Consider the following 144,179-nt stretch of genomic DNA (forward strand, 5'->3'; position numbering starts at 1 on the left):
GGTTAAAGCAGTATAAATCCCTATATGATATGAAGAACCATGACAGGCGCTCCCTAACTTGTGGAGAGAGTCCTGCACCACCAGAATCTGATTGCTGGGATATCATTTCCAAACACTGCAGCAGAAGCCATGTGGTTAGCTTTTGTCAATTTCATCCTTCATGGTGGAAGAAATTAAATTTGAATATAGCTCCTAATTTATTCAAAGAAATTACAGACAGCATCTTCTTAGTGTCTCTAACCCATCAGCACAACCCGACCAAATTAGGCACTTTTTAAAGTCAGAACATTAATCAAAAGGAAAAGGGGGGCTTCCCTGGTGGCTCAGTGGCTAAGAATCCACCTGCCAATGCAGGGGACACGGGTTTGAGCCCTGGTCGGGGAAGATCTCACATGCCGTGGAGCAACTAAGCCCAGTGTGCCACAATCACTGAGCCTGTGCTCTAGAGCCCATGAGCCACAACTAGTGAGCCCACGTGCTACAACTACTGAAGTCCGCGTGACTAGAGCCCGTGCTCCACAATAAGAGAAGCCACCGCAATGAGAGGCTTGTGCACCACAATGAAGAGTAGCCCCTCTCGCAGCAACTAGAGAAAGCCCGTGCACAGCAACAAAGACCCAACACAGACAAAAATAAAAAAATTAATTAATTATTTTTTAAAAAGGAAAAGGGATCTCTTTCTTGGGTCAGTATACAAAGAAGGAAATAGTTCCAACTGCCTCTTTCCTTACTCTCTTAGCTCTGATCCCAAGACAGGATGTTATCATGGTCCTTAGGGATGAGTGACAAATGAAGTGCTAATGGATCCCTTGGACTAAATTTCAGATGCATGTGGGTCTTTGCCAAAGCTCTTGTCCAGGGAGAACCAAAGGAAAAGGACTGGGTCTTAGTGCATCATCTGAACAGAATGAATGTAGTATCGACTGCTGTAACCCAGACTGTGACTCGGTTCTGGCAAATTCTAGTGCTCCTCATCAGCTCCACTGATGAGAAACAGGCCTACTTTTCATGAGGTTGTCTCCACCATGGCTATTACATCAGAATCAGGGGCTTCATTAGTGCTGGCTTGATTGCCTTATCTGATATAAGACTTTTTTTTTTTTTTTTTTTTTTTGCGGTACGCGGGCCTCTCACTGTTGTGGCCTCTCCCGTCGCAGAGCACAGGCTCCGGACGCGCAGGCTCAGCGGCCATGGCTCACGGGCCCAGCCGCTCCGCGGCACGCGGGATCCTCCCAGACTGGGGCACGAACCCGTGTCCGCTGCATCGGCAGGCAGACTCAACCACTGCGCCACCAGGGAAGCCCAATATAAGACATTTATATTCAGGAATTAAAGCATTTGTGTGGTCAAGTTATGCAAAGCATTACAAGGCTGTCTGCAATTCCCTGGCATCCTAAACTAACATACTCAAATGCTAAACCTAAACATATTCAAAATAATGTTCACTCCACCCTTTCTCAATGGGAGATAATCATAATATTTCATAAGAAATTCCTCACAATGAAGATGCATTTTTGTCATCTTGATGGAGTCTCCTTCTGTGCAAGTAAAAATATTTTACTCTCTCATTAGCCCTTCATATGCGTGTAAAGAGAGCTCTATGTATCAGAGTTATGTACAGTTCCCTAGCTTGGGGGCCAAAAGCACAGCTTTGGCTTCCAGGGACACAGAGCATAACCCTAATTTGTAGCTTGGTGATGTTCAATCCTCCCCAGCAAAAAAATCACAACTTGTCTGTAGTTGAAGTTCTAATACTTTCCAATCTCAGCACTTCTCTGCTTACTAAAGGAACATCTCAATTTCTGTGCTGGCAGGAATCATAAAGAGAGTCCACACTCATTCAACAAACATTTAGTAAACATCTACTATGGGCTTCCCTGGTGGCGCAGGGGTTACGAATCCGCCTGACAATGCAGGGGACACGGGTTCAATCCCTGGTCCGGGAGGATCCCACATGCTGCAGAGCAACTAAGCCCATGCACCACAACTACTGAAGCCTGCGCACCTAGAGCCCGTGCTCCACAACAAGAGAAGCCACTGCAATGAGAAGCCCGCACACCACAAAGAAGAGTAGCCCTGTCACCGCAACTAGAGAAAGCCCGTGCAGCAACGAAGACCCAAAGCAGCAAAAATAAAATAAATAAAATTTTTAAAAAATCTACTATGTGCTGGCCTTGTGCTAGATAGTAGGGACCCAAACTCAAGTCATACCTCCTCCCAAATATGTAGTCTGAACTTGGAGTTGGACAGAAACTGGTTGGAATTCTGGCTCTGCTTTTTACTAGCATTGTGACTTTGGGCTAGAAACTTAACCTCCCTAAGAGTCCATCCTCTCATCTATGAGCGTGGACAATAAATGTATACATTTTACAGGGTCTTGTAAATACTGAATGATTGACATAGTGAATTAGAACAGTGCCTGGCTCATAAGACCTTCTATTATTATTCTCATCTTATGGGGAAACTGAGGATGAAAGAGTGAAGAAATTGGCTAGTAGGAGGCAGAGGTAGAAGTTAAACTAGGTTTTCCTGAAACCATGCTATGTCCTGCTTTTTCCTGAGAAGGATCAGCATCTTACAAGGCATAGATGTCTCCCAAGTTTGCTGTCCACAATGGCTGTTTCATCTTAAGCCTGATTCATAACACATCACCGTTGTAGGATGGCTGTTATAGAAGTCAGGGCTACATACGTCCTTGTTTCCACCCTCTTGGGAAAGAAGATTGACCTTAGATGTCTTTCAGTTAAAAGCAAGAAAAAATGTCTTCTGATATCACTTTGGTCAGAACTGGGTCACATGGCCATTGAAGCCAGTCACTTGGAGATGTCCTTGGAGCTTTGGGGCCCTTGGGATTTTCAGGGCATTTCTTTCCTTCATGACTTACTCACTTAACTTACCTTATTATATTCTTAAAACCTTTAAGCTTGGAGAGACTTAAACATGTTTAACTATCGATGGTTTAAGCTGTGATGATGGATAATTGACTATAACAGAGAAAGATGGTAAAATTGATAGTATAATGTTCCCAAGAAAGCAGGAGGGGATAGGAGCCAAAGCAGAGCTGGAGGGGGGACTGGCCTTAGGTAGGGGGCACTCCTCCTCTATTATAACAGGAGACAAGGAGGGGCAGATGGGTCCCGGGTTAGGCAGGTGACTGACCATTGTTCCTTTCAGCACTCTGAGTGGGGCCACAGTTTCAGCCTCATTTACTTCCACAGAGACAAGTTCTCTGCCATCCAGGATGCTGCTGAGCCCTGCCTGAAGACACTACCAAAAAGTGTGCCCTTACCCAGAGTGCCAGCGTTCCTAGTTGGGCTTTGCCTGTCCGGGTTTGCCATTGGAGAGCATGCTTAAGACGCGTATTTGGTTTCCATTTTGGATAATGCCTTCTTCTCCAGTCACTGCCACCTCACGACAAGCTCTGGCTCTGCTTTGGGCCAGGGGTCCAAGAGGTTTAGGCACAGGCTTGCAGGGTAAGGTAAACGAAGAAAGCTAGGAATACACCCTCCATACTTACTAAAGTTCTTTTAAGGAAAGCTATCTCTCCCAAGATATGTATTAATTACAAAGGGGAAAAACGATAACTTCGCAGTAGAAAAATGGGGTAGACACCTCTTAACCCATTGATCAAGGTTAACAATCAATCACCAGAAATAAGATAAATTGACTTCATGTACTTCCTGATACAATGAACTCAGAAGGGTACATCATTTCTGTGATATTCATGCCAAAAATGCCTACCACAATCTAACCATGAGAAGACATCAGACCAACTCAAATCAAGAGACATTCTAGGGCTTCCCTGGTGGCGCAGTTGTTGAGAGTCCGCCTGCCGATGCAGGGGACGTGGGTTCGTGCCCCGGTCCGGGAAGATCCCACATGCCGCGGAGCGGCTGGGCCCGTGAGCCATGGCCGCTGAGCCTGCGCGTCCGGAGCCTGTGCTCCGCAACGGGAGAGGCCACAACAGTGAGAGGCCCGCGTACCGCCAAAAAAAAAAAAAAAAAGAGACATTCTACAAAAAACTGACCAGTAGTCTTCAAAAGAGTTGAGATTGTTCAAATATCCTTCAACGGATTAATGCTTAAATAAACTGGGGTACATCATACCATGGAAAACTCAGCAAGAAGAATGAACAAACAATTGATAAATGCAACAACTTGGATGGCTCTCAAGGGATTTTGCTGAGTGAAAAAAAAACAAACCCATTTTGAGAGGTCACATACTATAAGAGTCTATTTATATGGCATTCTTGAAATGACAAAACTATAGAGATAGAGCACTGATTCATGGTTGCCAGGGTTTAGGGGGTGGGAGAGGAAGGGAGGTAACTGCGGCTCCCTCCTTGGGTACCACAAGGGATCCTTGTGATGGAACTGTCTTTTGGTGGTAGCCACACAAAACCACATGTGATAAAATTGCACAGAACCAAGCACACACACACACAGATATACACGAGTCCATATAAAAATGGGAAAATCTGAATAAAGTCCATGGATTGTACAATGTCGATTTCCTGGTGTGCTCTAGTCATGCAAGATGCTAATACTGAGGGAAACCAGGTGACGTGTACAGGGATCGCTCAGTATTATTTCTTACAACTGCACGTGAATCTACAATTATCTCAAAATAAGAAGCTTAAAAAGGTATATTAAGGTTGTAAAAGTCAAGGAAAGATGTAGGAGCAGTCCCAGATTCGAGGAACCTAAGGAGTCACGATAACTAAATGCAATATGGGAGCCTGGATTGGCTGCTGAGCCAGAAAAAGGACCAGAGTGGGATAAAGTCTGTAGTTTGGTTCATAGTACTGCATCAATGTTCATTTGTTAGTTTATATCAATGTATGATTGTTATATAAGACAGTAACTTTGGGGGAAGCCAGGTGAAGAAAACTCTCCAGTATTTTTGCAACTTTTTTGATAAATTTAAAATAATTTCAAAATTAAGAAAAAAGACTTTAAAACTTTTGTAAGGAAAAGTTTCTTTTATCCTAACTAATCAGAAATCTGATAACTGTCTTTTAAACATAAGTTGGAAACCTAGGAAATTAGAGTAAGCAAAATAATGAAAAAAGGGAAAACAAAAGGAATACGTAATTTCTTAATATTCTTCCCTATAGGTTTCTGTGAGTTTAAGACCATTTATAGCACCTGTAATATAAAATCCTAGAGTTTAAATATCACATCGATGCTACTTTTCTATTATAGGGGCCTCTACAATCCACTATTAAATTTGCCTGCTCTAATACTTGTTTCTTAGAGCGATTTTCTCCACTGATGACTGTCCTGTGAGCAAGCCATCTTCTGCTCCCCTCACCTGCCATTTATGGTGGAGACCAGAGCTGGCCTTAGGGCCACTCTGGTTCCAAAGAACCCATCCAGGCTGTCTCTAACATGATCCACCATGACTCAACACGTTTTTCAAGACGATCGGTTGGAATGAGATAGACTTCCTCACACCCATGGTCTCAGTGTCACACTTTCAGGGCTGGGGAACTCAAAAAAGACAACAGCCCACCCAGAAGTGTGCACTCTGCAGGCTTATTCTCCAGGCTCAGCTTCTGCCGTGTTCTTAGGTCAAGCCATCTGAAGAGCCAGGTTTTGCTATGTGTAGATTTTTTTTTGTCTTCCTCTAAATAAGTATTTTTCCAAGCATGGAATTCAGAGGAGAGGTCACTTTTTCTGCATGGGAATCTGTCTGGTTTCTTTTTATGGTCATTTCTATATCCAGAAGGTCCCAGGTCCAGTATGCCATGAGACATTCTAGTGAAGTTCCTCTGAGCATGCATCCCTGTGTTCACTTGTTGTCTTGTCACCTCAAGTCTCATGCAGAGGCCACTCCCTTCCAATTCCTACAGTCTCTGGTTTTTCTGCTCAAGTGGAAAAAGTACACTCCTTTAGTTTCTTCTTTGAGTCCTTATCTGTATAGCTCTGGTCCAAGGCTGGACTGGTCTGGTTTTCATCCATCTGACAGCAGAGGTTATAGCAGGATGGACAGAAGTTTGGACATAGCAGTCTGGGAAAACTTCTCCTATAAACCTGACTTGATACATCTGTCCTGCTGGCAACTGAAGGCGCATCAGGCGTCCAGCTGGCTCCTTGCCTCTTCCAAGAGGCTCAATCCGACGAGGAGTTCCCTAATATTCTTCACTCTGGCGGAAGCAAGTGTCCTGCCCAAGACAGCCCAGTGGGCTGGGCGTACCATGAGCCCTGGGATACCACGAGCAGTGTCCTATCCCGGCAGGAACACAAGGAGAGTAAGACTGGAGGACCAGACTGTGCCAGCCTTTTCTGCTTTCACAATAGCCTCACAAAAACACACAAAATAAAGCCCCCACTTTCATCTGTCTGGTTCTGTTAGATGAACCAACAAAGCAGAAAGCTAAGTTCCCGATGTTCAGGCCCCAAAGTCAATGTTTATTATTATACAAGATGTCTAGCCTAGAACTTCAGGTACTTCATTTTCAAGCCAAAGTTGTCTGGCACAAACAACTTTAAAGAAAATCTGCCGCTCTACCCAAATCTCACTGGTCTGAAACCCTCTCCCTCTAGAACATTAAGGAAACCCTCCGCACTGATACGTCAGGGTATGTGGCTGGCCTGGGCTTCAACCACGGGGGAAAAGGGGAAATACTTCAGGCTGGGGAAGGAACTGGGTGCTATTTCAGTCCTCCATCAAGGGTCTCTGTCACTTTGGCACTGTTGCTCAGCTGAGCAGGTTCCTAAGCTACCCACAGCGAGTGAGAAGGCTGAACTCACCCCACTGGCAGCCTGTGAGTGCTTCTTGGGGGTCGGCTGATGGCTGTCACATGGATGGACTTAGATCTCCCTCTAAGGGAGATGTGCTCACAGCACACTTCAGCCACAGCCTCAGGTGCATGGCAGCCAGGTGCCAGCCACTGCAGTTCTCGCCCAGCTTCTCACTGTACCTTCTGGTGCCTCCAGAAGGTCCTGGAAGGAGGGGCTCCAGCTGCCACAGGCCATGTTGGCAGGGGCAATCATCTGTGGAACTCTGTGAAATTTTCTTTCTGTTTACTCTTTATGTTTTAGAGGAATTCTGTGGTCCAGACTTGGTTTCAGACTCTGTGCTCTCAGAGTCAGCTCAAGTACAAAGGGGAAAAAAAAGAGAAAGTAGTGGGAAAAATTAGATTCTTGATTTGTGTCCAGATGGTTCTGGACAAAAATAGACTCAGAGATTCTCACTGCAAACTTGCCTCTGGTATGAAGCTTCCCTCCCCTCTTCATTTAAGGTCTTCTTGGTAGAAGAGGGAATGGGGATGGGAAAATACTGGGAACGTTCATTTTTCTTTTTCCCAGCCATGTATTAAAAAGCTGCACAGGTTCTAGTTGAGGACTTCTGTGGAACACCAGGAGTTGCCCTGCACTCGGGGGCCTGGGATGATGGGATTTTTCACCAACTTGGAAGAGCCCCTTGGAGGCCAGCCTGAAGGCAGAATGGGGCTGGTGTGCTCTGCGGGTGGCAACAGCGTTTGCTGGACGTGAGGAAGGGCCACACAGCCCTCCCCAGGTTCGGCTTTCAAGGAGCTCAAGTGAAAGGAGAAAGACAGCGCACAGGCCCTGGGCTCTGGGTCCCCCGCCTGCAGGGAGCAGCAAGGTCTCACACCCGCCCAGTCTCCTTCCCTTCAGGGAGATGCTCACGGGAGGCGGATGCACCTGCTGGAGGCCCAGCAGAAAGTGGAGGGCATGCAGGCCTTTTGAGGAGAGCATGTGAGCCTTGAGGTGTCCACCTGTCAGCAACAGGAAACCTGACAGATGTAACGGCTCATCTCAGGACCCATGGGGCATGAGCTTGGCCACAAAGCCAAAGTGACCCCAGGGCCCCACCCTGACCAGATAGAGGTCATGCCCTGTGGTTCTTTCATCCCCTAAATTATTCCCAATCATCCTTTCATGCTCACTGGGAGCCCAGAGTCCATAAGCTGCCACACAGGGTAGGCGGCCTAAGGTCCAGGACCTCCTCCATTGAGGCAGCCCAGTGGCAGTCACTCAGATGCCAATGAAATGAGTACTGGAAGGTGGTAGGTACTTTTTTTAAAATGTAATTTTTTACAGTTGGGTTTTCTTCCTAAGATTTTAACTGCCTTACAGGACAAGCAGAGTGCCAGTAAGTCGGTCTTTGGTTCTGGGTGCCAGGGATGGGCAAGAGAAGAGAGCCAAAGAGATGTCAGATTCAGGGACCAGGCAGATGCCAGAAGCAAGAAGCAGCAGATAGTCCAAAGAAAGCATCCATGTGAAGGTCGGTTGGCAAGGTGAGAGTCAGATCCCGGGCACTGCCACTGTCAGACCCCAAGGCAGACACTGTAGGAGAAGCACAACCCAGAACATCTCCTCAGCCACTGGGACTCAGATGCAGGGACCTCTTTATAGTTTGCCTGGGGCCACATCTGGGGTCAGCCCTGAGGTGTTTTTACAGAGCTTTAGGGTTTGAACTAAGATCTTTCAACTTTCCCAACCCCCTTCACCTGTATTTTAGGCATTTTCTCAGCTTCAAGTCAGCATTTGGGGAAATCTTATTGTATAGGCAATATGTTTGAACAGAGAATAATAATATTTTTCATTTTACTGTGCTTTATACTTAACAAATAACTTTCATATCTCTTCTCTCATGTGGGTTTCAGAATTACCTTGTGAAGCAGAAAGGAAACGACTGGACTCCACAGAACATTAGGTTCCTTGAAGGCAGGGACTATTTTGTTCGTTATTGTAACCTAAGTACTTGCTATGCTGGCTGGTACAGGGTAGATATTTAACTAAATATTTGCTCTATAAATGCATGGGTGGATGAGAGGATGGATGGATGGAATTCGCCTTGACTTTCGAGCTGGATTCAATTCCCAATTCCATTTCCTACCTTGTGGCTTTGTCCAAGTCTCTAAACTTATTTTCCTCACCTATAAAATAGCAATAATGATATCATTTCTGCTACCACAGTGTCATAGTGATTGGGAATAGAGCCAGGGCTTGAACTAGGATCTCCTGATTCTTGGTCCATTGTTTGCTCCATTGCATTATGGTGGAGAGATGGAGGAAACTATTGCATGTTTATCTGTCAGGCTGTGTTTTAGGAACTTTAAAATCCTCATAGCAGCTCTATGGGGTAAGTACTATTATTATTCCCAATTTACAGATGAAGAAACTAAGACTCAGAGAGATTAAGTGACTTGAGGGTTCCACAGTGGAGCTGGGATTCAAACCCAGGTCTGTGTGACTGCAAAACCCAACTTTTCCACCACCTGCCATATTTTCTTTTTAGCTCACACCAAATCCATTGTTAGAGACCTTCCAGCTTCCCCATCCATCCTGGAAACAAGATTGACAATGCCTGCTAGAGACTCCAGTACTGCAGTGGAAGTGGTCATTTATGCATTTGCCACAGTTATAACTATTGACCAATCTATACAAACAACCCTGCAAAGCTGGAATGTTTTGGCCCAAAACATGGTTGTCCACTACTACTTTCTAGATCATCAAACTGCTCTCTGGTTGCCCAGATTTTTTATTCCAGTCACTCTGAAAAATAGCAGGTAATGTAGCCTTTATGAGACTAGTTCTATGGAACCATTTATGGCCCAAAACAAACTCAAAGTATATGAAGATTTATTGTGGAAGTCACAGAGGAGGAAAATGAAAACAGAGCTTAGCCTAAATCTTTTTATAGCCTTTATATCAGAGTAATTGGTTGAGTTAACTTCCAGCCAGGAAGCAGGTATATGAAGCAACTTAGGATCCAAAACTCTGATACAGAATGTTCCAATATGGGGCACACCTGTGCTTGAGAGAAGGGGCAGGAAAGTGGGGTTGGAGGAGAAAGAAATAGCTTTAATCCTGGAGCAAATGGTAACTCTTAGTGGGTGGGACTTGAATATGTCTATCTCCAAGATGTATTTCTTTATCAGTTAAGGCTCAGCTACAAGTGACTAAGAGCCCAGCCTAAATTAGTTAGTCTAAAGCAAAATGTTAATTTGTAGGTCCACACAACTTATAAGTCTAGAGGCTGGTTGTTATAGACTTAATGTTTGTGTTCTCCCCAGATTCATATGAAACCCTAGCCCTCATTGTAATGGTATTTGGAGGTAGGGCCTTTGGGGCTAATTAGGTTTAGATGAGATCATGAGGGCGGGGTCCTCATGATGAGAACAGTGCCTTTATAAGAGATCAGAGAGCTCTCTCTCTCTCTGCCATGTGAAGCTACAGTAAGAGGCAGCCATATGCAAACCAGGAAGAGAGCTCTCACCAGACCTGACCATGCTGGCACCCTGACCTTGGACTTCTAACCTCCAGAACTGTGAGAAATAAAATTCTGTTGTTTAAGCCACCCAGTCTATGGTATTTTGTTATAGCAGCCTGAGCTGGCAAAGACACAGATCTAACTTCAGGTATGGCTGGCTACAGGTGTTCAGAGCTGTCATTATTACCTTGTTTCTCTCTCCCAGTATCTGAGCTCTCCTTACTCTCTCAAGGCTCCGTTCTCAGAAAAGCTCATGCCCCAGTGAAACTAAATTGGCCGCAGGTTCAAGCTGGAAGGGCAGCCTAGAGGGAGGCCTCTCCTATTCCAGAAATCCCAGCAAAATCCCATTACATCTCACTGGCTCTGATAGGGCCACATTCCTATTCCCGAACCAGGCTCTGTGGCCAGAGAATGTGACACACTGATTTCTTTTGGTTTTGGCCACATGCTTCACACTGATTCTGTGGGCTTAGCCCCACCCGAACAACACAGAATGAGGTGGGGGTGTGGGTGCTGAAGACACAAAGAGCACATGCCTAACAACAGGTTAATGGAGCCTGGGTGGGGGCCAGGTTAGACCTCTAAAACAAACGTCCAGGACCAAGAAAAGAGTGATCTAGCAAGGGAGCAGATAAATGCCAGCATATAAAAGGCTGCAGCTTGTCTCAATAACCTTGTACACTGAGTTTACTATTAAGCTGTGAAATGTTTTATCCCAAATAATAAGTTAAAAGGTAGAGTTTGTTAGGATGAAAGTTCATACCTTATGTGTTTTAAGCTCTGAAACTCAGTTTGTGGGGCTCTGCAAGAGGGTTAGTTTATCCTATAGAAATGTTTTCTAACAATATTCTTACAGATGTGCCTCACTTTTCACTGTTCATTTATTCCTGATAGTGTGGATTATATCTTCAAATATCGGACACTTAAGGAGCATTGGAAAATGCATCTATGATGTGAAAAATCTCCCTTATTTTCTGTATAAGTTTGGGTTGTGGGCTATTGGCCTATTGGCTTTTTGTAAAGTGAGGCCTCGGTAGTATTCTTAAATGCACACACATACGCGCGCACACACACCTCCAAAATCTGTAGACCATATAGGAGTATCTGCAGAAGAATCTTAAAAATTTTTCTCAGCAATCTTTTTCCATATGAGTCCCTCCTTGTAGGACTAAATCTCTTTAAATTCACTTCCCCAAACTGTGTTCCACCCTGGACAACAAATTCCATAAACAAATGGCCCTGCAGTGATTTGACAGCAGAAAGACTCTAGGAGCCAATGGTCTTGGAACCAAAAAACAAAATTCTGTTTCTATATGGTTTCCATTGGATCCAAAGTCAGGCCTCTGTGCATCTCCATGCTACCAATTAGCATAACATTCCAGCTAAGTTAAACAGATCTCACTGGCAACTTCCACCTCACTGGGGGGCGACAAGGACAGATGCCAAAGTAGGCATATATTGTGCATGGAATGTTCTGATTTGCTGATTTGGAAATTTTATTTGAGCTGTTGATAAAAGCTGATATTTAATCAGTACTGAACTAAAGTTGTGTTTAATAGGAATTTTCTCTGGAACAGGCTGGGAAGTCAGAGGTTTCCTTCATCCAGGGGCACACATGGCAATCTTTTAGAATGCTGTCTTCCAGCTGAAAACTCTAGGATTTATGAATATGATCATGATGTAAACATCTGAACATAGGGCAACAAGGGCAAGGAGGACATATTTTCTGCCTTTATATAATAAGAGACTTTTTCCAGAGTAAAAGGTGGGGGAGGGGCAGATTGCAAAGGACTTACAAGTGCATGTTGGTCCTGTCACCCTCTCAGGAAGGAAGCAGAGAGCATCTTTTCTGGAAGGAGTGGGTAACTCTCTCCCTAGTGTGTTTCAAGGGGCACTTGAGCCTCACCCCCAGAAGCATCTCCCGCAGGTACTCTCTGGATGCCAAAGCTCTTTCCATAGAAGTCACATTGCTCAGTTCTTCAACTTCAAAGGCAACCATTCTGGGAAATGCTAGGTTAAATCTTCAAACATGCACCTTACTGATGCCAGAGCCTTTCCTGAGAGGAGGTATTGATGATATCAGACTTTCATTATGGGAACTATCACATCGAATCCTCCAGCAACTATATGGACAAGCATACTATTATTAACACCATTTTACAGGTGAGGAAACCGACATTTAAAAACAAAATAAGGGGACTGAGAGCAAGATGACAGAGTAGAAGGACGTGGGCTCACTCCCTCCTGCGAGAGCATCAGAATCACAACTGCTGAAGAATCATCGATAGGAAGACACTGGAACTCACCAAAAAATACCCCACATCCAAAGACAAAGGAGAAGCCACAATGAGACGGTAGGAGGGGTGCAATCACAATAAAATCAAATCCCATAACTGCTGGGTAGGTGACTCTCAAACTGGAGAACACATCCCACAGAAGTCCACCCACTGGAGTGAAGGTTCTAAACCCCACGTCAGGCTGCCCAACCTGGAGATCCAGCAACGGGAGGAGGAATTCCTAGAAAATCACACTTTGAAGGCTAGTGGGATTTGATTGCTGGACTTCAACAGGACTGGAGGAAAGAGAGACTCCACTCCTGGAGGGCACACACAAAGTAGTGTGCACATCAGGACCCAGGGGAAAGAGTAGTGACCCCACAGGAGACTGAACCAGACCTACCTGCTAGTGTTGAAGGGTCTCCTGCAGAGGCGAGGGGTGGCTGTGGCTCAACGCGAGGACAAGGAGACTGGCAGCAGAAGTTCTGGGAAGTACTCCTTGGCGTGAGCCCTCCTGGAGTCCTCCATTAACCACACCAAAGAGTGAGGTAGGCTCCAGTGCTGGGTTGCCTCAGGCCAAACAACCAACAGGGAGGGAACCCAGCCCCACCCAATAGCAGACAAGCGGATTAAAGTTTTACTAAGCTCTGTCCACCAGAGCAACACCCAACTCTACCCACTACCACTCCCTCCCATCAGGAAACTTGCACAAGCCTCTTAGATAGCCTCATCCACCAGAGGGCAGAGAGCAGAAGCAAGAAGAACTACAATCCTGCAGCCTGGGGAACAAAAACCACATTCACAAAAAGATAGACAAAATGAAAAGGCAGAGGACTATGTACGAGATGAAGGAACAAGATAAAACCCCAGAAAAACAACTAAATGAAGTGGAGATAGGCAACCTTCCAGAAAAAGAATTCAGATTAATGATAGTGAAGATGATCCAGGACCTCAGAAAAAGAATGGAGGCAAAGATTGAGAAGATGCAAGAAATGTTTAACAAAGACCGAGAAGAATTAAATAACAAACAGAGATGAACAATACAATAACTGAAATGAAAACTACACTAGAAGGAATCAATAGCAGAATAACTGAGGCAGAAGAACGGATAAGTGACCTGGAAGACAGAATGGTGGAATTCACTGCCATGGAACAGAATAAAGAAAAAAGAATGAAAAGAAATGAAGACAGCCTAAGAGACCTCTGGGACAACATTAAACTCAACAACATTCACATTATAGGGGTTCCACAAGGAGAAGAGAGAAGGGAATGACCTTTAGAAAATATTTGAAGAGATTATAGTCAAAAACTTCCTTAACATGGGAAAGGAAATAGCCATCCAAGTACAGGAAGCACAGAGAGTGCCATACAGGATAAACCCTAGGAGAAACAAGCTGAGACACATAGTAAACAAACTGACAAAAATTAAAGACAAAGAAAAATTATTGAAAGCAACAAGGGAAAAATGACAAGTAACATACAAGAGAACTCCCTTAAGGTTAACAGCTGATTTCCCAGCAGAAACTCTAAAAGCCAGAAGAGAGTGGCAGGATATATTTAAAGTGATGAAAGGGAAGAATCTACAACCAAGATTACTCTATCCAGCAAGGATCTCATTCAGATTCGATGGAGAAATCAAAAGATTTACAGACAAGCAAAAGATAAGAGAATTCAGCACCACCAAACCAGCTCTACAACAAATGCTAAAGGAACTTCTCTAAGTGGGAAATACAAGAGAAGAAAACAACCTACAAAAACAAACCCAAAACGATTAAGAAAATGGTTATAGGAACACACATATTGATAATTACCTTAAATGTGAATGGATTAAATGTTCCAACCAAAAGACACAGGCTTGCTGCATGGATACAAAAACAAGACCCATATATATGCTGTCTACAAGAGACCCACTTCAGACCTAGGGACACATACAGACTGAAAGTGAGGGGATGGAAAAAGATATTCCAGGCAAATGGAAATCAAAAGAAAGCTGGAGTAGCAATACTCATATCAGATAAAATAGACTTTAAAATAAAGACTGTTACAAGAGACAAGGAAGGTCACTAAGTAATGATCAAGGGGTCAATCCAAGAAGAAGATATAACAATTATAAATATATATGCATCCAACATAGGAGCACCTCAATACCTAAGGCAAATGCTAACAGCTATAAAAGAGGAAATCGACAGTAACACAATAAGAGTGGGGGACTTTAACACCTCACTTACACCAATGGACAGATCCTCCAGACAGAGAATTAATAAGGAAAACAAGCTTTAAATGACAAAATAGACCAGATAAATTTAATTGATATTTATAGGACATTCCAACTGAAAACAGCATATGACACTTTCTTCTCAAGTGTGCATGGAACATTCTCCAGGATAGATCACATCTTGGGTCACAAATCAAGCCTCAGTAAACTTAAGAAAATTGAAATCATATCAAGCATGTTTTCTGACCACAGTGCTATGAGATTAGAAATAAATTACAGGGAAAAAACATAAAAAACACAAACACATGGAGGCTAAACAAGACATTACTAAATAACCAGGAGATCACTGAAGAAATCAAAGAGGAAATCAAAAAATACCTAGAGACAAATGACATCCATAAGCTATGGGATGCAGCAAAAGAAGTTCTAAGAGGGAAGTTTATAGCTATACAAGCCTACCTCAAGAAACAAGAAAAATCTCAAATAAAGAACCTAATTTTAGGGCTTCCCTGGTGGCGCAGTGGTTGAGAGTCTGCCTGCCAATGCAGGGGACACGGGTTCATGCCCCGGTCCGGGAAGATCCCACATACCATGGAGCGGCTGGGCCCGAGAGCCATGGTGGCTGAGCCTGTGCATCTGAAGCCTGTGCTCCGCAACGGGAGAGGCCACAAACAGTGAGAGGCCCACGTACCACAACAACAACAACAACAAAAAAAAGAATTTAATTTTACACCTAGAGCAACTAGAGAAAGAAGAGGAAACCAAACCCAAAGTTAGTAGAAGGAAAGAAATCATAAAGATCAGAGCAGAAATAAATAAAATAGAAACAAAGAAAACAATAGCAAAGATCAATAAAACTAAAAGCTGGTTCTTTGAGAAGATAAACAAAATTGATAAACTGTTAGCCAGACACATCAAGAAAAAGCGGGAAAGGACTCAAATCAATAAAATTAGAAATGAAAGAGGAGAAGTTACAACAGATGCCGCAGAAATACAAAGCATCCTAAGAGACTACTACAAGCAACTCTATGCCAATAAAATGGACAACCTGGAAGAAATGGACAAATTCTTACAAAGGTATAAAGTTCCAAGACTGAACCAGGATGAAATAGAAAATATGAACAGACCAATCACAAGTAAGGAAATTAAAACTGTGATTAAAAATCTTCCAACAAACAAAAGTCCAGGACCAGATGCCTTCACAGGTGAATTCTATCAAACATTTAGAGAAGAGCTAACATCCATCCTCTCAAACTGTTCCAAAAAATTGCAGAGGAAGGAACACTCCCAAATTCATTCTACAAGGCCACCATCACCCTGATACCAAAATCAGACAGAGATACTACAAAAAAATAAAATTACAGACCAATATCACTGATGAACATAGATGCAAAAGTCCTCAAAAAAATACTAGCAAACAAAATCAAACAATACATTAAAAGGATCAAGTGGGATTTATCCCAGGGATGCAAGGATTCTTCAATATATGCAAATCAATCAATGTGAGACACCATATTAACAAATTGAAGAATAAAAGCCATATGATCATCTCAATAGATGCAGAAAAAGCTTCTGACAAAATTCAACATGTATTTGTGATAAAAACTCTCCAGAAAGTGGGCATAGAGGGAACTTACCTCAACATAATAAAGGCCATGTATGACAAACCCACAGCAAACATCATTCTCAATGGTGAAAAACTGAAAGCATTTCCTCTAAGATCAGGAACAAGACAAGGATGTCCACCTCGCCACTATTATTCAATATAGTTTTGGAAGTCCTAGCCATGGCAATCAGAGAAGAAAAAGTAATAAAAGGAATACAAATTGGAAAAGAAGAAGTAAATCTGTCACTGTTTGCAAATGACAGGATACTATGCATAGAAAATCCTAAAGATGCCACCAGAAAACTACTAGAGCTAATCAATGAATTTGGTAAAGTTGCAGGATACAAAATTAATGCACAGAAATCTCTTGCATTCCTATACATTAACAATGAAAGATCAGAAATAGAAATTAAGGAAACAATCCAATTCACCATTGTAGCCAAAAGAATAAAATACCTAGGGATAAACCTACCTAAGGAGGTAAAAGACCTGTACTCAGAAAACTATAAGATACTGATGAAAGAAATCAAAGATGGCACCAACAGATGGAGAGATATACCATGTTCTTGGATTGGAAGAATCAATATTGTGAAAATGACTATACTACCCGAAGCAATCTACAGATTCAATGCAATCCCTATCAAATTACCAATGGCATTTTTTACAGAACTAGAACAAAGAATCTTAAAATTTGTATAGAGACACAAAAGGCCCCAAATAGCCAAAGCAATCTTGAGGGAAGAAAACGGAGCTGGAGGAATCAGATTCCCTGACTTCAGACTATACTATAAAGCTACAGTAATCAAGACAATATGGTAGTGGCACAAAAACAGAAATATAGATCAATAGAACAGGATAGAAAGCCCAGAGATAAACCCACTCACCTATGGTCAACTAATCAATGACAAAGGAGGCAAGGATATACAATGGAGAAAAGACAGTCTTTTCAATAAGTGGTGCTGGGAAAACTGGACAGCTACATGTAAAAGAATGAAGTTAGAATACTACCTAACACCATACACAAAAATAAACTCGAAATGAATTAAAGACCTAAATGTAAGACCGGACAGTATAAAACTCTTAGCGGAAAACATAAGAAGAACACTCTTTGACATAAATCACAGCAAGATCTTTTTTGACCCACCTTCTAGAGTAATGGAAATAAAAAACAAAAATAAACAAATGGGACCTAATGAAAGGTCAAAGCTTTTGCACAGCAAAGGAAACTATAAACAAGACAAAAACACAACCCTCAGATTGTGAGAAAATATTTGCAAACAAATCAACGGACAAAGGATTAATCTCCAAAATATATAAACAGCTCATGCAGCTCAATATTAAAAAAACAAACAACCCAATCCAAAAATGGGAAGAAAACCTAAATAGACATTTCTCCAAAGAAGACATGCAGATGGCCAAAAGGCACATGAAAAGCTGCTCAACATCACTAATTATTAGAAAAGTGCAAATCAAAACTACAATGAGGTACCACCTCACACTGGTTACAATGGGCTTCATCAGAAAATCTACAAACAACAAATGCTGGAGAGGGTGTGGAGAAAAGGGAACTCTCTTGCACTGTTGGTGGAATGTAAATTGATACAGCCACTATGGAGAACAGTATGTAGGTTCCTCAAAAAACTAAAAATAGAATTACCATATGACCCCGCAATCCCACTATGGGGCATATACCCTGAGAAAACCATAATTCAAAAAGACACATGCACCCCAATGCTCACTGCAGCACTATTTACAATAGCCAGGCCATGGAAGCAACCTAAATGCCCATCGACAGACAAATGGATAAAGAAGTTGTGGTACATATATACAGTGGAATATTACTCAGCCATAAAAAGGAATGAAACTGGGTCATTTGTAGAGATGTATATGGACCTAGAGACTGTCATACAGAGTGAATTAAGTCAGAAAGAGAAAAACAAATATTGTATATTAGCGCATATATGTGGAATCTAGAAAAATAGTACAGATGAACCAGTTTGCAGGGCAGAAATTGAGACACAGATGTAGAGAACAAACGTATGGACACCAAGCTGGGGAAGCGGCTGGGGAAGGGGTGGTGGTGTTGTGATGAATTGGGAGACTGGGATTGACATGTATACACTGATGTGTATAAGATAGATAGCAAATAAGAATCTGCTGTATAAAAAAATAAATTAAAGAAAATTTTAAAAAGTAAGTAAATTAAAAAAAATAAATCAGGAACTTGCCTGGGTCCCTCAAGCTTTTGAGAAGCAAAGGGTTTGGGAAGATAATAGAAAAGTATGAGGACAGGTAAGCTTTACCTGCTTCACAACTGTTGCCAGGGCCAAGTCCCCAGACAAGTCACAGCACAGCTTTCTCTGTTTTCCCAGTAAAAGAATGGGGGCCAGAAGAGGCACAGAGTAGGGTAAGGGGCGGGGGGTACCCAGCAAGTAAAGTACAGCCATGTACACATCTGAGCAAACATGTTCACCATCGTTTTCTTGCCATTATTTTTCTGTAGCAGGTTCCAAGGTGGAGAAGAAAGGCACTGTGTGACTCCCCCTCCTTATCTCCTGTCAACCATGGACATGCTCCCATCCCACTGACTTTTTACCCTTGGGGCCTGGAGGTTGAGAGTAGCAGCACACAGGCAAGAGACTCCCCACCAATCACACAGAATCAGATGCTGGCAAACAGAATTGAGTCCAGAATTAAGAATTATGGTACCTGATACTCCCCCTGGGTCTCCCCTCACCTCTACACTCCTCAAAGACCGTCGTATGTAATATATTTAAGAACACGAATCACCCTCACATATCCTCACTGCCAGGAATTTTTTCTTTCAGTATCTACACTTTGCTTTGTAATCCTAAGCCAGTCTCAGCCCAGAAAGCTCTGGTGCACCCTACATGGGACAGATCAGGAAACTGCTGATTTTGCCCTGAGTTCCCTCAGGCAGCTGATCCACCTGGGAAGGTCTGATATGCCAGACTGCAAGGCACTACAGCGTCCCAGGAATCCAGATGCTCCTTATTAAGACATTTCGAGTTTGTGCTGCTAAATTAATTTGTCCAATTATAAGGAGAGAATGAGGCTCTGGTAGCTCTGTTTGTAATTTCCCACACTTCGGGAGATTGAAATTCCCTGCCACAAACTGGAGAGGATCTGAACAGTCTGACTTCTACTTAGTGGGTTTCTGAATCTGGTGGGTCATTCATTGAACAACACTATATTGAGAGCACCGACGGCATACCTGGCCCAGTGATAGCTGCTGGGCCTTCAGAGCTCCCCACAGGGATACACTGGAGACAAAACACAACAGTGGCAAGTGGTCAGTTTGTAGTAGGACAGGCATATCTGCACCACGGGAGGAGAGTGCAGGGTTCAAGGTCACAGTCGTGGCTGACTGCCGATGAAGTGTTGATCGTTATAGAGCGGCTCAGTTTTCTTCTGCATTCGGAGAGCCATTTTTAGACTCAGATTCAAAGAGCAGCAGGATAATTCCCCATAAAATGAATCCAGCCACCCATCACTCATCATTGCATCAGGGGAGTCCTGAGCAGGGGTGGAGGCAGGTGTTTCGGGGACCCTGAGTCTGTGCAGTGTGGCCTGGTGGCAGAAGCTATCTCCTCTGCAGGCCTCCCCATGCCGAGGCCTGAGGACTTTGGGGCCAGAGTGCTGGCCAGGTTGCCCAATGCTCCACTTGTTCAATCAGTCACTCGCTCACTCACTCACGTAACCAATATTCATGCTGTGCCTCCTGTTAACCCGATGCTGCTCTGGGGCCCGGGCTGAAAAAGGACAAAAATCACTGCCCAATGGAGCTGACAGCCTAGAGCAGCAAATCAGACACCAAATATTCTTATATTCTTATATCTCAAATGCTACTGCTGTGTGCCAGTCCCTGTGCTAAGTGCTTTCATATTTCATCTTCACCACCACCCTGTCTGGTAGGCACTATTGTTAACCACAATTTACAGACAAGGAAAGTGAGGCACAGAGAGGTCAAATAACCTCCCCAAGGTCACCACCAAGAAGTAGAGGAGTCATAGACTTGAAGCTAAGTAATACAGAGCCCATGCTTCCAATGATCACACTCTGTCATAAAATAAATGTTGGTTATATGTTATATTAGGAGGTGATAAGTTCAGTAGGAAAAAAAAATCAGGGAAGCAGGATAGGAAGTGCTGGGGTGTATGTGTGGGAGAGGGTGGTTTGTATGTTTAATTACAGTGGTCAGGAGAATCCTCAATATTAAGGGGCCACTTGAGCGAAGACTTGAAGGAAGTGAGGAAGTGTGTTATACAAACATCTGGTGGCGGGGAGAGCATTCCGAGGAGCAGATAGCAAGTGCAAAGGCCCTGGTAGAGGAATAAAGGTTCTGCACCCAATTTCAACATGGGAGGCTGGGGGCTTTCCACACCACCAAGTAATTCTCTGACACCAGCTTGGGGTCCTACAAGTCAACTCAATTCTGACACCATCTATGCAGAGATAGCCACGGAATCCACAGGTTAAGGGTTCAGTTCTACAAAACTACCCTCCCCCCCCAACTTCAGACGCCAATCACAAATCCAGGTTGTCACCTATGCTTCCTCTGACCAACCACCTATAGACAGGAGGTTCCAACGACCCCCTCTTTGGGTTGGATTAATTTTCTAGAGCAGCTCACAAAACTCTGAGAAACATTTTACCTATGGATTACTGGTTTATTATAAAAGCGTATAACTCAGGAACAGCCAGTTAGAAGAGATGCACAGGGCAAGGTATAAAGAAAGGCACCAAGCTTCCATGCCGTCTCCTAGGGCACCACTCTCCCCCATCTCCCCATGTTCACACCTGGAAGCTCTCTGAGCCCATCCTTTTGGGTTTCCAAGGAGGCTTCATTATATAGACATGACATCAAGTCCTTGGCCATTGGAAATTGATTCCTCCAGCTTCTCTCCCCTCTGCAGAGGTCAGGGGGTGGGACTGCAAGTCCCAACTCTCCAGTCATGAGGTTGATTCTCCTGGTAACCAGCTTCCATCCTTAGGTGTGATCCAAAAGTCATCTCATTAACAAAACAGGAGACACCTTTATGGCTTTCATCACAGGCCATTCTAATGGTTTGAGGGGTTCTGTGTCACAAATGGGTCAAGGATCAAATATACATTTCTTATTATAAGTCACAGTGTCACAGGGAGCCTGCCTGGAGTGTGAAGCAGCTGAAGTGGAAGGAGAGAGAAATTAGAAGGAACTGAGACAGAGGTAAGGGGTTGGGAAGTCATACCACGCAGGGCCCTGGAGGGCGTGACGAGGACTTGGGATATTTTCTGAGTGAGATGGGAGCTGTGGCAGCCATTATGCTTTCTGCCAAATATTTCCTGTCTTTTCCCTCTGACCTCAGGATAGGATTGCTCTTCTTTGTCCCTTTGAAGCTATGTGTAGCCACGTGCCTTGCTCAGTCAACAGCATGGGAGCAGAGATGATGTGGTCACTTTGAAAAAGAAGTACGCTTTATTAGGTTAAGCCACTTCGATTTTGGTGTTGTCTGTTACCTCAGCATAATCTGGCCCAAACTGACTAATACAGATTCCAAGAGGGGGTTTTGGGAAGAGACGTTTTGGCAGGATCATTCTGGCAGCAGCTGGTATTCAGAGACAAGGTTGGAAGCAGAGAAAGCAGTTAAGAGAGTATTGTATCAGCTAGGTGAGAGATGCAGTTGATGGTCTATTGATCATCAGTAATATTGGAAATAATGCAAAGTGATCATATTCTAAATATATTAAACTGAACCACTAGGATTTGCTAATGAGTTGGATATTGGGCGGGTGGGGGAGGGAAGAAAGCAGTCGACGATGACCCCAAGGTGTATGGTGTTGGCAACTAGACAGACAAGAAAGCTCTCAATTCTCTAAACCACCCCCTTCATGCAACACACACACCCAGCCCCTGCCCCCCCAACACGTTTCAAAAAACGAACTCTATTTTTCATTTGGCAGGCAAAATGCCTGAAACTTCACCATTTCAAAGAGCCATTCTTCTTGGATAAGCATTGCCCTTTCCAGGCAGCTTATTTCAAAATGAAAATACCCACTAGAGAGGTTCTTTTTTTTTTTTTTTTTTTGGCATACAGAGGAGTATATTATTCTTTTTTTTTTAAACATCTTTATTGGAGTATAATTGCTTTACAATGTTGTGTTAGTTTCTGCTTTATAACAAAGTGAATCAGTTATACATATACATATGTTCCCATATCTCTTCCCTCTTGCATCTCCCTCCCTCCCACCCTCCCTATCCCACCCCTCTAGGTGGTCACAAAGCACTGAGCTGATCTCCTTGTGTTATGCGGCTGCTTCCCACTAGCTATCTATTTTACATTTGGTAGTGTATATATGTCCATGCCACTCTCTCACTTTGTCACAGCTTACCCTTCCCCCTCCCCGTGTCCGCAAGTCCATTCTCTAGTAGGTCTGTGTCTTTATTCCCGTCTTACCCCTAGGTTCTTCATGACATTTCTTTGTTTGTTTGTTTGTTTTCTTAGATTCCATATATATGTGTTAGCATATGGTATTTGTTTTTCTCTTTCTGACTTACTTCACTCTGTATGACAGACTCTAGGTCTACCCATCTCACTACAGAAAACTGTAATTCAAAAAGAGTCATGTACCACAATGTTCATTGCAGCTCTATTTACAATAGCCAGGACATGGAATCAACCTAAGTGTCCATCATTGGATGAATGGATAAAGAAGATGTGGCACATATATACAATGGAATATTACTCAGCCATAAAAAGAAATGAAATTGAGTTATTTGTAGAGAGGTTCTTTAATGTGGATTGATTTATTTTAGCAACTCAGAGACACCCTTGAAATCATCTAGTCCAAGCCTCTCATTTCATTTGAAGAAACTGAGGTCCAGAGAGATAAATGATCTTGCCCAAGGTCATGTAGAAAATTAGAATCGAGTTGAGATCCAAAGAGAAGGACTCCTGACTCCTAGGGCATTGTTTTCCCTCCTCCTTCTTGTCCAGCCTGAGTAGGGGGCTCTTGGCCTTGCATGGGCCTTGGAAGGGATGCAGGGAGGAGAGGGGGGAGCCATGTAAAAGAAGCAATGCCTCCTCCACTACTCTGTGTGGACCAGTCCTAAGCAGGACTCAGGAGCATCTTCCTTCAAGTCTGCAAATCCTTCCATCACACTAACCTTGACTTCACTGGTCCTAAGCCAAAGACCAAACCTGAGAAGAGAAATTATTAAAAGGACCTGAAAAGAATACATCCTGTTCAACTTTGTGTGTGAGCGTCTGACACTTGGCAAGCATGCAGCACGTTCAAGTCCCTTCTTCCCTCTGTCTTGTTTGGTGTTTTCCTGCCCTGCCAGCTTTGTGCCACTCTTCTTGCAAAGCATTCTTTGCGCTGCTCTCCATGGGTCAGGCACAGCTAAAAACAGACAGCTCCAACACTCCTCTCCTCTTCATATCCTGGCACATTGCATCCTGGCACACTAACTAGAATCATTTGATTCTGCATTTTTATGTCAGGCTTTAAATTTGCAAAGTGCCTGACTATAATTTTTGTTAGATTTTTATTATTTGTTGTACCTTTTAAAACAGCTATTTGAAACCGTTACCACTGAAACTCTTCTCTGACTTTTGCAAATCTTGGACAATGGCCATTTTTAGTGACTTTTGTCTTAGACCTTCTTTGGTGTCTAGGGAAGCCAAACCACCTTTTTAGGTAGTTAGTGATCAGCAATTTCCTACACGTGGCAGAGTGGCGAGAGGCAACAAAGAGGTACGGACTAGAATCTCCTCTTCTGAGAAGAAAGTAAAGAATAACCTGATGAGAAAAACATTGCAGAAGAGATTCACAGCTTTAGATGCCAAATAGCAACTCTCAGAGCCATTGGCAGCCGAGAGACAGTTTGTAATGTTTATCAGACCCAGTATTGAAAAAACTGTGTAGAATAAAGAGAAATCGTGTTAACTTTTCCTTCTGAAGTTTAAATGAATATCTGTATTATATAAAAGTGCTGAAAAGTACATGAAAGCCTATAAAAATAAGGTTAACTAAGACAGTGTTTCCAATGATTTTGCTTTCATTGGAAAAGAAATATCCCCATAAAAAGGCATAATCTGTGCCTCATGCCTCTGTTGAGTGATCTACAAATACTGCACTTGATGTCCTGGGTAAACTTCCCTTTCTTCCAATGCAAACCAATTTTGCCTTTCCCTGCACATGTGCAAGGACTTTGGAAAGATCGCTACAGCCACACATGGAATGACTTTGTGCGCTGCTTCTGGACACACGGCCTGTTTCATATATTAACTGCATTCTAAATCCCACTAATGACAATGCTGTATGTGCTGTCTTCAGTTACTACCCCATTTATACCTTTATTCCCCCCCAACAGACCCCAGCTGTTATTAAAGAACAGTATTTAAGTCCCATTATAACAAAGATTTTTTCAATAGCAAATGACCCCAAACAATGGCCCATTTCTTGGAATAACTTTACTGAATTCAATTTCTGCCAGGTACTGTGAGTACTCAGATCTGCCAGTGACGCAGAGATGAAAAACGCTGCATACCTGATCTCAGAGGGCTCAATATTTGAAATGACAAGATTCTAACACAGCAAAAGAAGTGTGGTTGCCCCTTGAACTTTATTCCGATGGGACCTAATACAGAATTCCACGTGAGAAAGATGGTTTTATCCTGTAGAGATTTTAGGGTTTTTTTTTTTTCTTTTTTTTCATTTCTGTAGCTTTTTGGTCCAGGCCCTGATGGCTCTTAGGTTCTATCACGGGGATTAGAGTCCTTCAGCAGCTGCCGTTCCTCTGTGACAACGTAGACTCATTTCCAAGGGGGCTAAGGAGGCCTTCTCATCACCTTAATCACACCAATCAGGTCTGACAGTATGATATTGGCATTGACACGGCATGACTTAATGAGGATTTAGCTTCACCAAAGGACACATCAGATGCAGAGTTTAAACCAGCTCTTTGCTCCATCCTAAGACCTGGGTAGCAAAGTAGCTCTTTATTTCATTTCAATGCAGAGGGACGACTTCACACATCAGAGCCTTTCTTCTCGGCCCTCTTGTGCAAGTATTTTTCCCCTCGTCACAAAATGCTTTCCTTTTTGAAAAAAATGAACTTGCTGCTCCAACCCGCTTGGTATCTGGCTCTAGGTCCAGAGCTTGAGGGTAAATGGTGAGGTTGAAATGTGTTTCTGGATTCTGTGGTTTCAAAGTGGCTACTCTTTCCAAACCGGGGCGGGGGGGCGGCGGGGGGGGGGGCTCTGAAAAACTGTCAAGTTGGCGAAGTCTGCGTCTCCCCCCTCTCTCATTCCAGCTTCACATGAGAAGAAGGAAATGTATCTGTGGTTCAAATAATGATCGCTTCACCGAGTACTCTCTCTGTGCCAAAGAACATCCCAAAGTGCCTTCCCTCCGTTGTCTTGTTTAAACCTCCCAGTGTTCCCATGTGCCCACCTTCTCTTCCTCCTCTGAGGAATCTGATGCTCAGAGAGGTTAAGAAACTCACCCAAGGTCACAGAGGTAGTAAGTGGCTGAGGCAGGCTGGACTCCATCCTAGGATAAAGGAAATTTGAAGGCCATAGGCCCAACCCTTATGCCAATACAGTCTTCGATTAAACGTCAATCACATTCTTTATTTTATATAACACAAAGGCAAACTATCCAAAAAAGACAAAGAAGAAAATTTCTCAGAAAAATATCTAACCAAGATCTTCCCCGTCCGCCCCTGACATCCTATGAGCCCAGGACTGACTCCCTCCCTGGGGCTGGGACCTGAAGTCCTTGCTGGAGACACTGCATTGCAGGCATACACCTGCTCTGTGGGATCACAGAAGCCTGTCTGTCAGGACAATGCCTTCCCCCTCATGTACTTCCTTCTTAATTAAAATAACATTTTGAAAGTAAAATTATCCCGTGTGTAGAATAAACAGTACAACAAGAGCTGTGATTAACCTGTCAGAGATTGTATAATGTGATGCTAATAGGAAGAAATAAACTCCTGCTGAAGATCAAAGTCAGCTCTGCACATGGGGAACTTTTAAAATTAGAATGCCGATAGATGAATCTCCGTCCTGGAAAAATGAAAAAGCTCTGCAGGTTTGCGGAATGAAGGAGGAAAGACAGCTTGAGGACATTCCACTGCCCAGAGGAGCAGGCAGGCTGGAGAAGAAGAGGTCCGGTCTGCATCCTGGCCCCTCGTTGTCCTGTAGCATCTGGCAGCCCCTCCTTCTCTAACCCTGTGGTGGTCACTCAAACCTCCTTTGGTCTCTTGCACATACTGCTACGATCCATCCAGCTCAGCCCATGACAGGGCATGTGGGGCGTGCATGTGTGGGACACGTCTGCACGGGGCGTGTGTGCATGCGGGTGCGGTGGAGGGGGCGATGCACCCAAGTCTGTGTTGAGCACCTGCTAAACAGAGTCCCTCCTATGCCTTATAGGCGGGCCTCATTTTAATTTACATGTGTGGGTCTTGATAAGTGAAAGAACTGGAATTGTGAACCCAGATCTTTTGGGTTCTAAAGCCCAGGCTTTTTTTGCTCCTCTTGGGGAAAGGTATAAGCTAAGAAAGAAACCGTGGTTACGCGTGTTTCACTTACATCCACAGGAAGGCAAATGAAGAATTGAGAAGCATGTGTGTAAACATGCAGTTAAGTAACAATGAAAAATGGGGCGTCTACTGTGGCAGGCACTGTGGCAGGCGCTGGGGATGGCACGGCCCCTGCCACCACCAAGAGAAGCTTGTTGAGGGAGAGAGAAGGGAGACCAACAGGCAGGCAGGCTTTTGTAATCCAGAGCAGACGCTGCAGAGACACAATCAGAGGGGGTGATGGGGCCACAGGGGAGGACCCTATCCCACACTGGGGAGTCAGGCTGCCTCCAAAGTCATATCTGCGCTGAGGCCTCAGAGACAAGGCAGGGTCAGCCTAGTGAAGGGGACACAGAGCACGGAAAATGTCCCAGGAAGAGGAAAGACCATGTGCAAAGGCCCAGATACCAGAGAAAGCATGATCCATGGATGTCAATACACCTGTCCATGAACAAATGAGAAATTATTTCAGTGGCCTGCACACCCCAGATCCTGTGTTCCTTCAAATGTCCCCTTCACCCAATTTACAAGTCAGCTCTGCCATGTCTTGAGCCAGTTCTGTTGCCCACTGAAATGCAGATACCCCTGAGAGAACCAATGGATTTCAGTCCCTTTCAGATCAGGGCCAGTGACTATCCCAGGCCATTTCCTGAGAGCAGAATGGAAACCTAAGGGTGATCATTGGTCCCTCAGATGGAGGCAAGTTTTGCCAGGCTCACAGTCTGGCAGAAGTGAAGTCCTGCTGGCACCAAGACCCTTGTCAAAAAGGTGCTACCTGGACTTCCCTGGTGGCACAGTGGTTAAGAATCCACCTGCCAATGCAGGGGACGTGGGTTCGAGCCCTGGTCCGGGAAGATCCCACGTGCCGCAGAGCAACTAAGCCCGTGCGTCACAACTACTGAGCCTGTGTTCTAGAGCCCGCGTGCCACAACTACTGAAGCCCACACTCCTAGAGCCTATGCTCCGCAACAAGAGAAGCCACTGCAATGAGAAACCTGTGCACCACAACGAAGAGTAGCCCCCGCTCACCGCAACCAGAGAAAGCCCACGCACAATAACGAAGACCCAAAGCAGCCAAACATAAATAAATTAATTAATTAATTTTTTTTAAAAAAAGGTGCTACCTGCAGGGGTGATGCGTGTCCCCCATCTGCTGCCTCTCAGCATCTCAGCAGGCACACCACCAGTACCGGAAACGGATCCCAGGAACTCCCTGCTGCTCCCAAAATGCTGTTTACTTAACAGGAATACAGCCCGGGACTGAGTGGGGCTAAGGGAGCATGGCCAGGGTCATGGTGGGATTACACTGTTAAGTGAGCCAGCACACCTGAATGGTCTACAGTCTTCTTAGCTTCTACCATGCTGACAAAACATGATTTTAAATACCTAAGTCTTGGTTCTTTAAGAATTTTTCCAAATACTAGTCAGTAAGTTGTAATGCTGAGGGCATGGGTCTTGGAGCCCACAGACTAGGTTAGTTACTTGCTAGTTGTGTGACCTCTGTCTGGTTATTCAAACTCTGAATTTCCATTGATTCATTCAATAATATGCATTTGTTGAGGACCTACTGTACTCCAGGTGTTATGGGTACTAGGAATTGACAGTTCCTAGGATTTTATAGTTTAGTGGGGATGGTAGACTCTTGCCTATTGTATGAATGTAACAAGGATGTGTATATCTACTCTCTTTTGCATTCCCAGTATTCAACCTCCTCCTATTCTTCCAGAGGCATGTGGTTTTCATAGGAGACTTTTGGGATTGTGGCAGCTGGGATGCAAAGAGAAAGAAAGAGTCTATGTTCAGCTTTCCACATCCAGAATAGGATTTTTGAGTTCATAGCAAGACAATGGTTTTGAAAGCCAAGCATTCTCAGAGTCAAAAAAGTGGGGTGGGGGTTGGTCTCTGAATTCCGTAAGCTCCCATTAAAGTATCAAGAGCCAGACTTGGAGCTCTTGATCACAGAGTTTCACTATAGGCCTAAGGAGGGGAGAGCCCAGAGTGTAACCTAAGAGGAGGTCTGGCTGAGGAAAGGAGGAGGAAAAAGCACTTCCCTTCAGCCCAGCAGAGGAGAATGGGCAGGGGTAAGACAGGCCAGGCCAGGTGATCATTGGCCAGGGTCCTCATTTTCCCTCAGTCTTGGGCCTGCTCCTAAAGGTGGTGGTGAGTATTACAGAAACGGGTAGGAAAGAAACAGAGAATATTGGAGCAAGTGGCCTATTTCCCTGGGCTCAGGCCTCTGGGAGATGCCCCAGAGTTGGTTTGGTACCAATATGGTAGAGGAATGAGAGTATGGCATTGAGGGAGGGAGTCCTCAGTAGAGACTTTGGGATAATGCCTCTGGCTCCATTCAGCCTGCATGCAATGGGCAGAGACTGCTAGCCCTGACATCCTTCCTGACTTCCAGACTTTCATGCTGCACAGATGCCCCTCAGGGTTCCACAGGTCCCCCCAGATCCTAAACTGAAGATCTCTGCTTCCCAGCCACCCACAGTCTCCATCATTGACACCATCTCCATAGTTGGCACAAACATTTACCTGGTCATGCAAATAAGGAAGCCAGGGGACATCCAGGACACCCCTTTCTCTCCCTCATCCCCTCATCCAACCATTCCCACGTCCTGACACAATTACCCCTGCATTTATTTTGAACGTGTCTCCTCTCTATGCCTAGCTCCCAGTGCCCCGCTCAGGCGTCATCGTTGTTGTTCACTTGGATGTGAACTTTATGTTTCAATCCAAGTAGAGCAGACTGGGAGGAGAGAAATGGAAGACTTTGGAGCATCAGGCTAAGAATGTGTAGCATAAGGTACTGGTGCCATCAGTCCTCAGATCTCACTATCGAGGCGCATATGCTGATGGCCTTTTTCTGCAAGTACCTGGGGGCTTTCTCTGGCTGCAAGAGTGTGTTCAAATGAGTAAAGGAGGCAAACTACTAGTGGTGGGGGACTATTCTCCCCTCCCCCAAAATAGCCTTCAACCAATTTTGAACGGAGGTTGGAGGGTAAATACCCCAGCTCCCTCCCTCCTCATGACAGATGACACTGAGGAACGACCATTTTGCCTGGGAATGACTACAGACCCCGGGGGGCCTCCCTGCACTTGGTCTTACCCTCCATAATCCACAACCTCCTTGACCTCACCTGTGACTCCTCCGGCTTCATCTCCTGCCACTTCGTGCCCCATTAATTCTGAACCGACTGCAGCTTCCTGCACGCACCATGCTGTTTCACACTTGCACGCCTTAGTTCAAGTTTTCCCTCTGTCTGAAATGATGTGCTTCCCAACATGCTTCCCTGGCTCTGACTCATGCCTCAAAGCTTAGCTCATTTACATATATTTAAGCATTTGCTCTGTGCAATACAGAATGCCTCAGAAGTACCTAGAAAGAGCACCCGGTCTTGACTTGGGGGATCAAGGAAAGCACCTCATTAGAAATGTCATCTAAGATTCTGAGAGATGAGTCTCAAAGGAAGTGAAATGGGCATGATGGAGCTTGGGGAGTGATAGTTTTTGAAGCACTGAAAAAGGAATATGGGGTCCAGAGGTGCCAGCACAGCTTATTAAATGAACTGAAAAAAAGTCACTAAGGCTGGAGCTGTAGAAAAGTAAAGGAAGTTGCAATAGGGGAAGATGAAGAGGCACAAGGGGCCAGATGACACAGGGCTTTAAGGAATATGGAATTTATGCTACTGCAATGGACAAAAATGAAGAGTCTCTGAAGCTCCAAGTTGGTCAAACGCTCCATCCCCCGAGCTTCCATATCTTCCCTGGGATGTATCGTATCAGTTTACATTTTGCTTCCCCACTGGATAGCAAGTTTCTATATGGCATGAAACACTTCTTTTTTTTTTTGCGGTACGCGGGCGTCTCACTCTTGTGGTCTCTCCCGTTGCGGAGCACAGGCTCCGGACGCGCAGGCTCAGCGGCCATGGCTCATAGGCCCAGCCGCTCCGCGGCATGCGGGATCTTCCCGGACTGGGGCACGAACCCATGTCCCCTGCATCGGCAGGCGGACTCTCAACCACTGCGCCACCAGGGAAGCCCGAAACACTTCTTCTTGATCTTTGTTTCCTTGTACCTAACACAGATCCTGCCCAGGACTGTAATACATGCGTTGAGTTGGACCACTGAGGTGACCTAGAGCCACCCAGCCCAGACTCCTCTATAGGAGCCTTACAAGGAGGGTGTGAGGCTTCTGCCTGTGCCTCAGTATCACAGATCACTAAGTGTCAACATGGTACCACGGGACGGGAAAGAGCAGCCGTGATGCTCTACAGACAGAATTTGATCTTCAGGGGGCCCTGCCCCAGGGGCATCTCTGCAGTGGCCCCAGTAGGAATGCCTGATGCCAGGGCTGGTGGGGGCTGCGGAATGAGGACCTGGGTGCAGACCCTGGAGCAGCAGCAGTATTGTGGGGGCTCCCGAGTAGCACTGAGGACTCGCCCTAGTGGGAGAGAAGGGGAGAGCCTCAGAGCTGTCTGAACACAGCACCCACGAAGACGAGATCTGGGCTGCCCACGTGGTGGCCATAGGGTCATTGGAGGCCCTTGTGCGGACAGAGCTGGACCAGTCTGGGAAGTGGGAGGCTCACAGCTGTTTGCATCAGGAGAGCAGAGGAGAGACTCCGATCCACTAGGAGGCTCGCTAGACCCTGTACCTGAGGAGGTCAGTGCCTGTTTCATCTGTCTCAGCCTTCTTTCCAAGTCAAGCTCAACTAAATCACAATTTTATATTTTTACAGGCCTGGTATATATTGTATATTAAATAACTATTTAATGATGGGTGAAGCAGCTTTCTAGAAATTCAGTTCCATGTGACTAGAGGCTGTTTTGTTCACTTGCTAAATCCCCGGCACCTAAAACAGGACTCGCCCATAGAAGGTGCTCAGAAATTACTTTAATATATTTAATTATATAATTATAAGTAATTACACTTATTATGGCTCAAAGAGGATAGATCTTTCTCCCAAGGTCGCACGACCTTCGAGGAGTTAAATCTTCCCAGTTCCAAGCTGGGAGCTTTCCTGGACTGCGGTGCCCCCGCTGGAGAAGAGCCAAACTACTCTGAGCCCAGCTAGGTTCTCGGACTGGTTCCAAGGATGAGATCCTCCAGGCTGCTGCAGGTTGAGTTAAGAACAAAGACTTTGGGTGGAGGTGCAGAGGGTGGAGGGGGAATGGCAACAGGGCCCTTGCTAGTGCTCGTGCCTGTGGTCTAAAACAAGAACCCAGGTAGCACTTGGCACTTAGGGACACTCAAAATGTCAGTGACTGAGGGGCATGTGTGAGAGGTCAGAGTTGAAGTAAGGGTGGAATCATAAAACAAGGAGGGAACACCTGGAAGAAGATGCATGGGAAAGGATGTAAGTCCAGGACTGAGCCATGGGAGGCATGTGCAGTCTGAGGGAAGACGGAGAAATCAGGGAGGTAGATGTTAAGCCAGGACGCAGTCACAGAAGCCTAGAAAGGAAAGTGATGGTGCCAGAGGTCATCGGAGAGGAAGCCGAGGACTGGCAAAGTCTGCTGAACTTGGCTGAGGGAGGAAGAGGCATGGGGGTCAAACAGCAAGAGCACCACAGGCTTGGGTCAAATCTCTGCTCAACCGTTGACTTACGCTGAGCAAGAGACTTACCTCTTAGGTCCTCAGCTTCCTTAGTTACAAACAGATGATACCTACTGATTGGGCCAGAGGAGGCCTTGTCCAGGACCTGAAACTAGGGATGCGCTCAATACATGCTGCCATTATTATGTTGGTGGCGGTGTTATTATTGCAACTGGTGACCTTGAAGGAGAAAATATCAGTTCAGTAGCGGGAATGGAAGGGAAGGGGAAGAAGATGGGAACCAGATTGCAGGAAGTTAAGGGGAACCAAGGAGATGGTGGGTGTCTCGCTGACTTTGCTGAGGAATTTGGTAGTGAATGAAGTCGAGAAATCCACTGGTTCGGCAGCAGGAGGGCCAGTGGTTTCTTGAGGAGAGAAAAGGCGAGTGAGCGCTCACAAGCAAAAGGAAAGGGACCTGCAGAGATGGGGCAATTGAAGATATCAGAGAGGGAGAAAGGAGATATCAGAGAGAGGTCCCGTGAGTACGCAGGGATGGTCCCCCAGAAGAGAAGCGGGACCCCCCCCCCGACTGCAGTGTTCTCTGCACCCGGCCTTCCTTCACTCCTTTACCAGCCTTCCCACTTAGGCCGGGGATGGGAGGTCTCTCCCTCAGCCGCTTTCAGAAAGTGTGGCATCAAGAAGACTTGCCTAGAAGTCAAGAGGCCTGAATTCTGGTCCTGACCCCGGCCATCTGCACTTGGCTACGCCCTTGTCCTTCCTGAACCGTGTCCTCCTGCATAAATGACTGATCCTCTCTGTGATTTTGTAACCATGTCGTCTCACTAAGCATTATAAAACATTTCCTCTTCTGAAGCTGTTCTCCACTCTGATTGGAAGAAAGGGGGAAAAAAAAATCTTTGAACTGAAGCTATCACTTCCTCCAGCAACTGGGACAATATTTCTGCTTCACACGTGTTGCGAGCAGATCCGGTGATTCCATCAGTACCGGCAGATCGCTGCGGAGCCTCCTGGTGTTGTAAATAGCGTGTGCACTTTGTCCTGGCCTCCTGGAATGAAGCAAGGGAGAGGCGGGAGCTTTGTGCTAGGCTGAGTGTTGCTGTTGACGGCTGCAGGCTTCCGAATCCTCAGAAATAACAACAGTTACTGCGCATGCCCAAATTTGTCCTCCAAGGCAGCAAATGCATCAGCTGCTGGTTATTTTGATACTCTGGAGAAAAAGCTTTCGAGAAAATCTAGTACAGAAAACAGTCTTACCCTCTGTTTGTCTGCACCATTCCTTCTGCCCGCTGCCCTCTCAGCTGTTTTCATTCCTATTAATCCAGGCTTTAAAGTCCTTGTCTCAATGACCCTGGAGGAAGACGTTTCTGTTTCGGCCCTTCGTGAATGTGGAAGAAGCAAGAGAAGAGACACCTGGCTATGTGTCTCTGTGCCAAGGCCGGTCTGACCTGGAACCTGCTGGAAACCAGTCCAGTGTGGATGGGTTGTCTGACAGCCATAAATGGCTCTGACCATTTTTGGATTCAACAAGCATTCACCGAATGCTTACTGTGCACTAGACCTCGGGCTAGGACCACGAGAGATGGTGATAAATGTGGCTGGGATCTAATAATCCAGCCGCCACAAAAACACAAGCTCTCTGATCAGGTACCATGGCCATGTTACAGGGCCTGGCACACAGTAGGCGCCCAATAATCAATCTTTGGAGTGTGTGTTTGTTATTTACGTGTTATAATTTACTCAAGATCCTAAAAGCTCAGGGACAGAAACAGAGCTATTCAGGGATGGAAAGGAGCACTTATTAAACCAAATGTGCCATCAGAATGTGATCAACAATTTGGGGAGGGGGGTATCCAGGCTTATATCCTGCTTACATCACTTTTAAATTTCCCTCTTACACACTTCATGAAAAAGAACCACAAGTGCCCCAAATCCTTTTATCTTTCCGGGTGATATCACAAGGACACATATAAAAGCTCTGTATTCAACAACCAAAGACTCTGCTATTCTAAAATTTTCAACTTCATCCCTAGATTCTTGGACAGCTATTATGTAAGGCTTAGGGCTGATGCTTTCAAACAAGTTTATAAGTAACATGATTGACGAATGAATTTGTCCTATGGTCTGGAAATTGTTTTGTTTCACTGACGATGATAAATTTCCTAATGGATCACCCTGACTCTGATGTTACTTCTAGAGAAAGGGCCATTCACGGTGGCTCTGGTCACTTACACTCACCTCCAAAGTGTGTTCCTCTACCAGTTTGTATCTCAGCAACTCAAGCGGATGAGGCTTTGCTGGGAAATAACAAGGTCATATCAAACCTAAAACTCCCTTCCAAGTCTGGGGCTTTCTCCTACCTCATCCTTCTCAGAGCATACATAAGTGGGTGAACTTAGGTATGGGAGCAAAGATGAAAACAGAAAGAAGCGGAAAACTCAGCCCAATCTGTGTCAAGTGTCTAAGCAGGGCCTCACCTTGCTCAAGTGCCCTCCACTGGGGGACAAGGGCCACCCTTGGACTTAGAGCAGGAACTCCTGTGCCTCACTAAATCCCGGCACCTGAGAGTGACTTTCACCTTAATTGTGCTGCCATGGCTTCACCCATAAAGGGAGACTCTGCCTCTCCCTCTCTCTGTCTCTCTCCCTACATGCCTTCTTCCCTTGCTGACTCAGGCACAGTGTAGGGGTTCAGCATGCAATTTGCTCAAGGAAGAAGTGAAGGAAAACATCTACAAGCTCAACACCAGAGGAGATGGTGGTATGAAGTTTCAAAGACCCACGAATCCCCCAGAACATTATTACAATTAATGATTCATATTTGGTAGAAATCTGACTTAAGGGGTATTTCTGCCTTGCTAGTATGGGCCATGGGTCAGACAAGTTCTCCCATCAAGGTCTGTATCCATGGAACCCAAGAAATATTGGAGGGCAATCTAGGAGATCCCACCTCACTGAAAGTATGGATGGTGGAGGAAAAGCAGAATTTAGGTAGGGTTTGGGGTGAAGCAGCAGGTTCTCTGCCTAGGTCACTTTAGAGTCACAGAACTCTTGCAAAATTGTTGAGAGCTGCGGACCCTCTACCCAGAAAAGTGCACACATCACACACAGCCAGACAAATTTGCCTCCAATTTCAGAAGGATGGGGGACCGCAGGAAGGAAACTTCTGGAGTCAGGGCCTTAAGTTAATGCTCTGATTCTAGGTGCTGATGCCTAAGTCTTCTGCCCCTCGTCCCTACGCAGGACTTGCCCCTACCCCCAGGGTCTTCTAGCTGGTTCTGGTTCTTGGGGCCACAGTCCTCCCTCGTGTCAGAGAAGCCCCGGCACCTGTATCTCCAGGAGCTCCCCTGGGTGCTCTTTTCTCCCAGGGTGACGGGAGGTGTCCCGGGAGAAGGGGTCTCTGGGCTTTTCTCTCTCGGCTGCCAGGAGCAGCTGAAGCCTAGGGCACGGAGGACGACGCCGGCAGACACTCCCGTGCCCTGCTCCAGTCACTGGCTGCAGGCGACGCGGGAGGGAAAGGCGGGGAGGTGCGGGGTGGGCCGGGAGATTCAGCCCACCCCGAGCTTGTTGGCCCGTTGGCAAGCGAGACCAGCACCCACTCCTGGTGCCCCAGAAAATCCCTGGCCAGCCGGGCTTTGCGCGCAGCCCCTCCAACCCGCGTGCGTTTCCTTTTGACCTCTGGAGGTTTGAACCCCTTCTTGGCTGGGTCGAACCGGCCCTCCCGGGAAAGATCGATCTCTCGTCCCCAGGATCCCCTACTGGCGGGCACCTCCGCCTGGCCAGAGCAGGTGCGGGGCTGGGGCCGGGAAGGGTTGGAGTAGGGGAAAGGATTTGGAGTGGGTGACTCAGGAGTCCGGGAGGAGGGGCTAAGAATTCAAGAAGCCTGTGTTAGAGCAGCTCGGCGCTCCGGCACAGCAGAGAGCGCTGGGAGCCGGAGGGGAGCGCAGCGGTGAGTCAGGCTGCCCCGAGCCCAGCCCGAGAGGGGCGCAGCGCGGGCACGGGCGCGGGCCGGCGTGGCTGGGCTCCTGGGGAGAGTATGCATGGATCCCGGTCTGGCGAGATCTCCGGGCACCCGCCGAGGCTTCCGCGGGCTGAAGTGCGGCCATGAGAGGAGCGTCCCCAGTGGGTGCGGGAGCGCGGGAGCCTCGGCGGGCGGGCGAGTCGTGGGGAGCAGCGCTCTCTCAGGTCGTGGAGTTCCCGATCTCCCGATGGCCCGAAGTCCGGGAGGCAACCCTGGCGCCTGCAGTCGCCGCGCGGCGGTACCGGGGACTAGCTAGACGGAGACAGCGCGCAAGTGAGGGAGAGCGAAAGAGCGTGGCGAGAGGGATGCGCGGGCTGCGAGCGCGCTGGGGCCGCAGGAGTGGTGGTCTGCGCCGCGGAGGGCTAGTGCACGGCGCGCGCGGGCTGGGGTGTGCGCCGAGTCCCGCGCGAGCGCTACGCTGTCCCCAGGTAAGGGGACGAGTTGGGCAGGGGGCTCTGGACCTGGTGCAGGGAATGGAGCAAGGGTCTCTGGGCTCCTCCGCGTGTCGCTGGAGGGCTGGGAGTCTCGAGTGAGGGCCCCAGGGGTTGATAGGGGAAGCCTGCTCGCCAAGGGACCTCCATGGAAGGTCCTGCTACGTGGGTCTCACGCCTCACCTCCAGCTGTCTGCCGCCAGGTGTGGGAGAAGCTGGCATGGAGGGGTGGGGCGGGCAGCGCCTTGGGTCCAAGCGACAAAGACCCAGGGGAGGGAGAGGACTTGGGGTCAAGGAGTGGCATCTTTGAGCCATCGGAAACAAGCAGCTTCATTCTGATTACAACTCTCCTTTCTCTTTCCAAAAAAAACCCCCCAAACCAAAAAACCTCTGAGATTCTCATGGAAGGTGTATTCTGCTTGAACTTTCTCTTCTCTTGTGACTTGAGAGATTAAAAAAGAGCCTGCTTGCTAGGCTGGTTTTTCCAAGTTGTTCCAGGTTGGAAGTTGTAACAGTTTGTAGGATAATTTACGGGTGTTTCATGCATTAAAGTGTATTACTGCAAAGCCTTTGGGCGCTATGGGTATTAAGGAAAACTCAGTGCACGTTCCCAGCTGGAAACCAAAATAGGGCTCTCCTGGGTATCTCTGCCCCCTCTGTCTTCTGAGGCCAACGGAATTCCTGGAGAAAAGGCACTTGATTAATTGTCTTGGTTCCATCCTCTGGGCGCACCCATTGCCAGCCAGCCCCCTCCTCCCCCCACACGCGCACGGCCAGCTGCATTCTTAAATTCAGAAATGGAAGTGGAGGGCCCACCAGTATCTCCTCCCCAGGGTCTTCAAACTCTTGACGCTGTCAGTCAAGTCTGCTGGAGGGGACTATTTCTCCCTCTCAGAGCATATAGAAAGGCAGCAGCCATTGGGCCCTGCCAGCTCTTCTTGTGCAGTGTTTACAATTTGCTATCGAATGTCTGAAACTTTCCCCTTCTGAAGAGCTACTGAAGAGAGACTACATTGGATGTGGAAGATGTCTCTTCTGTGGAAGAAGTTGTATGTCAGTCTGGGCAACCCACATGTCAATCCACTATGGGCCATGTTCCCAGAGGTTCAGAGGCAGCTGAGGACTGGGGGTGCAGGGTGAGTGAGAGTGGTCTGGGGGCTGAGACTGGCCCTGCTGGTGTGGACTCGCAGAGGAAATGAACTCTCCTCATACTTGGGTCGTCGAAGGGGTTTGGGGTTAACATCACATGCTGTCAACTCCTCCCCCATACGCTTTTCCCAGTGTTTTTGTGCAGGTGGGACAAAGGGCAGTCTCGAAGAGAAAAATGTCAGGAGGCACCACGAATGGGAAACCAAGGTCTCTGGGGCCCAGGGACACATGTTTTGACACGACTGTAGGAGTACCTCAGAGGATTTTACAGCCAGCTGCTGGTGCCACGCCGTCCCTGGACAGCCATCTTACCCCAGAGCAGCCCAGACCCACTAGAGAACTGGAAAACTGGGTCTACTCAGGGCAGCCTGGCGACTCGTTCCATACCCTTAACCTTTGTCAAGGAGTGAGGTTCCCACCTTCTCCTATCACCCACCACACGTCTCCCCCACCCAGAGGGCCAGAGAGAGCAAGGGATGAGGCTTCACACTCTCCTCTTCCATGGAGAAACCTGCGCGGTGGCCAGGAAGGGGGCCCCCAGCTGCCGACATCAGCAGGGAGGGTAGGGCATGGCAGGGCAAGGCTGGAGCCCGAGGGAATTTTCTCAACATTACTGAGATTAAACTGATGAGAAAATCGCACAACTTTACTTTTAAACGAGTGCTGAGCACTACTGCTGCACATTCGTGGAGTGCCTTATTTCAGTGGCAACTGCATTGGAGCCGCAGGAAAACTACTCTCTGCTCCCAGCAGGCAGTGGAAAGCTCGCTGAGGACTCATATATAGTCTCTGAGCAGATAACTCATGTCCCCAGAAGGCTTCTCTTTCTTTGACTGGCACCTCTGATCTTGCAAACCATCAGCTACACTGACAGCTCCCAGGCTCAGCCGGTCCTGAGAAATCAACTCTGGGATGGACCAGTTTCACAGAACAGCATATGGTGGCCTCTAGTAAGTAAATGGAGATGAAAGACCCTTCCCCAACCCTTTACTAGGGATCTTGCTTCCTGGCAGTGGGGAGACCGTTAACATCCTAACTCCAAATAGCAGTAAAATCGGGGTGGCCCTGAGGCAGAAATGCAGCTGGAGAGGCTGAGGCTTTGAGGTCATTGACCTTTTGGTTGGTTGTGCACAAGGATGGAATTGTCACCATTTAAGCTGAGATGATAGACCTTGAGCCACAAAATTTAGCCAAGACGAGAATAATGAAAACATACAATAAAAAAGCATCGTAGATTTTTTCATTACTCTTCTATGGGTTACTTTCCATGTTTTGGAGGAGTTTCTATAGGTTACTGGCCTCAATAGGAATCACACTGAAATGATCTCTTGATATCTTTCTCCTGTATTTTGAGGAAACTTCCTGTGGTAGTTTCCTGAATTGTAAGACAGGAGGGAAAGTAGCTTTGTGACCTTGAGCAAGTCACTAAACTTCCCAGCCCTCACTCTCCCAATCTATAGGACAAGGGTAGTGGGTCAACAGTGTTTCTCAATGGGGCTATTGGCATTTGGGGATGATTCTGGGTTGAGAATGACCTATTTATGTAATGCAGGAAGTTTAGTATCCCTACCTCCCCTACTAAAATGACAGAAATGGTGGCAACCCCAAATCCCCTCCCCCCATATATGGCTAAATGCTTATTACAAGGATAATACTGCTCCCGGTTGAGAAGTCCCTTGGCAATTACCAATAAGGGCTTTTCTTTCAGGCCCTATGTTCCGGTCATCTATTATTTAATCATTGAATTGGGGCTTCAGAGGACCAGCCCTGGGCTTCATCCTCCAGGAGCCAGCATATCAGGCTCCAGGAAGCCACTGGCAGGGCTGTGGTCCCGCTGGGCACCATCCTTTGCTTTTGTCAGTGGAGTGTGACTACAAATGACCCACGTGAAAAGAAAACCAGAAAGAGTGGGGAGGAGGGATGGGTGGTATTAGAGCGTGGCAGCTTCTTTCTCTGCCATATGCTATTAAAAACACAGGCAGACTGCCTGCCCCGGGTGTCCACAGCACTGGGAGGAAATCCGTCTCTCCTTTACTAAACGGATCACACTCTGGCACCAGGAGGTCCCTGCTCTGAATGAGAGAACAAGGAAGCAGAACCCTCCCCAGCACGGACAGCACTTCCTACAGCATGGGCACATGTTGATATCAAATTAATACAACAGTGCCCAAGCTGTGAGAATCAATGGGAATCAATAATGTGACATTTGATTGAAAAAGCAGGCTAGCAATGCTACGCTGGAGGGACGGTGCTCGTAGCCCTGGGTTTATTCTCACTTATCCTTTCCTCTGCCCCAAGGTCTCACTGGGGGACAAAAAATAGGACCATTTGGTTATTCGTAGTGCAAATGGCTAAAATGAACAATGACTTTGGAGGATATAATTGCTTGCTACTCACCCCCAAGCAGTAGAAGAGAGAAAACTACCAAAGCAGTAGAACTGGCAGAGTTTGAATTTGATTCCTAATGAGGCCCCAAAAAACGGACACTGGAGACTTAAGGAGATTCCCAAATGAGGCTGAGACCGGTCTGATGATGCAATCCGGCAAGTGGGACTAGCAACAAGGCCTTTTGACTTGCCAGGTTTGGCCAGCCTCACACACGGAGCGTCTTTTTATTAGTGGTAGTATGAGTCAGTCAGACAGTCAGGGTTTCCCTGAAAATTCCCCACTGGGGTAAGCAGACGGAGATGTTTTGGCATTGCCCGTGGGGGCCTCTGCAGGTGGAGAGCTCTGCCAGTGGAACGATCTAGCTCCGACGTCAGTGGGAATGAACGGCCCAAGCTTCCCACAGAAGCTATTCCACATCGAGGGCAGTTATAATCCGCTACTACTGGAATCGTCTCCCAATAGCCACAAAGTGTTTGTTGTTTGGTACAGATGGGCTGATTTTCCCATTTCCTTTGGCTGTTCCTTCGGTAGCCAGGGTTGGTGGAATATATCATCTGTCTGCATGCGGCACGCTGTGCCCGAGTGAGCCCAGGGAGGGCCGTTTGCTGGAAGCCATGAGAGCTCAGCCCGGGTTGGGGGAGGGAGGTCCTGTCTCTACCCCCCATCACTATGGATCTGATGTGTGGTTAAAGTGACTTGCGTTTCTCACTTGTCCAGTCTGGAGAAGTGCCGTCCCATGTCTGGACCTGACCAGGCCCGGCTTGGAGGTCAATCACCTCATCCTTGTCAGTAACCATACGCTGAACTCCCACATTGTATGAGAGACGCCGAGAGAGGCAGGCTCCCTTTGGGTTGTGGTTTCGAAGGAAGGAGCAGTCGTGCTGGGCTCTAACGGCCTGCAGGCGGCTGGACTAGGTGAGCAGGGAGGAAGTTGAGCACCAGGAGACCAGAGATGCAGGAGGGCGTCTCTTGTACCCAATGTTCCTCGTCTGTGAAACAGAGAGAACAGTAGGACCTACTCTGTTGGGCTGTTGTGCACATCAAGTGGGATGATACTGATGGGACACCAGCACAGGCCTGGCGCACAGTTGAGCAGGCACTCAACAAACACGAGTTCCCTTCGCTCATGTTCTCCCTCCGTGGTACTGATCTGAGGGAGTCCTCCCTTTATGCTTTTCACTTCAGATCGGACAACATCATCTTTGCATTTTTTATGCCTCTGTATGTGTAAAGCTTTGCTGCACTAGGAGAAGAAATCTTTCTGGAAGCACTGAAGCTTCTCTAGGAACTTACCCACCTATATTTTGACCTTCTGTAATTAACATTCTCATTTTGATGGAATTTGAAGCAAACATTTCACCTGGCCTCACAATATCTGAGTAAAAGGAAACTCATGGATTTCCTCCTGCAATTTTCTTTCAGAGGCAAACTTCTCCTCAGACTTGTATCTCAGAGATGTTATGTAATGCTCTCTAAATAAGGCATTTCTTGCGAATGGCCATTTGTACTGGCAGCTTTAGGAGTGTTTCAGTTCCTTACCCCGCAGAGCCAACTCCTCCTCCAACAACTTGTTTCCTCAGGATTTTATGTATCTTATCAAGTTTACAAGAGAAGGAAGAGGAGGAGGTGAATTTCTCTATGGCAGCCAGGCGGGCATTTGCGCTCTCCCACCCCAAGGGTCAGTGGCTGGCCAGCTGTTGCTGAATAGCGTATAACCTGTGGTTAAAGGGGGAACAGTCCTCACCCCCGGGGAGGCAGGCTCACTGGACATCAGGTCACTGGACTGATTTTCCTTCTCTCAATTAGCATCTTGATTAATATGCTAACCAGGGGCCTGGGCACTGTGGAGAATCATAATAAATATAAATGACGGTCCTGCCCAAGGAGCTGGCTCTAGAGCGAACATTTAAATGGCTTCAGAGAGGCTCATCAGATAACGTAAATGAGGTAAGGCCATGAGCCAATGGGGCCTGCAGTAAACTAGAGAGGTTATGCCCATCAGAAGGGGACAGGCCGTCTGTTGCTTTGCAGGTTTGTAGGTCTAATGTGGCCAGATCTTCCAACTTTTCCAAAAGAGTCAGAACTTTGAGTTTGAATGTATAGTGTCTTCACTTTTCAAAACATCTGTGCAGACCAAACAAAATCTGTCTGCAGCTTCTTTTGTCTTGTCATCTAGAGAACACACTTGGAGCAATTGAGACCAGTATCAAAATGGAAACTAGTTGAAGAAGTGCGAGCTGTGTGGCTCTCAGAGAGGTCTGAATGGCGCGGTGCTTTCTCCAGAGGCTTCCTGAGGGAGGGGATGTCCTGCGGGCGGGTAGGATTGTATAAAAGCAGCCCTGGCACAAAATAGAACTACCTTCAGAGGCAAGCTTTGCCTCTCGTTGCCTCTATAACCACATTACTTAATCCCTCTAAGCTTCAGTTTCCTCATCTGTAAAAGGGACTCATAATGCTGATCTCGGGGGACGGTTGCAAGGATGACAGGAGGGAGGGCTGGAAAGCCCTTACTTAGCCCAGAGCCTGGAACACTGGCAGTGCCCAGCGAGCCTGAGTCCTATCTTAATGCTGGGTGGGTGGGGTTTAGCCAGTCCAGAGGGCATTAAAGGGCCAGAGGCACGAAGAAGGGCCCGTCACTGAGCTTTGTGAACAGTTGCTTTTTGAGGACTTGAGCCGCAACTGCTTTTCCTGCCCCAAGAGAAGGACAGAAGGTGTAGGCTATTTTGCTCCCCTCCCCACCTCTTCCTGCTTCTCCCCACTGCCTGAGACCATGTGCCCGCCTGCTCTGTCAGAATGCCACCCTTTAAAAACCTGACCTGGGCCAACAGCAGAAAAACACAACTCGACTCCATAAGAAGGAAAAGTACTCCGGGAGGCTGTATAGACACGCACGGCAAATATTCAAGGAATTCTTAGGAATAAAAAAAAAAAAATTCATAAATCTGGATTTTTGCATGAGGCCATCACAGGAACATGTTTTCTCAATTAGCATACACATTGCTTGGAGTGAAGTCACTGAGTCCGCGGCTCCTCAGGCTGACTTGTGCCGAAGCCACCTGATCTGGACCTCACTTTCCATGATCTAAATCTGATCCAGCCAACCCTGTCCCTGCCCTTAGCTGCCGAAACAAAATCACCCCCAAATCCTAAACCAGGGTGGAGACATACACACCGCACTGCAAAGCAGTCTAATTTCAGATCCTGGGTGTACTCACCCAGACATGAGAAAGACAACACTCTTCTTGATGGTGGAGTGATAGAGTCTCAGCAACCCCTTGCATTGTTCTTTTCCTTGGGCGTTTACTGTTAGATGGTGACTGCACTGCCCCGTCAGATCAGATGTGTCCTTTAGGTTCTGAAGGCAGAGAAAATTGTTTCTTTTGCAAAAGCATGCATCAACTGCTTAAAATATTACTAGCCGGTGCCTGAGATCAGCGATTACGTTTTCTGGATGGTTTCCTGGACTGATTCTTTTCCAAGTGAATGGCTTTGTCAGATATTTGTCATTTCTGAAATATTTGATTAATGATGTCCCCTCATCAGAGGGATGGTCCAGGGCGCATAATTAGCAGCCTGCCTCCAAAGCAAAGATGCCGTCCAGCGTCCAACAAGATCAAGCAGGAAGTTGACCAACATTTCAAATGTTACCCTGCCCTAGAGTAAAGGAAAGAAAAATGGTTTTCAAACTACAGACCCATTAGGGGGATGCGAAATCAAGTAGTACGACTCTCTCTCTTTTTTTTTTTAAAGAAAAAAGTAGAGTAACTTTTTAAAAATCAATATGCGTTGCATGGAGAAAGGGAAGGTATTCATAAAACTTTTATTTTAGTTGTATATACATTTACACAATATGTGTGCATACCGGATCACGATGGAAAATGTTATTTTTTCACTGTGAGTCATGGTTAAAAACGTTTAAAAGCTACTGGCACGGACAACAGCGTTGTACAGGAAAGGGCATCGCTCTGAAGCCAGGCAAACTTGGGGTTAAATCCCAGCTCTGGGATTCCTAGTTGTGTGATCTTGGGTAACTTAAGTACTGTAAGGATCAGCGGCCTCATCTGTAAGGTCAGACTAATTGCTTCCTCATAGGGCTGTTGTGTAGATTAAGTGACTAAGATAAAGTGCCTGGTACTGTGCCTGCCACCAAGGAGGCCTCAGGAAGCAAGAGCCACTGGCATCACCTGTCTTCTCCTTCCCCCCCGCCCCCGCCTCCTCTTCCTTCTTTATCTTCTTCTTTGAGACTAATCAACCTCATCAGAACCGTGACTTCCCTAGATGTTTCTATCCTTGAGGTTGGCTGCTTCTCTGGCCAACCCAGCGAAGAAACAACAGCAATCGTATCTCACCTTTGTCCCTACTTTTCTCTACCGTCTTTCCCTATGTCACGTTTGCATAGCCATCTTTCTGTGATTCTGTTCCCCAGACATGATCATGACAGTAATTGTCCAAGGGGCCCAAGACATCCCCCTCCCTGTCACTAAGAACCATCAGAGGGGTATCCCAGCCTTCCCTGGCCTTGTGACCGGGATGAATGCTTTGGTCCTAATGTGGTGGTATAGTGACTCTGTATGTAGCTTCTGTTCCCACAAATCACATCCTTCCTCCTCAGTATATTTTTATAAGGGCAACAGGGCTAAGATACCATTAAAATGTTGACATTGTCAAATTCTTAAGAAGTTCCTGCCCAGAGCAGAGAGCCTAACATTTTCTCGTGAGTGAGGCTCCAGGCGGCCCCAATGTGGAGGGTTTCAGTTTCTCTCCTGGTATAAACAGCCTAGAGGCTCCTGGCATGGGTCCTGGAGCTGACAGCTTCAGGTAAACCAAACCCTAATCCTGGCTCCGGTCCTCAACCTGGCCCTAATGTGTCACTGACCCCAGACCACCCCTTTCCAGCTGGAAGTGTGGAAGACGGACCCACACCAGGGGCCACAAAGATGATATGCCCCAGTTTTCCTGAGAGCCTGGCTAACGCAGCCCCTGAAGACAGATCAGGGATGACAAACTGCCGCCTCTTTGTTCAGACGGAAGCTTCACCTTTCTCCCTCCTGTTTCCCGTGCTCGCCTGGGGCTCATTCCAACTCTTTTCTTGTAAAATGCCCTCCCCCTGGGCCCCATTTTCACCACTCAGATTCAAAGAGGATTATTAGTGACATCTCCTCAAATACTGAATTCCTATCCAGACCAAAGGTTTAAAGCTCCTTTCCAGGCAGTTAAGACATCTCTATTTGAGGTTGCAGGGCAGGGGGCCTAAGGGGAGAAGGCAGACGTGGATCTGGTGTAATTTTCATCTCTGTAAGAGTCTCCGTGCTTTTCCACCACTCATCCCACTATTCCCTGTAAAACTAATGTCACCAGGCCAGTTGCACATTTTAAATAACATTTATAGCAGAAGAGACACATTTGTGACATCATACCCAGCCCCTTTCTCCTTAAGCAGGTGGGTTATATTGAGCCAAGCTCCGGGAGCTTGACTGGACCATAAGCAAAGCAGTTAAGAGGCTGTTTAAATCCATCACTGTTGCACCTGGGTTTTTTGTTTTGTTTTGTTTTGTTTTGAAGAAAAAGTGAATGCTGACTTAACATTTTTGTGCCCAAAAGGGGGGGAAGAAAAAGCATACTTCCACCCTTTCTGAAACTTGCAATGACAAATGGAATCAATTGTCCCAGAATATGACATACCACCAAGAATATTTCTTATGCATGAAACGAATTACCTTTCTTTTCATCTGGGTTCAAGGGTATTGTGTCTGTCCTCTCACGGGGAAAGTGTGAACACTTAGAAATGTTTTCATTTTCTTTTTCAGGAGGTCAGACACCAAAGCCTGACTCCAGATTTCATGCCCATGTGTCAGCATCTCTGTATCTTGGAAATGAAAGAAAATATTTAGGGAGTGGGGCTTTTAAGTATTATTTTGATTTTTTCTAAAAAAGAGTGGGACAGAAAGTAGAAGGCTTAATAAAGCAACAAATATGTTTCAAAGATTATTTTTAAAGCACCTTTATGATTAAGGGGAAAGAAAGGAATTTTAAGTTGGCACAGTGTACAGAATGTCCTCCTTCTACCCATTTCCACTTCTTAAATGATTATGGACCTATTGCAGAATTCGGACTGGCAATACTTGTGCTTGGGAAAATTTCACAAACCTGTCTGAAGCTTATTTCTTTTATGGATTGGGAAAGTTGTTATGTAAGAAAGAAAAATGGTTAAGTCAGATATAGGTTATTTATTTCAACTCAGTACTACTGAGAGCTAGGAAACTGGGGATTATTTCTGGCTCAGCTTCTTCCTAGCTGTGTAACTTGGGCAAATCACAGAACCCCTCTGAGCCTCTGTTTCTTAATCAGTAAAATGAGAATAATAATATTGCCCCTGCATTACCAGATGGGGCTGCTGCCTTGAATATGGTTGCCAGCTGGGAAGATACCTTGACTGTAGGTATAAGAGGTGAGATGTGAGAGCCCTGGACAAGGACCATGAGACTCCTGGCGCCAGTGCTGGCTCTGCCCTTAGTTGGGTGAGGAACCTTGACAGTCACTTACCCTGCATGAGCCATCCCAGCTCCCATCTGCCCGTCTCAGATGCAGTAGCAGATGTGAAGGCACTTCAAGCCTAGGCAGAAACAAGCTGTTCCCACCATGGTGGGAACGGAGGCCTGTGCCAGGCACTGAGTGGGCCCCTGCGAGACTGAGGCCAAGGGTGCCATGGAAAAAGTATGAACGTGGAATCAGCCTCTCCAGGGCTCCAGGCCCAGGAGTGGCGTTGAAAAACACATGTGATCGAGGGCAAATTACTGCAGCTCTCTGATTTCCAGTTTCCTCAGCTGTGATATGGAACTAGTAGCACTTACTTCTTAGTGCAAAGATTAAACAAGGTGACCCCTGCCAAGTCCTTGGGGTGTCCAAAACCCAGTTTTATAGTGGTCCTTGGTGTTGATCACAAATGAGCGCCCAAGGGGCTCCCCGCTTAGGCAGTGAGCTGGCTGAGGACAGTCCACGGTGGATGAGGTTGCCAGGCCACGATGCCTCGGGGATGAGAAGCTCTCCTAATGTCCCCTCTCTCTCACTGACCCTCTTCTCTGTCTCCTTTGCTGGCTTTTCCTTCTTCTGACCTCTAAATATTGGAGTGCCTGGAGCTCAGTCCAGGGTCTTTTCTTTCCCCCAGGCATTAAAGGTGAGCTACACCTTCTGGACGTCTATTTCCAATCTGGACTCTCCCCTGGGCTCCAGGCTCTTCTCTTCTACTGTCATGGCCACTTGGAGATCTAATGGACATCTCAAGTTGAGAATTTTTGACCCCTGAACTACTTTTCTCCGAGTCTTATTTTAGTCTTCCCCATTTTAGACAATGACATCATTATTCCCAGTTGCTCAGACCCCAAATCTAGAAATCATCCTTGACTGGACCTTCCTCATCACCTTTTATATTCAATCCACCAGCAAGTCTCACTGGTTTCCAAATAAGTTCTGAACCCAGTCCCTTCTCAGCATCCCACTACTGCCTCTTAGTCCCAACCACTATCACCTCTCAGCCAGACGACACAGGGACCTCCTCCTGGATTCCCTGCCTCCACTCTTGTTTCCCACAGCCTTTTAACCCAACAGCAGTCACAATGCCCTTTTAAAAATGTAAATCACGTCATGTTATTTCTTAGCTCTCAACCCTCCAATTACACAGAGAATAAAATCCATACCCTTGCCATGGCCTCATTTCAATGGTTCCTAACCCAGTGGACATTTGGCAACATCATACATTTTTGATTGTCACACGTGGAGGGGGCCGGGGGTGGGGTGATACCAGCATCTAGTTGGTGGAGTCTGGGATGCAGCTAAACATCCTGCAGTGCACAGGACAGCCCTCAACAACGAAGAATTATCTGGCTGAAAATGTCAGCAGGGTGAGGCGGAGAATGCCTTTATGTGATCTGGACCCTGACCCTCCTTCCTGTGTCCTGTATCACTCCTCCAATCGCCTGCTACGTGGCAGCCTCTCTGACATTCTTGCTATATCTTCAACATATCACTCTTGCTACTGACTTAGGCCTTTGTACTTGCTATTTCCTCTGTTGGGGGCACTTCTACCCACAGGTCTTCTTCACATGGTTAGCTTTTGCTCATCGTTTAGGTCTGCTCAGATGTCACCTCTTGAACACCGTAATTTAATGTCTATCCCCACTCGACCAAACCCTGCCATGGTAGGTTCTGTTCCCTTACCCTACTTTCTTTATTTCACAGTACTTAGTCCTATTATTTGTTTTCTTGGTTATTATCCTTCTCCTCCACAGGAATGTAAGAATGGGGACAGGGACTTTGTTGTGTTCACCAAGGGCTGCATCACATATAGGAGCTCAAGAAGTATTTGTTGAATGAATAAATGGTTGGTAAATATGGCACAGACGGGGATTACTACAAAAGGTTAGGAAAGGAGACCATCAGTGGGATCCAGCACGTAGGGGAAGGCTTCCTGGAGGAGGTGTGACATGGGCTGCTTTGCAAGTTTGTGCAGCCCTCACCCCTTCAGCTAAGGTGGCCCCAAATGGAGCAGGGCTGTGGCCTCCTCTGAAGCCTGAATGTACCTGGGGGCACCTCTTGTAGATTAGAGCCAGCTGTGGACTTTAACATTCAATAGGGTGGAGAGCAGAGCTGGAGGGCTCAGGGGTCTAAGATGTGTGACTGAAGAGAGGAGCCAGGAAAGAGAGGCGACTGGGAGAAAAGCAGGAGCGGGAAGGAGTAACCTAGGCTCCAGTTGGTTCAGATCAGGAGCAGAGCTCAGTATGGAGGGAGGGAGGGGTCTGGGACGGAAGAAAAGCCATCTCCAGGGAACATCTCTGGGTAGCTCATCCTGAAGGGCTGATAGTAGTTCCTGGAGAAGGAACTGGGGGTTCTTCTAAGTTTTCCAGGAGCCAAGTGAGACAACTGTGAGTTGGACTTGGGCCATTAGAAAGGCCAGCAAAGGGTAAAATCAGACCTTTCACGTAGCCAGGCAGAGACTGTGTCCTGAATAGACATACTGACCCATATCTAGTTGGTATTACATGAGATAATTATGCAAATGTGGTTCCAGGATAGTCTTGATTTCAAGCACTCTGAGCCATTGCCAAACATTAGTCCTGGGCTTCAGTTTAAAAAAGCAATTCCCATAATGCCACACGTGACAATGTGTAGTCCACGTGCAGCACATGCCAGCTGATGAGTGGGTGCCCCCCACCGCCCCAGGTCAGCCCCCCCGTGCCACCTCACGATAGGATGTAGATGTCCAGTTCTTGAGGAGGGTTGGGTTCACATCACGGATTATTTTTCCAAGGTCTCAGGATCCCAGAGTTTGTAGATCATGGAGCCCCCATGGGAGGGGAATGCCTCGTCCCAGGTGCATAGCTCCACTCATCCCAACATCTCCTCCGAGTGACACGTATGGTCAGGGTCTGTGCCCTCACGGCCACCTCAGAACACTTACTCGCAGCTCTGGTTCATTTTGCTGCCTGGATACTTCTGAGGATATCACTATAGGGGATTAGCTGACCAACACCCTATTTTATTAGTCTGTTAATGTAAGTTTAGAGTAATACACCTCAGATGTAGACAGCTTACTCCAACCTACCAAAAATATCATCATGAACATTTACAAGGTCTAAAGAATGATATAATGGTGGTGAAATTCAGATGCGTTACATTACCCCAATGTCTAATTTAGCCCTGACTCAGTCCATAGAAATATGGATTTCCCCACAGATGTAGTCTCATAGCTGCCTGGGCCCCATGTGCCTCATAGAGCTAAGGTGATGACTCTGTCTGTCCCACATTCTTGAAAGCCATAAAACACCCCTGAACTAACCATCTCTTTGCTGCGTCCTCAGAGAGCCGCTGACACTCACTTTGACGTTTTGGTCACAAAACCTGTCTGCCACTTGTCACTGGATCCCCCTTCCATCATTAGGTCTCCTTGGTATATAGAGATTTGATGCTCTCAAACTTCTGCTCCATCAAAGGCTGATCTTTGACCCTTCGTTCATACTAAGAAATACATGGCCGACAAAGGCTCAGACAGATGCTTATCCCAGGGGCAAACGCTCTCAGCAGCCATCAAATTCCCTCGGTCAGAAGGCAGTGAACCACTCAGAGGCAACAGAGCAGGCAAAAGGCTAGCCCTGGTCCTTCCTTCCTACTGACTGTGCGACTTTACATATATTATAAAAACTCCCTTTGGTTCTCAGTTTCCTAACTGTAACATTGGAATAACAATAATAATAATACCTCCTTTATAAAGCAGTGGTTAAATGAGAGCATATATGTAACAGCACAGTACTTGGCACATAAAAAGCTGTAACGGCAGCTATTTGCTATTAAAATCTTGGAAAGTAAAATTTCAGACATCAGTCAATGACTCATGGAAATATTTTGGAGCTTAAGGTCTTTGTGAAGTGAGAGGGAAAGGGAATGGAGTTTAAAACACTGGGAGGAAATCCCTAGCAGAGGAAGGCAGAAGTTCAACGTCACGGTGTCCCTGTGATTACCATTCAATTGTGGGGTAAGCCTCAGTTAAGTCGTCTGTCAAATGGCAGTAATAATAAGGTTGCTATGATGATTAAATATAATAATGCCTATGGATGGTTAACATAGCACCACGCACGTCAGCCTTGAAAAGTTTAGGGTTCTTGTTGTCATGGTTGTTACCACAACCTGTCTTCCCCATGCCAGGTCTTCTTGCAACTCTTTACTCAGGTCAAGCTTCCATGTAGAAAGTGCAACCTAGCTTCCTAGGCACTATTCCAGGATTTAGGCTGGAGCACCTCTCCCCGACCCACAAGGGCCTGTCCCTGTCGCAGAGCATTTACAGCCAGCTAAGAATTACTCCCACAGATTTCTGGGATCCACTCCTTGCTGCCTCCATGTGGCTTTGTCATGTGGAAAGGCAATGTCATGCTATGCACAGACAGGGGACAGCTCCTTTCCTTTCTTACAAGGGGTTTGGTGGTAGTCTCACCTCGCTCTCACCTCTCATTCCTGGGATGGTCACAAAAGCGAGGGAACCATGGCCCTTGAAATGAATTTATGCAGCAACAGGTAAAAGGGAAAGGGGCCCAGAACTTAGCTTTTGCCATTGGTCTTGCCAGAAAGTGCTGGACTGGGACAGAAAAGCAATCCCAGAGAGAAGGGTCCTCTAGCTTCCTTGGACTCAAGGAGAAGTAAATTGTAGGTTGCCTGATTTGTGATCAAAGCTACCGAAATTTATAAAATGTTCTGAGGATGTTTCTGTCCATGTGTTCCTGAGTAAACCTATAAAAATGGAGGAATATTTTGGTTCCAACAAAACTGGTGATTAGGACTGACTCCTACTGCCAAGGTGAGGTCTGCCTTAAAGCTAACTATTCAGCAGGTGTCACTGGCTTCTCACTGCACTGTTCTGGGCTTTAGCAGGATATAAGGACGTTTAAGACTTGGACCTGCCCACAAGGGACTTAGGAACTGACCGGCAGTTCTTACTTCATTTTAATTCCAATGAAGCCTTTAGCCTTTTGGGAAAAAGAATCACTGGGATGAATCTAATACCACAGGGCTGGCTGTCAGATGGATTCTTCTATGACCCGGTGGCCTTGGACATGAAAAGGAAATGAAAACATTTCATTATGAGATTTTCTTCCCCCCCTTCCGCATGTTTCCGCCGTCTGCCCCGCCTACCCTCCACACCACACATACACATGCACACACACACACACACGCACACACATGCACAGGCACTTATAACCAGACGCACATATACACACATACATACACCCACACACCCCACATGAAAGAGTGAAGACATTGCTGAAGCAGCTGCAAACATTCAAAAATTGTGTTACCTTCCTGACTCAAGTATCCATAGAATCTTAGCATTGAAAGAATCATGCGAAATCATTCAGTCTTTATATAGAGATATAGATACAAATTTTGAAAAAGAAGGAAAAAAAGCCAGAAAGGTAGCAGGTGAAGTGCCTTGTCTAAAATCAGGGTCACCAACCAAGCCCAGCTCAGGTCTCAGGTCATTTCTCTTTTTCACTCTTTCATCAGCTATTTCACAAGCACCGATTTTGTGCCAGGAGCCGTGCCAGGCATCCTTGATACAAGGAAGACAAAAATTGTACAGAGTTCCTCCCTCACAAGGCTTACAGACTAGTTGGGAAGACAGTGGCAAGAATCACACAAAGGAATGGGCGGTTTCCACTCTGAGAAGTGCTCCATGTGAGAGATCCACATGCCATTGGAGAGGGGGTCCTAGGGGGGCAGGGATGGTTCCTGGAGGAAGGCATGATTCATTTGAGAGCGGAAAGGTAGGCAGGAGAAGGAGAGATGCTCCCCAGATGAAGGGAAGTCTCCCTTCCTCACCCAGGAAGATATTTCCGACACTGGTGTGCTGAGGCGGGCTCCGACAGGCTCTCACCTGATCCTCCGCGAGCTTCTCTTCCCAACTCCACACTCAGTGAGGTCACACTGGTAGCTTGAAATTAGCCACGGTGGGAGTATTTACACCCCAGAAAGCAGCAGATGCTACAAATCAAGGTCCATCCCACTTTAGAGAACCGCCTTTACCAACACACCATGGGCTCCAACTACGTTCTACCTGCTTCCTGCTGTGGACAGCACAGACCCTGCCCTTTAAGCCAAATGCCTGTCCCCTTCCTGCAGAGACTCTTCCAAGAGCCTATTCCCAGAAAGGCACTGTCAACAAGTGACTGGGGCCTTGGGGCTGTTTATGCCACACCCTGGGCCATCTGGCTTCTAAGAAAGAGCCCGTGCTTGTGGTCTTCGTCAGCCCCTTGCCATCTAATGATATTTATCAACCACCTCTATGAGACACTTGGTCAGGCAGATCTCCGGTCAGGCTTTGACCCCTCAGGAATTCGGGGCCTGGCTGAGGCTGCTAGGCTGACATTGTTCTTCCTTAATATAACTCGGGCTGCTCGGGGCACAAGAACCAGGGGCTGAACGCTCAGCTGAGGGCACGAGATCAGGACGTGGCACCACTGCTGTTTTTCCCAGTCTGTTTCTAGGCACAGGAAACACCAGGTGAGCACAGGTCAGAGTTCACAATATAGATGATCTGGTCAAGTTTTAAAAACAACTGATTCTACTATCCTTGCACCTTCACTGTCCTCCCAGTTTTCTAAAGGGATCTGCCAAGAGAAAGAGTGAGTGTTGAGTTCTTACAAAGACTGACAGGAAGCAAAGCAGGTGGACATGGCAGAGGTGGTGCTTTACAGTGGAAGTACCTTTGTTTCCAGGGCGTGTGTGCACCTGTGTGTGTGTGTGTGTGTTTCTGTGTGTCTGCGTGGTGTCTGCTGTGCACACAGAATATGGGCTCTGGATGATGGTGCAGGTGCAGATGAGGCAGTCAGCAGGGCTGTGAGATGGAGAATCTTGGAGGAAAAGACCAGCCATGGGGTCTGGGTGGGAAAAGAAGCTGGACACTCTAGATGATTCCCTCTGATCAGCTCCCAGCTTCCGGATGGGAGCCCGTGATGCTCACACTTGGCTCACCCTGGGGAAGGCACCCGCTGTGCTATGGAAACTCAACCATTTACTAGCTTAACCTCTCATCAGATTTAAAGGCCGGGTGACACCAACCAGCAAGTCTCCCAGCCAGGATTTTCAGTTAGAGCCAGGCATGAGTATGCAGGGAATAATTTAGGGGGTGCTGTGAAGCCACCCAACGTTATCTGCCCATAGCACACTCTGGGCACCACCCCTTAGGTGGACTGTGGGTCTCCTGATGGTTTCCCTTAAAAGCAAAACCCAAATGATCAGGGCAGCATTACTAACACCTACTCCTGAATTAGGTTCTCAGATGATCAAACTGCACACGCAGGCTGGCAGTGGATGCACTGAGGGACAGAGGCTGCCCAAAGGGGATGTGGGGGGAAGACCAGCAGGTGGGCCGCCAGGGTGGTAGGACATGGTGATGCCGCAGCAGTTGCTGTTTGTAGGTGCTCTGTATTTAGAGCACAGAGGAGATGATGAAAGAGAGAGGGTGGCTGGAGGCCACAGATGTGCCAAAGGAGGTTGGCACTGGTGAGCTGCCCACAGTAATGCAGACGAGAGTCGGGTGGATGTGAAGACAGCCGCCGGCTGCTGTGCAGAGAAGCTACATCCCCTTGCTGTTCCTCTGCTGACACTGCCTTGGAGTCCAAGGGTACCTACTGACCCTTCTGGCAATGCGCCATAATTCCAGGGTCCTGACCCAGATCCCGTGAGTCAGTGAGGCAGTCGAGAGGGCAGCCCTGTCCAGCCATCCGTAGAGGGACTGTGGGCGGTCCCCATTCTCCACGGCAGTTGTGCAGGTTGTGTCCTGTATCGGGTATCCGGCCGAGGGGGTGAGTGGGAGCTCTGCTGAGGGAAGGGCACCTTCCACTAATTCACACAAAGGCTCCACGGGATCTGGCTGCAGCCTGCCCCTGGGAAGCCCCCCTGGGTCCTGGAACAGAGGCCACGAGAGAGGATGGGAAGCCCAGAGAAGGGGGAAGTTGTGTACCGTGGGGCCAGGGGAGGGGCAGCCTTTGTGGGAGGGAAAGGTGAAGACTGATGCTGCCCGCTTACCATCTCCTAGAGCAGCACAGGGTTATCTGTTTACTCCACCGAAAGCCACACGGTCTGAAGATCAAGGGATGTTTTCTTTATTAACAGTAAAATAACTCACGAGTTTATGTTATCATGTGCATTGTCTAAATATTGTTAAATAAAACATCTTATTGCCAATAATTACCCAAACATTTCAGTGACACGGGACTCCTGCCAGCGGCAGGGATGGGATTCCAGTTCGACAGTGAGAGCCAAGCGTTTACTTTGCCGCACACAGTCACTTGACTGGGGTCTCCTGACTGCGGCTCTACTCAGTGGAAGCTCTTTATCAGTCCCAGGTGAAGAGAGCTCGGATAAAGTGCGAATTATTCTCTGTGGTCAGATCCCAAAGTATGTGGGTGACAAACACAGCGGCATCGTTTCCTTGAGTGAGTCCTGTTTTCCATATGTGGGAGGAATTCCAGACTTGAGAAGTCTGCATCCAGACTTCATAGATTTTTTTTGTTTCTAATTGAGACAACACGACTAACCATAAAGAACAATACCAGCCTGGCTTCTAAGCTCCGAAAGGCTCTGGGTCACAACTTGACCTCCACAGGGATTGGACAGGCTCCAACAGCAACTACTCTCTCTGGTTGTCAAGCCGGACCACAGGCTCCACAAGAGCAACTTTCTGTTGGCTTGTGGAGTGTGGAGACAGAGCAGATGTGTCTGCCTGCTAATGCACTGTGGGATGGAGTTGCTCTCTGGGCTTATTGAAATCAGATGCCCAGCCCTCAGAGCTGCCCTGCAAACACATGGTGGCTCCACGCAAGCGTCATCACATTGGAAAATTACAAGAGCCATGACTCCACCTACTCACCCCCGTGCAAGACTCCATTTTTACCAACTGGGCAAGAGAAAGGCCTTCCCTCCTCCATTACACACTCCGAGGGGCCAGGCCCATGCCAAAATAAAGTACTTCTAGATAGCTAAAGTGGTATGAAAATTTGAGTACCAAAGACAATGCTGCAGGATGTGACCAAAATGTTAACATTGGTTATCTCTGAGTAGTGGGATTGGAATAAAAAGCATGATGGCATATCGGGAATTGTGCATACTTGTTTGAGAAAATTACACTCAATCCCCAAATAATATTCCACTTGTTACAAACAAATCCTGAAGTTATGGGGAAATCTCTTCTCTTAATATGCAATGTCATTTGAGAAAAATACATCTTAAAATGCTAGTTAGTTAATAAACTATTTCAGTTGCTCTAAGATTTAAAAGTTTAATCAAAATTGTATTGACTCTCTTTGAGATTTTCTAGGTTAAAATTACGTAATCTGAGTAAAATATTGTTAGAGTGAGTTTGTTTGTTGGTTGTTTGATTTTTGAGATTTACCTAAGCAAATATATATACTCTGGTTTCCTCCTCTGTACAAAAACCAAACAACTCTACTCATAGAGCTATTACGAGCATTAAGTGAGATAATCCATTTAAAGTATTTACCACAGTAGCTGGCACATGTAAGATATCTGATAAATTTTAGCTATCATTAGCCATATATATATATATATATATATATTTGCAAAAAATATATATATATATATATTTTCAAAAAAAAAAAAGAAAGAAAGAAATAGGTTGGCAATGAGCAGATATCAACTGTTTTCTTTTTTGAATTTATCTGAGATACATGAGTGTGAAACAAATATCTAGGGCCCAACTCAAGTCTTCCAGCCTCCATCAGGTCTTAGATCTCATCCCAGTTACTCCTATAAATAATGCATAATTTGGTGAGGCAGAAATTTAGGACTGAAAGGAGTCTTAGAGATAATTGGTCCAGACCATTTTACAGATGTAAAATGAGCCCAGATGTGTGATGACTTACCGGATGTCACTAACAAAGACCAGACCAGACCCTAGGCCCCTGACTGTTTCCTGACTGTTTGTGCATCTCTTTTCACTCTGACAGATGGCTTCTTGGTTTCTCTAGTGGTTGATGTGTAAGGATACTGACTCCCCACTGGTGCCCTATACTACTCATAATATCACCCGGCACGTAGCATAGCCCCGGAGGTATAGCAGGTATTTGATAAATGGTTTGCTCAATGCAACTCAACAGCAAGTTTGCAGCCTCTGATATGCCAGGTGTATGCTGGACAGTATAAAGGATAGGAAGCTAAATAAGACAGAGTGACTGCTTTTGAGAAGCTTCCTGAGACTGACCAGGGAAGGCACAGAAGGGGATGAGGGGGAGGGGGGTCTCAGAGCAGGAAGACTTGTTTAATTTCATCTACAGAAAAATGAAGGTCAGAAATTGAATCACGTAATAAACCTCAGTGAGTTAGTTCTCCGGGCTCCTTATCCCAGACAAACTCCAAATCTCAGTATTTCCAAAATTTACATTTACGGCTCTTGACCTCTCTCCTTTACCTCCAGATTTCCATATTAACCGCTTACTTGCACTCTTGTCCAATAGGGATCTCAAATTTACCATGTCCATACCAAACTCTTGATTTTGCCCTTGAAATCTGCTCCTTCCCTGGTGTTCTCTATCGCAGGAAATCACAGCTCCATCCTGCTGGATGCTAAAGCCTTGGAGTCATTCTTGATTCTCCTCTTCCTCACTCCTCCATACCCCAGTCCATTCGGGAATCCTGTTCACTCTGTTCCTTCAGTAGATCCCACTCACGGTGTCTTCCCACTGCCATGACAGCCCTGACCATTACCACCTCCTGCTGGATTGTTACAGGGGCCGCCTCACTGATCTTCCTGCTTCTACTCTTGGTCCCCACTGTGCAAGCTCAGCCAGAGTGCTCCTTTTAGAATATATCAAATCAGGTCACTTTCCTGCCCAAAGCCTTTTAATGGCTTCTTCTCTCCTTCAGAATAAAGTCCAAAGCCCTCACCAAGGTCCATAATGCCCTAAAAGAGCTGTCCCAGTTGCCTCTCAGATCCCATCTTCTGCCACTCTCCCCAGGGATCACTCTGCCCCAGCCGCAGGGGAAGGTTTGCTCTCTTCAGCCGAACACGTTCCTGCCTCAGGACCTTTACACTGGCCATCCTCTCTGCCTAGAAGGTTTCTCCCACATTCCTGCATAGCTCTCTGCCACACTTTATTCAGATCTCTGTAAACATCACCTCATCAGAAAGACCTTCCTGTCACAAACTAGCACGTCCCCAATTTGTAATTCCCAAACCCTTATCATGCTGTTTTTTTCTAGCAGTTATCACCAAATGACATTTTGTTGGTTATTTGTCCTTTATTTTCTGTCCATATCCACTAGAATTTAAGGTCCTTTAAAGCAGGGAACTTTTTCACCTTGTCCACTACTGTACCCCCATATCTAAAATAGGGCCTTGGCAGGTAGTAGGTTCTCTACGTATTTGCTGAACAAGTGAATTAACAATATGCTGTCATTCTGTGTTTCAGTTTAGCCGTTTGTGTACATATCTCATTACTCCAACTAGACCAGTCCTATTCCCCTCTGTAATTCCTGCAATCCCTAGCATGGGGTACCTGCACGGAACAGGTGCTCATCACATGTGTGTTGAATTAAACTGAACAACTGCTAAGCACTACCCACAAATTATGTGACTTAAATCCAGTTCATGTCATCTGTAAGGGGCGCTGTGCCCAGAGGGTTTGTTAATCTTTCTGAGAGATGGTCCCAGTGTTTCTTTATAACTTAGGCAGCAACTCTGGGGAGACAGAGCAGCACAAATGGAGCTTTGTGTGCTGGAGAAAACAGAGGTGCAGTCACAGCAGAGCGAGCGTCCCAAGCCAAGCTCTGGGAAAAGCAACAGAGGCAAATGTGACCAGAGGGCTGACTGGCCCAGAGCCACCAAGGTCAAGGGTCTGTCTTAGAGGGGAAGGGTATACCATACATCCTCCACAGAACCATGTAGACAAACCTTGGTGAGTCAGACACACCAGGATTTTGGCTCCTGTCTGATTCTGCTACACTTCTACAGGACTTGACAACTTTGTTCCTCAACTTGGGAACTGCATCCATTTGTGGTATGACCCAGGGTCTTTCTGCAGTGTCATCCTCTGGACCCATGCCCCCAAGCCCTGATACAGATGAGGATGTACTATCATGAGGCCCATTCCCAACAACCCGCTCCTTTGGAAGGAATCCAGGTACAAAATTCAAGGCTATACATTGGGCTAGAACATGACACAATGTACTAGGAATCATTTTACAAATTTATCTTAAAAGCAAAGCTACTTGCAGAAAGGGATTTAACTCTGCCTTCAACTGTAACCTCAGGCTCAGATGTTTAAACAGAAATAATTCACAAAATGTGTCACTGTCTGCTTGTATTTTCTCCCAATGGCAATAGAATATTACTCAACTCCCCAATTCACCATCAATTATTTTTAAACTGCTTTGTCTTTTAATAAAAACCCTTTGGGATCTGGAAGACTTGTTTCAAAAGTTGATTAGAAAAGGAAAAACAACTGTACATTTGAAAGCTATATTAAAGTTAAAAAAAGAAACTTTTAATAAGGTAAAGAAACAACATAATAGGCATTTTTGCTTTTACCTTTTTAGTGGATTGGTGCCCATACGTGATCCTTATAATTGGAAACTATGTAAGGAAACCCACCAAAATCAAAGCAAGTGCAAATTTACAAAAAACAAACAGCAGCTGTCCCAGATCATCTAGGGCTCTGGGGCCAGCAGTCTGCTGAGAATTTATCAAGCCCAGTTGAGCAGTTCAGGGCAAAAGACATTAAAAAAAATAAAAGTACAAGCCCACTGGGAATATTAAGAAAAGACTCATCCAAAATTTTAAAAAATGTCCATCCAAGGCTTAAGCCATTACATCAGGCCAAGCAGGACACTCTAAACCAGAGAGGCAAAGAGGCCACTTATGAGAACTGCTCAAGGACAGCATAAAATGTATTCCGGGCTTTCCTTCACACAGCTTGGTTTAGAGGGACAGGACTTCTTTTTTCCTCTCTCTTGAAAATCCCCAAATCACAGTTTTATGGGCTCCATTATACTGTGTTCGAAGCACTGATCAATCCAAGAAATGATTTTCTTTGGATAATTTAAATTAACTAGTCTCAAAGCGAATTTCTTGGTGTACTGATTCAAATTTATGTCACCAAATCTTCAGTAAAAAATGTTTCCATGATCAAATAAGTTTGACCTCAGATAAGTGAATCCTTCTAGAGATTCCCAATGCATACTAGCACATGGAAAGCTCTGATTAAAGAAAGCTGTTTCTAACCCAACAATTCCCAAATGCATTTGACCATGGAACCCCTGTTTTATCAAATCTCTTTTGACATCCCAGGGGTGGGAAACACTGATTTTAGACATTCCTGTGATTTCAAGGCCAAGATCAAGGTCCACTTCCTGTTGAGATCATTCATTCACTTATTAAATGGACATTAATTTGTTGGCTTCTACAAACCAGGCTCTGTCTAGACACCAAGAAGAAAGTGTCAAGGTCCCTGCACTCTTGGTAGCTGTCAGTGTAATGGGAGAGGTAAACACGTGAAAAAATATCAACAATTCCATGCGATTGAGGCTTCTCTGAACCCCGTCTTTGCTAACAGTCCGTACAACACAATTTAGAACCCAAGTTATTCACTAAATATTTCCTGTGCTCTTGTCTCATCTCCTCCCCTATACTGTTTATTACTTGAGGGTTAAGCTTGTGCTTTATGCTTGTCTAGTATTCTCTCTGATACTGAGCATGGAATTGGACACATAGTAGGTCATCCAGGGAATACTACTTGATTGATTAAAGACTAAACTAGATGACCCCTGAGTCCTTTTTAGTTTTGCAGAGTTTCTAAGAGTTTTTCTCAAATATCGGTACAATCCTATGCCTGCAAAATTATGGTGAACCACAAAAGCATTGAATAATTCATTAGCTTTAGTTATCCAGGGGCTGTCTTGATGCCATAGAAGTAACAGAATTAATGGCCCACCTGGAGCTGGCCCTCCAAATAGGCAAGGAACAGCAAACCAAAGCAATTTACTGTGCTTATAGACATAGCTTAAGTGTTAAATCTTAGTGATTGACCTTGTTATCAGAGAACAGCCAAGTTTCTGATTTTACATGTGGGAATCCTGAGGCTCAGAAGAATGTTCAGCTATTCACCGTAGAATTTAATACAGATTAGGGTTAGCCACAATTGGTAACACTAGGGGAGTTGTTAATTTCTTGCTGGCAATTTCACTGTAAACTCCCTTCATAAATTTCAGATTTGAACTTGGCATTGTCATCTAGATGCACATTTATTTGATTTACGTATGCTGAGTGGTTCCTCATCACACGATCAGTAAGCAGACAGCACCTCAGATACTTTATATATTTGAGAATTGTTCAGAAGCACAGAAACTTAATGTCATAAGTGAATAAGGAAGTGAATGTAGTGGGGATAAGTTACATTGGGTTCTATTATGACAGGGCAAGGTTTCTCAACCTCAACACCATTAACGTTTCAGCCCAGATGATTCTTTATTGTGGCAGGTGGTCCCAAACACTATGGGGTGGTAGCAACATCTATGGCCTTTACCTGTGAGATGCCAGTAGCAATTCCCCACTCCACTGTGACACCAGAAATGTCTCCAGATGTTGCCAAATATCTCCTGGGGTGGGGTTTGGGGGTCACAATCACCCTTGCTTGAGAACCACTGACTACAAAAGAACCCCTGGTGATTAAAGTCAGTGCCAGACTTTTTTTTTTTTTTTTCATTTTGTGGATTATCTGTTAGTATGTGCCCAGAGCATGGAAATCAATGCTTACTGTGCTTTAGAACTAGATAATTCCTTTTTTCTAGCCTGTGTGGCCTGGGACAAATTACCTAACCTCTCAGAGTCTCAGTTCCCTTGTCTGTCTGGGACGTGCAAGTGAGCCACACACTAATAAGCCTCTAGTGTTATTCCTGGAGAGGGGCAGGCATGTGTTCAATGTTCGTGCTACCCTCCTCCCAACCTTCCTACCCCTCTTCCCCCCAGCCCCCTTCCCCCAAGCCTCGGGTGAACACAACCAAATAATATGCCCTACAAATAGCTTGGTGGTTTCTTTACAATTTTTTCCTTCCATAGAACAGGTAATCAGGAGCTGCCATTAAAACCAAACCTTATGTGAGCTTTGGGGGAACAGAACCGCCTAAGTCCACAATAGATGAAGGAGAATCCGAGTTCCCAACTATTTGCATATGTATCCAAGAACTTCCAAGCATAGACAGCGTGTCCACAGACATAGAAACCATCCATCAGTTTCTTATTCTGTGTTCAATGCAGTACAACTGTAGCTTGAGTAAACAAAGAGGCTGCTCACAGACTGAGCATGTCCCCCACCTGCAGCCACCCAAAGTCAAAAAATAAACCTGGTGGCTTAGTCAGCAACACCGACTGCTCCTCTGCAGAATGCAGAAGCCCAGGCTCGGCACCTTGAGGGGAACATGAACACAGAAACAAATCTGGTATCACCTGAAACCTGAAGGGTTTACAGAAAGAACATAAGGAAAGGTTTATGGACCTTATTTTCATTATAAAGGCATCATAATGACATTATGAACCATTTGGAAAATGGGGGAGAAGGGAAGGAGATACCCAAAGTTCTAACACTCAGTACAACTGTTTTCATTTTAGATATTTACTTCCAGGCCTGGTTCCTGTGCGTGTGTGATTTCCCTTGGCTGCAATGATCTCATACATGGTCTTCCCTAACCCGTCCCCCCACTGCCATTCCACACTAGATTATAAGCATTTATCCTTGTTCTTACTGCCTTCACAGTTTTCATATTTAATGACTACACAGAAGTTCTAGAAAAAGATTTTCTGCCGAGTAACTAATGAACTATCCCACTATTGAAGAACCTTGGCTTCTGATTTTGCAATTATAAATAATTGAGGGAAAAAAAGCCATGAGTATAGCTCTTTCCTTCTTAGGATTATTTTTGTGGGATAAAATCTCAAAAGTGGGATTAATAGGTGAAATCTATGGACATTTCTACAGTTTTAAATATACAATTGTCAAACTTTTAAAATATGTTATTCTGATTGTAAAAGCTCTTTGTGGCTCATTGCAAAATATTTAGAAAATACAGAAAAGTATAAAGAATAAAACATGGGACTTCCCTGGTGGTCCAGTGGTTAAAACACCGTGCTTCCATTGCAGGGGGGCAAGGGTTCGATCCCTGGTCCGGGAACTAAGATCCCCCATGCCACAAAAAAGAATAAAACACACTCACCCATAATCCTTTAACTTGACTACTGCTAACATTTGCTGTATTTCCCTTCAGTCTTTTTTCCCTGTGTTCATCTTTAATATCTGCATCTATCTAAAATTTGTTTTATTTTAATATTATCCACCTGCTGTTAAAGACTATCTACCTGTCCTCCAGCAGGGCTGTGTTCTAAAGTCAATGTATAAGGGAGCAGTGAAGTGTAGCCAAATTTACCTTCAAAAACCCCTTAGGAAGTCTCCATGCTGAAGTATAACAATGGCTCTCAATAAGTTTAACCAGCTGGTTTTTCCTCCAGTATGGGAACAGACTGCTCTTTCTTCAGTGGAGCACCGGATGTAGCTGGCTTGCAAAGAGGCCATATTGTTTAAAACAGACGAATCTTTCAGACCAAATCTGCCCAGGCTCACAGAAGGAGAGGTGGATGGGAACTGACACTGATGGAAGAATTGTGTCTCCACCTCCTGTGCTGGTTTGGTGGGATTACAGAAAGACTCACTCTCACTATTCACATTGTAATTCATTTTCTCTCTTTCTCTCCTTTCCTTCCTTCCTTCTTCCCTCCTTTTCTCCCTCCCTCCTTTTATTTGTTCTAATTGCTGATAATTTACACAAGCTTAATACTCTTATAATGAGAGGCTATGACATTTATTCAGCCTGAATTGAACATGGCTCGTGACAGGGAATTCTACCTCAGCTGGCAGCCGTTTCCCTTTGCTGGATATCGTTGGCAACCTAGTGTTGAGGTAGGACCCGCTTCTCTTCCATTTCTGTGCTTTCGACCCAGTTGTTTCTCCTGGAACGATGGAGGGCATCTCTTCTCCCCTCCCTGTGGAAGCTTTCCTGAATCTGTGACATCGTACTTCAACCATTTTTATTATGGGGTGGTTTCCAGATGCCCCACCCTCCTGGTTTGCCTTTAACGTTTGCCTCACTTTAAAGAGAAGGATCGTGGGTCTTGGGCAGAGCCCGTGGTTTCCCCCTCAGTTCCTTCACTGACTGGCTGAGCAGCAGTAACAGGGGAATGGCAGTGCCACAAACGGAGTGGCGGAAGCACACCTCCAAGACAGCCTCTCTGCAGCTCCAGCCCCAGCAGCTTGCATCTCAGATTTGTGGATGACACCTGGTGAAGCAGCGATGCGAGCCCAATGTGAAATCCAAGTACATCATCATTTATCTGTGTTTGTATTTGGTTAGGGGTTTTATTAATGACAGAGGATTTTTTTTTTTTTTTTTTTTTTTGCGGTACGCGGGCCTGTCACTGTTGTGGCCTCTCCCGTTGCGGAGCACAGGCTCCGGACGCGCAGGCTCAGCGGCCATGGCTCACGGGCCCAGCCGCTCCACGGCATGTGGGATCTTCCCAGACCGGGGCACGAACCCGTGTCCCCTGCATCGGCAGGCAGACTCTCAACCACTGCGCCACCAAGGAAGCCCAATGACAGAGGATTTGATTAAACAAAGTTTACACTATAACCAAGTCCAGCTGGATCTGTGCATCAGTGGGAAGCCCCAATTCCCCTGATGTTGTCCTTTAGTCCTTTTCACTCACAGTTTCTCTTCCAAGGCATTTTCTCTGACTGATAGTTGTGAGGTCACTCAATCACATTTATTTTAAGGGCCGGTCTGGCACACCCAGCATGGCGGCTCTGTGATGAAGGACTTCTGTGTTGAAGTCGCTGTGTACCCTAGGATATGGCCTTACCCTAACCTATGGAGCAAGATCTCTGTGTCGTTCTGCCAAGACAATGCTACCATTGGGTTTGGGCTCAAATTTGGAATTTTTCCAGCAAAAATCATATTCTAATAGACTGTTAACTGAAACATCATCAGAATTATCTTGTACGGTCACCAGAAGACAGATCGGTGAAATCTGGGTTCTTCCGGGGGAGTTGCTAATTATAAATGGCTCTGATTACCTTTTGCTTGGGCTATTTCTCCAGGGAAATCTAGGAATCACGTCTCACCGGCACAGGCTGAAGCGTGTGTCTGTTTGTGACTTGTGCGGGGATTGCTTCCCTCTCACTGGAGCTGAGGCCAAGGCCATCTTCAAAGTCTTCTCTCAATCTGTGTGTCTTTCTTCCATTTCCTTCTTCCTCTGGTTCCCCTCTCCTTGCTTTGCCCTTTGGGTCCCCTCTTCACCTTGTTTCACTTTGCCCACTGCCCTCCGTCATTTTCTTTCCCTCTCTCTCCTCTCTTTTACTGCCCTTGTACTTCCCCCCACTCTCCTCCTCTCTCAAGTGCTTCTTACTATATAGTTCCATCTTTCTCATTCCCTGTCTTCAGTTTCCCTCTATGATGACATCAGATTTCCTAAGGGCAGGGCGAACCCCAGCTCACTGAGTTTGTCCCAGTGCCTGCAGGCATTGGGCTGGTCTGATTCCATCTGTTCAGAACTCATTCATTCATGCCACAAACACTCTTCAAGCTCCAAGCTGATGGGAAATGAGAAAGGCGTTTCTCCCTGTCCCTGACCTGGACCCAGCCCCAGGCTGGCCCCTAACTGAAAGCTGCAGATCCTGCACCAGAGCCAGGGCCATCCTCAGTGCCAGCATTACTCAGATCCCCCATGGTGCCCAGTGGGGACGGGGCCAAGCTGCATAATTCATGGCCAATGTCCGCCCTTCTGGTGTGTCTGCCAAAGTGTCGCTGTCAGCCTGTAGGTGATAGCTATTGCTCACTGGTGAAGAGCCTTCTTATGATTTGCACTCTTCCTGCTCACGCTTATTCTTGAGACGTTAGAAGACAGCAATCCTGTCTCTTTCAAAGAGAGTTTCTGAAGGCTGTAGGCTGGTGGGCTAAAGAAGCTGCCAGATTTTCACCCCAGAGCTTAAAATAAAAACCATTAATCTGCTGCACACAGAGAAGCATGATTCCTAATATTAAACCATTTACTCAGTTCAATGTAATTCAATGTGGCAAATCAGAAGGAAGTGCTTCTCTTCTGCCTAGCGTCCTATCTGTTTTTCATAGCATGAGATTCTCAGTCTTCTTGCAAAAGACCATTTCATTTACTAACAGTGAAAACAACCGTGTCTTCCTTAAAAAAAACAAAACAAACCAACATACACACACACACTCGCACACACAAACCACTGGTGGTAGCTCACTCAACCCCTTCTCTGCCTTTGATTCACTCCTATTATATATATATGAAGTACTCACTGCTGAGAGCCTGGAGCCTGGATGGACAGTTGAACACTGATTGGGTAATTCACACAGTTCTGGGAAATAAAGTCAACAATCCACAGACTGAATCCACTTCTGGATGCTCCTCCACCAAGGACCCTTGACATTCAGTCTCTCTTTATTTCTGTTCAGAGTTGACTGTTTTCCCCCATCCCTCAAACCAAAGTTATAGCTTGGTAATTTCTTGTTTTAGAAAGTGACAAACACAGCAGGCAGAGAAAACACTGTATATTTTGGACTAAAAAATGAAATCATTAGGGTAAGTTTCTATTCCTGGTGACTGGAATTTTACCCTGGTTCTGATTAAGCACAACAAAGATATTATATGTGATGTTTTCCTGTAAACGTATGAGATGGTTTTCTATGGCATGTCCATGAATGGAAATATTTAACAGACTCCACTTGGCCCCATCAGTCTCTGGCTTGGTCTTCACACCCAAAAAGCCAACCAACAGAGAATCACAACCCAGCCCAGAGTGAGCAGTGCCTGTCTTGCTGTGTTTTATTGTTTTTCGGTTTTTTCACAGTCTCACAATTAAGAGTAAATCTTATCCAGAAAATGTATGAGAGTACATGGAATAGACACATTCCCATGTCTATAAATTGCTCAGTAAGAAACAACTGCACATTCTAAGCATCTATCTTCTGTACCTACATTACTGTCAGAATAGTGGGTCCATCCAGAATCTGTTCCTTGGTGGTTAGAGTATTTCAGCGAGGAGGGCATTTCAGTGACTGTGGCCTCCCTCAGGTTGTAAACAAGGAGAGTCTCATGACAGAGAAGTGGAGAAGTCAAGGTATTCTATAGATAGGAGATCACCATTCGATTTTTTTTTTTTTTTGCGGTACACGGGCTTCTCACTGTTGTGGCCACTCCCGTTGCGGAGCACAGGCTCCGGACGCGCAGGCCCAGTGGCCATGGCTCACGGGCCCAGCCGCTCCGCGGCATGTGGGATCTTCCCGGACCGGGGCACGAACCCGTGTCCCCTGCATCGGCAGGCGGACTCCACCATTCGATTTTTAAAAGCAATTAGGTAAATTCAAGAATAGAAAATATGCAGGATCCCACCTATACGTTATCCATATCACAGAAGCAGAAATTGGCCATCAGTACAAAGCCCAGAGGACAAAGCTGTCGCTCCTTTGAACAGTCAGATTTGTGAGCAGTCTGGAGAACAGTGACGAGGAGTGACCACAGAGCAGCCCTGTGCTCTTGTCCTTCACACATCCACTAAGCACTTGGACTTCCCCACTTCACGCCGAGTGCAAGTTTCCTTATCTGCAAACTGGGGATAATACTGATCTCAGAAGATTTTTAATAAGTATTTAAAAAGATAATCTCTAGAAAGCCCTTAGTAGAGTATCTGGCACGTAATACCCAATAATTGTTATTTATTATTAGTGGTCGTAATTGTATTCACTTCTAACCCATGGTTTATGCTAGTGAAGTACTTATCATATTTTAATGCATCGTATTACACCACATTTAATTTTACACCTAAAATACAGGTAATTCCATCCTTATTGATGTCTCTCAGGCAGCCTAAGGGAGAGGCTTAAGGGGCTCTTCGGGGGACTTCTATCCCACCCCCACCCTTTTGCCCCACAAGCCTAAACTCAAACTTCCAGTGTCTGAACAAGTGGATAAGGAAGAAGCACCCCAGGGAGCTAACCTTCTCCTGGGACACTGGCGGCCCTTCTCTGGCTGGCACAGAGGGGCCAGTAGGGAGCCACACTCGGGCTGGCCTTTAACTCCCAGGGAACTCCCCTCTTTCAAGTGGGAGCCAATCACTGCATGGAGTCCCACTAGTCTGAGGAGTACCTCCTGGAACCTGAGGGGAGGGCTCTGGGAGAGCTTTCCCTCCTGCAGGGGCCTAAACACAAAGTCAGATTGTCTTCAGATTATGAACAAATAGAAAAGCTCAAAGGTGGTCGGCAACAGTGGTGCACTGATCCTCAAACAATGCACAGGCAAATGGAAGAACCGGCCTCATTTTGGAGGACAAGGTACCTAGTTCCTTCTTTACCTTTTGAAGTATATGTGTGTTTATATATAACGTCCTTGAATAGTCATAGATACTCTTCTTTTGAGATAATTTTATCAAATCTAAACTAGATAATGTCATCTATATTACTGGAAAAACAAAGTTAACAACAATAACAAAACTCAGGAAAAAGAAAGAAAAAAATACAACTTCCAGAATGGGTGCTGGAAAACAGTATGATGGAATACACAGACGGAAAGCAGGAATATTGATTTCTAGACCCAGCTCTGTTCACCACTCAGTTGAGTTATATGGAACATAAACAATTCACTTAACTACTTGGAAGAGACTAAATGACCCCCAGTCTTGACCCTCTTCTGGCTCAGCCTAAGAGGAGGCCTTGAGGAACACTGGTCAGACTTCCCTGCCTGACTCCAAAAAGTTCTTTAATCCTTTAGTAGTGGTGGTGGTGGTGATGCTGGTGATGGTAGTAATGGTGATGGTGGTACTGATAGTGGGGGTGTGGAAATGGTGATGGTAAAATGGTGGAAGTGGTGATGCTGGTGGTGGTGATGGGTGATGATAGGATAGAGGAGGTTGTGGTGGTCATGGCGATGCAGGCAGCCAAGGTGGTGGAAATGACAGTCATGGTGGTGGAGATAGTGGTGGTGGTGGTGACGGTTGAACATAATGCTTCCATGCTCTATGGCTCTGAATAAGAGACTTGTATAAATGCTGTGATAGATTCGAGAAGTAGGCAGAGGGCGGTGGGGCACTTAGGTACTAGGACTTCATGAGCACAAGTGCACAGAGCATCTGGTGCTGGTCTCTGCCTGTAACTACAACATGTGCATTTCGAGGTGCTTCCTCTCTTGGGGACAATGCAAGCAAAACAGAGATGCTTAGGCAGACATATACTGTTCTACTGGCTGTAAATTTGGGGGGGGGCAGTTGTTGAAAGGTTTTTGCTTGTTTTATGCTTTATTTTTAAATTTTTATTTATTTTTGGTTTTTATCCTTAAAAATGTTTCAGTCTGTATTTTGGGAATAGAGAAATCAGGTCTGCTGAAAGAAAGAAAAGTAGAAGTAATTAAAAAAAAAAAAGCTGGGGCTGCAAGTCCTGGACACAGACGGGTGGACACAATGCAGGCAAAGAGGAAAGCCCTGCATACACAAAGTGCACCAAATCCGGTTCAGGCAGGGCTTAAAAGGCACCGAGGCCGGGCACGTTCACACAGGAGGGGTAGGTGCCCTGGGACAGAAGGTGAGGGCCAGAGCTGGGCCCAGAGGGAGCTGGGGCAGCCATTCAAGCACCCGCCTTCCTGGGCACAAAGGGTGACACTCTAGACCAGATATGGCGGGATGAGCCCCTGGAAGGCCTTGGAAGGGCAGCTGTGTTTCACAGACAGAGGCCTGGAGCCAGGAACTCGGCTGATTCACAAAGAAAGGAGTGAAATGCTAACAAATGGTTTTCATTATCATCGTGCAGCCTCCACCCTCATTCCCTATGTGTGTGCTCTGCTTTTTTCTTTCTTTGCTTCATCTTTTCATGGGTTGTAACTAAACAATGAGGTGATTGCCATCCCAGTGGATTGCACAGCATAACCAGTGGCTGGACTCGAGCATAGCTTTCTCCGAAGAAATTCTGAACTAGAAAAATAAGCAAGCTGGAAATAAGGAGTTTGTTCTGCCCAACACCTGTGTGCTTTTTAGTGCTTGTCATGAAGTCGGAATGAGGGGCTGCTGAGAGCTAAGACACTTGGTTCCTCAGCGGTGCACCTGTCGGCCCAGCAACGGGGCATTCTCCTTCTTAAATAAAACACCACAGCGCCAACATGAAAGGGGGGCTTACCCAGTTATCCAGGAATATAAATTGGGACCACTTGTTATTTACCAATATCATACGAAATAATGATTTACTTTGAATAAACTGGTGCAGCTGTGGGAAGAGTTTTCAATTCTGTTCAATAAACATTCATTAAGGGCCTAACCTCTGAGACTGCCCCATGGAGAGAAAAACACCCAAGACCTCCAAAAGTTAACGAGCCAGCAGATACCTAAATCTGTCCCAAATCCCTGGCTAACTGAGCATAAATTTGACCATGAAGATACCTCCGTGTTTTATTCTCCTTGTGATCCACTTTCCCTGTTAGGCAGCAATCACCCTAAGCAAAGATGCTATTAACTGTACAGGGCCTGGCAAGTTTTAGTCATAGCTGGAGTAGCTTCCTGCGCCTGACTACGACAAGGCTGAAGAAAATGGATCATTTCAAAAACAAATGTCTTAGTTCGTTACTCAGCATCTTTGTCAGCAAATGACTGCAGATAATCATCCTGCAGCTGCCGACTGACTGTGTTCCACACTTGCTCAGACGGGGCCACTGAGCATGTGCCTGGCCAGCCATTCCAAAATGACTGGAATACAGACAACAACTGTAACACAAACAGGATTTCTTCCTGCCAGAGACAGCCAGACCAGGGCATGGGATGGACAGGAGGCATTGCCTTCTGTTCTGCACCAAGCCTGCCAGTAACCCACTGCCTGATTATAGCTGAATGTCTTTAATGGTATTGATAAGAATAGCTAACATTTATGTATCACCAGCTAGGTGCCAGCCACTGGGCTAAATGCTTATTCTGTTTAAGCCTCTCAACAACTCAAGGTAGAAGGTATAATTATTCTGACCTTTGAGAGGAGACACTGAGGCACAGAGAGGTTAAGTCACTTGCTAAAGGTCACACAGCTGATAAGTGGTGGGGCTAAAATGCAACCAGCCCCAGGCCTCAGGGCCTTGTTTGACGTGGCCATCAAGGGAAGTGCAGAGTCACTAGTGACCCTTTCTTTACAGCTCTAACAGCCTATAATTCTGTAAAATAACAACTGAGATTCTAAAATAAATAGTTTTTATTTCTTTGAATCTTAAACATCTAAACTTACCTCTTGAGTGGCTGAGTGTCTGGTTTCTTTCTCTGTGTGTGCGGGGTGGGCGGGGGGTGATGGAGCGGGGAAAACTGTCTGTCTTCATCTTTGGAATTTCTAACTACCCACAATGTTCTCGGTCCCTGTAGACGATGCACTCTGTGGGTTCCTTGTTAGCTCTGGAGTAAATTTCCCCAGTGCAGGGTTTTGCTCTTGTTCATGATGTCACGGTCAAATAAAGCCTAAAAGAAGAAACACTAGAAGTTTGAGAATGTTCTGAAATATAATTGTATGAGAATCAAGTGACTTTAGGAGGACAGCAGGTTTTCATCTCCTCTGACCTTTCCTCCTGGGGTAATGAAGGAGCTAGATGAAACTCTTTAAAGTGAGCCTTAAAATGCCCATCAAATAGCCCCTCATTACAGTTAACCAGTCCGCTGACATTCTGACATTCCCCATCAGGCGTATATGACCTGTGTAGTAGGCGCCCACTTGGGGCTGGGATAGTTAAAGGCATACACAGGAAGTAGCTAAAACAGCCCAAAGACCCCTGACAAACACACACAGGGAAATAAATTCTTCATTTCCAGCTCTTATCTAGGTAATCCTCCGGTTACCTAGAATTCACATGTGCTGCATGCCTGGGCAAAGCTGGGCCAAGTTATCTCTTTCATACTTTGAGTCATTTTCTGGGTGTGAAGTCAGCAGACAAGCCAGGAAATGTCAGCACGGAAGAGTGAGGGAGTTGTCACTCCAGGGGGGCTGTGGAGTAGGATGGCATCTGACGTGCCCTTGGGACTCGGTGTCCCCAGGATGTGTTTGGTGCTGGCTACCTGTGAGCCATGTTTCCTTTGATGCAGGGTGGTTGGGTTGCAGCAGTTTTTGCAGTAAGATTGAAGTCCAGCTGCTCAAACAGAAATGGCCTCATCTCATGGACACTTTGAGTAAGGGTGACCTTTTGCTAGGATCTTTACATTCAAGCCCCACAGCTTGTCCCTTATCCCTCTTTAATGGAAGGATGAACTGCCTGCATTTTAAAAGCCCTAGAACACTGTGTATCTGTTTAGCCAGGACTTTTCCCGGGTCTTTTTCAGGGCTATGGATCTTTAGCTTGTCTTAATTTCTGAAGTTACATCTGAATTGCATTACAGACTTATGTGTTGTAATATTGCCTGACCTGTTGCTTGGGAAATGTACCATACACTGAGAGGAAAAGGCGAGCTCAAGAAGAGCTGAGGACATTGAATCCTATAAAGCAAATGGAATAAAGAGCTTGGATCTGAGTTAGCATTCACGGGCAATGTTTTGTTTCCATTCATGTATTCTGTCCCAGGTGGGCATCTCGGTCTACAGTGGGCTGAGGGCCTCAGTAGGCGCTGGTATCGTTGGATGTAAACTTTGATTCCAACCAACCTGAGAGTCCCCCTTTCCCTCAATACCTCTTAGTCCCAAGTATTAGAACAACAGTCAGGAAAGGCCCAATGCGGAACTGAAATGGATCTTTTTCTTGTGGTTTAAGGATCAGCCAGTTGGAAACGAGGAGATGTTTTCTTAGGGTTGCAGAAGGGTTTGAAACTATTGGATTGTTTCTGGCACTCAAACGTACATTATAGATATATCATTAGTATTACTAAGCTGATGGGCTACACTACAAGGACTGTTATTTACTAGCATATCCTTGCAAAAATGTACTGCCCACAACTCTACAATGGAAGGCTGCTGTGTGTTTAGATGCCTTATCTTCTACCACATTCGTGTCATTGTAATTACCCACGTTACAGAAACCTCTCCGTGGTATTGGCATTGCACAGCTCATGCATCCACAGCTCATGAATCCAGTCGGGTAAATACCATGCAAATTGTGGCCTGCCACACACCCCAGAAGGCCACGCACGTTTGTAGCAAATGCTCTTTGATTCTGAAGCTCAGGGTCAACACCATGATGACCTCTTCCTTGAGCTGCCTCTCTGGGAAATGCTAGGAAGAGTTTGTAATTTATCTGGGCATCTCCAAAAGAGCCACAGGACCATTTCTCTTTTAGAGAAAAGTGGCAAGGCACTTTAGAGTTGTCAGCATTGAAACTCTCAAAAAGAATAGTGGTTTTGCTGAACCTTAATGTCTTCCTAAGTCCTTATTGCCAGATGCTATTTTCCTATTAGATGTGCCAAAACAACTAAACAGTTAAAACACATCAAATGATCTCAAAATGACCCAAACTGAATTTCCCCCCCCAAAAAAAGCTCCTAGTCAGCAGACCCCACCGTCATATTCCATACGAGAAAACGTCTGGTTAGGCTAAAAATGAGGAAAACACACTTTCAACGTAAAAGATTTCAAATTTTCTTTGTGTATAGGCTCAGAGAAAGAACTAACAGAGGGGAGAATTAAGGGGAACAGTTACAGCAGTGAAAACCACAGCGACAGCACCAAAAGTTATTATTATGCCTTCAGCAACATGTTCTTAATGCCCAGCCTTTCTAGTGAGTTTTCCCAGCCCACAGAACTCCAGCAGGTGGAATCTAGGAGGAAAGAGGCTGCAGTTCACTCCAGCTGCTCTAGCGTTTTTGATGTGGTGTAAACTGCTCTTGGGACTAGCCGTTGTGTCCCAGCACCTGCGAGGAATGAGAGGTCCAAGAAGTCTTTTTGGTCAGGCATCCCCCAGTTTTTGGTACTAAAACTGTCAGCAAATAATCATTGGACTTAATAATAAGCTAACCACAGCTCCAACACCAAAGAACATTTTAAGTGGCATGCCAGGAGTAAAAAGAAAACTTTCCAACTCACAAATGTCAATTATATCTAGACAATTGCTGGGGGTGGGGAGGTGGGAAGGGGAGACAGGGGCAATATCCCCCTGAGAGTCTGCAAGCTATATTCTCATACCTTCTTGTTGCCTATGATGTGACCATACCTGCACTTTATATTTTCTGAGGTATATTAATTTCTTGATAATTTTTCTTAATTGCTAGCTCATCAAAGCCAATGTCAAGTTTCCCATTCCTCCTGTACAGCTGTGATTCTCAGCCCTGGCTTTTGCCTGGGGTCACCTTGGGAGATTTACAAAACAGTTTGTATTCTGAAATTGACCAAAAGATCATTGAGACCATATGAAAGTGAAGGGGAGGCTGAGACAAGTGTCAACAGAGAGGGCCATACAAACACGCTTAACCTCAGGGGGTCTTCAGAAGATGCGTTAGCTCTAGCTGACTCAGGTCTGGTTGCTCAGGGGTTCTGGGGCGTGGTCTAGACATAATGTGGATCGTGAAATGGAAAGTTATAGTCAAGCAGGCACCCCACAGCAGTAGGCTGACTCTGGGTTATCACTCTCTCTCAGCCCTGGATCCCTCACCCAAGGGAGAGGTTGCAATTGGAAGGGGACCAGAATGGGACCCTCCAAAACAGTGATTCTCAAATTTGGATGTGCGTAAGAATCACCTGCAGAGATTAAAACTCAGATTGCTGGGTTTCACTCAGCATTGCTAGGCCTATGGTAGAGCCTAAGAATTTGCATTTCTAACAAGTTCCAAGATATTGCCAGTACTATGGTAGACCTCACTTTGAGAAATACTGCTTTAAAGCCTGAGACCCAGGACAGGCCAGCATTGTCCTGGTCTAGAAGGGGTACACCAGATTTCAATAGCATTCTTTCGTGCCCTGTAAGAAGGAACAGAACACTGTCCTGAGATTTATTTCCATGCTTTTATAAAAGTGTGAAAACTGTCTAAGTGATTTTACCACCTGAGTTTAAGAATAGATACGCATTTGGGTTGTTTGTTCCTAATATCTTTGCATTAGAAATTGGTAATATTTAAATCGGATTTAATTTCAGAGCCCCCAACCTCCACTAGCATAAGACTAAAATCAATGACAACAATATCTATGAAAATCACTTAGTGTTTCAGGATTCTGGGCCGGAAATTGCTCTCTCCAGTAGTAAACTACCGGTACCTACACTGAACAAGAGAAGGCCAAAGACACAGGATCTCAAGTATAGCAATCAGGCATCTAGATGTGGTTGGCAGGAGACCCTGGCGTGCAAAAGTGGCTTGGCCCAGAGGTTGCAGATATATGGCCAGGGAACCCTTTGTGGTCGGTCTAGAGTTGATCCTCCAAGAAGGCAGGTCTGCCTAGGAGTTGTGGAATGTTTGATTTAGATCGACATTCTCTCTCCTTCTAATCAGCTGGATTGGAGGCCATTCTGCCTTACAGTGGAATATATAGAATATTTTCAAAGAGAGTCACCCCTACTTCCCTAATTGTCCCAAAGATTAAAGTGTAGGCCTTTTGTGTCACATAGGAAGGTACAGTCAGCAGATAGGTCACAGCAGTGAGCTCTGCAAGCTCCTAAGTACCTGCTACTGTATAAGGCCCATCACATACCTTTCTCACCCTCCCCCAAGACTCCCTCTTAAGCCATGTTGGACTTCTGGGGCTCTGTGATGCCTTTCCCTTTTTCCCTGATGCTCTCCTATTCATCCTTAAGAACCCTGCTCAAATGTTCCTTCCTCTATGAACATATGTCTCTGGCTAATCTGGCCAAATAAAACAAACTCCTCCCTCCACTATGTTTTCCATATCATGTCAGATATCTATCATACTTAACATATTGTGCTTTAAATGCTGTTCATGTGTTTGCTTTCCTTACCTCTAGCTTACTTGCTCTTGGAAGTTGAGCTGTGTCTCATTCTTCTTTGCTTCCCTAGCACTTAGCACAGTGGCTGGTGCAGCGCCTCCAAGTTTAGTGTTTAATTAATGAAATAAATAAATTCCAGTGTTTGGACAGGCAGGAAAGCATTCCTTAAGCACTCAGTAAGGATGCAGGCTGGAAACACTAATGCCCATAGAATCACAGGCGATCAGAGCTGGAGGAGACCTTAGCTATCATCCCTGCTGGTTCCTCATTCTACGGAGAAGCCTCAGAGATGTTTAAAGATACTTGGCAACTTACCCACAAATGAGAGCAAAATGGGCCAGGACAGAGCTCTGTAGATTCCAATCTGGTGATCAGTCGGGTTTGTCCAAACACCCAGCTGAAGGGTTTGTGGACCAGATCCTCTTCCCATGAGTGATGCAACAAGACCCTAGAATACTCACCTCTTGCTGTGGGGAACCTGCTATCCTCCCTCTCCTGTGCTCAATCCAACCCTGAGGGAGCCTGAAAATGGTCTTTGCTACGGAATCTAACTTTTTTTAGGGTGTTTGAGTAAGTGTTCATCTCTAGGCCTGAACCACAGTTGAGTACGTGTAGGTTTTTCTGGTACTTCTAGAGGAAAAATGATATTCTGAGTAAAGTGGGTCAGAAAGAGGAATAGTAACATCTCAGTCCTTAATTTCATAACTTCTAACAGCAGGAAAACCACCCAAGGCCCTTTCTACTTCCTTGTCCTCCAGCTCCTCTGTGTGATCAGGGACTTGGGGGCCATGGTGGCTTCACTGACATTTGCTTCCATAGCACAAGATGAGAGGGGGTGTTGCAGGAAGAAGGGGGGTGGGGGTAGCCCCCCACTGGGAAGAGGCATGATGGGAAAAGGGGTTTGGGAGTTGAAAAGACAATCTAGACAGGAAGGATAAAGATGTCATTCTACAACCTTTTTGGTGGGAGAGCTACCCCACCCTATGACAAGTTCTGCAATAGACATAACCATTCATTCATTCATTCATTCACAAAAAATGTCACGTAACCCTCTAGCTTAAAGCCTTCCACTCCCTTCCCACTGCCCATAGGGTAAAACCATAGTTCCTCCCTACATCTTTCTACCTCTCCAACTCATTTCTTTGGTCTCTTCCCTACATGCTCAGCATCTTTGACTTGTTTCTACCCCAGAGCCTTTGCACTTGCTGTTCCTTCTGCCTGGAATGCTCTCTCCCCCATTCCTTCTCATCCTTCAGATATCAACTTGAAGGCCACTTCCTCGGAGAACTCTCCACTGAGCACCCTGTCTACAATGGCCCCTCACTACACCCTGCTATCACCCTCTATCCTCATACCCTGCTTACCTGCAGGGCATGTAAAGAATCTGAAGATGTTTATTCACACAAGACTATAAACTCCACAAAAGCAGAGACCTTGTTGATCTTATTCACTGCTGGGTCCCTAGCACCTAGGAGAGTACTTGGCACATAGCAGAAATACGTGCTCAGGAAATGTTGTTGAATGAATGAATGAAACACCTACATACACGAGGTTTATAGAAGTAAAAGAACAGACACCTACCATTGCTTCTAGGAACTACAACCTAAAATTGAATAGAACTTTTGCATCAGCTCATTGCCTCAGCTCCCTAGCTCCTGATTCGTAAAATGTGACTTTCCTAAAATCTGAACTCTGAGATTGGCATCCTAGTTCTGTAACAGCTCTCTGTTATCTATCAAGTGGTCAGGTTGCCTTCTTTGCCACCATGACTTGTTCTAGATTCTCATCAAAACACCAACATGTTCTCAATCATCAGGACTTTTTCTTCTGAGTAATTTACCTTAGTTATGCTGGTCCAGAGTTGGGTCTACTGTATCTGCGGGTATAATGTACAGAATAATTCCATTTCAATCCTGGATTAGGGGACTGCTAGAGCAGGACTCTGATGTGGGACTAGAAGCACCGACACTGCGTGTAAGATCAGCCATAGACTGTGTCCAGGCAGAAACCAAGAGCTCTGGCACAAGAGTGAGAGGCAGGTGCTGCCGCAGGTCTGTGCAAGTTCAGGCCCCTGGCAATTTTGGTAGCTGAGCTCTGTCTTCTCCTTTGGTCCTGATGCTGGTAAAGTCCCAACACTCAAGAAAACAGGGTTTGGGACATCCCTGGTGGCGCAGTGGTTAAGAATCCACCTGCCAATGCAGGGGACATGGATTCGAGCCCTGGCCCGGGAAGATCCCACATGCCACGGAGCAACTAAGCCCATGCGCCACAACTACTAAGCCTGTGCTCTAGAGCCCACGAGCCACAACTACTGAGCCCACGTGCCACAACTACTGAGCTCGCGTGCCTAGAGCCCGTGCTCCGCAACAAGAGAAGCCACCGCAGTAAGAAGCCCATGCACCACAACAAAGAGTAGCCCCCGCTTGCCACAACTAGAGAAAGCCCGCGCGCAGCAACAAAGACCCAATGCAACCAAAATAAGTAAATTAATTAATTAATTTAAAAAATAAAGAAAGAAAGAAAACAGGGTTTGTTGTGTTGGCCCCTCCCTCCCCTCCTGCTTGGGACACAGCTACCCGTCCACTAGAGAACGTAGTGAAGAGCCGATCTAATGCCAGCTCTCTCCTCCCACAGAGTCCTGGCCCGGGGTCGTGCAGTCCAAGGGGCTGGATGGCATGCTGGACCCAAGCTCAGCTCAGCGTCTGGGCCCAATAACAGCTTTTCCGAAGGAGCAGCTTTCTGTCCTGGCCACACTGAGGTAAGCACCCGAGAGGCATCTGTCTCACCAAGGTTCCTAGCTCTAGAGCTGCCAGGACAACTGGAAATGAGCCCCAGGCTGAGGATGGGGCATCAGTGCCAGCTGTTAATCAGCAGGGACCCGGGTGGCTCCTAGTGACCCAGCACATGTGGCCCTCCTAGCTCATCTGGAGAGGACGTCGCCCATGCTCTCAGGCTGGCCCCATGGCTTCCAAGGACATGGTAAGAGTCTGAGCCACACACCTCTGAAGGCACAGAACACAGGGTCTCAAATAGACAGTGCCAGTCAGACCCTCCACACAGCTCCTGGTCTGTCTGAGCAGGTGATCTTATGAGATTGAAGGTCCCTGATCACTCTTCATGCCCTTGGCCGTGGAGTGGAGGGTGGGGAGAGCTCCAGGTCTGAAGACAGGAGTGAGTTCCACTTCCACCAGGCTTCTGCCTGTGGTCAAGTTATTTACTATTACTATCTCTGTTTCCTCCTCCTTAAAATGGGAAGAATAAGACCCACCTACTAGGTTTGTTGTGATGGGTAATGAGACAATTAAATTGATCGTGATGTAATTATGATCTCTCCTCATTCATTTTAAGATGTGTCTCTAAGAATTCAGACCAGTAGATTCTGTTTCCATTCCATCCTGGAGTAGAGAATAAATCCACAGGTGCCTGCACCTGCTAGTGCTTTCTGGCTGCATATTTCTATCGTGGGCATTTTAAGTGCTTTTGGATCAAGTCTGCATGATGTCTAGAAACCCGATAAATAAGATATAAAACAATTAAATGTCCAACTATTCCCTGGAATCTGGATTTATGGCTTCAGGACGGTAAAACTCACAACCTGTTGAACAGAATTTTCATTTTGATGTTGGAGGTTGAGTAAACGCAGCCCAGGGCCCATCAATTACAGTCCGCGTGTGGCCTCAGGCCTCTTGCCTCTAGAGCAGCTGAGGCTGAGCAATGCCAAACGCCCACGTGCAGAGCCGGCCACTCACTAGCTGCATAACCCCAGGTCGCTGATCCTCTCCAAGGCCCATTTCTCTCCTCTCTAAGGTTCAAGGATTGGACTCGATGAGTGGTTCTCAGAATGTGGTGTCCAAACCAGCAGCATCAGTATCACCTGGGAACTTGTGGGAAATGCAGATTTTCGGGCCCCACCCCAGACCTACTGAATCAGAAACTCTGGGGGTGGGCTCGGCAGTCTGTGGTTTAACAAGTCCTCCAGGTGACTCTAATGCACTGAACCTCTGGCCTTGATCAACTCTGACGTCCCTTCCAGTTCACGCTTCCCCATAATAAATTCCGCTTGGGAGATGCTTGCAGAGGAGCTGGAGTTTATTCTGTCAGTGCCTTTCTGCGCTGCTGCCTCAGGGATTTCTCCCTGGGAAGCTCACTCCATGCAGGCCCCAACACCCAACTGAGTCCCAGGCTGAAGACAGCAGCCAGTTTACGTTGCAAGTGGAGGCCAAGTGTAAAACAAGAAACGATTCCTGACCCGCACTCGTAATGTGGCGAGTGAGATGGAGGAGGAGGCTGGATTTCCTCAGCCACGAGGATTTCCTCTTCTACTAACGCTTAGTGACCCTGGTTCGCTGATCTAATCTCTAGCCTGAGAATCACTAACAGCTCACTCTCGACACTCCTCCCGCGAAGGCAGGAATTCTCTCTCTCCCTCTACAATGCACCTCCAAAGGCACGGTCGCCGGGCCCCCCAGCGCCATCAGCTGTCCTGGCCACAGAGGTGGACCAGTTGTTTAGCTCTGCCCAGCAGCTTCATCACCTATTCAGGTGAGGCCAGAACCTGTGTGAAATCATTCACCTGGTGCAGGAAACTCCTCTTATTATTGGAGTGTGTGAACCACTGGAAAGCCACAGAATGTACCTTTGGCCTGGGAGAGGGTGAAGAAAGCTGGGCGGACCTTGAGTAGATGGATAAAAGGCCCCTGACGGGTCCCTCAACTTTTAGTCATTTATCTTCCATTCTGGTGGGAGCAGAACAAACACAGAACATTCACACGTTAAACAGAACATGTTCCATCATGTGAGCTCCTAACTGCATCTTCCCCAGCTAATCATCCCGCTCACAGGTCTCTGCTTAGTGAAGCCCCAGTGAGGACTGTCATCTCTTCAGAAGAAAGGCTTCAAAGGTTGTTTTAAAAAATAAATAAAACTCCTCCCCTGGTTCACGTCAAGGAGAGAATGTTCTTTTGTAGACAGTGCTTTGTGCTTTCAATTACTAGAATAGAAAACACACTAATTTTTCTTTTCTTTCTTATCCACTCATGACTTTTAAACAAAAGACTTTTTTTTTTTAAAGATTATAGGGGCATTCTGTTATGAGTAAGTAGATTAAAAAAAAAAACCTTTTACTCTAAGACCCAAATGAGAGATATATTTGCAACATTTTAAAATCTCAATGAAACAATAAAACAATCTCTCCACGATGCAAACCTCCACTGTGATCAAATGCCACCAGGTACCACAGGTTATCTGGACAGTGCAATGAGGAGTAGCGCATTAGGCTTTAAGAATTCTGTGTAGTCAGTTGAGTAGAACCAGCAGAGTTCTAGGCAGGGCAGAAAATTTTATACTTGCTTAAACCCAAAGAGTGTCAGAGTTGGAAGACACCTTAAACATCACCACTCAGATGGAGAAATTAAGGGACACAGAAGGAGGAGACTTGTTCACACACTCACTGACTCTTAAGAGGTGGAGCTCCCTGCGAGGGCTAGGTCACGTGCACACGACAAAGATGGACAGGATGCGTTTCTGCCTCCAGGGACTTTACCCTCTAGGTGGGAGGATAAGAGGGGAATACGTTGCCATAAAAGAGCATTAAGAGGTGGATGGACCTAGAGTCTGTCATACAGAGTGAAGTAAGTCAGAAAGAGAAAGACAAATACCGTATGCTAACACATATATATGGAATCTAAGAAAAAAAAATGTCATGAAGAACCTAGGGGTAAGACGGGAATAAAGACACAGACCTACTAGAGAATGGACTTGAGGATATGGGGAGGGGGAAGGGTAAGCTGTGACAAAGTGAGAGAGAGGCATGGACATATATACGCTACTGAACGTAAGGTAGATAGCTAGTGGGAAGCAGCCACATAGCACAGGGAGATCAGCTCGGTGCTTTGTGACCACCTAGAGGGGTGGGATAGAGAGGGTGGGAGGGAGGGAGACGCAAGAGGGAACATATGTATATGTATAACTGATTCACTTTGTTATAAAGCAGAAACTAACACACCATTGTAAAGCAATTATACTCCAATAAAGATGTGAAACAAAAAAGAGATATTTTTTATCACTTCATAGCAAAAAATCCATGCTCATCACTATATCGAAATCAAGGTAATTATTAGTTATGCTTCCCGACCTTATTATTTTATACATTAATAAATAAACATATATATTACTATATCTCAATCTTAAAAAAAAAAAAAAAGAGCATTAAGGAAATGCTTTTAGAGATGGAGAAGGGAGAGAACTGGTCTCTTTGGAAATAGGAAAAGCTCCCCAGTGGAGGCGGCTATTATGGTGGGTGTTAAAGCCAACAGGAAGGACTCTAACCAGCGGAGGTGGAGAGCAGAAAAGGCACAGGGAGGGACAGAGGGAAGAATGCCTGGCACAAAAGAGTTTGAACCAAGGGCAACAGGGGGGAAGCACTGCCTCTGAGGAATTCTGTTTGCCTGGAATGCAAAATATGTGAAGGGAGTAGAAGGAGAGCAGGGTCTGTCTGCCAGGCTGAGCAACCTAGTGGCATACTAGACAACCACTCACCACTGGATCCTTTGAGCAGGGTGATATGATCAGAGCACTTCTTTAAGAAGTTAAATGGGGCAGCCAGGGATGGTAGGCATTGGGAGAAGACAGATGAGGGTACAGGACATCAGCTGGGAGACTGTTCCATGACCTGAACCAGGAACATAGAGGTGAGAATAGAAACATAGAGGTGAGAATAGAAAGTATAGTTTCAAGAGATACTACTAAAAAAAGAGAAAAGAGTGGCTATATCTATATGTATAACTGATTCACTTTGCTGTACACCTGAAACTAACACAACATTGTAAACCAACTATACGCCAATAAAATTTTTTTAAAATACAAATAATAAAAAAAAGATGCTACTGAAGCAGACAAAAAGGGCTGGATGGAGGTCAAAGAGGAAAGAGAACAGTCCAGTCATGGGTTGAGGCTTGGAGCTGGTGAATGAAGGAATGGTGGCTCCAGTAACAGAAAAAGGAAATGCAGAGAAACATGTTTAGGAGGATGGGGAGAGATGCTCACAAGAGAGAGTAGCTGTGGAACTAATTCATAAATCATCAAGTGGCCCCCAATGGGGCAGCTTCTGTTGAGTAACGAGGAGGAAGGGGAGAATGATGATCCTAGTGAGGATTATGAGAACAAAGATTTTTGTTTTGGATGTCTTGCATTTAAAATGTCAGCATCCATGGGGAGTTGCCCATCAGGAAGCTGGGGATTCAGAATGGGCTTTCAAAAGAGGAGTTGGACCAGAGATCCTGGCATGGGCATCAACTGCACAGAAACTTCAGTTGACTCCTTAGAAGAGGATGAGCTCACCAAAGAGGGGACTCCAGAATGAGGTGGGAACCTCTGGTAATTGGAAATAGGGAGCAGTATGTCCCTTATTACCATCAAAATCCTACATTTTAATCTTTTAGTCATTTCCCTATCCAAATTCTAAGTGTTACTAACATGGATATAAAGGGATGAATTTCCATTTCATTTCTTCTCCCTTCATCTACCTGATGAGAGATAATGTGTACTGAGAGGCAGAAAGAAATGAAACAAGAAAAGGCAAAAGCAAAGGGCTTGAATTAGCTGCCAACTGACTAATCAGCTGGACACTTATCTGCAGGACCATTAGCCAGCACAACCAGTGATGGTCGAAAAGTCAGATGTGTCACTGCTTCCTCTGCATGGCTGGCTGGAGAACTGGAGCAAACACAAACATTTTCCCAAGTAACCAGAGAGAGAAGAATTTGGTAGTTTTATTCTTGGTATCTCATCAAAGAGCTGTCTATTTCCAGCTGAATAGAAATACATTACAGAGAAGAATGCATCACTTTAAAACAGATTAGGAACGCAGCACGTGGTCACAGGCACAAAATCCAAAAGAAACCAGGCATCATGGTGGAAAGAAGGCAGATGGTGAGCTGCTCTGGCCATACCCATTCACTCTCTCATTCATTTTCCTTACAGAGTTTGAGGACCTACTACATGCCAGGCACTGCACATGGCCCCCGTAAATTCATATTGCACCGCTTCCAAAGTGCTCTCAGGGAGACAGACATGTAAACGATTATCCACAGCATGCAGAGAGGCCGCAGGGTTATGCACAAACCACCATGGGAGACAAGGGGTGGAGTGACTAGTGCGCAGGTGGATGAGACAGGCTCTGCCCTCTGGGACCTTGCGGCCAGTGGGGAGACAGGCTCAAATATTAGTCTTGAGAAGAAGCCTGACAGAGGTAAACCTACGTGCTAGGAAAAGATATGTATGGAGTGTGCTTTGAGAGTGAAACAGCAGCAATATAACGGAAGAAAAAAAAGTCCTTGACCGCAGGACATTGGAATGACTCAGAATTAAATAGGTGTGTGAGCACCTATATAATCCTAACAACAACCCTGTGAAATAGTGTTTATTGCCTGCTTTTTATCAATGAGGAAACAAGGGCTCAGGAGGATTAAGTGACTTTCCTCTGCTAACAAGTATCAGGGCTAGGAATCCAAACAAGTTTTCCTAACCCCAGAGGCAGTGCAGAGTTCTTTCCACTACACTGATTTAGTAGGAGAGAACACACACAGACACACACATACACACACACATACACACACACATACACACACATACACACACACACACACACACACACACACACACTTCTGAAGTTAAGAACAGGAAGAGACGGCTTTTCGCTGGGGTGATCTGAGCAGACCTCAAGGAGGAAGTGGTACCCATGCCAGGCTGGAAGAGCAGGCAGGGAGCAGAATGACCTGTGGGGAGAGAGAGGGAGAGAGATCAAATTGGAAGTTTAACACCCTCTCTAGGGGATGCCTCTAACCCTACCAGGAAGATCTGGGGAAGCTTTCCAGAGGTGATGGCTGGTACACACATACAGGTGTGCACAGGAGCTCACCGAAAGTGAGCTCAAGAACAGAGCTAGTCCCACAGCTGGTTGGCCTGGGGGTGGCTGCTGGCGGGGAAGCAGTACAGTGCAGTGCAGAGCCCCATCTGGCACATGCTTAAGAGGGGCTGGCAGTGCCTTGTGGGGACAGATGACTTATGCCATTTGGTCTACTCTCACTTAAGATCAAATAATTTTTAAAAAGACGCACTTAAGAATGAAGGAGATAGTGGGGGAGGAAGGAAGGATGGAAGGGGAGACTGGCTTAGTAAGGGGTCATGTTTGGATTCTATTTCTGGTCCGGTTTTTGTTTGCAGCTGTAGGCCTGTTAGTTAATTTCTGCGGATCACTTTCCTTGCATATGAAAGAGAGATGATAAATCCTAACCTAACTCACAGACTAATAAGAAACTAGAAGCGAATGCATTTGAAAAAGGCATCACTCACGCCAAGAGAAACCATTATCAGTATCACATTTATAGACGCGAATAGATGGCTGGTGGCTGAATAGACGGACTGGCTAAGATGGTCCCAGAGCTATGTTCACTCTTTTCGCCAAACATGGTGCTTCATGGGTTTTCAGTCACCAGATCTCAGAGCTGACCCGGTGCTACTGTCTGAAGAGGGTGTGTTCAGTGCTGAGGCTTCAAGACAAGTCCCCAGCAGCCCTGCCCACTGCCTTCCCAGGGGAGTCAAGCCGTTGGGCAGGAGACAGCACTGGGAGAGGTGTCAGAATCACTCCCCAGCCATCCTGTTTCACACAGGTGCACACACACCGCCTGCCCATGGCTGCCTCGCTGGCAGGCAGAGAACTCAAAGAATTCTGTAACTAGCACTGCCGAGTTCATACCACACCACTGGGCAGAATTTCAGGGGTTCCGTCCCTTCCTGGGAAAGTGCACCCTGTAGATGGGGTGCCCAGACACCCAGGTTGTCGGAGCCAGCCCTGTTTAAGCCTGTCATCCCAGTGTAACTGTTGTAGCACCGCCCTTCACTCTCAGAAGCGTCTCAGTTTGAATGGTCAATTCCAGGGTCTCCTTGCTCTTAGCCACCAGGAGAAACCTCCTCATCATCCTCTTGGGAGGTCAACTCCGAGGGACCCAGAAACTGCCCTTGCCCCACACCCAGTGCTCGGTGGAATAATCCTCACTTCTGTTTCATTCCAGGTGCACAGCGTAATGTCCATGTTGTTCTACACTCTGATCACAGCTCTTTGGATCGGCGTCCAGGCAGAAGCGCACACCCAGAGCAATGTCCCAGCAGGACACACCATCCCCCAAGCCCACTGGACTAACCTTCAGCACTCCCTTGACACAGCCCTCCGCAGAGCCCACAGCGGCCCGACAGCCGCGATAGCCGCCAGGGTGGCAGGGCAGACCCGCAAGATCACCGTGGACCCGGAACTGTTTAAAAAGCGGCGCCTGCGTTCACCCCGCGTGCTGTTTAGCACCCAGCCCCCACCTGCGGCCGCGGACGCTCAGGGTCTGGACTTGGAGGCCGGCGGGGCCGCCCCCTTCAACAGGACTCACAGGAGCAAGCGGTCGTCGTCCCACCCTGTCTTCCACCGCGGGGAGTTCTCGGTGTGCGACAGCGTCAGCGTGTGGGTGGGGGACAAGGCCACCGCCACGGACATCAAGGGCAAGGAGGTGATGGTGTTGGGAGAGGTGAACATCAACAACAGTGTATTCAAACAGTACTTTTTTGAGACCAAGTGCCGGGACCCCAATCCCGTCGACAGCGGATGCCGGGGCATCGACTCGAAGCACTGGAACTCATATTGTACCACGACCCACACCTTCGTCAAGGCGCTGACCATGGATGGCAAGCAGGCCGCCTGGCGGTTCATCCGGATCGACACGGCCTGCGTGTGTGTGCTCAGCAGGAAAGCTGGGAGGAGAGCCTGACCGGCCCGACAGCCCTCAACCTCTCCCAGCTCCCCCCTCCACACTCTCCGGCACCCCTCCCTACCTCAACCTGTAAATTATTTTAAATTATAAGGACTGCATGGTAATTTATAGTTTATACAGTTTTAAAGAACCATTATTTATTAAATTTTTGGAAGCAGCCTGTGTGCCGGCCCTCCAGTCATTTTGCCCAGGGTGACCATCTGCAAGCCTTGGGATGGAGGCTGCAGGGAGAAAGGTACACAGCACCCCCTGGCTTTCCCTCAGACCCACCTGTAACCCTCACTCTCCCATCGCCCCCCAACCAGCCTTGCCACGCTTCAGGGAAGGCTAACCGGGTTCAGGTTAAATTAGCCTAAGCCGGGTGTAATTAGGAAGGGAAGTCTGCTGGATTGCAACTTTGTTCTGCATTCCAGAGCCAAAGCTACCTAATCCTTGGATCATCCACCCCACAGCCCGGATTCCCGAGCCTTGATTGCCTCATTCGGGGAAATGTGTGGAGCCTTGTCAGAAGGCAGATCCCCGCCGCCGGGCACGGGGCTGCCTCTGACCTCAGAGGGGCCCAGGCTGGGTCCTTCAGGGACTCACCAGGTAGATAGGAGGAGACTGGCACCAAAGACCCGTAAGCCTGGCTCATTTTTTTAGGGGGAGATCTGCTGTTTGCTGAAAAGCTCCCTGGAAGAGTTGTAACGAAATAATCTCAGGAGGCCTGTCACGGTAGATCTGATTTCATGTTAAGATTGCCTTAGTTCTAATGGCTGGCCCTCAATTTATCCCCCAGTGGCTTCCTGCAGAAAGACTCCATGACCCCCAAAAACATGAAGGCCTCCAACACTCTCGTCACCCATTCACGGCCCCACAGCCACTTCCAATGGCCCCAACGTCGGCCTAGAATCAGAGGAACCAGAGGCCGGCCTGAAACTAACTTTTTAATTCCTAATTGGGTGACTTCCACAAGTGACCAAAGGTGGATGGGGTCATGGGAACTGCAGAGAAGATGGTGTGGGGAGAAAAGACAAAGATGAGTGAGAACCAACACAAATAACCGGGAAAGGGGTGGAGGAGAGGTGGGCCAAGCCAGAAGGGAACACGCCTCTCTGCTCCTCCCTGACAGAGGGCACTAAACAAGAGGGAGAGACAGGGGAGCAGGGGAGGGGTGTGAGGGCAGGGAGCACGAGCAGAAAGAGGAGGAAGATGTGTCATCTTCACCAGCATCAGGATCCCCAGGCTTGCAAGAGATCCAACACCCTGGGTAGTTTCCTTTTTTTGTTTAGTTTTGTTTTTTTTGAAGCCGGGGATGTGCTTATTATCACTGACTGTATCAGGAGTGTCTTAGAGATAGCTGGAGATGACAGGGACTCCAGGGTACAGCCTGGAGCAGGGCTCTACCCATTCTCCAGCTGCTACCTTCCCCGGCAACTTTTATTTGTCTGTATTTTGTTTTGTTTTTTGTATTTTCCACAAAGGCAAAAAACTTTCCCCCTTTAGGGCACTTAGCTGAAATGGAAATTTTGCTTTCCTACCCTTCCCTTTTCCCCCAGGGTAAAATGCCTATCTAGTTTGTGTAACAACAGGCCCCAATTGTCCCTCTGACAAAAAAAGCAAATGGCGGTATTCATTCAGCTGTAACTCTCCCTGTCCCACGGCCTGCCGCCCCCAAATCCAATCCAAATAGGGCAAATTAGAAACATAGACAGCTTTGGCACGAGAGACATTTGATTAAGGTAAAAGCGTGACGAAATGGGCCCTGTTTTTCCTATCAAAGCTACTGCAATTGGAATAAAGATTTACGTACAAAAAACACCAACCAGAACATTCTGTGCTAAGATACTTGTTCAGATAAAGGCTGCAGGGAGGGAGTCGTCCCACTGACCTGTGTCTGTGGCTTTTTCCTGGACTCCAGTGCCAGTGGCCTTGTCCTTCCCGGCCCCTCCGACAGACAGTTCCTGGGGGCCCTTCCTCCGAGGGCTGGACAGGCCTGCTGGGTCCTAGATGTGGGGAGAGAGGGCTGCTGAGGGAGGCATTCAGGAAGCTTCTGCGGGGAAGGGAGGCTATGTTTGTGAACCTCTACAACGTCGTGAAGGGTCTGGAGAACCACCGCCAGCCCTGCAGGACACTGGGGTGACCTGGACCCCACCACCTGCCTAGAGGGAAGGCAGCCTCTAGCCGCTGAGGAAACACCGAAGCTGAGGGTGGGGTAAGGACTCCCCACCCCCCGAGTCCCCCCACTCCCCACCAACACCATAGCCTGCCCCAAAGGCAACATTTGCTCCAGGCCAAGCTCCGGAGTCCCAGCGTGGGAGCCAAGGTTTTCACACAATGCAAGGGAATATCAGTTTGGCTGGAAAGAGTCGGAAGGATCCAAGAAACCATCCGGAGCTGGGGCCTTCTCTAGCTTGTACCCTGCCCCCAACACAGTGGGGAGCTCTGGCTTCCAGACCCACCCAGGCTGCCCCCCAGAGGCCAGCCAGGTCACCACGGCCCCAGACATTCGAACACATTGAAAAAACAGCTCAAAACTGCCCGCTATATTCTGCTGAAGAGCAGCAGCTGCAAATCCCACAAACTTTTCCTTCACTTGCCTCACTGAGGTCTTCTTACCCGGGGTCCCCAAACACCCAGCTCCCTCTCCCCTCCAGCACGCCCGCCCAAGAGAGGAGTGCAGACCCTGGCTCGTACATAGCCTGACACAGCCCAGCCCTCCTAGCAAGGCCCATGCTAGCCTCAGCTTGAGGCAAGACTCCTCGTTCTGGGAGACAAGAGCAATATGGTGTCTGATTCTAGTGTATATTTCAAGTCTGGCTCTGTGACTTCCCCCTCCCTCAACCACAGCACCCGCCTGCCCTAGATCTGCATTCCATCCTAACGGGAAACCTACCACAGGGATACAGCTGTTCAGCAACAACCAAAGGGCTATTTTCATTCCCATGAAACATAGGAATGCTCCTCCTAAGTCTCACCACTTTCCCCTCAGCGTAATCTGCATTAGGGGCAGAGGGTCCGTCCAGCCCTGGAGCGCAGAGGACAGGGAAGGGCCGGGTGTTCTCGTCCCCTTGGAGAGAGGGGACAGTGAGGCTGGGGAGCAGACCTGAGTGGAAGCGCGTCTATCGAGAGCACAGGGGCCCACGCAGCAGTGACCCCGGTCTTCCTTTCACAGGCCTGACTGGAGCAGTGGGAGCCCCCAGGGCCCTGGTGCTGAGGAAGCCTCCCACTGTGATGGTCAGAACACTGGGCTTGGCGTCAGCTAGCTTTTAGGCTCAGCTCCCCCATTCCTATCTGCGCAACTTTGGCAAGCTCCTCTTTGACCTCAGTTCCTGCAGCTGTGAAATGAAAATAATCATTCCTAGATCCCAGAGTTGAGAGCATGAAGCAAAACCAACTATTTGAAAGTAAACAGTCATGTTCTATACAAAGGTAAGGCGAAGTAATTTACTCTGCACTTAATAATTTCTCTGTTAATTGTAGGAGAGTGACAATTATGCTAGTACTCACTAAATATATGTTTGTTGGCAGATATATAGATCGGGTAAAGGAAATCTTCTGACTAGTGGACATCATGGAATACAGGTGTGGCACAGCCAGACCCCAAAGGGTAAGATCAAGAACAGCAGCTCTTCAGCCCAGATTCTGCTTGAATCTGGGGTCGGGAAGGCCACCTAGATTCTAGAGGTTCTAGTGTAATGGTTAAGAGCATGGGATTTGGAATCAGACAAGCAAAGTACTTCTGCTTAGGCTGTGTGACCTTAGGCAAGTCGCTTTGCTTCTCTGAGTTTCAATTTTTCATCTGTCAAATGGGGATAATAATAGTAATATACATGTGTGTAGATATATATATATTTACACACCTAAGAAGTATATAATAAATTTTAGTGTTGAAAAGTAGAGGTGGCTGAGAAACCCTGAAAGTTTGTTAGAATGGGGTGGACATCTTTCAACAAGGCAAGGAGGTTCGTGAACAGACAGCTTTACAGATGTATCACAGGTTCCTTTTGTGACAAGCAATGCTGATAGCGACCATCAGCATTTACTAAGAGCTTGCTCTCCACAAGCACGGCACTAAGCAGTTCATGTGGATTAGCTCTGAGCAAGCCTCTGGGTTCTAAAACCAAGACCACCTTAAGGAGAGCACCGGAAGGCTGTGCTTTCTGTTTGCGCGCATCACTGCCACAGAGCTGCTCCCTGGCTCTCTGGGATGTGTTTACTTCCCCAGCCCTTGGCAAGTTTATAAACCACTGTCTTTTTTTTTTTTTTTAACAGCTTTATTGGAGTATAATTGCTTTACAATGGAGTGTTAGTTTCTGCTTTATAACAAAGTGAATCAGTTATACATATACTTATGTTCCCATATCTCTTCCCTCTTGCGTCTCCCTCCCTCCCACCCTCCCTATCCCACCCCTCTAGGTGGTCACAAAGCACCGAGCTGGTCTCCCTGTGCTATGCGCTGCTTCCCGCTAGCTATCTATTTTACGTTTGGTAGTGCATATATGTCCATGCCACTGTCTTTGAGAGTTTCCACGTGTCAAGCACGTGGGCTCTGTTTTGCTCCAATTCACTTGCGTCTGCAACTGGAAAGCTCTGACCTTCTCAAAGTTCACCTGGATTTGTGGAGATGGCTCAGGGGCCCCAGGGCCAAGATGAAGATGGGTGGGCCCTCTCGCAGCAGCAGCCTGAGGAGAATCCCTCCAACCCAGGCCTGTTCCTTAAAATCAAGGAAGTGCTCCATTTGTGCTCCCTCAGCACCTGGTCCAACCTTGCCTGTGGCGGGCATTCAACCAGGGTAATTAAGATGGAAGTTAGCTCCCATCTGTTTCTCCACCACCACCCCATCCCATCTGTGCCCGCCCTGTGTCAGCAGTAAATGGGTTAATGGTCTGAGTTGAAGGCAAGGTCTTTCCTGAAGCCACTGCCTGGGAGTCATCCAAGCAGCTTTCCAAGGTTGGTGTCATGATGAAGAGCACAGACCGCCACAGTCAAACCCTGGCCTCACCACTAGCTGGGCTGGGTGATATCGGATAAGTTACCTTCACTCCCTGCACTTCAGTTTTCTTACATGGAAAATGCGGATGATGATGATAGCACCCACTTTGTTGAGTTGAAAGGCACTTAGTCCAGTGTGTGGCACATAGTAAATTACTGTGTTTAAAACTTAGGTAAATACACTTACAGCTATATATACATCCATGCCCACATATAGCCACAATATACAGATACACACACAAAGAGAGCCCCTGAGAGCTCTGAAGCAGCCAGGACGTGTACATTCCTCACTCACACGCACCCACACACTGACTTAAAAACACAGAGCAACAGACGAATCACTGCAAATAAACCTTCTGGACGATGGCCACAGTGATAAGAAGCAATCAGGTGGAAAGAGTAAACCGGGGAAGACTATCCAAAGGAAACAGCTTCTGAACTGTTTGGAAAAAGAAGTTGAGCGAAATTATTGTTTGTGCTGGGACTTCTTCCAGATCTACAAACAAGGTGAAACCCGAACACGAGGTTGCCCAGCTCTGGATGGGAGAGAAAGAAGAGCCGCCCCTATTCTCTCACCTCATTCTGAACTACAAACTGGCCATGGAACCAGCTTCTCCTACAAACACAGACCTTGGGAAAACTCAGAGAATAACAGTGTGAAATCCCGTGGGTGGACGTAAGGTCCCCGTATGCTGTCCACACAGTCTTTGTATTCAACCAGATGCCGAAGAGCTGGTCAAACAGCTTGTGAATATGGGGCTTCCTCCAGGCTTATCAGCTGGGTTTCCATGACTCAAAATAAGTAAGAAAAAGAGAGGTCCCCAGAGTGGGCACCATGCACTGCTGGCTCCAGGTATGGACTTGGGTTGGAGGCCAGCTCGATGCCCTGGCTGACATTTGGTGCCATGGCTAAGTGCAGTCTCCATCCGGCCTGGCAGCCTCTTTCCCCTTCATCTCGCCCTCACCATTCCTTTCACTTTGACATAATGAAAGTGCAACCTGCACACTGTCTAGAGGTTGCATATGATAATTAGAAACATGTGTCCGAGCTGGCATCCCTTCAAAGGACTCTGGAAATCGGACTTGGGCCGTCTTCTGATTGCAACAGCAATCCCCCGAGCTGGCTCTCCAGCCTTCACATTCTTTCAGCTGCACCTAGCGTTAACTCTTGCCAATGGAAGACTGCTGCAAGCAGAGCTCATTCCTGAGGTTCTGCAGAGGCTGGCAGTAATGATTCCCAGGTACACAGCAAGGCTCTGGACTTGGCATCTAGGCAGGAACTTTTCAGCGATAATAGCAAGAATCAGCAGGCTTATTTTCCTTTTTGCAGAATTGGCACGTTGATGGGTCACCACCCAGGTGGGAGCCTGGGCCTTCTGGGGCACTGCCTAGACTCTCAAGGAATCCAATGCTGGTTCCTCTCTGATCCAGCAGGGTGATTTTTGCTACAGAAGATACCAAAATATCTTTATCTCACCAGGAAACTCCGGAGGGAAATGCAGAATCAGTGGCACCTCTCCACTATAATCACCCAAGCTGTGTGACTGACAGGAGAGACTGAGGGGACTTATTCAGTTGAGCAGAGACCAACTGCACATCAATGACATACAGGTGTCTTGCTAGGCCCTGAGTAGACAGAGGGTAAGTGGGGCCCCCTGTCCTCCAGGACTCTATGTCTGAGTTGGAGGCTGGATAGAGGATTTTGGTCTTTCTTTCAGCTTTTAGTCTAGATACATCTATAGCCACACACCCACAGCCCATGATAGCAGGCTCAAACACCCCCTGGTATTGGCAGCAATCACCCTGCCCCCTCACCTTGGCCTCTTCTTGCTTATTCCTGACCTCCTCTCACATCCTTACCGAGTTCTAAACCCTTGGCCCCAGGCCCCTGACCCTGATCCTGCCCTGGGTTCTCCAGGGAAGTGCTTCTCAAATTTTAATGTTCACCTGAGTCACCTGGGGATCTAATTCAATATATAAAGGATAGGAGGCTGAGATCCTGAATTTCTAACTAGCCCCCAGGTGATGCCCATGAGCTGCTCTGGGGACCACACTCTTGAGTATCAGGGTCATAGACCACATATGGCCTCCCCTTGGTCTAGACCTCAGTTCTCCATTGGGAACTTTAACCAGACTCATCTCTTTAGTTCTTAGAGTCCAAATTGGCCTTGGGTACAACAGTCCTGGCTCTGCTCCAGCCACTGGGAATCTAACCTCTGTCTTATACTCCTGAGCTGCTGTCCCACAAGGTCAGTGCTGCTGTCCTTCTTTGGTAGGGAGAAGTCAGAAAGGGGCAGACCCAACTAATATCATGTTGGGAAGAATGCGATGGGGGCTACAACCAAGTCTCAAGGAGGTGGAAACTCATCCCAAAGAGAAGCCCGGGGCGGAGGTAGGGTCGCAAGAGTCAGGCCTCGAAGCTGTATTTGGCGTTGAGACAGAAAGAAAGGCACCAGCCACACAGCACCAGGCTCATCCTACTTGTGAAAAAGTTAGTGACGAGCAAAGCACCATAATGGAGGCCTGATGCAGAGTCTTTCCCTCGCAAAATAAATCTGAGCAAGCTTCCTCTCCTCTCTGACCCTCAGTTTCTTTGTTTTCATAACAGAGAGATGAAAGTCATTCTCATCAGCGTCAGACATTGTGGACTGTCCTAAAACTTCCCAGAGGGGCTGTTTTTACTGTACCCGGGACAATTTACATAACACTTGATGTAACTCTCAGCAATGGCTGTAAAAATGAAAAATGTCACAGTTAAATGTATAAAACAAGTAGCTCTCACCTGTCTCAGAGTTTGTCTCCCTTCAGCTTTAAGCAGATGAATTTCATAGCCAAACCATGTCAGGAGTCACTTCAAGCATTTGAAAACCTCAAACCAGATCCCTTGGTGGCCATATGTGGAGTTTCCACCTCTGGCTCTCACCGTTAAAGGGCAATATACAGTTTATTCACAGTTTATTATATTTGAAGAATGTCATTTAAAAATAACAACCAGTTCGATTCCTTCTCTCTTTAGTCGGCTCCTTTATGGATCTACAACAGTTGCTGCTGCCATTACAATCTCTTTTATCCATTAAGCAAAAATATCACGATTTTGAGTAAAATATCATGGACACACACAAAAAAGTGAGGCTTTCAATTGCCCTAAGAGAAGCTTTGCTAGGAGCAATTGTGAAGAATTCAAGCTACTTAAAGTTTATCAGAACAGATGGCCACTTAGTTCTCCCTGAATTAATAGTTGCTGGAAGCAACAGAATCAAATGAATGCTGTATGCATATACCAGAAATTGTATATTTAGATAACTCGGTGAAGTTCATTGGTTGGCATCATTCGGTGTCAGAGATTTGCAGTTTTAGGTCGTAAATATAGATTTATCTGGAAAATATTTTGTTTCAGAGATTGAAGTTTGTTTGGTTACTGTTGTTGGTTTTTTGTTTGTTTGTTTTTAAACAACATGATTCTACACAGAACAAGAGCCAGAAGACAAAAATGTGGGCAAAATTCCCTCTAAATCAGTCTTATTCCAGCAGCCTCTGGATTCAGTACAAGCAAGGAGTCCAGCTGGGAAAACTATCCGTTTGGTGTTGATTTTCTGTTTCTGGATTTACCTTTCACTTGGGTCATTTTCCTTATTTTTCTCCACATGTTCCAGGAAGCCTTCCCCCTGTGCCTCCTATTAGACAAGACTCCTTCTCCACTGAGAAATCACACAGGCATAATATTCATGGCTGGGGAAAGTGATGATAGGACAGAGGTCTATAAGCAAGAGGGCCCAACATACATCAAAGGGTTTGGATGACTTCTGGTAACATAACTCAAAATGCTACTCATTGAGAGATTTATTCTACATAGACTTTAATCATGGCTTTATTGGGTTGTGGTTTGTGTGTATTTGGTGAGTTATAGAGGCTTTTAGGAGGAAAAAGCTTTTCAATTTTGTTATTCATTATAAAAGCCTTTGTCCTATGTAAAGCAATAAAGATGTGATGAAAATGGAATACCCAGATCCCAGTGGAATGAGGGGAGAGTGTCAGAAAAAGAAGGGCAATGTTTACATCAGAATCCTAACTGTGCCACTAAATAAAGAGGGCTCTCAGTCTGGTGACATGTGCAGACCATCTGGACTACAGGGTGGATCTGAGTACTGTTTTCTTTAAACAAAGACATTGTGCACAGCTCAGGTAGCAAATAGTGATAGATCCTGGAGAACACACTGAACATCACTGTCCTTGACACACCCACAAAAGCTACATGTTATCTCTGCCCTACACTTCTGCCCCGTATTCACTGGAAAAAAAACAAGCACCCTGTTCCATTAGTCCACATTGGTCCAGACTCCTAATCCACCTGGTTTCTTTTGTTTATTTTTTTATGAATTTATATTTTGGTAGGGGAGAGGCAAGCATAGTAGGGTGTGTAGGGGACTAGTCTATGGAAGCAGAATTCCTGAGTTCAAATCCTGGCTTTCCCACTGACTGGCTGTATTAGCCAGTTCAGGCTGCCATAACAAAATACCATAGACTGGCTTTAACAACAGAAATGTATTTTCTCACAGTTCTGGAGGCTGGGAAGTCCAAGATCAATGTGCCAGCCAAGGGCTCCCTTACTGGCTTGTAGATGACTGCCTTCTTACTGTGTCCTCACATGGTGGGAAAGACAGAAAGAGAGTGGGGTGAAGAAGAGCTCTCATAAGGACACTAATCCTGTTGGGTCAGGGCCCCACCCTTATGACCTCATTTAACTTTAATTGCTTCCTTGAAGTCCCCATTTTGGAATACAGTCACATTGAGGGTGAGGGCTTGAACATATAAATTTTAGGGCACACCATTCAGTCCATAGCATCAGGTTTGTGGCTTTGAGCAAGTTGTCTAAGCTGTTTCTCTGTCTGTAAAACAGACAATTATATAAAATTGATAATTTTATCTACCCCATACCTTTGCAGTAAGCATTCAATATCACCTCTATAAAGTGCTTAGCAGAGTGTCAGTTGTCAAGAGCTAGTTTCACTCACATAGAAGCAAATTCTAGGACTTCATTCCATTAGGGTGACCAAGAAGGATCAGAGATTTGAGATTGTTAGGGAAGAATGGGGAACATGCCAACCAGTTCTGACCCTGACAAGGAGAGGCAGAAAAGGACACAAGAAAGCGAAGTGCTAAGAAAAGAGGATGTGCAGTCCACTGCTGGATGGCCTAGATGCTAGAAAGTTTCTCCTCGTATTAAACTAAAAATCTTTCCCCAACATTTCTACCCATTCACCCAAGTATTGTCCCTAGGAAGTGTTCTCTGGAATAACACATGGAACTGGCCCATGCCCTTTTCCATATGACAAATTTTTGAAAATAGCTATTATGTCCCCCACCTAAGTCTTTTATTTCCCAGGCTAAACATTCCCAGGTCCTTCAATCATCCCTGTATGAAAGGGTTTCCAGCCCCCTTACTATCCTGGTCAACCCTCTCTGGACACACTCTAATTTGTCCATGTTCCTCTTCAAATGTGGTGTCCAGAAGGAAATACAATACTCCAGATGTGGACTGGCCAGCACTAATTACAATAGGACTATTAACTCCTTTGATCCACATAGTATATATCTATCAATGGAGCCTAAAATTACAAAAACTTTTTCAGCTCCCACATCACTCTAGATTTTCCTTTCAAGTTTATGGTAAATTACAACTGCTTAGTTTTTTGTTTTGTCTTGTTGTTTTCTCACTATTATTAGACCAGGACTCCTCCATCTCCCATTTTACCAGTGATTATTTAGCTTAAACACAGGCATGTGGCTTACTGACTAGTGAGACTTAAAGTCTTTGTGGGCAGGAACTATGTCTAACTCATCGTGTTATTTCAGAGCCTAGCACAGTGCCTGGCTCACTGATGTGTTAGCTATACCTTCTACCTGCTGCTCGCCACCATGATGAGAGCCTAAGGAATAAAGACACCAAGAATGCACCAGGCAAAAGCTTGATCTTTACTCCTAATTATAGGTTTGGCCTCCAAATCCCTATAATGTCTCCTACCCTGGCAACCTGAACAGGAGCACCTTTGACCCTAGCAGGACTTCTGTGAACTCAAACAAGCCCATCTGATGGCAAACACAGCAGGGAAGAAAAAGAAAAGGAAAGAGAAAAGAACACAAGAGCAAACTGGAAAGGGGTGAATATAAGAGCATTTGCTCAGTCCAGCTCCATTTATAATTGCATTATTCCTTCCACTAAGAGCCCCACCCCTTCTATTTTGAGCACCCTGTGAGAGGAGGGGGAAGCCTTGAGCTCCCCCTAGAGGCGAGAGCATGAGACTAATAAGAGATGCTCAATAACTTGAATGATCACTGATGTTGGGTTTATATGAATCTTAATCTCATAATCCAACATACTGACAGATCCTCTCATCTATTAGGAAGGATAAGGCCAACCTGGAGCTTTTAAAGAAACATCAACAAATGTGACCTTAGTCCAGGGAACTCATTGCAAACTCTCTTTGTCTGAGCACTAACTCCTTCACTTGGTTTATTTGCTTGCTCCTATCAGCTTTGGACCCCAGGCAGACTTCCACAGACTTGCGAGTCTTGTACTTGCTTAACTTGGACCTGAGCTTTCTTATTCATAAATTTGTTCATCCAAGTCAAGGGCTGTATAAGAACTGGGATAAGCTGGTGAGAAAAATCAGACATGGGAAAAGAAAAATCACCTTATGGTCTAGTGAAGGAGCAAGATATCCCACAAATAAAAGAAACTGCAACCATGATGAGTGTTACAAGTACAAGTACATGGGACCGTGAGCACAACAGAGGGGTTTGACCTAGTTGGGGAGGAGAAAATCATGTGTGAGGTAAGGGATGAGTGGGATCAACCCGGTGAGGATGAAAGTGAAGAAGTTTCCAGGTGGAGACAATAGCCTTATGCAAAAGGTCTGGTGGAGGAAAGCCCAGAAGGTCCTAGAAGTTGAAAAGAGGCCAGCATGGCTAGGACAGAACACAGAAGAGGGAGGTGGCAGGAAGACGAGGCTATGGAAGAGAGCTGCTTGGCTTGTCACCAAGACCTGATTCCAGATTAAGTCCGATCTACAACCAGGTTTATTTAAACTCGATTGTCAAATAACTCTTAATTCACCTTTTCCATCCTGTCTTCAAGGCTTTCATGAGCTACACTGTCAATGCCTTGAGGAAATCAAAATAAATTATGTGCGTATGATGACCCTGATTGGGTCTATCATGGATCTTAGAGATAGAACTTCAAGCATGAGTAGAGGGTTTTTGTTTGATTTTCTTATTTAACATGGAGTTTTTGAACCTACTGAAAAGCATAAGGAAGCAAGAAGAAGGAGAAACTATGGGTGCTAGAGAATATTTGATGTGGGTGAAAATCAAAGTCCTTCATGAGAAAACACTAGGTGCCTCTCTGATATCTTTCTCTGAATAGTTTCACCATTCCCTAAGGATAACATCATTCAGCTATGTTTTTCATTCGTTCAATGTTTTTCCTTGTTGGTAAGAAATCAGCTGGTGACCATGCAATTTTAAGCCCATTTGCCTTTCATTCCAGGACTATTTAACACTGGCTACAAATCTGTAACCAAGCGGTAACATCCTCTACTTTTATTGTTCTTTCATTTAATCATCATTCTTTCAACAAACACATATTAAGTTTTTACTATGTGCTAGACACTGAGGATAAAAATATGAATAAGACAAGAGTATTTGCCCTCTGAGAGCTCACAGTCAAGTGGGAAAACCAGGCATGATCCAATTAGTTAGTAATGGAATAGATATGAATATGATAAATGGTAATGTGAGGTGAGAGAAAGCTCTTAGCTCTGCCTACCAAGGCAAAGGGGGACTTTTACAGGAAAGACATTTGAGCTGAGCCTTGGAGCACACAAGGACAAAAGGAAGTCCCAGGCAGAGAAAATGGCATTTGCAAAGGCAGGGAGGCAAAGGAAAGAGTGGAATAGTGGGTAACCATAGGAAAGTGGTTTGGACAGAGTCCAAGATGTCCATAGGAGTCAGGAGAGAGATGAGGCTGGAAAAGTAGGTAGGAATCACTCATGATGAGTTTTGAACCTTGTTCTCCAGAATTTAGATGTTGTCCCATAGGCAATGGTAAGCCTGTAAAGCTCCGATTTTTACTTTAGAAAGATCACTCGGATAGTCACGTGGAGGATAATTTGTAATCATGAAGAGTCAAAGAGAATTTTAACGCATCTGACACCAATGACTGGTTGGTCCATATACATTTGGTGATTTACATATGGTGCTACCTTGATTTGTTTGACAGAAAATCTAAACCTTAATGACAATCACAGGATCTCTGGAAAGACAGCTGGAGTTGCCTCCATTTTTCCCAAAGTGTGTTCCACAGGACACTAGTCCTATGGGGTGTTAGCAGGTGTTAAGTAGTGGGGAAAATGTCTGCCAATTATATCTAGGTTATTACCCATAGGGAGTAGAGTAGCCTTAAAGGTAAACCAAATGAGATAAAGCAAAGAAAGTGCTTCTGTGTTTCTTCAAGAAGACATCAAAGAAGATATATAGGTATAGGTAACTACAGACACAGATATAACCACTTGCTTTTCTTTTTGTGATGCTTTCCTTGGACTTGTGCTAAAATGGGCTGAAAATGGTACTCTCTGAGCACACAGCTACTAAGAGTAGGAAGAAAGCAGTTTCAGCTTCAGCCAGGCAGCAGGGAGAAACTAATTTGTAATTCAAGAATTGGTTGTACAGCTTTCTAACCCCTGGAAAAGGGGCCAGGTGAGGTAGGTGGTACCAGCCAGGCTGATCAAGGTAAGGAGGAGGTTCAAGGAGCCAGGCTAAGTCATAAAAAGAAGTGGCCAGGGGCAGAGAAGAGCAGAGATCCAGGACATGAGTATACAACTATAATGACCACAGGAGAATGCTTGAGTATCAAGATAAAGAACCCGAGTCTGACATCAAGCCTGGGCCTGAAAAGAAGATCAAGTAGGAGATCAGGTCCCAAGTAAATGCAGAGATGGAGTAGGAAGTTGGGATCAAGATGTGAATGAAACAGAAAGCTCTGGGTCTTTCTCCATGTACAGAGATGGGTAGCTCAGAGCATCTTCTTATGAGACCTGGCTGTGCAGTGCCAGAGCATGGGAGTCACCCTGCACTGAAGCATAGCATCTGGGTAGGCAAGGTCATCCATACACAGATAAACTGGGTCCTCCCCCTGGACTAGAAGTTACTGGGTAGGAATCACCTGATCCTTCTTAGTTACTCCAGCATCTCACACACAACTTGGTACAACGGTAGGCGCTCAGTTAAGATTTTCTGAACAAATGGCTGAATAGATTCTCTAAACTAAGCTTCCCTCACATTGTCAACCTTCCTGACCTCTAGGTCCCAAAGGAAGTTCTACCTGGATACGGAATGTCTTTGTAGAGTGATTCTCCTTGTTACAGCCCAATGGAAAGGTGTGAAGACCTTATGCTCGTTGAGATGTCAACTTCCAATCTCAACAGGGAAATGATACCAGGTGGCAAAGCCACCCTAGTGGAACATCAAAACTGACACGTTACCCTCTCCTCTCCCTTTTCCTACTTCATCCCAACACTGGGCTGAACTATCAACACGAGGAAGCTGAGTGAGAAGGAAACACAGGCCCATAGGATGGCTTCCCAACAAGAGAACTTAAATTTTTAATGATAGTATTAACTAAGGCTTATCAATCTGCAATTTTGTTAGACAAATTTAAACTATAGACATGTTATATTATGTTATTTTGAGTTATTTTTGTTTTCCCAGTTTCTATAACCATGAAAGAGTTTTGGCATGATTATCCTCTCACATGAAGGGAGGGGAGGGGTCTTAACGCCTTGAATGGCATATGGGTCCACACGGTGGGGGATCCATTTCAAGAAGAGGCATTTAATTAACAGGCAAAATGCCAGAGCCTAGGAAATCTAACAGTACCCAACTCCTACCAAGCAGAGGATGGCATTTCAGAGTACTTTCCATGGTGCCATCCTTCCCATGGTTTGCATACACAGGGAGGACCAACGGAGCTGCTACATGCAGTTTTGTATTTGCAGGAATGTGAAAAAGATAGAAACCAGGGTCCTTGGCAGTCAAGTTAAAACCAAGTTGATTCGGTTGCACAACAATGTGAATGTGCTTAATGCCACTTAACTGTACACTTAAAATGGTTAAATGGTAATTTTTATGTTATATTTTACCATAATAGCTTTTTTTAAATGAGCAAATAGAATAAAGGTTGGGGGAGGAAGGATGAAAGCAAGTTGATTCTTTATAACCTGCACAGAGGGAGGGGAGCAGTGGCACAGTTGATCCAGAAACATTTTTACTTGGTTTTGGATTGCAATTTAGGAGCCCATGTGTGACTGATAACGTTGCTAGGTATGTTCACCTTATCCATCAACACCATCCAACACAAGAGAAGAGAGTGCTGCAGGGCACCGAGTACTCTGAAAAGAGGACCACGGGCCACCACTGGCCACATGCAATCTGCAGAGCTAATGGACAGGAACTGGGCCACCACTGAGTGGAAAGGCTGGGCTATCTCCACGCTGCCCACGAGGCTAACTGATGCTCAGCTGAGCTGACCCATTCATTCTCCTCCCCTGACCCACATGTGTGGGCAGGGTCTGGTCAGAGCTGTTCTGGAACACGGTGACAGGCAGAGCCTTCCATATGCTCACACCCAAGGTTTTATCCACAGAAATTCTATTAGTTCCATATCATGGAGGCTGTCCAAGGAACCCTCAGCTCAGGGACACTCCTTGTCCTGCTCAAAGGCAGTGACAAAAGTGACAGCACTTAATGTCTGAAGAGGAATTCACAAGAATAGACTTGCAAAATAGTCCAGCATCAGATGTTGGTGACACTTACTGCCTGATGTCCTCAGTCTAACACTGGTGATAGGACAATCTCAGGTCTGGCTGGGAAGAGGGCTTTTCAGGTTCTCTCTCTTCCCTAACGGTAGTCTCCCTTCCAACTTAACAAACACTAATCAGACAGCGATTATGTAAGATTCTGGGACCACTGGGAGAAATTATACAAGATCCTGTGGCCATGGCACTGCCAGCACTCAGACCTTAGACCTCAGGCTCTGGCTCTCCTAGGAGGGGTGTAGAGCCCAATGGGTACTGGCTCCAAACCAATCCATCAACACATATTCATGCCACTGTCTTATTCATCTTGGGTTCCTACCAGCACAGGTATCCTCCTCTCATTCCTTTGCATCCTTGGAAACCTCATTCCTTGTACTCTTTCCTTGTGGTCTAAGCTAAAGTCTGACACTTCCTGAGGCACCATCCTCCCTACCACCCTCTCCAGGGCTTCTCATTCTGCCACTCCCCGTGTAACCTAGGTTAAGTGGGAGTGGAGAGGGAGTAGCATCGGGCTCTCATCGCTGCTTCCATCTCCTGTAACAGTCTCTCCCCATTTAGGGCTTTGCCACAGTGCTCACTCCTCCTCATGACCACCAACTATGGAAAGAATACAAGCAACCTTAAGATACAGCTCAGAATCGCTGTTCATCCTGCCAGTTTTACCTTCTGATTTCCTCAGATCTGTTCTCTCTCTCCCTGTAACCACTGCCCTGCTGTAGACCCTCAACATCTCTTGCCTGAAATATTGCAGTAGCTTCCTCACTGATGTATCTGTGTCTGGTCTTGTTGCCCTCATACCTGCCCCCCAGGCCTATACTATTTAAAACACAAATGTTACTGTAATACTTCCCAAGTGGTTGTGACCTCATAGATGTAACTAACACTTATTGAGGGCTTTCATGGTGCCAGACCCTGGGCTACGTGCTCTACATGTTACTATTATTGTCCCCATTTAACAGAAGAGGCATCCACAGTTGAGAGAGACTAAATCAAGATCACACAGTCAAGAAGTGTCTTAGATGGAATTCAAAGATCTAACTGTCCAACTCCAGATCCTAAGCACCTAACCCTTGGCCACTGAAGAAGACATCGTTAGCACTCACGAGCATTCCCAGTTCTCTGCTCCCTCCAGGCACAAGGGAGGATTACACTGCTCACCCCCTTAAAAGTTAAGAGTGGTCACCTTACCTGTTTTAGTCAGTGAGAAGTGAAGGGAAGTGACAGGGGTCTTGTTCTGGTGGAAGCATTTAAGCACCAGTATGCAATTATCCGTACTCTTCTCCCGTGCTGCAGTGAAAACTCCAAAGCTTTCTATCGAGATGGTGAAATCATATGAGGGCAGAGCCCTTGTCAGCCTAGGTCCTGAGTGCCCAGGTTGAGCTGAGTCCCCCATCAACCTACAGGGTTGAAGCATGAACAAGAAATAAACCTTTGTTTTATGAACCTTTCAGCCGCTAAGATTTGGTAATACTATAGAAACACACACATACACTCAACACACACACATACACTCACACTCACACACACACACACACACACAATTTAGCTTGTCTTGATAAATACGAATATACTGCCATGCCTCAGTTACAATAACCAGGCTCTTGTCTTCTTGCAAAAGCCTTCTTATATTCCAGTTTTGTTCACTGCATTTACTAGCTATGCAAACTCAAACAAATCGCCTACCTCTCTGAGTCTCAGTTTCTTAATTTATGAGTGTTGAAGTAGAGCTTAAGTTAAATTTTATTCAACAAACCCTTACAGAGAGTAAGCGCCAGGCACCGTGCTGGGTGCTAGTTGATATGGAAAGCCTTTTCTACATCTGGGTCTGGGTCTGTCCTGACCCACTGTCTAGGACCATCGTCCAGAGCTCACTGCTGGGAGCAAACCTGGGGTCAAGCCCTGGCTCTGCCACTTACTAGAGTGCCCGTGATTACACAGAGTGAGACTGTGGGTGAGTTATGACTCAATCTCTCTGTCTCCATGTCATCATTTAGTAAAGCAAGAACATTTATTCCTACCTACCAGGTCTGTGGGGAGGGGCAAATAAAGTGTGTGTATATAACTCCAAGGATGGATCCACTGGTGATAGAAACATATCTGGTATTAGTCATGGTGTCACCTCTTACTTGCTGTGTGACCTTGAGCATGTTACTTAGACATTTTATGCCTCAACTCCTCCATCTAGAAAGAGAAAATAGTAATGGTACCTCTGCCTCCATTGGGTTTTAGTGAGAACTATTGAATTCTTGACACATGGTAGCACTCAACAAATGTTCATTACTCCAAAGAAAGACACTTTACACATACCAGGCTGTTTATATGTTTTTATGTGTGTGTGATATATACTCTCAAATTTTACAATTATTGATTCAATGGCTATTTCTCCCACCTTGAAGATAGGGACTGGGTCTTTTTCCTCTTCACATCTCCAGTGCCTGGAGAGCAGACTGGTTGAATAACTGTTTGCGGGATGAACTGAATGAATTTATCACATTTTTCTATTATCTTCTTTCTATCTTCCTGAAGAAAACTCAATCTCTTGGCCTTAGAAAGTCACAGGCTTTTCTGGGGAGTGTCTAGTTGTCAAAGAAGCCGCTTCTCACAAATGTTCAATCTGACCTGACAAATGGAGAGAAGGGCTTGGGGCCGGGTGGGAAGGCGTGTGTAAGCTCACCAAATTGCCTCAGTCTCTGGGTCATGTTTTTCTGCAGTCTGAGAGGTTTTGTTTTTTATTTAAAGAAACAAAACAGTTTCCAAGGAAAACTCATTTTGTTATGGTTCAAAACCATTTCATTTGTGATATTATTTCCTCTGCTGAGCTTTCAACTTTCTAAATCCCTCTGAGGCTGGAACAGCTCCAGGGCTGTGAGTGCTCTTGAGACGGGGGTGGGGGAACGGAGGACGGGGAACGAATCCCTCCTTTGCAGAGCCCACCACTGGCTGCAGAGCCTGGAGATGCAGCTCAGAGAAATAAATCACTATCCTCCAGGTTTCCATTCAGATCCATTCAGCAGCACCCTTGAAAGTGGACCCTTCCATGGCTTTTTAATCATGGAACTTTCCCTGGAGAAAGCGTCGGGTCTGTGGCCAGACACAGCGCAGCTGAGGTCATCAGGGCTGGTGAGGGGAGTGTCTCTGGATGGTTTTGTGGCCAACAGTTGGGGTTGCTTTATCACATCTGAGGGAAACATCAGTGGAATCCCACATAGTGACTATCTGTCCTCACAATTCATGATCACAGAGCACTCCTGATTTTCCTCCAACCCCTCTAATGTGTTGTGCAACTTGAGAGTGGCCAAAGAAAAGATCTTCCTTCATGTGGTGGCTCTGCCCTAGTAACATGTCTAAAGCTGTTCTGCGAGTGACCTGGAGGTTTTTGAGGCTTTTCTTGAGCAAGGAGGAAAATTCAGCCTGGGTCATGGAATTCATGGACGTAAATTCTCCCAAGTAAGAGCCGTCCCTCTCTCCTCTGCACCAGCACAGTGAGGGGCAGGACTGATGGGCCAATGTTTCCCTTACAGCTTGAGAGGTGGTTCAGACCAAGGACAGGATGTTACACTGAGATCAATTTTGGATCAATATAAGGCTGAACTTTCTAGCATAATTTAAAAAAACAACAAAAGAAAAACTGCCTTGAATGGTGTGAGTCTACTGTCACTGGAATTGTTTAAACAGACTAAACACCAGGCAGAAAAGTCATAGAAGAGATTCAAACAAATGAATGTTAACATTAGGTGACCTTAGTCATCCCTTTCAATCCAAAGGTGCTGTGATTGGATTAAAACGTGTTCATTTAACAAACAGTAAGAGCCTGGTATGTGTGCTATGCTCCTTGAGGTCCCAAGAGACATGTAGGAACCAGTGAAGACTCAGTCCTTGTGCTTAGCCTTACTCAGGAAACAAGACACCTGTGTCAGTTAGGATCACCTAGTTACATTAATTCTAGAAACTTAAATCAATCAGTGCTTAAATTCTCATATATGGTACATGTCTTTCATAAGTCATGGAGGTGGGACTCTGCTCCACATCATCTTCAGGGATCCAGGCTGACAGAGGGTTGACTCTGTGGACTGTCACAGGTCACTGCAACAGTAGGAGAAGAAGAGAGTCATGCACTGACTCTTCAGCTTCTGCCTGCTTGTGACACTTGTCAATTCTGCTTTGGATTGGCTAAAGCACGTCACATGGTGTGACTAACAAGAGGTAGGTTAGGTACAATCCTACTGGGCCCACGAGGAGAACCAGAAATACTGACGAGCAGGACTAATGTCTATCATATCACAAAAGCATGCAACAACTGGACAACAATATAAAACAGTATGTAATCAAGACTAAATGAAGATAGTGCTAGATGAAAGATTAATGAATGAATGAATGAGAAATCCATGTCAGTTGGATAATAAGAGAAGATTCTGTGGCAGAAGTAGGACATGAACACAGCATTAAAAGTGAAGAAGTAAGTAAGTATGAGGTAAAGAGAGGAAAACAGCACCTCCAGAAGAGGTGAGAACAGCAGAGAAAATTGGGAAGGGAAGAAAAATTGTCTAAAGCAGCCCTGAAGAATAGTGGAAGATGAAGTTCATGGAGGATTTTGACTGTGGGCTGAGTTTGGAACTAATTTTGATAAGATAATCAACAGGGAATCACTGAATTTCAGTTTAATTATACATGGCATACTTTTGGAGCACCTACTACTGTAATATTGCAGGAGGCATAAATACTAGTAAAATATTTCCTGTCTTCTAGGAGCTGACAAAACCTTAGGAAATAAAAGTTACCCTGTAATACAGGCAGAATCTGTGGTTTCATAGCAGAAACAGAAAGACAAAGTGTAAAGATGGGAAACACACTGTAAATGTAGGTGGAGGTGGCAAGGGAAGAAAGGGAGACAGGTGGCCTGATGTCCTCAGGTGATTAGGAGAATGGCCACACCCTGCAGTGCATCTGTGCTTCCCCAGCCACACCAGGCCCAGTGCAAGAATGAACTGGTATTTCCCACCAAATTCTTCTCAGTTATTTCATGACATCACCAAAGGGGAGTTTACCTGTTCTCTCAAACACAGTCTACCTCAGGCAGGGCCACAGCTCCTTTCCTGCATTAGCTGTTTACAGTGAATGAATTCCAGGGGTTGGCTGACCTGGCATAATAATAGTAATAATAACAACAACATCCAACATTTACAGAAGACTAACAAAATGGATCAGTCAGGCACGTTATTGCCTTTACTCCTTATAACACCAGCTGAGAAACCTGAGGTTCAAATATTATGCATCTTCTCCAAGATCACCCGGCTGGGTAAATGTCAGAGCCAAGATTCAAATCCAGATCTTTCATACTCTATAGTATTGCCTTGAGACTAAGGACTACCTCTTATACACCTTTGTAGACCTCATCAGCACAATGCCTGGCACAGAAAAGAAATCAGTGTTTACCGAAAGGGTTAAAGGAATACAAAATCAGACAGTTGAAGTCAGATTCCTGTAGTGGCAAATACATTTTCTTTTTAAGAACAAGGAATGCATGTTAATGAATCAGGAGAAGGGAGGTAGTGAGAAGGGCTCTAAGAAATGTTGACAGTAGGCAGTGGAGGCCAGAAAGAAGAGGTGGGATTGCTGGGACCAGTAGTAAGCAGCATCTTGTATTTTTACAGCCTTTACCATTTCTAAATTGCATCCATTAAATTCCTTCAATCTACTTTATAAATGAGACAACTAAGACTCAAAGGGTCTCAGATAAGGATTATTCACCCCAAAGTCCTCTTTTCACTTTGATAATCAATTCTCATTGTGCAGACAGATGGCTGGGAGCAAATAAATTAAGGTAGCAGGTATATAGTTCATTAACTTAAAGGAAAAAGTCATGGGGAAAGGAAGCAGATAATTTGGGCTCCCTGTTAAAGACTAGATGAGATGCTTGTGCGTACTCAGCAGTCAGGGGGACAGTGTCCTCCAGAATACAGACCAGCAGGCTCTAAGAGAACGACGTGTGTCCAGCCTGAAACCAGGGACTATGGTCCCAACACTTTCTGAAGAAACGAAAGTCATGAGGGGAAAAATCCTGACAGAGGAGGGACAATGGCTGCATAATGTTGCAATCTTTAACAAAATGTAATGGTTATCCATCCAAACCCAACCACCTTTCTGCAACCCCCGTCCTTTAACCAAGGGACACAGCAGGGAAGACTTCAGGGATAAGAGGGTGAGCCTTATGTCCAATTTCCCCCCCTTTACATAATTTTCCCTATGTCGAAAGCAGTGTCATTAGTGAGGTTCATGAGAATTGGGCAAATAATGGCATAATCCCTTCACATGGGCAATTATTACTGGAAAAAGAAGAGACACATTCTTCATAAACAGTGTTTATCACTTCCTATCATTTTTCCCCCTCTTTTTGGTCCTTGTACCAGAAGTTGAAAAAGTAAAGACACTTTTAAGGTTCCCTTTGGAACACCTGACAAGCAAAGCAGTCCTGGAGCATTCCTTTTGTCCTGTGGCTGGAAAACGGGGTGCCTTGGTTAATTCTTTACATCTAGCATATTGGAATTTGTGTTCACAAATCTGTCTCCTCAACAGTAATAAGAGCGCTCTTGTAATCAGGTAGTACACACTTAGCAGATGTTAGGTCAAAGAAGACAGAGATTCAAAAATGAATCTTGGGGCTTCCCTGGTGGCGCAGTGGTTAAGAGTCCGCCTGCCGATGCAGGGGACACGGGTTCGTGCCCCAGTCCGGGAAGATCCCACATGCCGCGGAGCGGCTGGGCCCGTGAGCCATGGCCACTGGGCCTGCGCGTCTGGAGCCTGTGCTCTGCAACAGGAGAGGCCACAACAGTGAGAGGCCCGTGTACCACAAAAAAAAAAAAAAAAAAAGAATCTTGAATGACAATATATAACCACCCATCTGACGAGCATAAATTAACCAGGGTTACCAAATGCAGTTGTCTTAACTATTCTTACTTTCCATTCCTGCTCAACGCCAAGTGGAAGATACACACGTTCTGCTGCCCACAAGTTCATACCAGTTCCTCCATGATACTCCCTTCTAATTTGCCTCCTGAAGAACAGAGGCCAAGTAGAGCAGTTGTGTTAGCTATGGCACTTTGAGATTTATGTAACAGACTTTGGAACCAACCCTCTGTAACTGTGTTTCCTAAGAAGATACCAAATATGAGTTGTTCTACCAAAAAAAAAAAAATTGCATTGCACTGGCATGTGCGCTAGTGAGCATGTCTTACCTCCATCCTGGCCATGGCCAGAACTGCTCATCTGTTAACTGCTTTACAATTACCACCAACCATTACAATTTACCACCAAGAGGTGGGTAAAACTATTTCCCAATTTGGATTTTAAGCTTCCTGAAGACCTGGGCCCCGTTTTTCAGTTTAGCTACATTATCACTCAGGACCAGGGACACAGAAGCCTTAGTAAATCCACCCAGAAATGAGAGAAGGCAGGAGAAAATCCTCCATGGTGGATACAAAGGGTTTCTGGGGGCCATTCCTTCTTTGCTGTAGAATCGGTCCTCTGTGGCCCCAAATTTTAATATCACAGAAGTTCCGATCATCTTCAAGAAGAAGTTATGTTCAGGACACGGAGATACAACTGTTCTTTATACAAACATGGACTGTTTTAAAATATTCAATTCAGATGGATTGCTACAGTACTTAAAAAATGGTTCTTCAATTTCAAAAGCAGCTTCAGACAGCCTGTTTAGATTTCCAAAACATGTGTGCCTGTAACACTTGGAAACACACTCCAGAGCATGGAAGCCTCTCCAAGAGGTCTGCTAACAAGCTACTCAGAAAACAACCGAAGGAGAAGAATAAAACACTCTCCAAACAAGCACTCCCTTTCTACAAAATGCACACGTGCCTCACTTCTATTTTATTTTTCTCAAAAATGGTTTTATCTCCAAGGCATACTCCCTGCTGTGAAAAGAGACGGGCTCCCAGCAAACGGGCTGGGGATGTGAAGGTGGGCAGTGGCCTCTTTCATGGCCATCTTTGCAGGAACCCACAGGCCAGCTCCCACGTGTCCCCATGCATTTCCCTCCAGACAGAAACTCATAAAATGTTTTCCTTCATAGAAAATTCTCCCCAACCCACCAGACCCTGTTCTCAGAATGGCCAACCTCAGAGTCGGCAGGGACCTTAGAGGCCACCTAGCGGGACATTCCTCCCTGTGCAGGAATTTCCTCCCTCACTAGGCCCTCTAGGTCAGGGGGTCGGGGTGAGGGAGCCGTCTACCCTCTGTGGGGGGGGGAGTCTTCCAATGACAGGCGCTTGCCAACTCAAGGGGCAGTCCAGGCCTCTTATTTATTAATTCTCCACCATATCCCACCCCAGACTGCTTCCCTGTAACTCAAACCATCAGACCTGTGAAGCCTTAAAGGATACATCAAATCCCTCTTTTCCACGGCAGACATTCAAATATGTTAAGACGGTTGTCAGGCCTCCTCCTAGTCTCCCTTTCTTTGGGCTAAATAGTCCCGATTTCCTGAAACTGGCCCGTACCCAATGGGATTGGGGAGCTCTTCCCCATTCAAGCAGCCCCACTGGACATGTTCCTGCTTGAAGATGTCTTACAGTCAGGCAGGGAGCTCTCAGATAGGAATAAAATCCTCTAGATGTGGTCTGTGGAGTATGGATGGCACTGGAACCATTACCTCTCTTATCCTTTGTTCTTTAAAAAAAATGAGACAATCGTAGCATTCTATGGTTTAATCTGTGTGTGTGTGTGTGTGTGTGTGTGTGTGTGTGTGTGTGTGTGTGTGTGTGTTTGCATTAACTGGCTTTTAAGTCACTTTCACCTCATCCTGGACTTCATTGATTTTTTTGAAGTATAGACCTGATCTTGACCTTTACCTCTGAAGTTTTTATCTTCGCAGTTTAAAGACTTCATTTAGCCTCTTGAAATCTTCTTGAATCTTGACTTTGTCATCTAACATATCATCTGTTTCTCCCAGCTATAGGAGGAAACTGACTTTTGTATGTTAATCAGAGCCCAGATTTAAAAAAAAAAAAAAGTATGTAGAGCCCAGGACAGAATATACAACAGTTATCCACATTTATTGAGTGTTTACCATGTGCCAGGCTCTGTTCTAAACACTTCTCATGAGTTAACACATATCATCTTCATAGCAATCTAATAAGTATGATTAGTATCCCCACTTTACTGATGACAAACTGAGGCACAGAGAGGTTAAGTAACTTGCCCAAGGTCACTCAGCTAATAAATGGCAGAGGCAGGATTTGAGGCCAGGTACTGTGGCTTCAGAGCCTGTCGTCTTATCCACTGCTCTGTATTGCCCCGGCTAGAAGACATTAAGAGACTTCCCTCCACTTTGGCATCATTAGTCCAACAATCAATGTGCTTTGGAAATAACTGGGTTAACAACTCATACTCAGACATTTGTGCTCTCATTTAACCTCTTCCCACCCTTTCTTTTCATACAAATATTATAAGGAACTTTGTCAAATGCTTTCTGAAATCAAAATGCACTGCGTCTACAGAATTCTCTTGATCTGCAAGTTCTATAAACCCATCAAAAATGATTTAGTTTGGGATGACTTGTTCTTAAAGAATTTATGTCTGCTCTTGTGCTTGCCTGCTCTCCCTCTGGACCTTTAAGCCAGTCTGGCTCCCCCTACACCACTTACCCCCAGCTATTCCTGGTTCTCACAGAAGGCTCTTCTAGCCTAGTCCAGTCCAGTCTTGCTCCAAAACCCCTCCACTGTCTAGTCTAATCCCATCTTTCATCCTTTCTTCTAACTTAGTGTATCTTCAGGTGTGTTTAATGGAATACTCCTTCTGCCAGATAATAGTTTTTTGGTTTTTGTTTTTGAGTGGTTCTTGAGTTTAAAAAAAATTAAACTAATTCATTTACTGTGGAGCTCTTAATACGCTAATGCACATTGTGAAACTCTAGTTAGAGTGATATTCTATGTAGAATTTCAGATTGGTTGCCCATGGAATCTGTGCTGCACACACAAAGAACAAAAAAGGATATTGGGGCATATTATATAATAGGGTATATTTGGGCACCAATAACTGTTTCCTTGTCTAAATGCTCACACATCACCTGTTTGTTAATGCATTCTAGAATTCTGCCAAGGACACAGAGAAATCTAACCAGTTGGTCAGTGCCAGAATCTATCTTTTTCTATTTTTTAAAAGATATTTATATGTCTCTGTTTTAGTGTGATTCTATATGCATTCTAGGATGAATGTTCTCTGGGCTTGGAAATTTGAACTGAAAGTAACTACTTCTTCTTACCTAAATTGGGTCTCAATTTCCCATTAACTGTATCTATACTTACCTTTGTAGATTGATCATTTTTTCCCACCTTCGAGCCTTACTCAAATGCCACATTCTTAAGGAAACAAAGCCTTTGCTGACCACCTTATTTTAAATTCCAACACCCTCCCAATACTCTCTACTCCCCCTTTCCTGCATTACCTTTCTCAGTAGATCTCAATGCCTTCAAATGTAGTATATAATTTACTTACTTGCTTGGTTTTATGGCCAGGTCTCTACAAGGAGATACTGCTGTATCTCCAGCACCCGTAATAATACCTAGCACAGAGAATATTCCCGATACATATTTGTTGAATGAATAGAATAGGCAGAAGTAGCAATCGCTCAAAAAACATATATTAGGTGCTTTCCATGTGGCAGGCACTGTGTTAGTGACATTCAACTTAAGTACTTTACATGAAACCTCAGTGAAGGACTCTCATTACACTCTCACTGCTTTCTTTGCTTTTCCTTTCACAGCACTTACCACATTTTGTAATTATATATGTATTTGTATAATTATTTAATTTTGTCTTCCCTATTAATCCATAAGGACAAATACCTAGTCTACTTTGTCACTTTTCCTGCCAGTGCCTGGCCCAGAGTAGGAACTTAATAATGAATGAATGAATGAATGCTCATTTCTTCTCCGAGGCTTTGACCTCAAACCCCAGTGTGGAACCCCAGGGCATCAGGTTGGACCATGTGATTCTTTTGCCAGGGCTAAAGGCAACCTGGAGCCTTGGGCCTTTTTTTCCTTTCTTTCTTTTTTTGGCTACACCACGCGGCATGTGGGATCTTAGTCCCCGGACCAGGAATCAAACCTGTGCCCCGTGCAGTGGTAGGTGTGGAGTCTTAACCACTGGACTGCCAGTGAAGCCCTGAGCCTTGGGCCTTTTTACCTTTATGCAAACTGAATCATAACATTTGTACTCTTTCATGACTTTTTAACTCAACATGAAATGTATTTAGTGCATATAGTTGTGGTTCATTCATTTTTACTTTGGTATAGTATTTCATTACATGAATGTACTACAATGTATTCATCCATTCTAGTGTTGATGAACTTTGCATTGTTTCCAGTTTTTGCTGTGGCAAATAAGGTTACAATCATAATCTCATTCATGGTCCCTGGGGCACCTGTGCAAGTTCTCTAGGAAATATTATATATTGGTGTGAAATTCCTACATCACTGGATATTCACATCTTTATACCAAGGAATGCCAAAGAGTTTTCCAAGGAAGTTGCATCAATTTATACTCCTACTAGCAGTGTCTGAGTGTTACCATTGTTCCACATCCTCAACAATACTTAGTATTGTAAGATTTGTTAATTTTATAAATCTGGGCAATATGAATTGCTGCCTAATTGTGATATTCCTTATGAAGTTGAGCATCTTTGCACATCCGTTAACTAGTGTAGTTTCTTTAATGTGAAATGCTTGTTCGTGTCTTTTGTCCATTTTTTCTAATATTTTGTTTATCTTTTTTATTAATTCATAGGTATGTGTGATATAAACTAGATACTAATTCTTTATTGGTTGATAAGTTGCAACTATTTTCTAACAATTTATGCCTTTTTTTTTACTTTCTTTTGAAAGAAAAAGTTCTTAGTTATAATGCAGTCAAATTGATCAATCTAATTTTTATAAGGTTTGCCCCTTTGAATCTCTTTTAAGAAATCCTTTGCTACTCCCAAAGTCAAAAGACATTTTTCTATATTTTTCCCTAAAAATTGTACAGTTTCTCCCTGAAGTCCTGCATTTGTGTATATAAGATCCAATTATTTTTCCACATAGATAACAGTTGTCTCAGTGATATCTCTTAAATGGTTCATTTAATTCATTGATCTTCAATGCCAGCTTTTCATATAATTTTTTGTTTTTTAATCAGAAACATATGAGTTTGCCTCTGGGCTCTCTATCCTGTTCTATTCAGGCTATTTTCCTGTCCCTTTACCCAAACTGCTCTGTCTTAATAGCTTGTCTCATAGCTTGAAATAAGACTTGGTCTGGTAGAACAAGTCCTCCTACCTTGCCATTTTTCTTCAGGAATGTATTTGCTATTTATGACCTTTAGTTCATCTGCATTAATTTTAGAAATAGCTATTCAAATTCCTCGAAACCCCTGTTTATAATTTTATTACAACTACATTGAATCTGTGGACTGACTTTTAGGAAAATTAACAACTTTATAACGTTGAGTCTTCTTGTCTGTGACCACGATATGTCTCATGTCAAATAAATATGGACATTTATTTAGGTCTTTCTCAATGTATTTCAATAAATTTTTATACATCTCTACATAAAGATCTTGTATATCTTTTATTAAATCTCTTCCTAGGGGCTGAACATTTTTTGGTGTATGTGGGAAGGGTAATATTATAAATTCTTTTTTGTGGGGAAGAAGGAGAAACTCCTTTCCTGCTCTGAGGATTTCCTTCCATGAGGAGGGAACTTCACCTGTGAAATAATCCTAGCCTGTCTCCACCCCTCACTCACGCTGGCCCTGAGAGAGAAGCAACATAATCTGATTAATGGTTTGGAAGGATAAACTTAGCTTTTTTTGCCCAGCCCCTTCTTCTCTTCCTCTTGTGAGCTGCTCTACCTATGAGAACATGTGGTCTTGGTTAACCTAAGGCATGCATAAAGCTTAACAGAAATAACTTGTCCCCTAGAGAAGAGGCCTTTGGAGTTCCTATGCTATAAGTGACTCATTGGATAAGGCTGTCTAATTCTGGAATTCAGGATTATGAATCTCTCCATATACACAGATTTAAGCCATATTTTCCACAATCAACGTTTTTGACAATAGTGTTTCAGCATTTATGTGCCTACTCTTTTTGCCTGGTTCAGAACTCAGGTTGCAAAGAAAGGTGCTATTAATTGGTCTCCCTTAAACTTCAATATGAATGCATTTTCTACCTGGACATTGCCATTGTATAGACACAACAGACATTTACATATTTGGCAAACTTCATAAATTTTTATTAATTTTCCTGCAGATTATATATTTTAGTTTTCTATTTGAGAACATTATCACCTGAAAATAGTTTCACATATTCCTTTCCATAAGTTTCTTTATAATTCTTGTCTTATTTACTGGCTAGGCCCTCTGGTAAAATATTGAACAGAAGTGATGACACAGGAAACTTTAGAGGACCTACCTATAAAATTGTCTGAAGGTAGTGTTTTCTTTTTAGGAAAATCCATTAAAACTTAATTCCTTAGATCATTTCTATGAACATTCATATTTTCTAGGATCAGTTTTGGTAAATTTTCACAACGTTGAATCCAGGACTTTTTCCCACTCACATAAGTTTTCAAATTTTTTTAGCATAGACTCTACTACAAAGCTATAGTAGTCAAGACAATATGGTACTGACACAAAAATAGAAATATAGATCAATGGAACAGGATAGAAAGCCCAGAGGTAAACCCATGCACATATGGTCACCTTATTTTGGATAAAGGAGTCAAAAATATACAATGGAGAAAAGACAGCCTCTTCAATAAGTGGTGCTGGGAAAACTGGACAGCTACACGTAAAACAATGAAATTAGAACACTCCCTAACACCATACACAAAAATAAACTCAAAATTGATTAAAGACCTAAATATAAGGCCAGACACTCTAAAACTCTTAGAGGAAAACATAGGCAGAACACTCTATGACATAAATCACAGCAAGATCCTTTTTGACCCACCTCCTAGAGAAGTGGAAATAAAACCAAAAATAAACAAATGGGACCTAATGAAACTTCAAAGCTTTTGCACAGCAAAGGAAACCATAAACAAGACGAAAAGACAACCTTCAGAATGGGAGAAAATATTTGCAAATGAAGCAACTGACAAAGGATGAATCTCCAAAATTTACAAGCAGCTCATGCAGCTCAATATCAAAAACAAACAACCTGGGGCTTCTCTGGTGGCGCAGTGGTTGCGAGTCCGCCTGCCGATGCAGGGGACACAGGTTCATGCCCTGGTCCGGGAAGATCCCACATTCTGCGGAGTAGCTGGGCCCGTGAGCCATGGCCGCTGAACCTGTGCGTCCAGAGCCTGTACTCCACAACAGGAGAGGCCACAGCAGTGAGAGGCCTGTGTACCGCAAACAAACAAACAAACAAACAAAAAACCAACCCAATCCAAAAATGGGCAGAAGACCGAGACATTTCTCCAAAGAAGATACACAGATTGCCAACAAACATATGAAAGAGTGCTCAACATCACTAATCATTAGAAAAATGCAAATCAAAACTACAGTGAGGTTTTACCTCACACCAGTCAGAATGGCCATAATCAAAAGATCTACAAACAGTAAATGCTGGAGAGGGTGTGGAGAAAAGGGAACCCTCTTGCACTGTTGGTGGGAATGTAAATTGATACAGCCACTATGGAGAATAGTATGGAGGTTCCTTAACAAACTAAAAATAGAACTACCACACAACCCAGCAATCCCACTACTGGGCATATACCCTGAAAAAAACATAATTCAAAAAGAGTCAAGTACCACAATGTTCATTGCAGCTCTATTTACAATAGCCAGGACATGGAAGCAACCTAAGTGTCCATCCACAGATGAATGGATAAAGAAGATGTGACACATACATACAATGGAATATTACTCAGCCATCAAAAGAAACGAAATTGAGTTATTTGTAGTGAGGTGGATGGACCTAGAGTCTGTCATACAGAGTGAAGTAAGTCAGAAAGACAAAAACAAATACTGTATGCTGACGCATATATATGGAATGTAAAAAAAAAAAGTTCTGAAGGACCTAGAGGCAGGTCAGGAACAAATACGCAGATGTAGAGAATGGACTTAAGGACACAGGGAGGGGGAAGGGTAAGCTGAGACCAAGTGAGAGAGTGACATGGACTTATATATACTACCAAATGTAAAATAGCTAGCTAGTGGGAAGCAGCTGCATAGCACAGGAAGAGCAGCTCGGTGCTTTGTGACCGCCTAAAGGGGTGGGATAGGGAGGGTGGGAGGGAGACCCAAGAGGGAGGAGATATGGGGATATAGGTATATGTATAGCTGATTCACTTTGTTATAAAGCAGAAACTAACACACCATTGTAAAGCAATTATACTCCAATAAGGATGTTAAAAAAAATTTTATTAGCATAAAGTCTTTCATTATATTCTCTTACCTTTTATGTTATTATTTACATACATCATCTCTCCTTTTCTCTTGATCAATCTTGTCAGAGATTTTTTAATTTTATAATTCTTTCCAGTGACTAAGCTTAGGCTTTATTGGTTTACTATCTTAGTTTCCAATTGCATTAATTTCAGTTCCAATCTTCACTATACATGTGTGTGTGTGTGTGTGTGTATATATTGTATATATATATACAAATATATATGTATATATATATACATATATATATATATGTATATATATATACACTAATATATATAAATTGTTTTTCCCCTCAAGGATACAAAGGGTAATAGAATTACAACATCCCATTACTACTCATTTGCTTTATCTCATATTTCATACATACTTGCCTCAGGATAATACTACTACTACTACTACCACCAATTATGATTTTAAAATATATTTGCATATGCTATCATCATTCAAACTGAATTTTTTATGGTCATCCTAAGTATCGACTGTCAAAGGCTATAGCCATTATGTATGATGTACCACCCAGATCCCCCTTCAAGGAAGGACTTGCTGCCCAGCTGCAGGGAGTTGGAATGTAGACAGCCTACAGCTGGATCTACCTCAGCTGCAGAGAGCTACCTTCCTGAAATTATGCCCTTCCTAATGCAGGCTTGACCACATGATTAAGCGAGGTAGGGTACAAAGGCCTGGTCTCTTTAGCCTAATGGCAGACACTCTGAAGGTCAATACTAGCTCCAGAGTTTCCTACCAAGTTGAGCAAGGCTCTGTTGGGCTTGCATGATAGACTTCTTCCTCTGCCCAATTCTGCTTTCTCCCCCTTCCTTTCACAGGTGTTGATTCCTAACAAACACCTTGTACCCCAATCTCTATCTCAATGTCTACTTATGCTTCTGAAGAACCCAACCTACAACAGTTAGTATCAGAAATGATCAGAGAAAACAGACAATAAGATGGTATCTTGAAGCTGAATCACTCACTGCTTGTCTGGCAATGAAGATCCCATCATTGATGGTAGGTTTTATACCAACAGTCCCTGGCACAGCTGATAATCCATTTGTTAAAATTTTCAGTTGTGATGAATTGGGAAAATGTACTGAAGAAAGGGAATGTGCTAGCAGGCTAATAATGTATCAGTTGTTTGAGATGTATGGAGAAAATAGTAGCTATAAGATTACAGGATTAGATAGCTGTTGCTAAGCAGCATGAATTTATCTATAGAAGATAAGGAACAGGGTAACAAACACTTGAGAGTCAGTTGTAAAAGCCAGAGGGCCTTTTTGGATGCTTACAAAGAAGCTCTCATCTCTTCTTATCACTTAATAGTCAGAGCTGCTGAATTTCAAAGATAGTTAAATGCACAGCCAGGTAGGCCTGTTATGACAAAATTAGGGCCTTGTTTAGGAAAATCTGGAACTTGAAACATGGGATAGGGACATCTGAGTCACTGGGCCTAAAGATTTTGACTATTAAGACTCCTCTGAAGCTTCTGAGCTTGCAGATGTAGCCCACTCCTTCTTATTAAGAGTCAGCATGGTTCCCTTACCTTCCTCCGCCCCCTCTTGTTGGAAGAGGGTACAGAGCTCTTATCTGTGCAAAGTAACATGTGTCTCTCTCAGTAGCCACCCCATCTCCTCTTCTAGCCATTCACTATTCCTAGAACTAGGGTCAAGCTGCAGCAAAACCCACAGGGTGTGTGCTAGGCCTAGTAAGGGAAGAAGTGGAGCTTCAAGACCTAGCCAGCGTATTCCAGAAGAAGCTTGCTTGGGACTGGCTTCTAAGTGTGACTGAATATAGTCTAGAATAAGTCTAGAATATAGTCTAGAATAAGTCTAGAATATAAAATTGTATAGGAAAAGATTCATTGACTTGCAAGCATTCTACTGAGACACAGGACTTAATACACTGACAAGGACCTAAGGAAATGGTCCACACTCCTTACTAGAAGGGCTTCCAGAAGCATTGAAAAAGCAATAGCTCACACGAAGCAGAGTTGAAATCTAGACTTGCCATGACAGATGGCAGATGAAGAAATTAAAAATCTCAAGAAATCAGGCATGGTGGCATGGATATACTGTGTACAATGAGAAGACCTGCTAGATGATTATGTTCCATTGGAACATAATTTACACACTATTGACAAAGGCCATAGGGGACACACTGGTGAAATAGGCACCAGCATAGCCATAAAGTTCACTGGAGGTTCTCCTCTGTAGGCCAGGGCTGACAGCAAAAGAAGTTGTTATACAACTTAGCTTGCTGATGGCAATGGAGATGATAGGACCCTGATGTAATAGAGGCCAGGTGGCAGCACTTCTGATAATGTCTCTCTAATCATTTAGATTTTTCTCTAGAAGACTCTTCAGGACGAGTTCATGAGGACAATATTCTCTGAGTTCTTGTATGTGTTTATAACAGTTTTTGATATTTTTACTAGAAAGACAGTTTTCCTGGATATAAAATGCTTCCTTCATATTTTCTTTAATATAAAATTAAATGGTACCTAAAATGTTATTCTTTCAGCATAAAGCTTTGCTGTCAAAAAGTCTGATGATACCTCTAATTTTCTTTATAAATCATAGCCTTTTTTGTCCAGATGCCTAAAATATTTTTCTTTAAAGTCCAATAATTGTATTTGTACATGTCTCAGTGTTGGTTATTCTGGGTCAATTTTCTCAATTACACAGCTTACTCTTCTCATATCTACAATTTTTTTCAAAAAAGTTTTCTTGATTTACAGTTTTTATAATAGTATTTGTTTGTGTCCTTGCTTTGGGTTTCTTCTTAAGGGACTGCTATTATTCATATGTTTTATCTTCTTTGTCTAGTTTCAATATTTGTCACTTCATCTGAAATTTTTTCCTCTTTCTATTTTTGAAGATTTTAATTTTTAGACAATTTCAAACTTATAAAAAGTTGTGTGTACTATGCAAAGATTTTTTTTTTCCTGAGCAATTTGGAAATAAGTTGCCAGCCTGATGCTCCCAGCATGCCTAAATTCATTAATCTGTATTTCCTTTTAAAAATAACATTCTTCTATATAACCACAGTACAACCATCAAAATCAGAAAATTAACATTTATACATTAGCTCATTTTGAAATAGTAGATTGTAGTTTTGGTTTTATTTCACACTCTAGTGTGCATTCAGTGCCTACAGGTTTGTTATTCTGTTCTATATTCTATTTTTTCATACAATAACATCCTGTGAGTTTTGACCTTGTTACTTTCTTGTTGCTCACTTTTAAGGTATGGAATTAAACCTCAATGCATTTCTGTTGTTCAGTTTCAGAATAAGATGTGGTTCAGGGTAGATTTTTTAATTTCACAGAGCTTCCTCTTCTACTATTTTCCATGTTGTGTTAAAAAAAATATATGGTTAATTGCTCTAAGAGATTTCCTGGATCCACTTGTCTCCTCTACCCTTATCTGAGCCTTCTCTTTCCTTTGTCTCCATTGCCTTTCTCCTGCTCAATTTTGATTCTACTCCCAGCAGTTCCTCCTGAGTATGGGGCCTGCCTTAGAAGGAAGTCTTGGCAGGTCTGTTTTGAAAGTTCTGCTCCAGCTCCTTCAGACCTTAGCAGGGACGTCTTGAGCTCATTTCTTCTTTTCAGACAGCCACTGATACCATGCTTATCTTGTGGCTGGAGTGGTGGTACTTGTAACTGTACTTCAAGATTCGAGGAAATATTGTTTAGTTTGGTTGCAAATGTTATCCCTGGGCTCTTGGTTTTACTGTCCAGTTTCTCTCTCTGCTCCTTTATGTAGGTATTAAGAAAGATACTAAAACTATGCAGCCATTACTTCCCACAAATCCCCTCCATCCACACATTTTAATGTGTATTATTTCAATATTATTCAGTTCTAAGTAACTTTTAATTTCCTCTTTATCTTTGATCCATGGGTCTTTTTTCCCCAAACAAATAATATTCGTTACTGATTTCTGATTTTGTACTCAGATTGTATTCTCTAGGATGCTGATCCTTTTAACATTTTTAAGACTTGCTTTATGTGATCAAACTTTCAAATGTTTCATGTGTGTTTAAAATAAACACTCGGCAGTTCTTAGGTGTACTGTTAATTGTTATGCAAATATTTCATATCCTTACTAATTTTTGTTGGTTTGACTATCAATTACTGAAAAAATATGTATTAAAATCCCCCATTATGATAGTAATTAGACAGATGATAGATGACAAAGATATATGACAGAGAGACAGTTATATAGTTATGTATAGTTATTATATGTATACTAATCTAGTATTGTTTTACCTCCCTGGTAAACTGAACCATTTATAAATTATGACAATATCTTTACCTTGAGCAATGTTTTATCCTTTAAATCTATATTATTTTACTTATCCCCTCTTTCCTTTTTTGGTATTTACCTGTTGTATCTTTCTTTACTCTCTTGTTTTTAACTTTGCTGTGTCCTTAAATTTTGATGTATCTATTGTAAACAGTATATAACTGGATTTTGCTTTTGTTTTTATTTCCTGAAACCTAACCTTTGACTTTTCACTGGGAAATTTAGTCCATTGATATTTATTGTGAATAATAAAATATTTTTATTCATCTAATTTAAAATCATTACAATTTTTATTCTTTTGTTGGTTACCCTAGAAATTTCAACATGCACAATATAGCTTTTAAAAAGTCTAAAGTTAAGCAGTATTCCTTCCATCCTCCTGAATACAGAACTTAGAATACTGTAATGCTAATCACAAACCCCTCTCCCCATTTACATGTGGTTTTCCCCATGGTTTTAGTTTTATCTTTTTTTAATCCTCAAGATTAGACATTATTATAATTGTTTTATTTAGTTGATGGTTATTTATATTTTCCCACATTTGTCATTTTCTTTGTTCACCATTTCTTCTTGCATCTCAGAGCTTGTTTTTTCATTTATTTTCTTTCTACCTTAAGTATACTCTTTAGAGTTCTTTTAATAACAATTTAGTAGTAAACTCTCAGTTTTTGTGAAACTGTTTAGTCTCATTTTTGACAGATAATTTTGCTAGGGATGGAATTCTAGATTTATAATTAGAAGATATATTTCCATTGTTTTCTCATTGTCATTGCTCCTGTTTAAAAGTCTACTTAAGAACTGCATTCTTTTGCAGACTATTGATCTATCTTTTGGCTGCTTTTATGATCTTCATTTTGTTATTCAACAGTTGACTACTATGTATCTAGGTGTGGATTTCTTTCTATTCATCCTACATGAACTTCCTGAATATAAGAACTGATATATTTTATCAGTGATGGACAATTCTCATTATCTCTTTGAATATTGCTCCTTACCCTCACCCATTCTCTAATCTTTCCTTGAGGAACTCTGATTAGGATAATGGCATACCTTCTCATGCTAACCTCCATAATTCCCAATACCTGCCCCCCTCCCTTTTATTTTCTCTCGGCTCTCTGTGCATCATTCTGGGTAAGGTCTTCAGTTTATCCTTCAATTCACTAATTTTCTCTTTAGGTGATTCTAAACTGTTCTTTAACTTCTTTAATCCACACATTGAATTTCTAATCTGAACTTGAAATTCTATTTGGTTCCTTTTCAATTCTTTTCAGTCACTCTTTATAATCTTCTTCCTTTTTGTAACATTTTAAATGCCCTCTTTTTTCTTTAAGCTTATTAAAAATAGTTTACATTCTATTTTTGACAATGCCAGTATATTCAAGCTTTGTCCTCTGTTTTGCGGTCCTTGTGTCTTCTGATTCTACCACATGGTGGTTTCTTTGTGTGTGTGTGTGTATTTATAAGTTCATATTCCTTGGAATTTATCTATAGTAATTTTTGAGTTTGAAATTTGAAAAATATTCCCACAGAGGTGATTTTCATTTGATTCTTTCAGGGACCTGGGTGGACCACTAATCTTGAGACCTCTTTAGAATAAGTATTTGGCTTGGAGGTTGGTTTTCCAATCTTAGAGTTGTTGTGAATTTTGGTCCCAGATACATGGGAAGGTAAGCTTGGGATAGGAATTTTTGCAGAAGATGTTTGCCTTATTTTCCTCCCCTCAGAATCAAAGCTAAGACATTAAAGTATCCCCACTATTTACCTCTGTGGCATTGTTTTTTCCCCCTAATTTATCACTAAGGATGTTGTCCTTCAGTGATGTTGCTTTGCACAGGAGTCTCAGATCTGACTTGCCTCCTACCTTACATAGGCTCTGTATTCTGCCCAGTTAAAATCTAAGCTCTAGAAAACTAGGGATCCACATATGCCTGTGTACAAATGCTGTCCAGAACTTTCCTGTCATTTCTAGGTTTTGAATATTTCTTTTACTCTCCCACAAACTCAGCAAAGCATTTAAATAAATTATTCAGCAACTTTAGATGTTCTAAACTTGGAGAGTTTCTCCAATCTCTGCCATCTCATGAGAAACAGAAGTCCTCTTTCTTGAATTTCCACAATTATGTTAAATTTTCTTTGTTCTATAGTATTTTTTAGAAAGTTTCCATGGACAATTTTTCTCTTCACCCATTCTCATATAAGGCAGGATCTACATATTCTGAATCTTTGCAAACAACAGGGTGTATGAATTGTCTTTGGCTGTACTCTAACTCCTAGGCTAATGGATGGCTCCTCTCCTCAGGTTATAGCTTAAGGAGAGGTTGATATTCACAGTTCAAGTTGCTACATTTTTTTCCTTTCACTCAAATATCCTGTTTTCCACATTTTTGGTAAGTTGGTAAATGTTTCAAAAGGAGGCTAGGGCCCTCATAACTGGCCTCCCTAGTTTGCTGAAAGATTTCAAACATATGGGATCAGATTTGAGAGTAGTGACTGCTTCACCCTGGTCTCTTATAATAATGCATACCAGTTGATGGGGGAAAGAATCAATTCAACTGTCCAAGCTAAGTCTGCGGTCTTGGGAAAATAATCATATAGTACAACCTCCTTCTCCCTCTGCCCTCAGTCCCTGGTCTACTTCTCTCAACATGGAGCCCAGTGTTCAAAACTTCCTTTGCCTTAGGTTTCCTCCCAATGACTATACCTCCCCCTTCCCCTATTGTCCAAGTCCTTGAATTTCTTAGAAGTTTTTCACAACTGCAGAAGTCTCTTGTACAATTGCTGGTTTATGGGACAAGGCAACAGAGAAGCTCTTGAAGACTGGGCATTCTGGACATTGGGTGGGTCAGGATTCCTTTTGCTGTCAGAATTAAGTCCAGTCAGCTCTTCCTCAATCTTCTGAGACAATAAGGCAAATCAAAAATTTCTCATGTGCATTTCAAAATGTTTCTACTATTCAGTGACTGAGTGTATTGCCTTCAGGCCAAAGCAATAATTCCTGCATCAGTCCACCTGGGTAAATAGCATCATAGGCGTCCAGAAACCTCATACTGATTAGTACTGTCTGCCAAGCATATGCATTTTAAGAGCCCCACTCAGATTTTTAACAAATGAACTTTCCCTTACTAATTAAATGACTATGGAAGCGGCCAGGCAAGGGAGCTCTCAATATTTTAGGCTAAATGACAGAATTGTTGAACAATTTTAGTTTAGCAAAGTTACTCAGGGATGACTGTATAGGTGCCAGTTTTAGAAAAGTCTTCAGTGTTGGGCTAAAGTGCTCTGTCATTGGACCTGCTTATTCAAACTTTTGGATGATACAAAGCTAGAAAGAACCTCTAATTTGTAGACTGACAAATTAAGATTCAGTGAAGAAACAAGAACAGTGGCCTGAAACAAACATAAGGGGGAGAGAGAGATTTTTAACTAATAATAAAATTATATGCATTTAGATTAAAATATTTAATTGCTTAATATAATAGTCTAATCCAGGAAAGACCCAATTTGGCAGTGATGCTGAGCAGGGCCCTGTGGGGCTCCCGGGCACAGGGCCTTTTTGTCCCCCATTTCTTGTAGGCAAGACTTCAGCCTCCATGACCTTCCCTGAGTTCCAAAGGGGAGATTCGAACAGTTGTTAATCAAGGGAAGAGCAGCCACGAAACCACCTGAGGCCAGATTAAAGGGACCAGAGAAGCTCATCAAGATTAGGAGACTCTGGGCTTCCCTGGTGGTGCAGTGGTTAAGAATCTGCCTGCCCTGAATGCAGGGGACACGGGTTCGAGCCCTGGGCTGGGAAGATCCCACATGCCACGGAGCAACGAAGCCCGTGTGCCACAACTACTGAGCCTGCACTCTAGAGCCCACGAGCCACAACTACTGAAGCCTGCATGACACAACTACTTAAGCCCGTGCGCTTAGAGCCTGTGCCCTGAAACAAGAGAAGCCACCGCAATGAGAAGCCCATGAAGCCCGTGCACCACAATGAAGAGTAGCCCCTGCTCACCACAACTAGAGAAAACTCGCATGCAGCAATGAAGACCTGATGCAGCCAAAAATAAATAAATAAATAAATAAATATTTTTTAAAAGGACATCCTGACCACCTGAGACCCTACACACACCCTAATCTTGTCGACAACCCCAGCCTTTTGAAACTTTGCAGAAGAAGAATGCAAGACCTTACTGCCTTGATCCTTATCACATAACTCTGGCAACTGAGTCCTGACTATATAACCTCTCCCTATTCCCCAAGGAAGAGGGCACAGTTCTTGAGGCGCTAGCCTGCTGTGTTCCCCCTTTGCCTGGCAAAGAAATAAAGCCACTCTCTTTCTCCTCCATAACTCTCTCTGTGTATTTCTGTTTGGCATTGGTGTACAGAGAGCCAAGATTCTGGCAACAGTAGCAGTTTCTGCGGAAAAGTCTTGAGGTTTTAATTTATCAGACACTAAATATTAAGCAATTATGCAACCTGATTTTTAAAAAAACTGTAGTGCTATCAGCCTAGATCCAGACCAAAGGAGATTTTAACCTTCTGGCCTCCACACTATTAGAACCCTCCTATGGTAGTATTCAGGTAACACATTTGGGGAACACTGGAAAATGTGCATATCTTTAGAGAAGAGCAACCTGGATTGTAAAGGATTTAGAAACAGTTACAGGAGAAACAGTTAAACCATGTTTAGAGACTGGAAAATAGAAGATCTCTCTCTTTAAATATTTAAAGTGATGACAAATGAAAGAAGGAGAGGATTTACTCCTGTTTGCTCTATTTCACAGAACTCAGGCCAATGAAACAAAGTTTTGGGGAGTTAGACTTACTTCAACTTGTAAAAGAATGTCTAATCAATTTCAGATGCATCACAATGGAATGGGCTACCTCAATAAAATAGTGAGCTCTTTATCATTAGAATTATTCAATTCATCCAGAGTCTGGATGAACCTTCTTGAATAATTTGGGGGCGTGAGAGTTGGACAAAGTGACTTCCAATCTTAAGAACGTATGTTTTTAAAATTAGTTCCTATTAAGATTTTAATGACTAATATGTACAGTATGATACCATATGACAAAAACAATGACTAATGGCACCACACCAAGCATTATCACAATCATTATCACAAGGTATAATGAGAGATAAAATTTTTGTCTGGGGTAGGGCAAGGAGGGTCTTAGTGCTTTTTCACCTAGGCAGTATCATCATTATATAAGACTGACTTCAGTTACATGCTTGACTGCATCAGTATCTTTGTAAGATATTGGAGAGAGGAAGCAAAGGAAGGGAGGAAATTTTATCCTATGAAGCGTAATCATCAACCTTCACATATATTATTTCAATTAGTCCCTCTGACAACCAAGGGCAGTAGAAAGTATTACACCCATTTTACAAGGAAAGATACTGACACTTAGAGAAGGTAAGAGACCAGGGCTCCACAGCTAGTAAATCAGGATTACAACATAGTGACAAAGATAGAAAAGAAGATAAATGGGCTTTCTTTTTATGGAATCCCAGATCTCTGAGAAGGAAAAAGCTTTAGAGGTTCTTGATTCCAACCACCCAGCAGCTACATGAAATCCTTCTTAGCCTTGAGAAATTAGGTATGTGCACTTGGTCTGAAGGTCAACCTATTAAGAGAAGAATGAAGTTGACTTAAACCCAGTGATTCTAACAGCTCTGCCCTCATCAACCCCCTCCACCTAGTTTAGATCAGCCTCCTCCTTCTGTGGACACCCAGTACAGATTAATGGGTGCCTAGCTCTGGGGGCAGAGACTCCAACAGACTGTGCCCTTGGTAATCTGGTGTTCACCAATGGCTTCTGGAACCTGATGGGGCCCCAGGCCAAATCCTAGTCCTTTCCAGTCCAGACACCCAGGAAGCTCTCTCAGTTCCAAACCGCTCCACAGGCCTGCACCCCAGGGAGAAGGGGTCAATGGGAAAGAATGTATTCCTAACATCCCTGTCATCGATTCCATTCCTTTCTCTGAATTTCCTGATTGGGCTGTGGATGCTTCAAAACTGCCTTAGAAAGAAGGCCCTAAGATGCAATGCTTTCTGCCCTATAACTTCCTCTCATTCCTGCAGCAGTCCTGGGAGCAGTCCAGCCATGGAGCCAGTGCAAGCAAGAAACTCGTGGCCTCCTGGTGTGATTCACTGGCCTCTCATTTCCCAGCTAGTGACACATCCTGGCTCAAAAATCAATTTTTAATCTTCATCGAATCTTTGGAGAAGAGCCCAGAAGAACTGAGTGGCATGAGAAGGACAAAAAAAAATAAAAGGGGAAGGAGAGTGAGAGCTATCTGCTCTCCAGTATCCTTCAGGGCAGAGGTCAAGAGCAGGTTGTACTAGTTCTCTAAATTCTAAAACAAGAAGTTCTGAGAGGTCTCCCATGACTGTGCTAGTGCAGCTTTCCTGGCTCCTATCATGCTGTGCATTCTCTATGAAGAATACAAAGTTGTGTAAGGTAGTCTCCCTGCCCATAAGGCTCAAACCTCATGGTAGAGCCTTCTTGAATCCTCCAGACCACGATGGCATCTTTCACCATCATCCCATAGCACCCAACCTCTTCCCATCGAGTTTCACACTGTAAATGGGTCTCTACTTGTGTCCCTCACTACACTAGAAGTTCATGAACTCCAAGAACCAGATTTTAATCATCTTTATAGCCACAGGGCAGCTAGTACAGTGCCTGCCACACAATAAATGCTAAGTGTGAATTGAATGCAGTTTTATTGGAGAGATAAAAGATACGTAGGGATAAATGAAAAGTGCATGCCAGGAAGTATAAATGTGGCATAAAGGGGCAGAACCCCAGGTGATGAATCAGCTCACTTGGCTCTGATCCCAGCTCAGCCATTAACAGCTGTATAAACTTGGACAGGCTGCTTCCTCTGTTTGGAACCTGCCAATACAGGCATCCAAGGTTCCATGTTTGCCAAATTAAGGAGCTGGTAAAAGATTTCTGGAAGTTCTTCCAGAAAGAGGTTCAGAGGTGATGAATCCCTAAGGGATGGGCAGCAAAGGTCTATGTGAACTCATTGTGTTCTGGGAGCCCAAACCTGAACTTCTCCCTCTGGAGGTAAGGCTATCCCCTCAGCCTCAGACTATGTCTTCTAGTTCCTTTGCCATGAGGAACTGACGGGCCTCTGGTGGAGAAAACCTGAACAAAGATTTGCCTCAATGTACTTCTCTCTATACCACACCCTGACATCTTGTTTAAGCAAGAAAGCAGTTTTCTGTTCTCTAAATTCCTGAATATACTTTTCCTGCCATTTTTGAAAATTAGGGCTGGCAATTCTATACCTTAAGCCAATTGTAAGCGGAGAATTGTAGAAGAATTCTCCACAGTTAATGTAAACCCCTGCAACTAGTCAAAGGAAGTAACCAGTGTATACATATTGTCCTGAATCAATCTGACACCCAAAAGAGAAGAGACAGAGGCCCCAAACTGGAATCCACCAGAAAAATACTTTTTAATGACTCCTGGCTCAGGATTTCACTAGTATTCTACGGAGCACAGGGGTTTTGTTTGTTTGTTTTTGTAGTAAATGACAGAACCAGAAACATATTGCTCTTTTTTTTTTAACTTAACATGTATGTATTTTGTGGTACACAACATGTACACTCACCATGTTCTTAAATTAACTGCTTAATAAATTCGACATTGTTCATTCTATAGTATAAGTTCAGCTCCTATCAACTCATCTTCTTGTAGCTTTTATTAAAGTCAACATAAAAGAGTTTGGGGAGATGTTGTTGAGAAACATCTGAAATTGAACCCACTGACATTTGCAGTGAAAACTGGAATGTCAAGAGAAGGAAGCTCAGCAAAACTGCCACTCTTAAATAATTCTTACCTAGGTGAGCCACATATGACATTAGATAGGATATTGAAACTTTTTAAAATGCATTTTGCACCAGGATGGCATTTACAATATAATTGGAAAAGAATGAATTATTGTTACATAAAATGCTAAATGATAATAAAAGCTAAAAATAATATTTAAGGTATCATGAAACAATATTTGATTTATTGCTAAGTGAACATTATTGCCGTAGGATATCAGAAAAGGAATAAAGAAATCAAAAAAGAATTAAATAAATGGAGGGATGTCCAATGTTCATGGATAGAAAGACAATATCGTCAATATGTTAGTTCTTCCCAATTTGATCTATAGATTCAATGCAATCCCAATCGAAATCCCAGCAAGTTATTTTATGGATACCAACAAATTTATTCTGAAGCTTATATGGAGAGGCAAAAGACCCAGATTAGCCAATACAATATTGAGAAGAACAACTACCCCAACTTCAGAATTTACAGTAAATTTACAGTATTCAAGACAGTATGGTATTGGTGAAAGGATAAACAAATAGATACAGAGAACCCAGAAACAGACCCACATAAATATAGTCAACTGATCTTTGACAAAGGAGCAAAGATAATACAATGAAGTGAAAATAGTCTCTTCAACAAATGGTGCTGGAACAACTGGACATCCACTTGCAAAAATTGAACATAAATACAGATCTTACACCTTTCACAAAAATTAATTCAAATGGATCATAGACCTTAATGTAAAACACAAAACTATGAAACTCCTAGAAGATAACATAGGAGAAAACCTAGATGACCTTGGCTATGGTGACAACTTAGATACAACACCAAAGACACAATAAAATTAAAAAGTTATGCTTTGCAAAAGACAATATCAACAGAATGATAAGACTAGCCATGGACTGGGAGAAAATATTTACAAAAGACACATCTGATAAAGAACTGTTATCTAAAATATACCAAAAAACTCTTAACATTTGACAATAAGAAAACAACTTGATTAAAAAGTGGGCCAAACACCTTAACAGATACCTCACCAAAGAAGATATACAGATGAAAAAGAAGCATATGAAAAAATGTTCCACATTCATATGTCATCAAAGAAATGCAAGTTAAAACAACAATGAGATACCAGTATGCACCGGTATTAGAATGGCCAAAATCCAGAACACTAACAATACCAAATGCTGGTGAGGATGTGGAGCAACAGGAATTGCTGGTGAGAATGCAACATGGTATATAGCTACTTTGTAAGACTGTTTGGTGGTTTCTTACAAAAGTAAACATACTCTTACCATACAATCCAGCAATCCATGATTCTTGGTATTTGCAAAGGAGTTAAAAACTTATATTCACAAAAAAACCTTCACATGGATGTTTACAGCAGCTTTATTCCTAATGGCCAAAACCTGGAAACAACCAAGATTCCTTCAGTAGGTGAATGGATAAACAAACTGTGGTAAATCCAGTCAATGGAATATTATTCACTACGAAAAAGATATAAGCTATCAAACCATGAATAGACATGGAGGAAACTTAAAGGCATATAACTAAATCAAAGAAGCTGGGACTTCCCTGGTGGCACAGTGGTTAAGAATCCACCTGCCAATGCAGGGACACAGGTTCGATCCCTGGCCCGGGAAGATCCCACATGCCGCAGAGCAACTAAGCCTGTGCACCACAACTACTGAAGCCCATGTGCCCTAGAGCCTGTGCACCGCAGCTACTGAGCCCACGCGCTGCAACTACTGAGCCCACATGCCACAACTACTGAAGCCCACACACCTAGAGCCCGTGCTCTGCAACAAGATAAGCCACTGCAATGAGAAGCCCGTGCACCACAAAGAAAAGTAGCCCCCGCTCACCACAACTAGAGAAAGCCCGCGCACAGCAATGCAGACCCAATGCAGCCAAAAAATTTAAAAAAAAATTTTTAATAAAATAAAATAAATCAAAGAAGCTAATCTGAAAAGACTACATACTATATGATTTTAACTATATGACATTCTGGAAAAGGTAAAACTATGGAGACAATAAAATGATCCGTGGTTGACAGGGGTGCAGGAGGACAGGGAGAGAAAACAAGGCAGAGCACAAAGGACTTTTAGGGCAGTGAAAATACTGTTTGATATTATAATGATGGATATGTGTCATTATACATTTGTCTAAAACCATAGAATATATAATACCAATAGTGAACTCTAAGGTAAGCTATGGACTTTGAGGGCTTATAACGTGTCAATATAGCTTCATCCTTGGTTTTAAAAAAAAAAAGTACCATTCTGATGAGTGATGTTGGTATCAGGAGAGGCATGCATGTGTTGGGGTGAAAGGTACATGGACCTTCCTCTCAATTTTTTTGTAAATTTAAAACTGCCCTAAAAAATAAAAGTCTTTAGAGAAAAAAAAAAAAAAGACCTACTCAATGAACAATGAATAAAAGTTAACTGAATACAATGAAGAATAAGGATAGATAAATTTTAGGGTTGGACAGTGAAAAATATGTATTGCATGAATATGAAGCCAAATACATGCATTATGAGTTGTAGGAAGTTCCTTTTATTTTACATAGTTTTAGGAGATCCAACACCTACTTGCATGCATTCCATGTGATATTCACAATATCCATGTACAACAGTCAAGGTCAATGTTATCCCCCTTTTACAGATGAAAAAACTAAGGCTCAAAATCTAATCCTTCTGACTCCTAATGCAGTGCTGCTCCTTCAAGGGTAAAAGGGCCAAAATAACTGAACAATTTTCTTGATTAACTCTCTAGCCACTATTGAAAACTTTAATACTTAAAGTCAAGAAGACTCACAAACTGTGGCTCAGGAAACCTGGGCAATAATCAGGAGATATGGGTACAAGATATAAAGCACAAATGCTCTGAAATTATAAAACTCTACAAAATGTTAGTGATGGTGATGATTCTCTTTTAGGCACCATTTCCCAACTTTCTGAACCCACACATGGAAATGCCATTTCAGTCCCAACTAGAGCACAGCCAATGAGGCACACCAGGCCTGCTGACTGAGGAGTCAAGACCTGCTAGAATGTCCCCTTCCTCCATCAATTCCTTATATCGCCAGAGGCGCTGTGGAAGGGATGAAATTGCAGCTCTCCCATTTTATGACCTTCATGCTGTAGCTGAAGGATTTTAAATAGCCAGCCCAATCACTCAGGGAGGCTAGGCGTTTTGGGAAGCCTTCTCTTCATGTTTTGTTTGCTTCTGTCACAGTCTCTGTGGAAGTGATGAAGACATGTCCTTCCTGGCAGCTGACTCTGTCAGGCTTGCTCACTTGCCTCAGATCTGAGGCCAGGGGTTGGGAAGGGGGGGCTTAGGGTGGGGAAAAGTGGGCCCAACCTAGGGTGGTTCTTTCCTCAGACCCCTATATATTAAGTATATTGTACAAACCACCGTGACCAAGAGGGGCTCCCTCCAGGGTCAGCGAAATCTAAATTCAAATCCAAGCTCTGCCACTTGCTCATTGTGCAATAGTGAGCAAATTACTTAATTTCTCTAAGCCAAGTTTCCTCTTCTGTAAGAGGAGGAGAATAATAATCCCTACCTCACACCAGCATAGAGCCTTGCACAAAACACTAATTGCTAGCTATTGCTATTACTGTTGCAACAACTAATACCAATTATTATTAAGGGCTTAATATGACAATAAACTGACCAGAGATGAATGAAGTGAAAGATCTAAGAGAGGTTGGATCTAGGATCTATGGGTCAACAGATCAGAGCACTGATTGTCTTCCTTTTTGGAGTGGTTGGGAGAGATTTTTGGTGGGGAGTGGGTAAAGTGCATTCATCTTCTTCTATACATTTATTCACACTAAAAAATACTAGATCTGATTCACAGAAAGATAGACAAGATGAAAAGGCAGAGGGATATGTACCAGATAAAGGAACAAGATAAAACCCCAGAAAAACAAATAAATGAAGTAGAGATATGCAACCTTCCAGAAAAAAAATTCAGAATAATGATAGTGAAGATGATCCAGGACCTCAGAAAAAGAATGGAGGCAAAGATCGAGAAGATGCAAGAAATGTTTAACAAAGACCTAGAAGAATTAAAGAACAAACAAACAGAGATGAACAACACAATAACTGAAATAAAAAATACACTAGAAGGAATCAATAGCAGAATAACTGAGGCAGAAGAACGGGTAAGTGACCTGGAAGACAGAATGGTGGAATTCACTGCTGTGAAACAGAATAAAGAAAAAAGAATGAAAAGAAATGAAGACAGCCTAAGAGACCTCTGGGACAATATTAAACAAAACAACATTTGCATTATAGGGGTCCCAGAAGGAGAAGAGAGAGAGAAAGGACCAGAGAAAATATCTGAAGAGATGACAGTTGAAACCATCCCTAACATGGGAAAGGAAATAGCCATCCAACTCCAGGAAGCACAGAGAGTCCCATACAGGATAAACCCAAGGAGAAACATGCTGAGACATACAGTAATCAAAGTGGCAAAAATTAAAGACAAAGAAAAATTATTGAAAGCAACAAGGGAAAAATGACAAATAACATACAAGGGAACTCCCATAAGGTTAGCAGCTGATTTCTTAGCAGAAACTCTACAAGCCAGAAGGGAGTGGCATGACATATTTAAAGTAATGAAGAGGAAGAACCTACAACCAAGATCACTCTACCTGGCAAGAATCTCATTCAGATTCGACAGAGAAATCAAAAGCTTTACAGACAAGCAAAAGCTAAGAGAATTCAGCACCACCAAACCAGCTCTACAACAAATGCTAAAGGAACTTCTCTAAGTGGGAAACACAAGAGAAGAAAAGGGCCTACAAAAACAAACCCAAAACAATTAAGAAAATGGTCATAGGAACATATATATCAATAATTACCTTAAACATGAATGGATTAAATCCTCCAACCAAAAGACACAGTCTCGCTGAATGGATACAAAAACAAGATCCACATATATGCTGTCTACAAGAGACCCACTTCAGACCTAGGGACACATTCAGACTGAAAGTAGGGGGTGGAAAAAGATATTCCATGCAAATGGAAATCAGAACAAAGCTGGAGTAGCAATACTCATATCAGATAAAAATAGACTTTAAAAGAAAGACTGTTACAAGAGACAAGGAAGGACACTAAATAATGATCAAGGGGTCAATCCAAGAAGAAAATATAGCAATTATAAATATCTATGCACCCAACATAGGAGCACCTCAATACATAAGGCACCTGCTGACCGCTATAAAAGAGGAAATCGACAGTAACACAATAATAGTGGGGGACTATAACACCTCACTTACACGAATGGACAGATCATCCAAAGTGCAAATAAATAAGGAAACAGAAGCTTTAAATGACACAATAGACCAGATAGATTTCATTGATATTTATAGGACATTCCATCCAAAATAGCAGATTACCCTTTCTTCTGAAGTGCACATGGAACATTCTCCAGGACTGATCACATCTTGGGTCACAAATCAAGCCTCAATAAATTTAAGAAAATTGAAATCATATCAAGCATCTTTTCTGACCACAATGCTATGAGATTAGAAATCAATTGCAGGGGAAAAAATCCTAAAAATCGCAAACACATGGAGGCTAAACAATACGTTACTAAAAAAACAAGAGATCACTGAAGAAATCAAAGAGGAAATCAAAAAACACCTAGAGACAAATGACAATGAATACACAATGATCCAAAACCTATGGGATGCAGCAAAAGCAGTTCTAAGAGGGAAGTTTATAGCTATACAAGCCTACCTCAAGAAACAAGAAAAATCTCAAATATACAATCTAACCTTACATCTAAAGGAACTAGAGAAAGAAGAACAAACAAAACCCAAAGTTAGCAGAAGGAAAGAAATCATAAAGATCACAGCAGAAATAAATGAAATAGAAACAAAGAAAACAAGAGCAAAGATCAATAAAATTAAAAGCTGGTTCTTTGAGAAAATAAAATTGTTAAACCATTAACCAGACTCATCAAGAAACAGAGGGAGAGGACTCAAATCAAGCAAATTAGAAATGAAAAAGGAGAAGTTACAACAGACACTGCAGAAATACAAAGCATCCTAAGAGACTACTACAAGCAACTGTATGCCAATAAAATGGACAACCTAGAAGAAATGGACAAATTCTTAGAAAGGTATAACCTTCCAAGACTGAACCAGGAAGAAACAGAAAATATAAACAGGCAAATCACAAACACTGAAATTGAAACGGTGATTAAAAATCTTCCAACAAACAAAAGTCCAGGCCCAGATGGTTTCATGGGTGAATTCTATCAAACATTTAGGGAAGAGCTAACACCCAGCCTTCTCAAACTGTTCCCAAAAATTGAGGAGGAAGGAAGACTGCCAAACTCATTCTATGAGGCCAACATCACCCTGATACCAAAACCAGACAAAGGTACTACAAAAAAAGAAAATTACAGACCAATATCACTGATGAATATAGATGCAGAAATCCTCAACAAAATACTAGCAAACAGAATCAAACAACACATTTAAAGGATCATACACCATGATCAAGTGGGATTTATCTCAGGGATGCAAGGATTCTTCAATATACACAAATCAATCAATGTGATACACCATATTAACAAATTGAAGAATAAAAACCATAAGATCATCTCAAAAGATGCAGAAAAAGCTTTTGCCAAAATTCAACACCCATTTATGATAAAAACTCTCCAGAAAGTGGGCATGGAGGGAACCTACCTCAACATAATAAAGGCCATAAATGACAAACCCACAGGAAACATCATTCTCAATGGTGAAAAACTGAAAACATTTCCTCTAAGATCAGGAACAAGACAAGGATGTCCACTCTCGCCACTATTATTCAACATAGTTTTGGAAGTCCTAGACACAGCAATCAGAGAAGAAAAAGAAATAAAAGGAATACAAATTGGAAAAGAAGAAGTAAATCTGTCACTGCTTGCAGATGACGTGATACTATACATAGAGAATCGTAAAGATGCCACCAGAAAACTACTAGAGCTAATCAATGAATTTGGTAAAGTTGCAGGATACAAAATTAATGCACAGAAATCTCTTGCATTCCTATACACTAATGATGAAAAATATGAAAGAGAAATTAAGGAAACTCTCCCATTTACCATTGCAAAAAAAAGAACAAAATACCTAGGAGTAAACTTACCTAGGGAGACAAAAGAGCTCTATGCAGAAAACTATAAGACACTGTTGAAAGAAATTAAAGATGATACCAATAGATGGAGAGATATACCATGTTCTTGGATTGGAAGATCAATATTGTGAAAATGACTATACTACCCAAAGCAATCTACAGATTCAATGCAATCCTTATCAAATTACCATTGGCATTTTTTACAGAACTGGAACAAAATATCTTAAAATTTGTATGGAGACACAAAAGACTTCGTATAGCCAAAGCAGTCTTGAGGGAAAAAAACGGAGCTGGAGGAATCAGACTCCCTGACTTCAGCTATACTACAAAGCTACAGTAATCAAGACAATATGGTACTGGCACAAAAACAGAAATATAGATCAATAGAACAAGATAGAAAGCCCAGAGAAAAACCCACTCACTTATGGTCAACTAATCTATGACAAAGGAGGCAACGATATACAATGGAGAAAAGACAGTCTCTTCAATAAGTGGTTCTGGGGAAACTGGACAGCTAACTGTAAGAGAATGAAATTAGAACACTCCCTAACACCAAAGACAAAAATAAACTCAAAATGGATTAGGGACCTAAATGTAAGACCAGACACTATAAAACTCTTAGAGGACAACATAGGAAGAACACTCTTTGATATAAATCACAGCACGATTTTTTTGATCTACCTCCTAGAGTAATGGAAATAAAAACAAAAATAAACAAATGGAACCTAATGAAACTTAAAACCTTTTGCAAAGCAAATGAAATTACAAACAAGACGAACAGACAACCCTCAGAATGGGAAAAAATATTTGCCAGCGAATCAACAAAGGATTAATCTCCAAAATATATAAACAGCTTATGCAGTCAATATATAAAAAAACAAACAACCCAATCCAAAAATGGGTAGAAGACCTAAATAGACATTTCTCCAAGGAGGACATACAGATGGCCAAGAAGCACATGAAAAGCTGCTCAACATCACTAATTATTAGAGAAATGCAAATCAAAACTACAATGCGGTATCACCTCATACCAGTTAGAATGGACATCATCAGAAAATCCACAAACAACAAATGCTGGAGAGGGTGTGGAGAAAAGGAAACCCTCTTGCACTGTTGGTGGGAATGAAATTGATACAGCCACTATGGAGAACTGTATGGAGGTTCCTTAAAGAACTAAAAATAGGAATTACCATATGACTCAGCAATCCCACTACTGGGCATATACCCAGAGAAAAACATAATTCAAAAAGACACATGCATGCCAATGTTCATTGCAGCACTACTTACAATAGCCAGGTCATGGAAGCAACCTAAATGCCTGTCGACAGATGAATGGATAAAGAAGATGTGGTACATATATACAATGGAATATTACTCAGCCATAAAAAGAATGAAACTGGGTCATTTGTAGAAATGTATATGGACCTAGAGACTGTCATACAGAGTGAAGTAAGTCAGAAAGAGAAAAACAAATATTGTATATTAATGCATATATGTGGAACCTAGAAAAATGGTACAGATGAACCAGTTTGCAGGGCAGAAATAGAGACACAGATGTAGAGAACAAACGTATGGACACCAAGGGGGGAAAGCAGCGGGGGGGTGTAGGTGGTGGTGTGATGAATTGGGAGATTGGGATTGACATGTATACACTGATGTGTATAAAATGGATGACTAATAAGAACCTGCTGTATAAAAATATAAGTAAAATTAAATTAAAAAAAAATACTAGATCCCACATGCCTCAACTAAGAGCCCACATGCCGCAACTAAAGATCCTGCATGCTGCAACTAAGACCCAGCACAGCCAAATAAACAAATATTTAAAGAGAAGCAGTATATCTTAAAAAATATATATATATATGTGTGTGTGTGTGTGTTTGTGTATATATAATATATATATTTTATATATATATATTTTATATATATATATATATATTTTTTTTTTTTTTAAGAAAAAGGAGAAAAAGCCTCCTCCCTTCCAGCACCCAGTGTCCACTGGACTTAGCAGGGGTAGAGCCAGGGCCAGCCCCCCGGGAGAAGGTGCAGGAGCAGAAGGCAACGGCACTGGCATTTATGCTCTATGGGGAGGAGGTACCAGTATGCCTGGCACCTAGGTTGGCCCCTCCCTAGGTTGGCTGAGGAATGCAGCCTCATTAGGGTGAAGCTAGAGAAGGAGTTCTGAGCCTGGATCTCTCTGCCCTGGGTCAGTGCCAAGAGGAAAGCTTCCTTCAGCAGCTCCCAGCCCTTCCTCACAGAGCCCACACACAGTGGGGAGGCCCATCTGTATGGGGAGGAGGAAGGTTCACTAAGCACCTCCGGTAGGTAGGAAATTTACCTGTGATATTTATGCCATCCTCACCACCACTGCAGTACTACTAGCTTCATTTTACAGATGATAAAAGTGGGATGCAAAGACCAAGGTTACAGTGCCGGTAAGTGACACATCTGATCCATCACAGATGTGTGACTTTAAAACCCAGTTCTGTCTAAGGTTCTATAGGGCCCAGGTCCAAGAAAGAGCTCATGAATCTTAAAGTCTGGAAAGTTGGATTCTAGCTGCCATTCTGCTGCTAACTAGCTGGGTGACCTTGGGAAGGACTTCCAGGGGCCAGAGATTCCTCATGGATAAAATGAGACAGTGGCCTTCATGGTAGGTTAGGACCTACCACATCCACCTGCATTCTGGGAGTGTGATCCAGTGTGTGCACAGGGCCTAGTGCACAGGGAGAGAACAGTCCTTGCCCAAAATGTGCTGGCCACAGAGGGCAGATCCAAGAGGCACCACTGGCCCCATCATGTCAGCACTTCCTAGCTCTGTCTGCACAACTTGGTTCCCAGGAGCTTCTCTTCATCTTCCCCTTCCTCTCCCACCCTACACATGTGGTCCCACCTGCTGGGATGAATGCCCACTCCCTCTGCTCTATGCCATACATTCAACTACAATCAAGTGGGCAGTGCTGAATTTAATAATGTCCCCAAGGTTACACTAAATCACAGTAATTGCTATTTACTTCCTCTCAGATTCAGTTATTAACAAGCAATTCATGTCCTGAAAGCATGAGAAATCCCCAAATCCTTAAATGTTCTGGGGCTGATAAAGGCATAATCTGGTATTTGGCCTAGAATTGCCTTTCCCTCACCCCCTCCCTAGCCCCAACCCCACCTGGTCATCCACAGAGGGAGCCAAAGGCTTCCTGGAGAGCAATTCCTGCAGAGCCCTGCTCACCCTGAGAACCTCGCAGAGGGCAACTGCAGCCTCTAGTTTTCTCTGCGATGCTCTGAACTAATTCAAAATCTTCACTGGGAGGAGCAAAGGGTTAGGAGTCTGGGGAGAGTGACACACAACTAACTGCTGGCAGTAATTACCTGAGAATGTTCCGCCAGTGACTCATACCTGGTGTGGGAAATGGAGCTAGGAGGTATTCACTGTTCCAACACTGCGAGTAACCCTAGGGGAAAGGCAAGAGAAGGATTCTCTCCAACTGAGGGATTCACCCCAAGTATGTGTTCCTAGGAAGACGGATTTGAACGTTCTAGGTTTACAGGGGCTGTCCCGCAGTGCAGAAGCTAACATAGCCCTGAATCAATGGCATATTTCTGATTTGCATCCTGGCTCCTTCACCAACTAGCTCCTTCACCTCTGGAAAGCTATTCGATCTCTTCCTATGTCTTTGATCTTTTCTGATGCGTAAAATGGAGCTAATCACTTGTCACATAGGGTTTTTGCAAGAATTAAATGAAATAGTGCAAAGGTCTTTTCAAGCAGTAAGTACTATTAGATTATAACTACGATTGTTTGGGGAACTTGTGGTGAGTCCTGCTTCAAAGCCTGTACTCTTTTGTTTGATAAATTTGGCTTAGTTTATATAAAGTTTTCTTAAGTAAATCTTGAGACCAAACAATTTCCTGCTAGAAGAAAACTTGCTTTGTTTAAAAGAGGTGCGACAGCCATATTGGAGAGGCACCGATATTGTTTAAAAGAAATGGATGACACAGAATCCCTCAGAGTCCCCAAAGACTTCAACAATGCTCCTCTGTCTGGGAAGCAGGACTGGGGGCAGGGACCCCCGAGGGGAGAAGGGCTAAGGTTCAGGAGAGTGTGGGTGTACAGAGACCAGGGCTCCTGAACAGAGAGCATCACTCTGAGGCATCTTTCTGGCTAAAGAACAATCGCTGTGACCATGATTGAGGGGTCTGCCACCCTCACACAGTGTCCCTTGGTCACCTGGTCCCTTGCTGCTGCTACTGAATGAAGCAGTGGCCTGGACAGAGCCAGCCAGTCACTTCTCAGGAGGGATGAGGAACACAGGGAGCGACACAAGCTCTTCATTATCCCTTAGCTGCCCTCTCCCATCTTGATGGTCCTCCAAGACCTTGAAGCATATTTAGGTGTAGAGAGGTGATAAGCACGTGACAGCATGGTGGCAGTGGATGGTCATCACTGTTCTACAGCTCACCGTACATGCTTCCTCTTGGACGGCCCTCATCCAGAAAATGGAAACAGGTGGGAAAACAGACAAAAAATATGATGTGAGACTCTGGGGAAGGAATGACCAGGAGGAAGTAAGAGCTGTTCTTTCCCACAAGGACCAACAAGAAATTAGCAAAATAGAACATTCTTGAATGAAAGAAGCAATCAATCTAAGAATCAATTAATTGCAATTATTCCAGCTGGTTTGCTTCAGTAGATTGATGCCAGAGGCATCAATGGAGAAGAGCAAAAGGGAGCCAGTGTGGAGGTTCTAGGGATCTATCTGGGCTTGTCTTAGACCCGCTTCAGCCCCAGAACAGGAGTCATAATGCATGAACATTTGAAAAGTCCCACAGTGGAAAACCCCCCAAGAAAAGACCCTGTTGAGCCTTTTGGCTCCAGGGAAACATATGCCAGAATTACTTCCTGCACCACTCCATGTCCAACAAATACACAAATGTGTTTTGTTCTGTGAAACTGGCTCATATAAATGACATAAGCTAACCTTACCACATCCAGAAACGTTTGAAACAACATAAAAATCACAGTTGGCCCTGGACCAACTCTAATCGCTCAGAATGTTTAATCCCAGGCTTTTCACCCGCTTGTGGGTAACGAGGGTATTTGCCAGCAGAAGCCCTCTCCTTGTGACTGAATTCGTCACCCTCCTACCCCCCTGCTCGTGACACCACCTCCCACGGTCCCCCTTCGGGCCTCATAGACTGAAACCTTCACAAACACTTTTTTACTCTTTCTTTCCATTATTCCTGATCCCAACGACATTATATCCTGCTATTTCTTCCTTTGAAGAACATTTACATTTGCTGTTGGTTTTCATCTATGTGGCTACAACCCCAGCCCAGGCCCTCATCCCCCTGCATCTGTTTTATGGCCCTCCTGCTACCCACGTCTTCCCTCCTACACTGGCTGCAGGACGGGGTCTTTTCTCATGCTATGCTGCCATGTCATGTCAGTGACTCCCATCCCTACCAAGTCTTGTCTTCCCTTAATCACATTGAATTCATGGTAAGGGGGATCTGTTCCATCACCAAAGGGTTGAACTTGAAGCCCTCCATCCCTGTCTGGCGGAGACTTCCCAATGTTTATGGCTAGCTCAAGGTCTACTTCTATTGTGAAGCTTTCCCCACTTCCCCTAGTAATAAAAGTTTTGTGTTACTTTGCTCATTCCTTTAATACTTATCACATCTCATCCTCTAAGCAGTAATTATAAAGCTAAATTATTAGCTATTTATCCATCTTACTCAACCCTCTTCCTTGCAGCTCCCTGCATAGAGCCTTACAGCAGTAAACTCTGGATAACGGTACTCATGCTTACCCCTACTCCTTCTGATCCTCTCTGCCTATTTACATCCTACCTACCCTTCAAGTCTTGCCTCTATTTCTAAACTTCTGCATGGGATTCTGAAGCACAAAGTCCTGCCATATCAATTTCACCTTCTAGGACAAGATTATTCTAGACTAACATATTAGGGAATCTGACCTGGTAATGAACATGACTGCAGCAAAGCAGATGAGCATTTCAAGATAGCTTCACGAACAAGCATAGAGAAACGAGGGGTAGGTACTAGAATTACTAGCTAAATAGTAAAATTACGACAATTATAACTAATTGAACTACCATATCCAAAGGACGTAGGTCTCCACCCTATGCTTAAATTTTCCGACAAATATTTACTGAGCTCCATATTTTTATTAATGGTTTAAATTAAGGTGTACAAGGCATGCTTGATACATAAGTGAGGAATAGCAAATAACAACTGTCCAAATACAGGAATGGGGGTGGGGGAGTCAGCCATGATTTATCAGCAATAGGTTTGAAAAATATCTAAGAGTTTTGACTGATACTAAACTCCATATGTCATAATAAAAGGACAGAAGAAGGAAGAAAGGAAGGGGGTAGGAAAGAAAGAAGAGGGAAGGAGAAAGAAGAGGAAAAAAATAAATGATTTTGGGTGACATAAATAGAAGTTGAGCAGTGCCTTCCAAATCTTCATGGCACATGAGGGAGGCTAATGTGTGATACTTTAGCAAATAGCTCTGTGGTCAAATAAAATTGGGAAACACTGGGTTAGGTAAAGGTAAACAGGACTACTCAGATCCTTTAGTACTCTAATGTGCACTTTGAAATCTCCAAGAGAGAGGATAAATCTGCAGGATTGCCCAAAGATATTTGACTGAAACTAACTGACTTCCCACTCCTGACCTCAGAGAATCACGTCCCAGGAGCTAGGATGAATGGAACTCACTTTGGGAAGTATGACTTATAGCAAAGGAATCCAGCTGCCTGGGCTGATCAGAGCCTAATCTAAAGTGTGGCATGCAGCTCTGGGCACCTCAAAGGAAGAGGAAG

The 144,179-nt window shown here is 44.4% G+C and overlaps 1 protein-coding gene across 4 annotated transcripts; it reads left to right on the forward strand.

Annotated features, from left to right (window-relative positions):
- Positions 1–36,189: 36,189 nt before the first annotated feature.
- On the forward strand, positions 36,190–86,881 carry NGF (nerve growth factor). Of its 4 annotated transcripts, none has more exons than XM_060287067.1 (3): positions 36,190–36,279; positions 78,600–78,723; positions 86,036–86,881. In XM_060287067.1, the coding sequence occupies exon 3, from the start codon at positions 86,048–86,050 to the stop codon at positions 86,771–86,773; it is 726 nt and encodes a 241-aa protein (XP_060143050.1). In that variant the 5' UTR covers positions 36,190–36,279; positions 78,600–78,723; positions 86,036–86,047; the 3' UTR covers positions 86,774–86,881. The 4 variants fall into 4 exon arrangements, with proteins under 4 accessions (XP_060143050.1, XP_060143052.1, XP_060143045.1 ...); XM_060287069.1 differs by lacking the exon at positions 36,190–36,279 and adding an exon at positions 36,411–36,440; XM_060287062.1 differs by lacking the exon at positions 36,190–36,279 and adding an exon at positions 36,520–36,785.
- Positions 86,882–144,179: the final 57,298 nt, after the last annotated feature.

This window comes from Globicephala melas, chromosome 1 (assembly GCF_963455315.2).
Source record: "Globicephala melas chromosome 1, mGloMel1.2, whole genome shotgun sequence".
Taxonomy (NCBI): domain Eukaryota; kingdom Metazoa; phylum Chordata; class Mammalia; order Artiodactyla; family Delphinidae; genus Globicephala; species Globicephala melas.

Coding starts and splice junctions, on each gene's coding strand:
- NGF (XM_060287067.1), top strand. CDS start 86,048: ATGTCCATGTTGTTCTACACTCTGATCACAGCTCTTTGGATCGGCGTC.